Source organism: Podarcis tiliguerta (genome assembly GCF_965153285.1).
Source record: "Podarcis tiliguerta genome assembly, chromosome: 7".
Classification (NCBI taxonomy): Eukaryota; Metazoa; Chordata; class Lepidosauria; order Squamata; family Lacertidae; genus Podarcis; species Podarcis tiliguerta.
Genome location: NC_139540.1, coordinates 58659331 through 58803509, shown reverse-complemented (window position 1 = coordinate 58803509; position 144179 = coordinate 58659331). Strand labels below are relative to the sequence as shown.

The 144179-nt window shown below is 43.3% G+C and overlaps 2 long non-coding RNA genes across 5 annotated transcripts; one reads left to right on the top strand and one right to left on the bottom strand.

Moving 5' to 3' along the window:
* The first annotated feature begins 44777 nt into the window (after window positions 1-44777).
* On the top strand, window positions 44778-89008 carry LOC310681661. 4 transcript variants are annotated; one of them, XR_014513463.1, is made up of 8 exons: window positions 44778-45006; window positions 46267-46350; window positions 46737-46859; window positions 55686-55858; window positions 82292-82417; window positions 85807-85889; window positions 86587-88000; window positions 88366-89008. It is a non-coding gene; the product is annotated as an uncharacterized lncRNA (long non-coding RNA). The 4 variants fall into 4 exon arrangements; XR_014513464.1 differs by lacking the exon at window positions 55686-55858 and having other exon boundaries at window positions 46696-46859; XR_014513462.1 differs by lacking the exons at window positions 46737-46859; window positions 55686-55858.
* Window positions 54152-109460, bottom strand: LOC310681768. The gene is made up of 3 exons (XR_014513600.1): window positions 109420-109460; window positions 97527-97616; window positions 54152-54185 (listed from the first exon to the last, which is right to left on the bottom strand). It is a non-coding gene; the product is annotated as an uncharacterized lncRNA (long non-coding RNA).
* Between the last annotated feature and the right edge of the window lie 34719 nt (window positions 109461-144179).

Here is a 144179-nt window from a genome sequence, read left to right as displayed (position 1 = left end):
GCTGCAGTGCGAGCGGCTATGTGCTACATTCTGGCAGGTGAGTGATTTTTGGGATCCCCCCCAAAAAAATCAAGCGGCCAATGTCAAAAATCGCTCACCCACCAGAACGAAGTGCGAGCCTGAGTTTTTAAGCAGCAAATGGTCTCTTGATTGTTGGGGTGGGGTTGGGGGGTGGGGAGATGCTGAAAATTGCTCACCCGTGCCTGAGATTGTAAGTTGCGCGAGCGGTTGTGTGCTGCGTTCTGGCAGGTGAGCGATTTTCTGCATTCTCCCCAAATAATCCTCCCTCAATCCCCCTATTTTCTAAATTTTGAGGCCCCCAAAATAGGGGACGGCTTATACAAGGGGCATCTTATAGACGGAAAAATACGGTATATGTGGGCAATTCTGTGTAAGGGAATCTTCCTGATCATTCTCTGAATGCCCTGCATGGAAAAGCCATATATATTTCGTGAGCTAGGGGGGAAAATATTCCTTTTCATATAATTAATGTTATCTTTAAATATATTTGTACATTACTGACCAACCCAGTCATTTCTTCATTCAGCTGGCTGTGCTTCTATTCTGAAATTCATATATTGCTCTGGAAGTCATGTTGACTTAGGAGATGTGGCGACTCAGGCTGGCTGAGGGGAATTCGAGAGAGAGGTCTGCAGAGGCTTTTTCTTAGGTGCTCAGAACTTACAAAATCTGGGGCTTGAACTATTCCAAAATATTTAGACCCCACACTTCATAAGCTCTTCCATTTTGGAACCTGTGCTGCCTAGGCTTGTTACTACATCCTTCTCTAAATATTTTTCTGCATGTGCTTTTGCAAGAAGGTGGGTTTTTTTAATAATTAAAAGAATAACCACACTCCAGATCTCTAGCTTTTCTTCCAAATAAATTAATTTTGTTAAGGTGGGGCCCATTGGTTGGTCTGGAAGCCAGTAGCAGTGAGGATACTTTTTCAGGCTGAGGGCCACATTCACTTCTGGGTAACCTTCCAGGGGCCACATGGCAGTGGTGGGTGGGGCCAGGGGCAAAAGTGGTGGGCAATGATAGTGACATTTGCCTGTATACAGTAGGCTGGCTTCTATACACATCCATATAACTCTTCTCTATCCTCCACCCAGGCAGGCAAGAACAGTTAGCGAAGATCAAGGACACATTCCAGTTGGGCAAAAACCTTCAAGGAATTTGCAAAACAGGGCCAGTGAAGGGTGTGTCCTGCCTTAGGCACCCCCAGCCAAGTAAGGCACACTTCTGATAGCTAATTCTTTATTGACAAAAGCATGCACTTCCATGCCTCTGCCACATGCTCCTCAGAGCCCTGCCAATCCCTGACATGTCGTAGGAGAGGACCGAGGGCCAGACAGTGATGCCTGAAGGGCCACATCTGGCTCCTGGGCTGGAGATTCCCCCAACCCTGTGGGCAACCATTCTGTGCTCTGGAATCAGATAGAAATTAAATGATAATACCACCACCTCGACTTCCCTCCACACACATGCATTGGTATCTGGCTTATTCTGCCCATGTACAAAACTGAAAAATGGAAGAAAAGGTAGACAATATGATTCAGATGCTGTTATCAGGGGGAAACATTCTGGCTTGTGGAATGTAAAATGAGAGAATGTGTGTGTGTGTTTACTCATGGATTTTGTTAGCAGCAAAAAGGAACATGAGAACGGCATGATGAAATTTGCAAGACCATCCCAAGGAACTTAGTTTTTGAGTTTCTTTGATTTTTAAGGGGGCCATTTCTAATTGCAGAAAGAAGAAAAGACATCCCTTTTTAATTTTCACTGACAAGGTCTGTCGTGTTGCTGTGCCAGCATGTAGACGCTGGGCTTGATATTGCTTTCTCTGTCCCCCCCCCTCCTCTCCCCCCTTTTGCATTGGCGTTAGCAATATTCCAGTCGCCAACGTCTGTTCTTCAGGAAACATAACAGGCCTTTCTCTCCCTCCCCCGCCCCCAACTTGTCTCTTGTTGTGTCTCTCTTCAAAAACCCGGCTCTATCTCTTTTGCCCAGCTGCAAGGAAGCCGGAGCATCTCCTACCTGACAAAAAAAGATACCTTTGATAGCCAGACACAGCTGTAAAGTTGAAACACATGCTCGGTTCAGATACCAATGAACTTTCATTTGCATCAATTCATTAGTGATGCTTTCAAACGACTGCAGAAGGGAAGCTGAGCCGCAAAAAATAATTGGACATAAAATGGCCCAGCAGAAGAGGAGGTGTGTGTGGAGGGGGGGAATGAAAATTGAGAGGAGGGATGAAGAGCAAAACGGCTTGCGCAGGGAGAACTGAACTAGTCTTTCATCTTCAGGCCAGTCCTTGGTTGAACCCTGATGGGAAAGGGCACACATTAAATGTGTATTGATTGCACCAGACAGCCCTGATCAGAAAACCAGCACAATTTGCTGTGTCTGTCTAACCATGTATATGTCACAAACCAGAAAGGACAACACCCATGGATATGTGGGTCAGTGTTATCATGTGTGCAGTTGTGTGCCTTCATCCAGACATGAACACTTTCAATTTAATGCCTCCAAAATCTATGCTGATATTCTCTGTCTACACTAGTGGGTGGTGCTTGGAGGGATGTCCACACTGTGTGTTGTTATCCCCTCCTCTCGCTTAGGACTTCCCCATCCACCATAAATTTCAAAAACCTGAGGATGAGCTGTGGGCATGTACACAGGTATGTTTAGCTGCGTGGGGAATCTTATTTTTTCTTTTTACCAATGTTTTCCAATGTACACAAAAGAGAAGTTCTAAATAGTAATAATTAGAAATGTGTGTGTGTCCAAGCCAGGGAACCTGAGGTTTATTGTGGACATGCATGTAGAGATTTGTTTACCTGGGCATGTACAACTTTATATATTTTCTAAAAATCAGTTTTGAAATACTAGTTTTCTGACATTCCAGATTTGCATGAAAGAGTAGTCAAAAACTAAAAATGTTTTAGGCTAGGCAAGAATTTGGAGTCGCTCCCATAAAAGGTTTCCACTTCTTTCCCTTTCTCTTTCCTGCTTCCTATAGCCGCAAAGGCAATTTTATTTTTATTTTTAAATGTTCCTATTTGCACACATCTGAATGAGTATTTAAAAAAACAAGCACAATAATTCAAGTGCTCACAACTGAGGGGAGGCTTCTGGAAGTAAACATAAGCACTGCTGGCAAAGAAATGAATGTAGGGGAAAGAACGGGGCATGAAAAGGGTAATAACTAGAGCCAAGGGTTTATCTACCTCCAGGAACTCCCTCCCCCCGATGCAGAGCAGCCACTGCCCAGAGTGGGCAAGATCACGGTTCTTTACAGTGGACCTCATGTGGACAATGCAAAATTAATGAAAACACAAGCAAAGTTGAATCTACATTATACTGTTATTATGCGTTCATGGTGTTAGGCTGTATGTTGAGACCCTTCTACTCCCTGGATCCAGCAAGGCTTCAATTCTTGGAACAGCCAGGCTATTGAATTGACAGCCTGGGTGATGAGCCATTAAGGGGAACAAAGGAAAGGGGCTCTGTGGGAGATGACAAATAGGTGAGGCCAGGGGTTCCAACTTGAATAAAATATTGTGGGGGGCCCAGGTAAACCCCGCCCCACAAAATTGATCACATGATGCACTGCACACACAACATTTGAATGGGAAAGGCTATCAACTTTATGGGGGCCCAGCCCCATCAAATATTTTATTGTGGAGGCCAAAGACCCCACGTCCCCTAGGAGTTGGCTCCTACAGGTGGGGCCCCTCCCTCACCCTCCCTCAACTTGTGGCTCATTAGAAAAACAGAGCCAGAGTTTAGAGCAGAGAGTTGGAGGGATGTGGGCTAGAAGCAAAGCAGGAAACTCGGATCTGAGATAAAGACAAAGCAATGTTGGGTGTCTGAATCCAAGGCTGCTATGGGAGAAACAAGACCCTTTTGGGATGTTAATGCTGTGAACCCCTCCATCATATGCTCAGGTTATATATATGTGTAAATAAACCATATCTCATAAAGACACTACAGACTCCACTGTGCCTCATTCCAGAAGGAAACATTCTCGATAATCTCTTGCCACTCAGAGATTGGGGTGGGGTGCAACCCTACTCTGTTGCGGACAAGCCTGACTTGCAGTCAAATGGCAATTACATTGAAAGCTTTGAGTGGTAGATGGAGAGAAAGGTAGCAGAACCCTAAACAGAACGCCTGTGATAAATTTGCCATATCTACTGTCAGAAACCTTTAGATTTTCCAATGGTGAGCAAAATGATCTGAGCAGGATCTCACTGGTAGCTTTCTTGGGAAAGGATGTGTTGAGGTCAACTGAGCACTGGAATGCAAAGTAGTCATACTGTAAAGAAAAAAGAGTCTTTGATCATGCACAGGATCTCATGCCCACCTTTCAGAGCAACTACAGACTGCTCTTGCACATCAAAGAGTGACAGTGGATGATAAAAATGGTGACCCAGTTAAAATGTAACAGCCGAACTATGGTTTTGTGATAGTATCACAGGCTGACACAGTATGTCCCTATCTTTCTCCCTTCTTACAAGCCAATTCCTTCTTTCTTTTTCTTGGTTAATTCAGATCATAGTTTGCTGAAACATCTGAATCAGGCATCTAGTTCTAACTAGGAAACTCCCCAACTATGATACTTAAACCCACCCACTTCAAAGCACAGTTTCTGGTCAGCAGTAACCATAGTTTATTTGATTTGGATGGCACAGCAAACTATGGCTTGAACAAATCAGTAAAGCAGAGAAGGGCATAAAATGGTAGAGGGATGGGGAAGGAGAGTGGATGAGCCCCCTGGGAGCTTGCTATTGCTATATCATGTTTTGACATATGGACCAGGCCAGTGCAACCCCCAGGACAGGGGTCTGCAACCCGCGGCTCCGGAGCCGCATGTGGCTCTTTTACACCTTTGCTGCGGCTCCGGGGCGGATACTAGCGAGGGGAGGAGGCTCATTGTGCGCCCCGACACTCCCCACTGTGGCGGGCGCTGTACTGGCTGTGACGTCGCATGGGGGCGGTGCGTGTGTTAGTCACGCACCGTCTCGACGTCACCTTCCCGCCCGCCCGCTACATTGAAAGGTCACTGCATTGAAAGGGGGCATGTACGCTGGTCACTGTTTTGAATGGGAGTGAAGAACACACACACACAAAAAGGTAACTTGTTAATTTAACGTTTATTTCTATGAGGAGGAGTAATTCTGAGGGGTCAAACAAAGAAATAATAAAAAAGTGACAAAAAAGTTATTTTTATAATGACGGGTTTTGCGGCTTCCAGTTTCTTTTCTTTGGAAACGGGTCCAAGTGGCTCTTTTTGTCTTAAAGGTTGCAGACCCCTGCCCCAGGACTTCCAGGGCATGGGATGAGACAGCAAGTGGGTTCTGAGCAAAGGCAGAATTTATTTATGCAAGCAAATCACGACCCAATCATCTTTGCAGGGTTTTTATCAGTTTGTGCTGATTTTGTGTCAGGATGGTTTGAAAGTGAGTGTGGTGAAGTGGTGATCTGAAAGTTCAGCCATGCAGACTTCACTGCAAAAGTGGTGTAGCAGTGCATTGGGATCAATCACCAGAGGAAATACTTAAGACCATTTCTTTGGGGAGGTTGGTGGAGGAATATCAAGGAATACCAATATTATAGAGATTGCTTTAAATTGGTATTCAAACATATAGTGGGTTGCGACGGATTTTGTGTTCTTTCCAGAAAAAAAGAATTCTTGAGAAATAATGTGGGGGTAGTACGAAGGAATGTATTTGCAAATCATTTTCCCCTGTGTTTCAGCCTCCTTTGTCCCCCCCTTCCACTCTCTTATCAATGGTGAGAGCTGTTTGTAAAGTTCTTTGAACAAGGGCTTTCAAAGAACTGAGCAGCTCTGTTCTTCAAACAGCTTTATAAAGAGATTTTGATGCAAGGCATCAATACGTGTCAGCATTGCAAAGTTATCATTCATCTCTTTGTAGTTTTATTAGCAAATAATATATCCCCCACCCCCAGTGTGGCTCATACTGTTGTTTCAGTGTTTCAGGTTTGATCTAGCCACCAAAAGGTCTGCCACAAAACAGCACTTTTACCAGCTGTGGGTTAAGAGTCATAATTGAAAAAGTTCAAGATTTGGTTTTCTGATTCCAGTTCGCCATCTGTCTCTCCCCTTCATACCTTTGACAATATACGAAAAAAGGGAAAGCTCCTTTGTGATTTGTGGCAACATTTGCTTTTGTAGATATTTTAATTTTTTATTACAGTGGTTTTTTTTGTAATATTGCTCCCTGGCAATAAGAGATGATAAATTATCTATGACCCCCATCCTTGCTAGGCAATGCATTGTTTTGAAGCATTAGAATTACAAAAGGGTTTTGTTATCTACAAAATTGACACAATCTGCTGCAACACCACAGCCGGGATGATAACAGTACAAAAAAAAAACATTTCTTGACTATTGGTTCTAAATCAAAGATTTAGGCAATCCTATACCCAATTGCATGTGGGTGAGCCCCATTTAACTCACTTGGACTTGCTTCTGAGTAGAGATGAGGGAGAAATTTAACTCAGTTTTCATTTAGAGGTGAATCTATCAAATCTGCACTGTCCAAAATAATATGTGAGCTGAAACACCTTTGGAAATTCACACTTATCCAAATGTTGTGATGCAGTTCTCCAGCCACCAGTGTTTACTAAGATGCATATATTGAGGACACGTGTGCATAGAAATGAATATATTAATGGAAATAACACAAAAATGCATTATAACAGGAGAAATCGCTTGTAAATAAGTGTACATTTGCCAAAACTGCATACAGAAATGTATCTTTTTTAGGTTCACACTAAAATGCTGGTGAATTTTCATGAAGATTAAAGAAAGAAAACATTCAAAAATTACTGCAGGAATTTGGAGAACTCAATTTAAGATTGGGGGGGAATGGAGAGAACGGAAATGGACAGATCCTTTCATCTCCATTTCTTCTTCTTCTTCTTCTTCTTCTTCTTCTTCTTCTTCTCCTCCTCCTCCTCCTCCTCCTCCTCCTCCTCCTCCTCTTGCAGTTCATCTTTATTGGTTTCTTTTAACAAACATTCATAAAATCACATTGTAACATCTCCATTTCTGAGCAGGGCCAGCCCACCCACGGGGCAAGTTGAGGCAGCCGCCTTAGGTGGCAGAATCCACAGGGACAGCAAATCCATTCCCCAAGGAATGCATCACCCACTGCTGCTGTGGGGGTGGCAGTGACAGCTGTGACATGCTCCTTGGTGGCTGGATCTGCCTCCTCTTCAGCCTTTACAGTGGCCTCTTCCACCCGCCCCTTGCGATGGCCTTTGATTCCCACTTCAACTATCAGGTAAGGTTGAATTGACCCCCCCCCCAATTCTTCTTCCCTGGCAGTGGGGGGGGGGAGCTATTTTGTCGTTCACCACAGGTGCCATCATGACTATGATTGTGCTGTTAAGTCCAGAACTCCCCCCTCCAAGTTTTTATTGTCATTTCAATAATCAGAACTAAAATCTGACTTACCATTCTTAAAGACCCATTTTTGAAGAAGGATTGGAGAAGGCCGGCTGGTGATGGATGAAGTTAAGATGAAGTTAAGGAAGATCTATCTGCGCACTTTTGCGGTGCTTAACGTTTGTCCCAATTGTGGGAACTTCTTGGTCGAAATGCTGAAGAAACAAGAAGGAATTAGAACCCCGGTGTCAGCGGGCACCTGACACCGGCTCTCTGTCTCCAAGGCTGGACTTCTCTCTCCTCTCTCAAAGAGGAAGAACTGGTGTTTCCCATGGCCTCTGAGATACCAGAGACCACGTATTTCCCTCTCACAATTAACAGAATGTTCATTACGTTTTCTTTTGGTGTCTCTTTCTGTGTGTGATCTAGAATCTCTCTCTTCTCCCCCCCCCCCCCCGCAATGTATTTTGTTGGCCCTTAGCAGGATATCTGCCTTTTATAATTTAATAAATGAATACGTTTGTTCAGTGGTTGCGCTGCATGCTTCCCCCCCCTCTTCCGGGTGAAGGGTTAAGTGCCTACTCAGGATTGTTCTTGTTAAGGGAATTTCCTCCAGACTTGGATGCTTCGGTTACAAAGTGCATTTGAAAGCCTCCTGCAGCTATTGAGTTTCTGTATATGCTCTTGCAGATATAATAAAAAAGAAAACTTTTTTTTTTATATAAGTAAAATCGCTCACATCTCAGATGGGCCATTTATATTCCCTTCGGCTAGCAGGGCTGCTTTGATTATGTAATGACAGGTGGGTAGATATATGGACTATGGCAATGGGCTGGCAGCCACTTCATTGTCATTTTCTCTTTGTTCTCTTTAGAAAAGCGAAGCACAATGGAGAGGGTTTGATCCACATGTCAGACATATGAGACACAAAAGGATGATGGGAGCTGACTGCACTGCACAATCAAAGTGTCACCAGGAATTGCTGTATTTCAGCCATACGTAACAATGGCCGGGTGGCCGGCGGATGTGTCAGTCATAATTAGACGTTAGCACTTAGAATCACAGTGAAGTCCCATCTGTACCTCGATCGATGGACAGAGGAATGACTGTAAAAAAGGTACAGTCTGAGTTCTCTGTCACCCACTGAAAGTCCCAGAGATTAACCAAATTCTAAACTTGGATTGTTGGCATTTGCCCAGTGCTAGGTCTGTGTTCTTTCCAGTTAGATTTCTGTGTCCTGTTTTAAATTATTGTTATAATTTAAAACAGGACACCCTAAACCCTAGAAATTAATAAACGGTAGGATTTTTATTATTTGGGATGTGAAGGGAGAAATACAAGCTGCAGAGGAATTATTGAGCTAGCCTGTGCAAAGTGACCTGGCCAAGCTAAGAAACAATACAGGGCCATTGGTAATCATAGACACATAGAATTGTAGAGTTGGAAGGGACCTGGAGGCCCATCTAGTTCAGGGGTCAGCAAACTTTCCCGCCGGCAGGCCAGATCACCCATGCGCAGGAGCATGCGCACCTGTGCGCATGCACACATACCCACCACTCTTTCCCCGCCGGCTTTCGGATCCATGTCAGGGGGGAGTTGTCTGTGGCTTCCTATTGGCTGCAGGAGCTTCCTGCAGCCAATAGGAAGCTGTGGCTGCATCCCAGAAGTCAGTCCCCACGCGGAGCTAAACTGGCACGCCGTGGTGGTTTAACTGCGAGTGGGGAGTGACTGAGCGGGTGGCAAGGGCCGGGGGCCAGTTTAACGACGCCCTCGGGCCGTATCCAGCCCATGGGCCAGAGTTTGCCGACCCAAATCTAGTTCAACCCCCTGCAATGCAGGAACATGCAGCTGTCCCATACAGGGATCGAACCTGTAACCTTGGTGTTATTAGCACCATGCTCTAATGAACTGAGCTATGCAATGCTAACCCTGCGGCTCCACATGGGTAGTCTTGCTGGATCAGGGCAGTTGTCTAAAAATATACGTAGATTCCATGTTTTTTTCTCTTCTGTTGGTGTATCAGATATGTCCAGTCTGCAACTAAAATAGATTGAGCACCTATCAGGTTCATCCGGGGATCTGTAACTCTAGTTGTGTTGCTTGGATGACTATTATGCAGATAAGGAACGGTGGGTTGCACAGGCAAGGCCATATGGGATTTATTACTGCTTATTATCATTATTATTACTACTTATTTCTTTCCGCAGGGCCTGTAGGCCTTTGGCTTGGAGCCGATTTGATTCCCTCCCCCTCTTTCTTTTTTCTTTTCCTTTCTCCTGCGATGAGGCTACATTTTAATATTCTAATGTTTCAATATTTTAATGTATTTTAATTTTGTTTTTAAGTTGTATTCATTCAACTTGTTTTTATTATTGCTTGTTAGCCGCCCTGAGCCCGGCCTTGGCTGGGGAGGGCGGGGTATAAATAAAAATTATTATTAATATTATTATTATAGTTCTGCCATTGGGGTAGGTGGGATACAATCCTGCAGTACACTTAAAAAAACCACAAAAAACGATTTCTTTATGGAGGGGGGGAGAATTCAGGTGTGGTTTTGCTAACAAAACATGCTGATGAAATCTCTGCATACACAGCCTGTGTTTGAAAGGAAAATGCTGTTTTCATTCCCTTGCTTTTAAGGTGACCTCAAACAGCATTTTCCTATGTGGTTGGCTATTATTCTGGAATAGCAACCACTTGATTAGCTTCAGCTTCTGATTTGTTTATACGTTCAATAAAAGGATCAGAGGTCAAAGTGAGTTGAAAGGGGCAAGAAGAATCTCTGGTAAAACAAGGGCTCTTGACTGACCTCGCTTTCTTCTTAAAAGAAGTGATCATTATAAACAGGAGGCAAGTTTTATCTCTGGTATATACAGGTGGGAGGAATGCAAAGCTCATTGTAAACAAAGGTGACCTGAGAATCCCTCAAGAAGGCAGGGAGAGCGTGAGGAGGAAACACCTCTGCTGAAATGTGTTGTTGACGGTTTGTTGAGTTAGGAAAACAACCCTGAATTAATATCCTCAGCTAGCCCGGTACATATAAAAACACTTCAGGTTACATACGCTTCAGGTTACAGACTCTGCTAACCCAGAAATATTACCTCAGGTTAAGAACTTTACATCAGGATGAGAACAGAAATCGTGCTCCGATGGCGTGGCGGCAGCAGGAGACCCCATTAGCTAAAGTGGTGCTTCAGGTTAAGAACAGTTTCAGGTTAAGAACGGACCTCCGGAACGAATTAAGTACTTAACCCGAGGTACCACTGTACTGCTTTCGGACAGCTAATGGATGTGTGTGTGTTGATCTGAATTGGGATCCTAGTGTGAAGTGAGAGTGGAGTTTAGTCTTCCTTCCCCATATCCAGGGCTTTTTTTTCCAGCCAGAACTTGCTGGATCTCAATTCTGGAACCTCTCAGGTGGGCGCCATGTGCCATTATAAGAGAACAAGGCATTCATGGTGAGTTCCAGCACCTCTTTCTCTGGAAAAATAGCACTGCCCATATGTATAATTTCCTTTCAGAAGTTCTTGTTTGCCCCGTTAGGAAAAGGATATGTGGTCACACAGATATTACATATTGTTTCCTACTTAAAGCTGGAACTGTGGCAATGTCCTGTGCTGTGTGGTGATTTTGCTGATTATATAAGCTGGCTCGCATTCAAAACTGCAGAGGCGGCATAATGGAAAAGAGTGGCGGAGGAGAAGAAAGGTAACTGGGGTCTCAGCCATCTGCTACTAGGTTATTTTAATACTGCTTCACGTCGAAGGTGTTTACTGGACTGCTGTTTCCCTTTTGATGTATATTGGTTTTAAACAAATAAATTGATCTGAACTTATAAAGCCATGCTTCTACCTATCTCGATCTCTGCGACAGAGGGTAAGATGACCTTTAAAACACAGTGCTGGTGCTGCCATAATAAAATGCATCATACCATGGCATTTGATAACAACCGTCTGGGAAAGCTTTGAAACAGACTTTTTCTTTTCTTTTTTTAATGGATTGGGTTGGAACTTTGCTGTGAAAATTTCTCAACTTAAAAGCGAGCATTCTCCCCTAAGCAAAAATGAGGACCTTTTAATTTTTGCAAAATGCGCATTTAAGAACGTCAAAAGCAAGCTGGTAGACCTGATTATTTTAAAAAGCAACCAGAAAATCAAAACTGCTCTTGTTCGAAACCTACATGATGGAAATGATTAGTCACTAATGTGAACAATTTACTTTTTTGAGGAAAAGATGGGGGTGACTGAGTTACAAGGCCAAGTGAATGTTTTCATCAACAATTACAGTGGAGGAGTTCCAGCTCTTGATTTCATTACTGATAAGCAGGATTGTTGCCAGTTCAAATTATTTCTTTACATCTGAAGGGAAAGAGCACTGGACATAACAATGCAAGGCAGAAGAGCAACAATGGAGTGCACTGGTCCCAGACTGTGGTCTGTAAACCACCAAGTGGTCCGCATTAAATATTCAGAGACTTTTAACTATTTTTTGTATTCCGATGTCTGTTAGGTACCAGTGGCCATACAATAAAATACCAATATAAGAAACAAAAGAACCAATACAAATACAACTAAAAACCATACAGTGCCATATCACAGCGCATTACAATTGCTGCAACAGGCAGATAAAACAATTAGGTCGTTCAGCAAGACCTTCGGAAGTTTTCAGGTGGAGGAAAATAAGTTTGGGAGCCACTGACGTAGTGTGTTTATGAGAAACAGATGGACTAGCTGGTAGAAAAATTGTGTGGAATTCTCTCCCCCGCTGCATGGGAGAAGGCTGCGTCAGCCATGTTCTCAACCACTGCGCTGGATAGCAGAACAGGCGGAGATCAAGCAGGCCTTTTCAAGTGCAGCACAAAGGCACTTGATTGCTACCTCGGAGGTCTGAAATAAACTCCACCTATGAGTCGCTGCAGCAAGAAGAAGAAGAAGAGTCCCAAAGCATTCACTTTGACTCACAGCGCCCCCTGGCACGCATAACAAAAATGGAGACATTTCAGAGGAGCACTGGATAAAAGACACATGGCCCCAGTGCTTTCCACAGACAGATACCCACAAATAGGGCTCTGCTTAGGTGGGCTGGGCCTGTGGAGGTCTGTTCAGGCCCCTTCCCCATTTTTTAAAAAAGAAGGAGTCTTTCAGTGGTCTGGCCAGAGACTACTGAAGCTTTTGAATGATTGACAAGCACGTGGTCCTTTATTTTCGATAGCATTTTATTAGCTGTGGCAGCAGAAGCAGCAGCAACATTCTGCCATCATTGTCCCACCCAGTGTGTTTATCAAACACTGCTGCCTTGAAATAACACAATATCCTGCTGCCACCAAAAATGTATGTTCGTTGTGAATTTGAAGCCTTTTTACCTTGTCCCGTCTCCCTTTGCGCGTTGCCCCACGTGGAATGAGAAAGGAGAGTAATGAACACCAGGGTGTGGTTCACGGAGAAAGGATTTATTCAGTTCTGCGCAGAGGCAACCAGCAGAATCGCTTCCAAAGGCTGGCGGCACTTACAGCAAGCAAGCAAGCATCTTTTATACCCTTCACATCACCCCATTCCCCTCATTCCCTTATTTGGCTCATCTAGTGCCCTCTTGGCAGTTTATCATTGGCTCCGGTTTTCTGCATAAGCTGCTTCCTTATGTGGCCATATGGTATGGCTACGTGTTCCTCTTTACACAACGTGTTTTTCTACATCCTTACAGCGTGTGCTCATGACACAACTCTGTTGCAATTGTGACACAACTCTGTCCTCCTATTTCTCTTAGACACCTTTGTAATTTTCCTTTTACACCGTTATCTCCTTCAAATTCATTTTTATTATTTGTTCAGTCAGTTTCTAAACTGCCCTTCATCCATTAAGATCCCAGAGCAGTTTCCAACAATTACATTAAAATAATAAGACCCCAACAGCCCATATTAAAAACCAATTAGAATAGCAAACAATAATAAACACAGCAATCATTGCTGCATCAGTTTGCTGCATCAGTTTCCCCCCCAAAGGCCTGGGTGAAGAGGTGCTATTTAAAGTGGTGCCAAAAGCTGGGTTGTGACAGTGTCACGCACAACCCCAAAGATACACGAGGTGCTGTCACAGAGTAGGGCCTTTTGTCCTGCCCCCAGCACACTGGGCTACACCCACTGGAGCAGATCGTCATCTGAGGCCCTTCTTCATGTGCCTCCTCCACGAGAGGTCTGGAGGGTGGCAACACGAGAACCGGCCTTTTCTGCGGTGGCTCCCCATGTGTGGAATGCTCTCCCCAGGGAGACTCACCTGGCACTTTCATTACATCTCTTTAGGCACCAGGTGAAAGTTTGTCTCTTCAACCAAATGATCAGCTGATTAACGTTCTACAGAATTTAAAATGTGTTTTTGTGTGGCGGGGTATTGGTTTGTTTTTATTTTATTTTGTATTCTCATTTTGTATTTTTCTGTTGTGAACTGCCCTGGTATCTTTGGATGAAGGGCAGTACAGTGGTACCTCGGGTTAAGAACTTAATTCTTTCTGGAGGTCCATTCTTAACCTGAAACTGTTCTTAACCTGAGGTACCACTTTAGCTAATGGGGCCTCCTTCTGCTGTCATGCGGCCGCCGCACGATTTCTGTTCTCATCCTGAGGTAAAGTTCTTAACCCGAGGTACTATTTCTGGTTCAGGTCTGTAACCTGAAGCATCTGTAACCCGAGGTACCACTGTATACAAATTTATTTATTTATTCACTCCATTAGCAACTACCACAGTGACGACAACAATGACAATTTTGTTTCTGGTATGCCCAGAGAAGCAACGCCTACCATACCCACTGGCTGACGGTTTGCTCTCAAGTGATAATTGTACAACAGCAGAGTTCCGAAATTTAAGCAGCCTCTGTAGGAGATTCAAAAGTCATCTGAGACACCTGAAGATGGATAGGAGGTAGAAAGATGTGAAAGTGCATGGCACTTGTTGCAACCACATTTTCTGTTTCTTTTTCAAGCACCCGGGCATATAAGAGAGACACTGAGAGGGTGGGGGGAGGAGGGAGGGAGAAGGAAAGAGGAAAAATTAAGGCCTGGAGAAGGCATTGATCAAATGGGAATGAATGTGGCGGAGCAAAAGCAAAGGCTGTTATGCCGCTGTGGTGGCAGATGGTGAGACATAAAGAAACATGGCCATGTAGAAGTTATTGCAATAACAGTGTGAGAAATCTACAGCTGGTAGGGGTCGGGATGGGACATATAGCAGGAAGGAGTGGCATGAGGCAAGGATGCAATAAGAAGGTGTAAATGGGGAGAGGAGAGCTCAATCCATTTCCCGTTTATTCTGCTGTGGTAACTACAGCTATCTTAAGGGGCAATGAAGACACATTTTGCATCCTTCTGATTTTGGTGAAATATTTATTTAAGAGCATTTATAAACCGCTTAGTGTTTTTAAAAAATCTCTCCGCAGTGTGCAATTAAAAAACCCGTACAATATCATTAAAAACCAAAATACAAGCTAAAGCCAATGAAACAACAACATTATGAAAAACATATAAAAGCAAATAAAACAAAAAAAAAAGTTAAGGCATTCAAGCGCAGAAAACAGTTCTGAGCAGAAACAAACAAAAATAACCCCCTCTCCTTCATGTTAGAGTTGTTTCTTGTTGATGTCTATGGAGCTGTGAGTGGTGAGTCAGCCCAGGAAGCACCCACAGCCTCATTCTCAGTCCAAGCCCTTTGTCCTCCTGCTGCCTTCAGGCCAGCTCCTCTCGTGGCCTGGCTAGCAGGGTCCTGTGCTCTTCACATTCCTCCTCCTCGTCAAGACTTGCAATGGATTCTGAAAGCATCCCACAGGAGCCCTCATCGGAACAGAATGAAAAGCTAAGGGAGAAGGGGCTTAGTCTGCTCTGTTTGCTATACTACATACTACATGGGCAGTTTTAGACAAAGCCCCTTTTGAGGAATTTGTACCTGTGCATGCCTAGAGATTCATCAAGCATGTTGTAAGCCCCATCTTGTCTTTTAGTGGCCCCATTTGGACCCAAAAGGTGTTGGCATGCCAGGAGTGCTGGTTTTACAGACGTCAGTTCAAGTTAGGCAGGGTAGGAAACCCACACTCTGCATATCAGCACAAGGCCAATTATTATTATTTATTAGTATTATTTATTAAATTTGTGTATCACCCTTCATCTGAAGATCCCAGGGCTGACAACAGAAAAACACAAAATGAGAATACAGAATACATAATAAAATGAAAACAAAAACGAACCAATAACCCACCTCCCACAAACACATTTATAAAAACTTTTTCCCCAAGTGAGGGTTCACTTCCTAAAATAGAAAGGTGCATATTTTAAACCTGTTAAGGTTAGCATAATTGACATTCTCTCTTCCTCCTTCCCCTGCCTCAGTTAATTAACAAGACTTGCATACTAAAAAAAAAAGTTATTTTCCTATTATGTAGTTATTAGTTTTGCTTTGGTTATGTTGTTTTTTTTGCATTTAGTTGTATATTTTAAATTGTATGCTTAGTGATACACTTTTGTCTCGATTTTAGAGGAGGAAATTTCATTTAGTAAAGTTCATGGTGGTTGTTTGTAAGTTTTAAATTTCAGCAGCAGACGCTGCTCCCACGCTAGAGCCCACTGACTCTTCCATTCACATCATTTTTAAAAACACCATTACGGAGATGTCAAAGATACTCTAGTTTGAATTATGTTGTTGCTTTCTTGTATCTGCTGGGATTTTTTTTTTTAAGGAGAGATCACCCAAATGCTAATTCGGACTCAGAAGCTGATCATAAAAGTTGGTGGGTCAGCTGACTGCCAACACTGCCCACTCTTCAAGCAAGAGCAGCGAAACAAAGGCATTAAGGAAGGAGGAGAAGGAGGTGGCAGTTGGGGGAGGAGAAGGAGGATGTAGGATGGTTCACCTGCCTCATGTTATCCAAGCTCTTGTGCTGATCCTGATTTGAATAGATCCCTTGCAGGAGACATCAACATTGCCACTGTAATGTGTATACTTTAAGAGAAACCATTTTACAGCAAACCAGAGTGAGGACAGTATCAGTGGAGGCCCCTAAAATATGGACTACTGGAAAAATGTAGAGCTGGACTGAAATAGAAGGAGCTGCTCTTACTGTTATGTCAAGGAACTGAGCTTTGGGCTTGATTTCCTGTTCTCAGGACAGCAGGGACTGGGAGTTCTGTTTAGCAGGAAGCGTCTTGCGTTGCTCATTAGTACAAGGAGAAGCTTTAAAGGCCACTGGCTGGCCTTTGTGGTTCATTCATGTTCAGGCATCGGAGCACTGAAGTACGTGTCACAGTGATTAGACAAGGCAGGCAAAGCAAATGCCGTTATTCCAGTTCTGCTGATTGGTTGCTGACGAAAGAAAAGCAGTGTGGACTTTCGGTGAATTGGTGTGGCGTAATTCTAAGGAACTGGAAGTGGATTCTAAAGAGGAGCGCTCAAACCCCACAAAGGGGTCTTTGCTTCCTATGTGGCAAAATTGCCACGGAAAATTGCTTCCACAAAACGGGGCTCACTCAAGGGCTGCGGCATTGTAAATGGCTTCTTGTTTGCTTCTGAGGTGATAGCTGATGTGGTCCTGTTCCACGTAATCAGGTGGCCTTCTACATGGATCTCTTCATCAACAATCACAGACCCTCCAAGTGTCCTTATTTCCCAGTGACAGTCTCAGATTTACAAAGATTGTCTTGGTTTCTGATTTCATCAGGAATGTCCCGCTTTTCCTAAGGACGTCCCTATTTTGATCAGAGAAATGTTGGCGGGTATGTCATTCATTTTCAATCCATGGTGAATTCCCACCATTTTTCTTGAGCACTGCATTCCTGCTCTTTGGAAGAGGACTTTTAACAAGTCCGTTTGCCTTCCTCGGGCGTGCGGTTTGCGGGTGGGCCCCAGGTCCTTCCTGTGAACTGACATCTAGCAGGATGGATCATCTTCCTGCTACCAAAGTGGTCAGTGGCGGCAGGAATTTAGAGGGAGTTCCACTGGACACAGTGCCAACTGGCCAGTAGCAGTGCTTGGCACCGCACCCAGGGGAAGCTTAAATACCCGGCCTGTGGGGCCATTTGGCCTCCTGCTCATTGTGTACAATGTTCCATTGTTCTTACATGTTAAAGAATTAAAAGTGAATGTGTTGAAACAACACTGAAAAGCCCACCCCTTGAAACCCCTCCCCATTGATTGTGTGGTTTCAGCCATTAAAATTATTAACATGTATGCCTAGAGTCTCAGTACAGGTGCGGTGAGTAAAGAGAACTTTTTCTGGCTTAAGGAAAAAACATTTTAAGATGTCAATTGTGTCAGCTTTGTTTTATGATACGTACTTTTAACTTCTAGGAAGCCAGGGTAGGAAAAGAAACACAAAGAAAGTAAACGGATAAGCTTTTATTGGCTGAACATACTTGACAAGGCCAACATGAAAACTTCAAACCCCAGGAGGGGGACATAAAAACAGCAGATTATTCTGCAAAGGTCATGAACAGTTGTGAGATTGTGACAATGTTCACCTTCTGCAGAGCTGAGGGAAATGGCATCAAGGCTCCATTCCACACCACTCTTCTAAGCAATCTTCTTAGCTATGAGTAGAATTTACCATCCAAAGATTGTGTATATTTGTGTGCATTATCCTTCTAAAAAAATGACACAACAGCGTAAAGGCCACACATACCTACTATGCTGTGCACATGAGGCATAAGAAAAACCACTTGTTTGATCTGTAATCTGATAGACAGATCAGTCGGCTTCTGGTCTGTGTCCATTATTTGTATGTGTCCATTCATAAATCTGTCCTATTTCTGCATCAATCTGCAATTTTTTAAAAAAAAAAGTCTGCTTGAAAATTTCTATTTGGACACCCACTTTTTTAAAAATTGAGTTTAGAAATGTGTTTTATCTCAACATACGCATTTATAAACACATCTTATCCTAAAACACACATTTTAATGCCTGTTGGTAGTTTTTTTGAGGTGAGACCTATATCATAATATTCAGAGAAGTGCAGAATTCAAAGGATAATTATGTTCCAGTTTGCACATCAGTTCAGGAGGTACAGATCAAGCCTGCCTGCCTTGGCCATCATAGAAATCAAACTCCTCAGTCATCCCTACTTGCATATGACCATTTGTAATTGCAGCTAGACCTCTTTTACTCAGATTTTGAATGTTTGAGGAGAGGAGGATTTCTCCTAAGAAGTCTCTATTTGCAACATTTATGCCACTGAAGAAGACTGCATGGTTGAAACTTGGCTGGCAATTGGAATTACTATTTGTCTGACATTTTGGAAGGCTATCATCCCAAAGTGGAAGATTTAGCGTTCACTAGAAATCCAGGGACTGTCAGATATACACACATTAAGTTATTTGGCAGCCCATAACTTATTCTTGGAATCGTGAGAATCTCAGCTCTCATTTTTAAAAACATCCGTTTTGTTTAAGCATTTGATTTGTTTTGAGTATTTTATGATTTTATATATTGTAAGCCACTTAAACTCAAAGTGGCTTACAATATATAAAATCCTAAAATACTTAAAACACACCGAGAAAACTGGGGCATAACTTTCAAAATCAATGAATATTTAAGTGTCATAAGATTAGATGCCATCAAATCACCAGATGCTGTTTGTTCATTTATCTAGCTTGTATCCTGCCCTTCCTCCAAAAAGTTAATAGAGATCATAGAATTGTAGAGTTGGAAGTTATCCCATTCCATCTTCCCAAGAACCATGTAATAAAATCAAAGCTAAGAAACCCCAGAGTCACTCACTGAATGTCATGGCCAGGTAAGCAATTGAACCTAGGTCTCTCTTTCATGAAATAAATATTCAAAACATCTCACAAAGTATGTTAAAGTGAAAGGTTGCTTTTATAATCCTGGAGAATACAAACGTTGTGTAGAGTCTTAGGGCAGAATCCTATTTTCTTGTATGGGAGGGGTTTGCATACAAGCTCTTCCACACGTACAGGTATGACATCACTGTGTGGGGGCCTTAGGTGCTGGATTCCATGATGAGTGGAATGCAGGGCTTCAGGTGTGAAAATAACTGGGGCATCCCTCCACATGACATGAGTCTCTGCACCTTGCCTGGTATGGTGAGGCAACCAAATCGTAACCTCGTCACTTCCTTCAGTATCATACTGACTTGGCCTCCATTTATGGGAAGGTTTGCCACCGGTACTAAGACAGCATATTCAGTATATGCTGCACAGTAACAACAACAACAACAACAACACTATTAATTTATTATTTATACCCCGCCCATCTGGCTGGGTTTTCCCAGCCAACCTGGGAGTCTCCCAATAGAATATTAAAAACACGATAAAACATTGAACATTAAAAACTTCCCTAAACAGGGCTGCCTTCAGATGTTTTCTAAAAGTCAGGTAGCTGTTTATTTCCTTGATATCTGATGGGGGGGGGGCGTTCCACAGGGTGGGCGCCACTACCAAAAAGGTCCTCTGCCTGGTTCCCTGTAACCTCACTTCTCACAGTGAGGGAACCGCCAGAAGGCCCTCGACGCTGGACCTCAGTGTCTGGGCTGAACAATGGGAGTGGAGACACTCCTTCAGGTATACTGGGCCGAGGCCGTTTAGGGCTCTAAAGGTCAGCACCAACACTTTGAATTGTGCCCGGAAACCATTGTAGCCAATGAAGTTAATCCGAGGTACGATGATTGCTAACTGAAAACCACTCGAAAACATTGTTGCTGGGCAGCATATTGCTGCAGAATGGGGATGCGACAGTAGTATATCTGTCTCTTAACTTAGCTGTGGAAAAGTTGCTGTTTTACAGCCTCAGCTGTCTGGTTTCAGGGGAGCTGCCGTGATGCAAAGGGATTTTGCACATCTGTCAACTACAGCAGCATTCCAAATGCAAAATCAGTGCTTGGAGACATTGTTGGGATTTCTGACACTCCCTCTGGGACTCTTGATCCATAAACCAATGAATGGATTACAATGACACATAAATACAGTTTTTTCATGGATGACATGTAATCCTGCTTTATTATCACTCCTGTCATGTAAGTGAAAGCTGGTAAGCATTTTTTTCTGACCCACACAGTGGCACTAGAGGGTATCTTTTTTGTTTGTTTTTTAAATAAACATTTTCTAAGAATACAAAAATTAAAATGTGGAATATCGACTCCAGAATTGCACTCAAGTACATAATTCATATTCCTGTTGGGTTGGATCTTGACTTAGTTATGCTTACACTAGATCCATGGAAACCAGTAGGACTCATGACTAACGTAAGTCACATTGATTTTAGTGGGTCTACTCTATGCAATTTTGGATCAGAACCTGGGCTTGCTATTGCATGTTTTGATGATACTCAACAGTTTTCTTTACCTAATAAGAACTTAGAATGCTGAGCATTATCCTCACCAGTTTTATAGAAGGGTGTCTTCAGATTTCTCCAGTTATTTATTTCTCGTGCTTTGAAAGAGTATGGTGTGGAATATATGTTTCTGCTCTCAAACAGAATATCTCTCTGATGAAATTTTCAGGTCAGATACCCTTTGCCCCTCCTTCCGCAGGGCAGCATCTGCCCATCAGTCTCCTTGCCATGGATGACTGGATGCATCGGACGCCAGACCCTCCAGGCAGCCTCTTCTTTGGGCTCACAGCAGGAGGCCAACGGCTTGTTACCTTTGTTTGTTTCTATCTGGATCTCTAAAAAGTGGGTGAACAAAGGCGGCAGTCATAAAAGGAGAGCTAAAGAGCATCCTCCGCAGCCCTTTCACCGAAGCAGATAAAACCAATTAAAAGGTTGTCTCCACAGGTGTACAACTCTGCCCACAAAACTATTTTGGTAGTATTGCTTACTGGCGTTCTGGCAAGTTGAAAATACGCCTGGAAACTGAATGTGTTTGACGAACCAAGGAAAGAGTCATGGTGGGTTTTTCAACCTAAGATTTGGAAGTATCCATCATAAATTAGTGGCGGAAGGTATGTGGCTCTGGTTGGTTAGGCTGCTTAGCAGGGTACTCATCACCGTTTGTAAACATGGATACAATTCTCCCTAGGATCAAGGCCAGGGGAGAGGTGATGGTGTATGATTGGCTGTGATGGCCTGGGACTCGGGCTCAGACTCGGAACCAGAGGAATCTCGGGCCGCACTGGATCTTTTGCCTCAGGTGGTATCTGAACCAAGTCTGGGGCTTTATTCTGAAGAACCCTAGTCTGCACAGGTTTCCCTGCAACAAGCAACAGCTGGGCCAAGTCAGGGGCCTGAGCCTGCCCTGGCTCCAGATACGGGGATTACCTGGTTGCCTTCAGCTGGGCAATCACTGACAGCTGCTCCACTACCGGTTGGGTCAGGAGAGGCTGAGGCAGCCTCTGGGTCTAGTAACCCACCAACATCTCCCGAGCTGCAGAGACTAAGGTCTGAGAGAAGGAGAGACCTGAGTACTTGCAGGAGGAGTGCTTGCCTTCGGGCGAGACAGGGAGATGAGTCACCGGGGGATCAGGATGGGCCGTTACCCCAACAAAGATAAAAGGCTGTTGGACCCCACCCCCAGGTTGCGGGAGCAACATTGGTGTTTGCTAGGACCTGCCTGAGATCCTGTGACTGACCTTGCCTGGTTTCCTGCCTTGGCCCTGCTGGACTGACTCCTCGTGAACCCCTTGGATTTGGGACTGGACCTGGACCACGTGGCTTGGGCAACCTGCTACTACTGGATTGCCTTGTCAATGTGACTCTACTTTTTAAAGGAAGTACGGGCAAAAGGAACTGAGGGTCATGATGATAGCACTGTTCAAATATTGCAAGGGCTTCACATAAAATAGGGCAAATGCTTGATTTCTTCTGCAACATAGGGCAGGACTGTATCTTCAGTTACAGGAGACTAGAGTTTGGATGAACATTAAAAGAGGCCTCTAATTGCTATTGATGGTAGGAGCAATTAGACAATGGGACCAATTATCTAGAGGGGTGGTGGGTTCTTCTCTGCCAAAGGTCTTCAAGCAGATACTAAACAGCTGTCTGTTGGGGATGTTTCATCTGTTTCTGCTTGAAGGAAGAGCTAAGACATACACCCTGCCTATTGTGTGGTATAGGTGAGGGAGGCCAGGCTCACAGTGAGGCTCTGTAGCATGGTGCCGTCAAAGTGTTTTGGACTACATCCAGCATGGCCAAAGGACAGGAGTGATGGGAATTGTAGTCTATATCACTTGGAGGGCAGCATGTTGGCTGTCTTTGGTCTGTAGGGATGAAGGGAATATTTCAGATATCTGGGGCCTAAATCATTTAGGACTTTGAACACTAATTGGGCCTGGAAACAAACTGGCAATCCAAAATGCACTGCTGTTACCCTAAAATGTTTTGCACGAGGCACAATCTGAGCTACCGTAAATCCTCAAAGCACCTTCTCTATTCTGTTTTAAGAGCATTACAAACCACAGTCTAGGCTTTTCCATCATGAAACCCTGCATCCTCTCTCCCCCTCCCCTTTCTTTTTCTTTTATTTACATGGAGGGGTTGGGAACTGGGGGGAAATGCTCACAGTTTTATGATAATTCAGTTGGTTGCAATAAAGTGATTGTGCTACTCTTGTTTTTTTGGATTAAATCTACATGTAGAAAACGTTATCAAAATGGGGCTCTGCCTTCACCTAGAAAGGAGGTCACAGTGCCTTGACAGGATTAAATCTGTAGAGAATTTAAATTCACTTCTTTAGAACATGATTCTGCAAAGCTGCTTTCCCTTCCTGTGGCATTTGCCAATGTGTCACCTAAAATTATATAGTCAATTGGGCAAATGGTGAGAGCCATCCAAATTGGCTCCATTTCAGTGTTTTTCAATGAAGTCAGTTCACAAGTTCAGCTGTGAGCCAACTAGGCTTGAACAATCAAGGGATGAGAAACCAATGCATTGCAGGGGGTTGGACTAGATGACCCTCAGCATCCTTTCAAACTCTACAGTTATATGATTCTATGAGTCTATGTGTGAACTGGTCCTTTGTCATCTTTGTTGCTTCCACTTCCAAGGCTCAGATCAATTCTTCCAGAGTCAGCTTTTACCTAGATCCCTTGGGAAAGCAAAGTGGGTGTATATGCATGCTCTCTCTCTCTCTCTCTCTCTCTCTCTCTGGGTGGGGAAACTGAACAGGTGATACCCATAACACTCACTCATAAATCCAAATGGCCCCACAAGCCTTAAAACCTTGACAATCCCTACACAGCCTCAGCTTGAGAAGCTTCCTAGCTGTATCATCACCCAGCGTCCAGATTTGTTCACAGCTCGATGTTGATGAATGTACATATCTCGCACCCTTGCTTGTGTCCAGGAAGACCAGCAGCAGGGAACATGCAAACCGATTAGTATCTTTCCATCAAATGACCTTGATGTCCCTTATGCAGGAAAGGAGGACAACATGGACGCTTAGAAATCACTGCACTTGTGTGTGTTTATTTTTATTTTAATTGATTTTTTCCAGCACAATAGAAAGGGGCCAAACAAAACAACACACTCCCCCCCCCAACTCACACCCACCCCCCACCTCCTGGCTGAAAAGAAACTACAGCCATTAGATTCACTTCAGTTGTCTCACCTGACCTGAACTGAACTCCCTCCCTCAGGCCTGTAAGAAAATTCAATTAAAAGGTCCATCTGTGAGGCAGCAGCTGAGGAGGAATTACTGTGGGGAGGTCCACATTTTACATAAAGAAAAGAATCCCCCTCTCTCCACTGTTCCCCTCCTTATCCCTGATTAGGCTTGCCCCTTAGTTCAAAATCACAAGCCCTTTCCAATTAACCAAACCTGAAGCAGTAGCTTTTATCTTCTCCATTCAAATGCAGAAATGCCATGGATTTGGTACATCCCTATAAACGTCATGGGGAGAAAGGAGGGCAGGAGAAAGGGAGGGTAGGAGAAGAGAGGTTGGGAATGAGGGCTGGCAGAACCCAATTAAGCGGCCTGATGCAGGGGGATTAATAGCTGCTAATATACAAAAGACACTGCTGGCAGGGGAAAGGGGAAAAACAACAACACAAAACTAAAAAAGCAGAAGGGAAACAACAGCGTGTGGAGGCTTTAAAAACAACAACAACAACAACAACCAGGATTGCAAAACTGATGGGTGGGAGAGAGCTCGTGGCAAGATTGCTGTTGTGTGAAAGCTCTGCAAAATCTCATGCTATGAGTCATGCTGTGGCATTATGATTGGAATCTTGCCTTGCAGAGCAGCCCAGGATCCAGCAGCTATTTGGCATACGGGAGGCAATGTGGTATCTGTGTTAAAGGAATGCTATGCTAGGTTGGAGGCATGTGCATTGTGGGGTATCAGCTAATCATGAAGTCTATTGGATGGGGAAAGAGCTGCTCTCTGTCTAGCCAGCCAGATAATGTAAGTGTTCCTGAATAGCTGAAGATCTGTGCCTTTGCAATGTTGGAATGGCAAGCGTATGGCAAGTTTACACATGCTTGTTTACCTGAATATAGAATCTGGAGATAGCTGGCATGTGTGAATGGGTTGTCATGCATAGGCTACTACAGCAGGGTGTCCTACATCACAGAGGACACTGATCTATCAAAAGGGCTGCCAGAGGACAATTCGTTGTCTGAAGGCATCATCTGTCTGGAGGACTGTCCGTTCCAAGTCTGCTTTAAAGACAGTGAGCCCTAAGAAAGGCAAGCAGAGGACATGAAGTTGCCTGCCAACATTTAGGAGCTGGACAGGCCGCATGGTCACAGTCTACTCCACTATAGTGAGATATATTTCTGTTTAAATCACAGTAATTACTTCAAACTTCCACCCGAACATATCAATTGCCATATGCAGCATATATGCCAATCTGTGCCTCCTTCTTTGGTAATGTCTAAGTGGCCACCCTGAACCACAGACTAGGCCAGGGGTGGGAATCCTGTGGCCCTCCAAAAGTTGGTGGACTCCAGCTCCCATCAACACTAGCAAGAATAGCCAGTGGTAGGGCATGGGGAGGGCTTGCTCCCAGCCTGCAACAACATCTCCCCGGGAATGGGAAATGGCTTTGCTGGGAATCACAAGTGGTGACAGCACTGGGCATTCAGGTCCTGCTTATGGGCTTCTCATATGCACATGTTTGGCCACTATAAGAACAGAATAGTGGCCAAGATGGGTCTTTGACCTGATCTAGGAGGGCTCTCCTTGCATTCTTATCAGCATGTCCTGCAAGCATCTGTAAAACCTCATGGGATTTTGCAGGCGCTCAGTGAGTATGCTCACAAAACCCCAAGGGTTGTTGGCAAGTCCAGTCATATGTTCATGTTACATTATCAGCATCACCACCATCTTCAATGTATAGCTAGCCTTAAAAGGTCTATAACTTAATGGGAAGAGAAGGAACAGAAACAAAATGGAAGTTGACCAGCATGGCAATATATTTGTACCCTGTGTAAATAATAGAGGACAGACAAAGAAGAAGACCTCTACCCTTTCCATCAGTTTTTGTGTAGTGTTGTCTGTACAACAAAAATTAATTTTTCCTGTCTATAGATCAAGCTGCACCTTTATCTTGCCCTCGTTAATATTCTGACTCCAACACATGCAGAGTCCATGGGCAGTTTATTTATTGACATTTTCATAGCGGATAATCAATAACTTTCAAAATATCTTGCTCACAGCGCTCATCCATGTTACCCATCACAATGAGTTGTGGTGAGCTGTGCTGGAGCAAAAAGGACACATTCCAGTAAGAGCGAAATGATCCATTGCTTTTAATAAGCTCTCTCAAATATCATTTCAGCAATTTGCATTCACAAAACCTATGCAAAGTATACATTCCTAAAATTATAAGCAAGGAATGGGTTTAGAAGAGTAGTGGACAAAGAGTGGGACTTCAGCCATTCATGCTCAAATTCTTGGGGTTCAAATTCTTGCTCAGACATGAAACTTACTTGGGTAGTTTTGGGTCAGCCATCTGCCTGCCATCTTAAGCAGCTATACAGGCTTCTTGTCAGGATAAAAGAAGAGGACAACCATGTATGTCATCTTGAGCTCCTTGGAGGAAGTACAGAACAACAGTGCAATGACAAATAAAGAATCCACTGCAATATGAATAACCATCAGATATAAAATGTTTTGAAATAAAATATTCTGAACAGATTCCAAATAGTCTCTAGCCATAGGACTGGCTCTTTGGTTAAAGTTGGCCTTTTCAGCATTCTGGATTTATAAAGCATGAAAAGTCTATGCATCATAACATCAGGTGGACTATGGCTGTACTTGCATGCAATGCTAAACCAGGCTTAAGTGCTACATAGATGATCCCCCAACAAGCCTCAATGAAGTGCTGGACTCAGGTGTCTTTCCCTCCCCTCCTTCTGCATGGCTAGAAGGAAGAGAGCTGCCAATATTACGGTACTTTCCGCTTCTCTGAATCTCTTTATGTACAACCAGAAATTCTAAATTGAAACAAATACTGATCAGATTCAAATAAGCCAAACCATGGGTGATGAAGCTGGCTATTAAGCTAGCCCTCGAGCATCCCTAGGAGTAGTGTCCACCCTACAACAGAGAAAGGTGTTGGGTCGCTTTCATTCGGGCCTCAGGGTTCCTTCTAAGCTACCAAGTGTCAAGGATTAGGAAGAGTGATAGAAGCCGCCGGCCCAAGAACCCCCCAGGGAGGATACAGAAGAAGACAATCCCAGATCCTGGTGGTGGGATGCTGAAGAGCAGTCTGCAGAAGGGATGAGCTGGGAGGTGCTAGAAGCGAGGGGTTTGAGTGATAGGGGAGTTGTCAGGAGAAGAAGGCCCTTCCAGGACAGGGTTAGAGGCTGAGAGTCACAGTACGATCACAGACTCAGAGAGGAGTCAGAAGCTGCCCCTGCTACACGGCAGCAGGACAGTCCCAGTCCTATTGGCTTTCCTCCCCCTCTACCACCTTGATAGAGGAGAGTCCTGCACATAGCTGAGCAACAGGTCAGACAGGCCCAGAGGAGGAGCTCACCCCTCTCGATACCCGTTTTGTCGGCTTGGGAGGGATCCAGAGTGAAAGGCTAGAGGGGGAAGGATGGGGCCAGTGGTCAGTTTCAGCCACTGGATTAAGGTGAACCAGAGGACTCTGCTGTGTTGTTATTTTCTGTTAATAAAGAGCTAATTTGCATTCCCTGCCTGCTGTGTGTGTGTGTGCCTTCCCTGTGGTTGACTTGGCTCATTGACATCTTCTTGACATGAGGAATGAATGGCAATCTAAGGTTGCAATCCTATAGCCACCTACCTGGAAATAAGTCCTACTGAACTCAATGGGACTCACTTCCGGGTAGACAGCCAAAGATAATATTTTCTTCATCAGGAGACGGGGGAACCGTAAGTGAGGTTCCATCACAAGCGAAACAACTGCATCTCAAGATGGAAGAAATCCCACTTTATTCCAGGAAGCTCCTTTGTGCCCTCATGGAGAGGGAAGCTGCGTCAGTGAGTGCTGCTTAGCACCACTGTATTTAGGCCTTGTCTTTATTCCATATTTTTTAAAACAGGAGGCAAGGAAGCTGTAAGAAGATTGGGCACCAAATTATCTTCTTCCTCTTGGTAGAATCAGGGCTTTATCCTGTGAACTGCCCTGAGACCTACAGGGTGTAGGGAAGTATACAAATTTAATAAATAACAAAATAATAAAAATATAGTGCTGCTGAGCAGGAAGAAGGAAGTCCCTCTGGCCCACTCTCCTCTCCTCTCCCCAAAGAAAGAGAGTGTATGCAGCCTAAGAAACAAATCTGCCATGGGGGAAGGGAATGCCAGTATTGTGGCCGATTCAAAGGAACAGCTTGAAAGCAGCTGGAGAGTTTTGCAAAAATAAAAATAAAAAATGAGCACACAGAGCAGCTGCATGGAGAGAGACATGCACAATATTAATTATCCCTGTGTTATGGACATGGGGAGGGGGGAAATACAGTATTAGCATTTTTAATGCAACAGAGCGGAGGCAGCCAGAGGCAGCAGTTCATGCTCTCATATGGCTCTGCAAGGATGTGAACTGGTTTCATACCAGAGGATTCCAGGTGTTGTCAAACTGCGACACACAGAATGGGCCAGATTTCCAGATGTGTTGGTTGTAAATTATGTTTAATACTACTGGGGACTTTGTGGAGTGGAGAGGGGTTGAACGGTGGGAACAACTTCCATTTCATCTGTTTTGTTTCGTCATTAACTATGTTTATACATAGTTTTTATTTCTAATGGGGTTATTTATGAGAAGATTTTGTTTTCCTGCTAATTATGTTGCTTTAAATGTGAAGCATTATTGCATTTCTACCCGATTCCCGTTTGTGACATTTAGTTTTGAGATTTTGTAATGTCCTACAAACAGGTTGTAAACCACTGAGAGATTCCTTTGGCAATATCAAGTGGTATAGAAATGATTTAAATAATAAGAATAAAAATAATCATCATCTCCCCAACTGGGAGATAAAACGCTCTGTCTTCACTTTAGAAATCCTTCTCTAAAGATCAGATCAGGAGCAAAAGCCATTCTGTCGGTCATTTCCTGAGGCTTAGCAGACCAGGTCCAGCCTAGCAGCCTCTATCTACCCACCCCTGTATTAAGCCTTCTAAAAAATGCATGTGTTCAGACTTGCATAAGCAGAGTATTCAGTACTCATTTCTGAGTACCCCTTTCTCAATTCTGTCAACAAATTCCATTTGTACCTTGTTTCACACACCTCCAGCTAACTTACTTTTGCTTTTCAGTTCTGGACACTGATCCCATGGAAATGCCCTACTCTAGGGGACCATCACTGGAGGTGTTAATCAGTTTCTCTTTATTCAGGCTCATTTGTCCAAGCATGTGAGTGGGAGAGGATGGAGGGTGGTCAAGAGCAAGTCCATGTGCTTGTTAGCTGTTAATCCACTTCCCCCACATCTGAATTAGGCCAGAGTAGTCAGCGGCGTAGCGTGGGTTGCCAGTGCCCAGGGCCATGTGGAGGGGTAGGTGGGAGGGAGGAGTATACATGCACATTCAACTGCCTAACAGTGCCCATGTCACCCAGGAGATCACAGCCACAGAGATAAGAAAAGAAGAGTAGTTTCATTGATCACTTCCTGGTTTGCATGGAGAAGCCATTTTCATTGGAGCCCAGCAAAGGAAGTGTGCAGCTGTATTGAGGCAGCTGTATTCTAATTTGTTAATTGGCACAATAATATGGCTTGCTGACAGAGAGCTCTGCACACACCTTGGGGGTTTTTGTGTGTGTTTTTTTAAATTAAGTCCCTACTTAAGAAGTGTATGAAAGCACACAGACAATCATAAATTTGCTTGTGCAGTTTTCTGGTTTTGTGCAAATCTGAGGAATCTAAAGGGAAAAAGAATATTCCATTCACCACAGCACCGGAAATAGTTATGAGCATAACCGGAAAATAAATGAAAGCATTGAGGAAGCAGTGGGTATGGAAAGGGGAATAGCAGGCGGTCACTACTGATCCACCCATTTGTGATCTTGAGTGGAGTGGTTTTGAAGACTGATTTCCCCAAATTTATCAGATTATCCCTGTATTGGGTAAACCCAAATTTACAGGAAGAAAGCATTGAGATTGGTGTTCATTAAATGGAAATGCAAACAGCTGCCAACACACAATAAATTCTGGTGTAGACAAGCCCCAAGTCACAAGCTCACATTTAAAAAAATGCCCAGCAGGCAATTGGGTGGGAGGGCATTTTCACTCATAAAACAGTTCTTGCTAGAGTTAGCTTGCAGTAGGAATGTAAGGCACACGTTACTAATCAGGATGCTCATTTGCTTGGCAAACAACTTTCTTCCACATTAACAACTGTCATATGTTTTCACACATAGTACAAGATGAAAATGGCTCTGGTTGCCTGAGGCTATAGGCATCTTCTGAACCAGAGTTGGGCTCCTCTATCTCATCCCTAAGCTTTTCTGTCAGATGCTATTATCCTTCATTGAAAAGAACAAGATCGTAGAACCTCCAGAAACATATTGCTACATTGTTTTCGTTTTTCCTACAGATGGGAAGGTTTTTTCCTAAATAGATCTTTGTGTACTCTACACCCATTGCTCCTTGGCTCATCTCATTAACAATCGTTCCTTGGCCATTATTCAGACTGCATATTACATGAGGGTCTATGATTGAATCACTCGTTGATTTTTGTTTTCATTTTAATGCAATGCAAAGGGCTCCAGATTTGACCAGAGCAGTGGCTATGAAGCTTCCTGGGTAGCTTAGAGCATATATCTTACCTCCATCCATGCAGCCGCTGAAGAGCTGAATATGATTAAATGATAAACAAATCAAATCAAATGCACATGTGGGAAAGAGGTGCATCTGTAGGTATTTTAACTGCAGGAATTGCCACTGGTGAAATAACAGTTTATCTTTTAAAACGGAGCAGTAGTTTATCTCAGCAGCGGAAAGAGCTTTAGTTGTTTTTGTTTAAGGCTATATATATATATATATATATATATATGCCTGTACTTCCATTCTCTTGCATTCTGGCCATATTGAGTGTCAATCACTGTTTCGAAATGCTGCTTTCTTCAGCGTCAAAGTGCTCTTTGAAAAAATCTAGAGAACTAAAATACTGCATTGATGTGACTGGGTGTCTCTGCCCCCCTTCCTCCAGTTTTCTCATTTGTGTGTGTGTGTGGGGGGGGAAAGAACACCAATGACAACATTGGTTTAAGTAGCAGACTTCCTCCACAGACCCTCTCTGGCACTTAGCTGTAGGACATGCAGAAACTTCCTGTGGCTCAAAAGCCTGATGTTATTGCACGCAGCCCAAAAGAGGGAGTCAAATTGGAGCAGACACCAGGCAGTCTATGGTTACAGCTGTCTGCATTCCTATTGATCTGAGGGTTTAGTCTGCGCTCTGCCTTTATCATCCAGCGGCATCATGATTGCCATCTATTCTCTCTCATCCTCCTAACCTGGAAAGCACTTAGAGGGCTGTTATCAAAAGATTCAAGGCCTTAAAGAGAGAAAAGAAAAAGGGGAATGAACATGCCTCAGAAGAAACAGTTGCCTAGCACCTTTGAAGAAAGTTTCTTGACACTTTTCCCATTTAATTAACACACACACACACACACACACACACACACACCCCCCTCTGAAACCATCAGTGATGTTTCCCTCTTTGCTGAGCATCCCAGAATGATTTCTGACAGTGTTGGGTTATAATGAAGACAGGCAGACAGACAGGCAGATGGATAGACAGACAACTTGTATGCATCTGTTCAGATTCCTGCCTTGTTAACATCAGAACAGAAAGGAGGATTGGCATGGGGGGGGGAGATTTATAGACAGGAATTCTCTTCCCCCTACTATATAACACATAGCCACATGGATTCTTCATGTTGCAGTTGCTGATTGTTCTGCAAATGAGAAAGGCTGGTTCTGCAGAGTGAAGTTGATAAAAGGGATAAACCCAATATTTCTAAGGGGGTTTCAGCATTTGTTCTCCCCACCCCTTTTAGATTTTCCTGGTACAGCAATGAATGATGTAATTTTAGCAGCGTGATCCTTGTGAATCAAAGCAAGGGTAGAAAACCTTTTGCAGATAAAGGACCAAATTGCCCCATAGGGCAACTTTCTGGAGGGCAACATGCCCGTGGTGAACAGGGCCACATATCACTGGTCACTGTGAAGGGAGGGAAGGTATACAGCCAACACGTATTTCTCATTGTACTGTGAACAGGATGGATTTGGCCGATGGGTATAATGCTTAGAGGTATGTATTCCTCTCCTTTGCTAACTTGAAAAGCAGGAGTGGCCAGCACGGTGCAGCAGGGCCACCAAGCAACTCTATTGATGCTGGTGTCAGTGTCATATACTGGGATGGTGCAGAGCATTGGCAAGGTTGGAGCTGAATGGGTGCACCAGCAAAGTCACTCTGCTTCTCCGTCCAGTGCGCCCTTGCAGCCCTGGATTGCATACGATCAAACTAAATTGGGAAATCCTGCCCGCAAATGTGTTATGCACAGGAGCCCAAAACAAAGTATGGGTGCCACTGATCCACAATCTGTCCTGTTTGCACCATGCAAGGTACAAGCATTCCAGTTTCGTACACAGCTGGAGTCTGGTTGGAAAGCCTGGAGATGGACCAAAATTCCTATAAACCACAGCCATCACCCTTCCCTAATCCTACAGCCTACTGTGGTGCTGCACCAAATAAACAGGTAGGTACAGACAGGAGAGAGCAACCCCCCTCCCATGCTCATCTCTGCTCCCTGATGCAGTTATTATACATCCAAGACTGGCCTCCTGGTGGCTCTGGCCCACATATGTTAAGGAGACAGCCCTTTCCTTTGGTACCCTCCAATTCATTGCAAACTATTTAGATAGCTGCCAGAGCAGGTATACTGGCAAATGAAGTTGGATAATTGGACAGTACCAACAATGGAAGCTGCACTGTATGTAGCCAGGCACACAGCTGTATAGCGGCAGTTCCCAGCATGCTCCTTTACTGCAAGCCCCGTCTTGGTGACATTGCATCATTGTGAACCAACAAGTTAACATTCAGAAGTACATGTTCCCAGTTAAAAGCAAATGTATCATTATGTGCTCAAAACCCACGGCCAAATTTAAGGCCATGTTTCTAAAGCAGTTCACATTTTCTTCTGCAACTGTGTGAAAATTCATTTGCTAATATGGCTAGCTTCCACTTTCCTCCCAGGTAAACTTCATCAGCTTGGCTTTATACTATTCTAAACCTACAGCGCCCAGCCTTTGACAAACAGCTGCTCTTAACTGTGAAAATATTGGTGCCTTTGTATATTTGCATTCTTCATTAATTCCTGCATGCGTGAGACAAAGAACAGCCTTAAAAAAAACCCCACCCTTAATTGCCCTATTAATAGGCCTAAACAACTTACATCTCAACCCTGCCCCAGTCATCTTTCTGAACCACCACTGTTTATAGATTTCAACAAGCTGTGTCAGGCTTGGGAGATGGCTCCTTGGGGGAAATAGAAAGAATAAGAAATATTTTTTCATTACTAGCTGTTGGCTGGCAGATTTTTAAGTTTTACAACCACAGCTGCTGAAAAGGAGTATTAAATCATTTCTAGGCATTTTTTATTTATGTATGCTGAAAAAAGCTGAAATGCAACAAACCCCAGCAAATTATTAGGTATTGTTTTGCCCGCTGACTCACTGTGTTATATGAAATAACTGTACGGGACAGAACTGAATTACAAAACATTATGTTTCATAGACTAGAGACATGACTTGACCTTGAAATCTTCCAGGAATATCTGGGTGAGCCTGGGTACATGTGTTCTTGGTTTATTTGCTTTTAGCGTGCAGAATTAATGTTTTTACGCACTCAGGATGTCTTGGTTAAAAAACAACTGAAGAATGCCAACGTGCTGACAGAAAATGAATTTCTTTCATTACTGTTGCCACACATCGACGTCTTTTATTTCAGCGCTGTAGATATTTTTATTTCCATAAATTACCCAGACTGTTTCTCACATGTGTGATTCAATCGGATGACTCCAGCGATCAAGAAAACAAAAGGGGAGTGATATATTAGTGATTATCTCTAGGGTCGTGCAAGTCGTCAACTGGCAGGCTAAGTACTGGCAAGAGAAGCATCTGTTACACACGTTTAAGGCAAGTCAGACATAGCCTGCAAAGTTACACGCAAGACCCACTCATGTTGTCCACAGCATAGCATACAGGTGAGGGGTGGTAGCCAATGCTGTCCCACTTGGGAAACAGGCTTCCACTTGCACAATGGAGCTTTCTTCTTCCTCCCCCCACCCCTTCAGCCCCCGGCACACAATGAAGATCTGCTCTGCTCCAGAGAGTTGAGGAACCCTCTGGAAAACACCGTATTTTTCTGTGTGTAAGACTAGCTTATTTTCTTGAAAAATTAAGCTTAAAAATGGGGGTCGTCTTATACATGGGGGACAATTCCCCCCCATTTTCTCAATCTAGAGTCCCCAAAAAGAGGGGGCGTCTTATACATGGGGGCATCTTATAGATGGAAAAATATGGGGTTGTACTGGAGAAGGCATAAGAAGGGGAGAGTAAGGAGAAGTCCCATTGTGTGAGTTTTGCTCTCACAGCACTGGACACAATCCATAGTTTTCAATATGAAAATAAATACTGTAGTCGCAGCCTCTTTATATTACATGTACAAAATACGTCAGTCTCTCTTACCGGTTGGATCCACATAGACCCATTTGTCATAGAATCATAGAATTGTAAAAGTTGGAAGGGACCTGAGGGTCATCTGGCTCAACTCCCTGCAATGCGTTATCTCTCTTTTCAATTACCAGGTCTTCAATTTGGCTTACCATTTTATTTTACTTTATTTTTTCTGTACTGGTATTTGTTGAATTTGTTGTATTAAATGAAGTATCCTGGTTTTCAGCTGTGTAATAAATTATATATATGTACTAACAGCAGACTCTGTCTTAGACTGCCAGCCTTTTTGTAGCTAAAATGGCACCAAGCATGAAAAGGAGAAAGGGAAAACAAACAAACAAACAAACCCAAATGGCCCAATGATGATTTAGGATGCTCCGTGGCTAGAGAATGAAGACTACCGGGGGGGGGGGGGGAGAGGACTGAGTGTCATGGGTCAGGAATCAGCTTCACCTGCTGAACAGCAGCCTGAAGGGGACAAAGGCGGAATGATTCCCCTGCAGCTGATATGCCTTCAAGGACTCAGAGGAGAAGGCACTGATGAGAATCAGCTGGCTTCAACCTTCTTAAGCAGAGCTCTCAGCAGCAATCAGATGCTGGAAACGTTGCCTGGGATTCCCGGCTCTACCTACCTACCTACCTCTGAATTAGCATATACAAATCTGGACCCTTTTGTGCTCTTTTTTGTGGGTGTGTTTCCTCTTTTGGGGGGCAGTGTGTGAGTGGCCATCACACTGGAGGAAGCATGGGATAAATGTGACCAATAATAACCCCGCAACTCTGCCCTGGCTTCCAGCCAACACTACCTGATTGTATGTTACTGTTGTAGGATTTTACCTCTTGGAAATCATACACACTTGAGTTGCTAAATGGACACTGCCAGATCTGGTAGGCCTAAAATTAGATCTGCCAACTGTGTTTTGATTTCTAGGCACAAACATGTCTACGGTTCCTTGGAAAGAATACCATGCTGAAATTTATAAGAAATCTGTTTTTATGTGTGGCACATACAGAATGCATTAAAAAAATTAAATTAATAAAAACCCCTTCTTCCTCAGCTCAAAGCCCTATAAGTAGCTTCAGTAGCTTCAGTATTTTACCATGCTCCCTTCTGCTGCTGTCACCACGATCATCAGCAATTCTTTCACCCACTTAGTCTCAAGATCCTGTGTCACAATTAAAAAGGTAATGGTAAAGGAACCCCTGACCATTAGGTCCAGTTGTGACCAACTCTGGGGTTGCGGCGCTCATCTCACTTTATTGGCCGAGGCACCCAGCATACAGCTTCCTGGTCATGTGGCCAGCATGACTAAGCCACTTCTGGTGAACCAGAGCAGCACACGGAAACGACATTTACCTTCCTGCCGGAGCGGTACCTATTTATCTACTTGCACTTTGACGTGCTTTCGAACTGCTAGGTTGGCAGGAGCTGGGACCGAGCAACAGGAGCTCACCCCGTTGCAGGGATTCAAACCACCGACCTTCTGATCAGCAAGTCCTAGGCTGTGTGGTTTAACCCACAGTGCCACCTGCGTCCCCAATGCCATTATTTAAGCTTAAATCAGGACACCTCCTGATTTAAGCAGGGTATCAAACCACATACTATGGTCGTGGGGCCCAGGCATCCTACCCCTTACGCCACCATAACCCCTTACCAACAGATGGATTTTCTGGCCTCATCTTGGCTGTGCTGCAGCAGCATCACTGCAGATGGCCAAAGTACGGTACTGCAGCTCCCAGTACTGTAGTAAAAAGTGACAGAAGACGCCAATAGAGTCTCATCAAGCACTGCTGAGACGCTTACTCTGGCCTGGCTCCTTCAGCTGAACACTAACAATCTCTCCCTCTCCCCCTCCCTCCCTCCCTCCTTCATATTCTTAATATTGGAGAAATATATTGTAAGGGGCAAACTCCAGTCCTCTCAGCTGCATTCAGAATTTGGTCAACGTTTATGAACCTCATCAGAATGATTGGAAAAAATATGTATTTCTTTGAATTCTAATGATGATTATTATTCTTATTATTGTACACAAATGCATTTTATCACACTACTCCCTGCAAATTTTAGCTTGTAGCATTCAACAGTGGAGAGTTGATTGGAAATTCCACCACCACCAGCCCTCTGAACAAACATACAAAGGAACAAAAGAGAGGTTTCGGATCTGGATGAGGGGCAGCAACCGTATAAGAGGTTTGCAAGAGGCAATCAAGACTATTGACCCCAATAGAGAGAATACTTGCCAGATAAAAGGCTGCTTGATCCGGTGATCTGGTCTCATGGTTCACGGCAATTAAGGGGAGTTTCAGCTGGAGCGAGAACTTAACATTAAAGAACTTTTGCACATCTGCCTACAAAGCAGCCGGCTTTGTAGTCCATGTAGTTTCACATTAATCAACTAGAATTTCAGCAAGGGTAAAGAGTTTAACAGTAATCAACTACATTGCAGCTGGCTTTGTTGTTCACATAATTGTACACCTATCAATGAGAGTTTTGGCAAGAGTTTGAAACATCTTCAGATGCATTCTAAGAAAGAGTTCAACTTAAAAGGCTTATTGAATGAGGGAGGGCTTTGGTGGGCACCAAAATGATAATAGAGATGGCGTCTGTCTAATATTCAAGGAGAGGGAATTCCAAAGGGGAGGTGCCAATACACTACAGGCGCAATTCCTCCTGATAAGATGTCTCTGCAGGAGGCTATATAAGGGGTGATATTTTTTATGCCTGAGTAGAATTGTCAAGATGCAGCTTTCCTTTATCTGTAAGAAACTGTCCTTAGAGACCCAGGTGAAAACAGTGGTTGAGTTGGGGGGTAAAGGCAACAGTCCCCAATGGAGAGCATTAAGTGAACAACTGGTTGAAGGCAGAAATGGGGGATCAAGTAAAATATGCCTGCAGCTGAAGTGAGTACAGTGGTACCTCAGGTTAAGAACTTAATTCGTTCCAGAGGTCCGTTCTTAACCTGAAACTGTTCTTAACCTGAAGCACCGCTTTAGCTAATGGGGCCTGCCGCGGCACCGCCGGAGCACAATTTCTGTTCTCATCCTGAAGCAAAGTTCTTAACCTGAAGCACTATTTCTGGGTTAGTGGAGTCTGTAACCTGAAGCGTCTGTAACCCGAGGTACCACTGTAAAAAGGACAGGCGAAATGAGATTGTTCTTGAGGAAATCTTTTTGTAGAAAAGATTCTAGATAGCTGTAGTCGTGGCTGTTATTGGTGACTACAGGAAGTTGCCGAGTGTGAAAATCTATCAGGAGGAATTGTTTCTACCCCTAAATAACAAAACAAATTTATGGAGGGTCAAATTCTGAAAAACAAGCTGCTGGCTTCGAAAGAGGACTGTGTGTTGATCATCTATAGATGGGCTCTCCTCTTACCCTTGCTAACACCGATAGTTCAGTTGCAGCACACATGCTCAGCAGGCAGATTCCGTCCCAAGGTCACTCCCATTGGAAACTCCAGGGAAAAGGACCAAGAAGCATATGAGGGGGCAAGACCTGAGCCTGAAACCCTGGAGAGCTGCTGCTAGTCAGGATAGAAAATACTGGGGTAGATGGATGCAGAGGCTGACTTGCATCACTGCAACTGATCTGGATAGAGCTGGAGTGGGACAGTGGTAAGGTTAGGGAGCCAATCCAATGGTCTGTCTGATGCTACCACTGGTGTTTCTGCACAGCTCTGACCCTACTGCTGCCCTGGCTAATGCCCATTGTTGTGTGTGAGCCAAGCAAGTTGGAGTTAACTCTTTATTATCAAGATCAGGATCTGCACAGGGGTGTCAGGCCTAATAAGCACAGCAACTCATCTCCGGCAGGTCTTGCCCCCCGGAAGCAGCTGACTAAGTCCCCTCCTGTCCAGGGTTTTCCCCAAGCAATACCCAAGGCGGTTTACAAGCTGAAGAAACAAAGAATGTACACCTTATAACAATCTAATCCAATACAAAAATGTGAAAATAAAACATAACTTTAAAATAAACAACTTATATCAAATAAATATTCAACAATCTATTATGGGCATAGGCAACTCGGCCCTCCAGGTGTTTTGGGGCTACAACTCCCATCACCCCTAGCTAACAGGACCAGTGATCAGGGATGATGGGAATTGTAGTCTCAAAACATCTGGAGGGCCAAGTTTGCCTATGCCATCTATTAGAATAGTATAGAATAATATTAAGTATCAGCATATAAAAATTAAACAAAAATCCACTCATAACAATTATAATAAATAATTTCTTAACTATAATCAACAAAAACAATACAAATTGAGAAGCGGAGACCGGAGGGTGGGGCAAGGCAGATGGAAGAAGGCCTTGCCTGGTGAAGTCTCTCCCCTCTTGGCCTCCCTCCTTTCCTGCTTCAGCTTCTACCTCTGATTCTGTACTTCTCTCTGCCACAGACTCTCCCAGCTCACTAAGTCCTGTTATCTCTTCAGCTTCTGGCACCTCCGCTTCCCAGCCTTTCCCCTGTTGTCCCTCCAACTACTCATCACTGTCCCACCACCAATCCCCTGGCTCTGAGTCTTCTTTCCTTGGAGGGGGTCCCCCACCTGGTTCCTCCCACCATTCCTCTGCATCCAGCCAGTCCATGACACCCATCCATGTAAGCTGAAGCCATGCTGCTTTGGGGAGGGAAGCTCTGCCGCAACACATGGGCCATGACCGTAGCTTCCAATGCCTGCTATTCATAATCCATTTTATATATAAGGAAGAGGCTGAGCTGTGACAGTTTTCAGGGTTTTTTTTTTTTCAAACAAACAAACAAACAAACAAACATGTTTTTGTTTTGTTTTCCATGAAGGTGTTTAACATGAGGGTGGTATTTCAGCTATGGTTATTCCACCTCCATATAGGAAAGATGTTCAACAAGGTGTAGCCAATGGCTTTAGATTTTTGAAGAGCAACTCTCCAGTCAAACAGCAACGTGCCATCTTGCCAGGCCTTGGAAATGGATTGTGCATGGCATGAAATCACTGGCTGACCCTTCTACTTGCTTTTACTGCCTGCCAGGCTTGGCAGGGGAAGGAGGGACTGCATTCCAGATACACAAACTGGCATCTCGTGCAGTTTAGGAGATTTACAGTGGGATCTGTAAGAGGACGGCACTTCCAGGAAAATGTGGCTGTACACATTTTCACTCTCTCTCCTCTGTGCTTCGGCATCTTTGTCAAAGCCAGAAGTTTGAGTTTCCAGCGGTGTGCCTTCCCTTTCTTGATTTGCTTACTTACATCCCCTCTCTCTAGCCTAGAGCGGCGTTCCCGAGATGTTGTCTGGTTCCAGCGTTTGCCAGCTTAACCAAGTATCTTGTAAGGAAATCATTTCTAATAAAGCTGGAATGCTGGGGTTTATCATTTTATAAGTGCAGGTCAGGATCTAGTTCACTATGTTAAACTCTCCTTGCTGCATATGATTTTTCAAGCTTTGTCAAGAACAAAAAAGTTCCAAGGATGTGCAAAGCATAGCTGCTTGGTTTCCATGGAGACACTGCTAGTTAGGCTATGGAAATTCTGAAAAGGCCAGAGGATGACTGACAATACAAGGCCTTAGCGGCTGATCTGAGGAGCCAGACTGAATTAATGAGATTTTTCACAGAGAGTTATTAGCGAGACTAGCACGGTGTGGCACTTAGGCCTGCTTTCGTTTTTCTCAGCTGTAGTCTTGGAAAGCAGGCATGGAAAGATTTAATTGCTATTTTTAAGCCCTTTAAGATTATTTTAACCTATAACATTTAAAGGATGTAATGAAAAGCAAGGTTTGTTTACTTTTTAAAAAACCATACACACATTTTGTTACTGTTACTGCTGGGCTGTTGTTGTTTCCTTCCCTTCCCTTCCTTCTTCCTTTCTTTTTATTAGTGACAGTTGCTCTTTCTCTGTACAGCAATGGGACAGTCAATAGTACTTATTATACTGAGCAGCTAATTCCCACATGCTGAGAACACATTACTACTCAAAGTAGGATATCTGGAGTTCCATTTAGAACCAAATGAGCGATACTGTGGCTGCGGCATTAAATTTTCCTAGGGCTGTATTAATTTATTACTACTCTTAATACAAACTGTTAATTCTGGCCTGAAATCAGTAGTTCTTTGAGGCACTACTGTATATTTTTCTTACTCATTCCGATTTTCCTTTCTCAAAAATATTAATATAGACATCTTCAGTGCGCCGTTTAAATATAAAACACAATTTGTTTTCTCCCCATTTTTCTCAATTGAGTTCCCAGATGGAGGGGAGAAATCACTCCAATTTTTGTGTTATTAAATCATGATAATAGCCTACTCTCAAGAATTCTAAAAACAACACTAAGCAGATGCAAGTACCTAACTATACAATCTTATACCTGTCTCCTCAGAAATAAGCCCAATTGGATTCAGTGGGACTTACTCCCATGTCAGTTTGTATAGGATTGTAACTTGCAGCGGAGCAAAATTCATTTATTGCCTGCAGCCAAGAGTAGATTATAAAAATATAAGAGTTTGGAATAGGGATGGGAATCACTCATAGGAATGGAAAACCCCCTATGCTTCCTAATCACTTGTACTCTTTTGAACTAAGTAGAAGCAACAGGAGAAACAATGAGGTCACCTTCTAAATATAGAATGAGATTAAGGGAGGGAGAGAAATTTGATTCAGTTCACATTTAAAGGCAAACCTACAAAAATCATACTTTTCAAAAACAATGCAGGAATCGATGCCCAGGCATCCTTTGAAATTCCAGCTTCTATGAATTATGCACTGCAATTCTCTAGCCAAGTGATGTGCCCCACAATGCATATACCAAGGTGAAGCTTTCATAAAAGTGCATATATTACAGAAAATAACTTACACGAAAATCCTTCAAAAATGTCAAAACTACATACAAAAATATGTTTACTGGGGGGGAAATGATGCAAAAAGGCAGATGAAATGTGGAGCACAGAATTTCAGTTTGGGGAAAATGAAAAACTTGGAGAACTTAAATTTGTCCACCTCCAAATGAGACGTGTACTGAGTGGCATATGAACATGCTTATTTATGCAGAGTTGTGTCACTGGTCTTTCTAGTCCAGTTTTGGTTGTTATATCCGGGAGATGTTTCTAACCTACTTTACAGGGTTGTGGTGAGGGTAACATGGAGAGGACCTTGAGTTCCTTGAGGCAAAGGTGAATGTAATAATAATAAACAATATAATGTTGATTAAACTACAAATAAATGTTCACCTTTTTTAAGTTAACCAGAATTCATGTAAAATGTGTAGAGGAGTGTTTGTCGTGGCGAGGGAGCATCTAAATTAATAGCTTTAAAAAAACTGAGTCACGCACATACACACCATAGTGAAGCCAGAGTTCTCAATAGCCTTTGATGGTCCAGTGTGTTAGAATGCAGAGGGGGAGGGTGTTTTCCTTTCAACTACAACACAGCTCTGTATCTGCTGAAATCAGCAGCCTTGGAATAGTGGGATGTCTTGCTGGGGAATTGCGGCTACTTACTGTGGGAGCAGGTGGCGCTGTGGTCTAAACGAGAGCAATGGGGTGAGCTCTCATTGCTCTGTGCCAGCCTCTGCCAACCTAGCAGTTCAAAAGCACGCCAGTGCAAGTAGATAAATAGGTACCACTGCGGTAGGAAGGTAAACGGCGTTTCCATGTGCTCTGGCTTCCGTCACAGTGTTCCGTTGCGCCAGAAGCGGCTTAGTCATGCTAGCCACATGACCCGGAAAGCTGTCTGTGGACAAACGCTGGCTCCCTCGGCCTAAAAGCGAGATGAGCACCGCAACCCCATAGTCGCCTTTGTTATGTACTGAAGTTCTCACCCTGGGCCAGCAGGGGGATACTGTAGATAGTTATGCAAATGAAGGATCGAAAAGTGACGTTCAGTGATTGGATAGTTTGTATGCAAATGAAGGATCGAAAAGTGACATTCAGTGATTGGATAGTTTTAGAAAATGGCAACAGTTACATTGTTCTGGAGCTCTATATAAGCAGGCTGACTGAGCCCCTCAGTTTAGTTCTGTTCTGACATCTGAATAAAGAAGAGCTGTTTGAAGAATCGCTGTGTCGTCTGCTATGTTCGCCCACAACTTAACAGCCTTTGACTGGACTTAACCATCCAGGGGTCCTTTACCTTTTAACCTTTTACCTGCTGCTACTTGGAAAAACACACACACAAAACTACCCTCTCATGCATATGTTCCTGGGAGATGTAAAACCATAACATTGCTTCTGCGTAATCCACAACAAAAGCACATGCAAGCAACATTCCACAGATTCCTGTACAGTAGACTAATCCACTTAATCTCACTGTTAGTGCCTCTCACAGGAATTTCACAGGCATTTTTTATTTGATGGTTTGTAACATTTCTGATTAGTGTCTCTGTGTTGTTGTTTTTTGTTATTGTCATTGTTTTCAGTCTCACCAAACTGGTGTTGTACTTATGCATGTTTAAACACTAGCATCTTTAAACAATCTATATTTTTCCAGTCCTTCCAATAGATTCTCTTGCCATACTGCTGTATTTCTGCTCTCAGAGTTAATAAGCGTTTGTTTTTTAAAAAAAGATTATTATTTTTAAAGGAGCTGTCAGATCCCTTGAAGAAAAGAAAAGAACCCTGATCAAAATATTTGGAGGTAATTTTCTTTTTTCTTTTGTATTAGCAAATGATAAATATGAGACAGAAATTATGTGGGTAATGGGACAATTGACTTTAAAAGATAAATTAAAGTGACATGTAAATTGCTCAAAGAGCACTGCAGTGCAAATGGTATATATGACAATAAATGGACCCCTGAACAGATTTACAAGGCAATCCTATACACAAGAAGTTCAACTGAGCCAGATTAAAATATGCCAGGATTCAGTCTAAATCATCCTCCCACATAGCGCTTCACCACAGACAGTTTTCCAGGTCATGTAACTAGCATGACTAAACCGCTACAGATGCACAGAGGACCATGACGAGTGCCAGAGTGCACGGAAATGCCGTTTACCTTCCTACCGCAGTGGTACCTATTTATCTACTTGCACTGGTGTGCTTTTGAACTGCTAGGTTGGCAGAAGCTGGAACAGAGCAACGGGAGTTCACCCCGTCACTCAGATTCAAACTACTGACCTTCCAATCGGCAAGCCCAAGAGGCTCAGTGGTTTAGACAACTGTGCGACCCGCGTCCCTAAAGCTCCCAGAGCAGCACACAAGGAAAGGAGGGATAGGTGGGTGTTACAAGCTGATATGCGTGCACAGATTGAGTCTTCGTAATAGCACAACATTGAATTCCATCCCAAATGAGAAATAAAAGAAGCAATAAAAATACAATTATAAATCAATATAAATATTTAATGCAATGGATGTGCCCTCTCCCATCTTCAGCCACGAATTCAGAGGCATGTTGCAGATCATCTGATTTTAGCTTGCACACCACAGATGGTCCATGGATCACAGTTTGAGATCCTTCAGTGAGCAGGAGAGATAAATAGACGAGGCTGGCTCAAAAGGAATACATCTTCTGATCCAGACAAAATTAATGGTTGCTGTTGATGCCAAGGTGGAGACTTGGAAACTTTTATACATTTTTTAAAAAGCCTGTCAAAACTGAGGCTGATGTAGGGAGGTATTTTAACTGTAGCATCTCCCAAGAACCTAGTATCTAAATTAAGCTCAATTTATCCAAGGATCCCAGGACTGTGTCATGAACGGACACAGAACATTAAAAAATGCACCTGAATGGCTTTAAATAAACCCAGAATGAAACAGATAAGCACAGAGGTACCTCGGGTTAAGAACTTAATTCGTTCTGGAGGTCCGTTCTTAACCTGAAATTGTTCTTAACCCGAGGTCCCACTTTAGCTAATGGGGCCTCCCACTGCCACTGTCGCTGCCGCTGCACAATTTCTGTTCTCAACCCAAGGTACTATTTCTGGGTTAGCAGAGTCTGTAACCTGAAGCGTCTGTAAACCGAGGTAGCATTGAAGTGGCTGCTATTGGTATCTGTAATAGAGATAGCCAGGAGAGAAAGGAGAGAAAGACTTCAGTGAGCAAGAAAGGGATCTAGAAAATATAAGTTGTGATGTGAGGACACAATCCATCCTAAATTAAGTGCTTTTAAATACCATTGTTTTCAATGAAAATATAAGCATGCATTTAACTTTCCCCCGCTGAAATCAGTGAGACTTTAAAGCTGCAGTCCTGACTCCTATGGAAGCTCACTCAAGACTGAGTCTCATATAACTCAGTGGGATCAGGTAACATGATGGATGGATTGCAGTGCCATTTTTATAGAAAAAGAGGTGCCAGAACTCACCATGAACACCTCCCTCATTCTCTTATTATGGCAACGGCACCCACCTAAGAAGTACCAGAGCTGAGTCCTGGTGAGTTCCAGCTGAAAAAAGCCCTGATGGATTGTATCCTGAATATCTTTGTCTTTCTAGAAATCCTAGAGAATTTATCTGTCATCAGTGTGACCTCCCAGTCCTCTCTACTCTGGATTTTACTCTCCATATTTCACAGAATGCAATGAAGCTGAATGATTCAGGACAGATAAGGTACGGTACTTCTTCATGCTGCACAGACTTATATTATGGAACTTGCTTCCACAGGAGGCTGTAATGGCCATGAACTCTGATGGCTTTGAAAGAGGACTGGACTAATTCATGGAGGAGAAGGCTATCAATGACTTCAAACCCCAATGGCATCGGGGCAACTGCTGCAAGAACAGGACACTGTGAGATGGCCCACTGGCCTGATCCAGCAGGCTCTTCTTAAGCTATGTTCTTAAGCACTAACTCTCAACAGGAAACATGGTTTTCTAGTTTGCTTGTTGTTAACAATAGGAACCCGCTAGGGGTTCTAACTGACCAGCAAAAAAATCAAGCCTGGTCTCTTCTAGTTGCTGCATAACTGTAGCTTGTTCTGCAGAAATCAGCAGGCAAAAGTTGCATGGTGCAATGATAGCAGGGGGGCAGTAAAATAGTTGGCAACTTTAAAAACAACCATGGAAAGCTTGCATTTCATCTGGGAATGAGCAGAGATTATCCCAAATTCCAAGTTCAATACCCACAAACTCTTCTTTTTCAAGGCAAACAGATTTACCTAGATAATTCATCAGGCAAAACATGCAGCCAATGAACATCCCTATAATTATACTATCATTTATCAAAGATTTTCCCCTTCATGTTCAGCCCTCAATTATAGTTCATTCTTCATTTCTGAGGCAGACACCACTAACAGCTAAGCATGTTAAAACTCAAAACAGAATCATCCATCACTTTTGTTCTTAAGCCATTCAACGTGTATTTGACAAGATGATCATGAGTGATGTTGGTGTTTTCTTTCCTGAAGCTGATAAGAGATTGGCAACAACTTCGCAGAGCACACTGGCCAATGAACCAGGCTGTCAGATGATGAGATAAGCTAAAATGCTGCGTCTTACAGAGCTCATGCATGTATACAGTGACAGCCAATGTTACCAGTTGCAAGGGAACAAATAGCTCTGTTGGAATATAGGTATTGTTCATTCAAACCTAGCCAACCAATATTGAACAGTTCAAACAGTTTGTCACCATCTACTCTGATCCACTTTTCTATATGATACCTGCAAGTTTGCTTTTGCCTGGATTGCTTTTTAAATCTGAAGTCTTACTAAGCATTTATGTCTTTCAAAAGGCTATGACATGCAAGATAAGATTTGCAAGGCCTAATATACATTCATGTTCTTTTCAGGAAAATCAGTTAATTCAAATAAAGTTTTAGTGCTCTGGCGCTTCCTATCAAAATGACAACTTCCATTCCGCTCTGCTCTACAGCTTCAAACCCTTTTGTGGTTGTGAATACCCAGTAATGATGAGGCCTGTATCAAATGGAAGAGTTGGAACCTGTCTGGAACTGAGGTGAGTCCATTTGGGCCTTGTACAATGGTTGTGGAATGAAATCTTTCTCTAGACACCTTGAGTGTTGAATGTCTTTTCACAGTATTTGCAACCACTTCTGCCAGGAATGCTTGGTCCTCACAAAGTATTGGTCAAACTCCTCACATCTCTCCATTTCCATTCTTCTGCTCCCTCTCTCGAGCCGGCATGAAGAGAGCAGATGAGTTCCCTGTCCCTGGTCCTAATGCTGCCCCTTCCTCTGAAAAGCCACTCCTGAAAATCAAAGGAGGGGAACTGTCCAGAACCAGGCTATGCAGGCAACTCACCTGCTTGTACCACAAAAGCATAGTTTTCTTCTCAATCCAGAATCATTCGTGCTCAGCCTCAACATGCTGCTTTCAATCTAGAGCTCTGAAAATGACTTGCAAGAAGTAAACCTACATAAGATGGAACTATATTGATCTCCCATTGAAAATGGCAGCCTGTGGCTGAAGTGGTTGTGCACCAAGCCTAATTTGATTTGAATTGGGGTAGGTGTGAATCAGTCTTTCAGCATGTCATGGCTTTTTTCCTGGCCCAAGGACCCCACCCTGCTGTGTGGACTAAAAGCAGACAACTAATGGCACCAGTTGCTTTAGTTCCTGTGCAAAGCAGCATCACTGTCTATGTATGCAAAGCCGACCACATGGGGACTGTGGAGCAGAAAAGGCAGCTCACTGTGGGAAGACTATAAATTCTGTAATAACAGGGCCTTCCTCCTGGGCTTGGCCATCTATCATGTAAATATTTTAGAGTCTGAGTTCATCTCCTGGCTAGAGAGATTTTCTGGCTGCTGTCCCAAACTGACGCAATGCTCTCCATGACTGGGACATTTATTACATGTGCTGCATTAGGCACTCAGTGCATGTAGCAGTAATCAGACCTAGAAGGGGAGGGGGGGAAAGTTTAGGAATATATGTATTTTGATGCTCTTCTACTCTGTACAACCTATGACATCATCTGAAGAAGGCCACACTCCGTGTATCGTTCTCCTCTCCCTTCCCTTGCTCTTCCTCCTTCCTCCCCCTTTCCCTTCCCTCTCAACTGTTATAAGAAAAAACTGCTCCTTTCCCCCTTGTGCTAGCAGTTTGTCAAACTGTCTTGCCTTTATCTCATCTTACACACGCTTTGCAAATAAGCACGGTGTGATTGATGCGCTGCTAACTTCTTTTTTAAAAAGAAGAAGTTGGGCTAAATAAAGCAGCCCTCCCAAAAACCAGTGCTTTGTGGAAATGTAAGGGGAAACCCATCCATCGCTCTGTGCAGTGTCTTAAAAAGTCTTATCTCAGCAAAGAGAGCACAGGGCCGGAGGGGGGAAGGGGGAGAGAAGAGCCTTTTCCAGATAAACAAAAAAGACCTCCAAAGTTCCCTTCTCTCGCACCACTCCCACCTCTTTAACCTGACTGGGCGCCCCTAAAGGAATTCACAAAAGCATCTGTGACCCCCTCGGCCCTTTGTAAAAGTGTGCATCCCCTCAAAAGATCACGCCAGGGAAAATCTTGCCTGCTTAATTGCGCCCAAATGTTGCCACCATGGCTATTACAGAAACCTGTTAAAAGTTTACTGCTGGCCTGTGCTGATGGTGAACAGTAAATCAACAGATGAATGCGAAACGTGTCATATTGACTCATGTGGGAGCAGACAATAGAGGGTGAACTTTCTACATTATTATTACTGCTTTCCTTCTGCAGAGATTAAGGAGTGGCTCTGCAATTTGTCATGCACAAGGAGGACGGAGATAATGAAGTGGGGGCTTAGGCAGGCAGACTTGGGATGTTAACAAATGCTAGCAGGTCTGAGTGACAACTCAGAGGCAAACAGAGCTTCTCTCTCTTTGTTTTACAGTTATACTACAAAGGCTGTGTTCAGGCGGTGCTTTATTCCCTCTTCCTGGCATTTCTGTACCTGTTAATTTTCACATTTTATGTGATCTTTCTCATGATGTAAAATCCAGTTCTGGAAATCTAGTGGAATATAGTGGCAATTTAGTGCTCATTTCCATGTTAGTTGTTTGGAGAAAAAAATTGTTTGCAACCCTGGAAATTCAGAATATTGGGGGCAGGTTTGCTTATGTAACAAATTTTGGGGCTCTAGTTTGGCATACCTCCGAGTGAACCATGAGGGAACAGAACTGTGCATGTCCAGAAAGGGCGAAGGAGTTTGTTGTTGCATCACACCAATCCACTAACATGAGTGAAAAGCTACAGTTCCACAATGCAACAGGTACGGTAAAGGTAAAGGGACCCCTGACCATTAAGTCCAGTCATGGCCGACTCTGGGGTTGCAGCGCTCATCTCGCTCTATTGGCCAAGGGAGCCGGTGTACAGCTTCCGGGTCATGTGGCCAGCTTGACTAAGCCGCTTCTGGCGAACCAGTACTTGCACTTTGACGTGCTTTCGAACTGCTAGGGTGGCAGGAGCAGGGACCGAACAACGGGAGCTCACCCCGTTGCAGGGATTCGAACCGCCGACCTTCTGATCAGCAAGTCCTAGGCTCTGTGGTTTAACCCACAGTGCCACCCACGTCCCAATGCAACAGGTACTGCCATGCAAAAGGAACCAGTGAAATTAATGCAATAAACCAGGGGTGGCCAACTCCCAAGAGACTGTGATCTACTCACAGAGTTAAAGACTGTTATCCCCTTTTTGGGGGTTCAAGTTAAAGTTGTTGAGCTTTTCTTAGAAAGGAGGAAGGCCCATGGGGGGGGGGTTCGGGTCAAAGGGTTGTTGAGTTTTTTTCAGGGAGCTTTTTAGCTTTTTTTGCTGAGGTTTTTTTAGGGGACCCACAGTTGTTCAGCTTCTTTGGGGAGAGCCAATGATCTACCAGTGATCTACTGCAGATGTCCAGTGATCTACCAGTAGATCACGATCTACCTGTTGGACATGCCTGCAATAAACCTCACATCTGAATGCAGCCAAAGTTAAAGCAGTCTCCCCTCCCCCAGGTTTATCTACTCAGTTTCTCCCTCTGTGGAATCCCCTGGATTTGATATTAAGCTCTTTAAATACCTCTGCTGTGTCGGATAGGAAGACACTGTGGCCTTTGTATGCCTTTCAGCGTTAAAAAGAACACTCTGCATTATTGTAGTAAAGTGGGAGAATGGTAAAATATGGCTGATCACATATTCTCCATGTATACTAGGTACAGTGGATGTTCTCATTGTATTGTGCGGGCATCTCAATTTGCAAGCGCCAAGACCCAGCAGTCAAAACAGCCAACAATCAGCTGACTGTCAGCACTTGCAGATCATAGCACAGCATACGTCAAAGGCACACCATGTAAGAAATCAGGTGGAGGCCAGGTAGGCGTGGTTGAAATGGCTTGGTGGGCCAGATGGGGAGGCACGCCTGGAATGCAGACTCCCCACCACTGAATTAAGCCCCTAGACATGTGATGCACTCAGTGTTGAGAGTTAGTTCACAGTGATCCCTTTGTCTTTCCTTAAGAAATGTTGTGAGTCTGTCAAGCATTCCAGATGGCAGACAAACAAAACGTACGACACGAGATATCCAACGAAACTCACTTAAAAGGAAACAACCCAAACAGTTCATAAAACAGCTGGAAGCCAGTTCATTTATAGGCAACTTTTATGGTTATAAAAGATCATCTGTTGGGACAAACTTTCTTAAGATGACAAACTCCACACGAAAATGCTGATAAATGTTCAGGGAGATGGCACCCTCTAAAAATCCGCAGAGTGGAGACATGGGGAACCAACCTTAAAATTAGGAAGGTGAGAAAATGGGAGAAACCAAAATGGGCAAATTGACCTAGCTGGGACTGAGTGTGTGTAAGGAGCAGCGGCTCCCTTCTTACCTAGAGTGCAGGGCCAAGGAAGGGAGAGGGACTTGTTCTCCAGCTGCTGCTGCCTGGGCTGCTACTCACAGCTGGTGAGGGACAAAATAAAAATACGTGAAAGGAGAGCTTATCCTCATAAGAGGATCACATGTAAGCCAGCCAAGACAGATCTATCCCCTCCCCAAATACCTTTCTTTAAAAGGGTCATATTCATTGGGGAGAGCAGATTTGGTCTTTATTAGTATTATTTCCTTTAAGCTCCTGAAAAAGCAAACTTGAAAGCCAACTGAATTGTGCCAGTACATTCAAATGGCAAAATGTCTGTTTCCTTTTCATTTGCAATTTGGAGTGGCCACTGAGGATGTGCTGGGCGCAGGGTGGGGGGGGGGGAGAATTATTGGATGTGTGAAAAATGCTTTTATGCTCATAACCCCCTAAACTCTGCGATTTGCCAGGAATTTCTGGGGTTCCTGCCAATGGCAAAAGAATTCCCACCAACACCACAGAGGACACGACTTACTAGAAAAATATATCTCCTTTCACATTAGCTGAGTATTACAGAAGTTTTAGTTAAATTATATGCATAATTTTCCCTCTTATGGGCAAGCTCTCAGCTGCCTTTTCCCTTTCAAGATGGAATGGTAGAAACTATTCCACATGGCTAATGGAGTATGGAAAAGCACCAGAAGGAAAAGTAGGTGGAGCAATGGATGTGTCACCCTCACGTTCAACATTTCAGCCACACAAATTTCAGAGGGTTCTATACACACACACACACACACACACACACACACACCCTTCCAGGCAAGCAAGAGGCATTATGGGAGTTCAAAAACACATTCCCACCCAGGCAAAAGCACTTCAGGAGAATGTGGAACAGGGTCAATGGGGGTATGACTTAGCTTGACTCCTGGGGGCCACATACAGAGAACTGAAGGGCCACATTTGACCTCTGGGGCCTGGGGTTCCCTACTCTTGTTTTGTCTAACAGAGGGTGATGTTATTATTGACAGAATCAATTTATGATAATGTGTGGGACAAGAGCTCATTGGGAATCCTTAGATCAGAGGTCAGCAACATAAGGCCCAGGGGCCGGAAGCAGCCCATGAGGGTCGCTTAACCGGCCCATGAGCTGCCCCTGAACCAAGCCGCCCACTCGGCGAGTCCCCTAAATTGGGACAGCGTGGTGCCGGAAATAGCTTCTGCGCATGCCCAGATGCTGAAAATCACTTCTGCGAGGATCTCCACGGGAGTGATCCGGCCCATGCCCGGTAAGCTTTGCCGACTCCTGCCTTAGATGAATCCCCAAAAACGGTTTTTATTTGTGGTAATGTAAGCAAATCTAGGGACGTGGGTGGCGCTGTGGGTAAAACCACAGAGCCTAGAACTTGTCGATCAGAAGGTCGGCGGTTCAAATCCCCACGACGGAGTAAGCTCCCGTTGCTCGGTCCCTGCTCCTGCCAACCTAGCAGTTTGAAAGCACGTCAAAGTGCAAGTAGATAAATAGGTACCACTCCGGCGGGAAGGTAAACAGCGTTTCCATGTGCTGCTCTGGTTTGCCAGAAGCGGCTTAATCATGTCAATATGACTAATAAAGCGAGATGAGTGCCGCAACCCCAGAGTTGGTCACAACTGGACCTAATGGTCAGGGGTCCCTTTACCTTTTTAAGCAAATCTAGGGTCCCTCAACAACCATAAAACTTCTTTGTCTAGCAGAAAACTCAGGCCTGTCCTTGCTCAAGATTCCCCCCTATTATCCAAAGATTAAAGCTTCAGAGCCAAACATCTCTTTATTCGGTAAGACATATGCCAGCCGATATAAAGCCTTTTGAAATTTCCTTGCTTTCAATAGCAGGCAGTTTAGGAAATGGTTAGCTCTCCAAATAAAATAAATTTGGCGTCAAATAATGCTTACTACTTTCCTGCATTGTGCCTAGTGATGATACTTGTTATATTTCTAGAGCACTTTTTCTGAGTGCTCTTAAGTGATTTATATAATATTATTTCAATGATGCTTTCAAGAAAACATTGTTAGGTAAGCCGGGGCCATTAGCTCCATATTACAGATTGCAGGTGGTAGAGATGGTGGCTTGCCTAAGGTTCCCCTGATGAGTTCATGCCTGACTTTGAGATGTACTCCCAGCAGGTCTGCAGTCCTTTCACTGGCTGGAGTGGAAGGAGGAGCCAGGAAAATCACTGTACTGGCTCAGGATCCAGCAGGTCCCGAGCCATTTCAGCCCCTCTCTGCCTGCAGAATGCTCCATTTCAGGGCTTTCTGTGGGTTGTTGTCCACCTGCGTTTTTGGCAGGGAGAATGGGGAGTTCCATGGTGGCAGAATGTTTCTGGTGCCACTGGCAGAGGCCAACAGAACTGGGCAGAGGGACACCTCTGCCCAAAGGAAACATCCCCTACATCACACAAAGGGGCTTTGGATGGCAGCCTTATTCTCTTAACCATAACACTATACCCAGGACTTTTTTCAGCTGGAACTCTCCGGAACTGAGCTCTGGCACCCCTTTTTCTAGAAAAATAGCACTGAATCAGCTTCTCTCATGGTATGCTAGTTTTAATATACAGAAAAGGTGTCTACATTTCTCATTTGCTATAAATATTTTATATAACGTGTAGTAAAATGTAATCTTGTCAGAGGCAAACTGAGTGCACGGTATTCAAATCACTCTAAACCAAGACAAACCATTGAAATTTCATATCTTCAGGCATGAACTCACCAGGGAGACCTTCATTGGTTTAAACCACCTGTAAGTAACTTCTGTTTAAATGCATTGCTTGGACTGTTAGATGTTCCTCAGTCCTTGCGTGACCCTCTGTTCTTAAAGCATTTACACCGGAGCCTCTTCCTTTGACGCTGGAATACTATTGCTTCAATGCCAACATAATGTTGTGTCTTGCTTAGCAAACCTTAAGTTTAAGCTGTATTCAAACTAAAAAATTTTAAAAGATGGCAACCACTATGTAAAGCAATAGCCAGAACATGTGCAAGCTAAGAAGGTGATGTTTTGGAAATGAGAGTGATCATGCTAAGTGGCCATGGAATGCTGGCTAACAGTTGGAGGAGAAAAATATGGGAAAACAAGAAAGAAACAGGAATGGACTGGATTTCCTAGAACAGAGTATGGTTTACCAGCTAGAACCCTGAACAGAAGCACTCTACACTATAACAGTCTATGCAAGTTCCGTTTGTTAATTTTACCTTTTAAAGTGAAGTAATCTTTAAAGAAATATGCCTGTTTTACTGCAGAAGAGCAGTTGTCATCCATCAGCCTCGGGAGACAACAGGAGAGTGTGCCTTCAGGGGTAAATTCAAACCATTGGAGAGTTACAGTAGCTGTAGTGACCAATATGGGAGAGACATGTTTTGTTGCAGCTGGGGCAGATGAAGGCATCCTGTTGTGCTGCTACAGGTGCACCATGGCATTTCTTCTCTCTTTGCTCCTCCCAGCAGTCATTCTCCCTCTGGTCACTGTCTACCTCCAGGCACTGCTGTCGTCTGCAAGGGATTCCCACACAGCGGAGTTGATGTTGCCAGACTTCATGTCATGTTTGCAGACACCTTTGTAATACAGAGTTAGTCTGCCAATGGGCCTGGTGTCTGAAGCCAGCTCCCCTTAGAGCACATCCCTGGCAACCCCACGATCTTCCATTCTGTGGACATGACCAAGCCAGCATAGACGTCACTGAGACATTCTGGAAATGTGGGCTTGGGAGAACACATATTTGTTTGAGACTCTGCCCTGGCAATTAACCTAAAATCATAATTTTACCTAACCAAGGAGGAGGAGACATTTCCCCCTTTTTATTCATGTCAGTTAGTTCCTCGTCTATATATTTTTCAAGAGAAGCATGGGGGGAAGAACAGAATCTGACACGCATTCTTCAGTGGAGAACATTTCTTGGTTTCACATAATTCAGTTACCATATACTATCTTGGAAACCACAATAGCTATAAATAATTTGACCACACTTTCCTCTTGATAGTATCTCTCAACACATGCACATGCCTGGAGAGAGAGAGAGAGAGAGAGAGAGAGAGAGAGAGAGAACAAACAGTCAGATATTTGTGAAATGAGATGAGAATATCAGAGTCTTTTGGTTGCGAGGCGCGTGAGGGCTAAACGGTCCCTGCCTAGAGCTTTGCTTTTATGCTCAACGCAGTTTCCTGACAGAGGCTGCGGAAGCATGCACCTCTTTGAAGGCGCAAACTACCAAAATGTCACCTGAAGGAAACAAATAGCGCCACTCATCCAGGCAAGGCTTGGGTGGAGTTATTTCAGTCAGCCTTAATGATGCTTTCATGATAAGCACCAGAGAAACTTGCTGAGCTCCCCAAATTAGATGAACCTGGTGGTTTTCATGCTAAGCCATATTTGTGTGCTTCAGATGTCTTTGACCAATAAATCATGCTTTTTTTTAAAAAAAAGTTGACAGTATACACACACACAGGCAGATAGGAATGGGAATGGGAAAGAAATTTGTTTGCTTTACCTGTCAAAATCACAATTCTCAAACCAATACGCAAACCCAAAGAGCGCCCTCTTTTTTGAAATTTGTACTTCTCTGACTTTTGCAATGCTGTTCTCCAGCCAAGGAATGCATATGAGGATGAGTTTATTAGTGAAAAGTGCATGCAAAAATGCATGCATTAGTGACAAGAATACAGAAAGATGCTTTTATTTAGTTGCAAAAATGCCTGCATTCAGCAACAATTGCAGTGCTTTTTTTCTGGGGGGACGCAGGCCTATGTATACCCCTAAACATTTTGTGAATCTGATGGGAGAAGAAACTATTTTTTTTAAAAAAAAACTATTAAAAAAAATAGTTTCTTCTCTAGCACTGGGAATCATCAGTTCCGTTGCTACCTCTGATGGTGTCCTTTTATCCATTTATTGTATTTATTTTTCCCAATTTGAACTATAAAATGATGATTTTCTCAAGTCAAAATGAGAGTACCCCTAAGCATTTTTTTTAGAAAAAAGCACTAAACAATTGCATAAAATAATGTAGGTATTAGGAGAAGTGTGCAAATTTTGCAAATGGATGCAGAAATGGGGCTGGAAGTGTAATAGGAAAAATGAGGATTTATATATTCCTACAGGCAGATAAACAATGACACTGTTACATAACTGTAGCAAGCCTTTCTTTTCATACGTGAAGTCTTCTGCTCCTCGTGACAACCAGGCTGCCCTGGTTCAGAGGAGTTCAGAGCACATGACTTTGCATGCAGAAGCAAGCTCTGGTGTGGACAAGCCCATGGGCTGCCTGAAAAACAGTGTGCCCACATTGGTGGCATCTCATTAATGAAGCCCTTGAGAAATTCTAAAGATATTATCACTTGTTTGATCTGAAGAATGGTTGTTAACTGAGGACAGTCCTCCTCCATCATCCCTTTCAGGGTTATTTCCTACGCTGCAATTTCTTTGTTTGTTCGAAAGCTTCCCATCTCTTGTAGGCAGAAATTGCCACGATAAAAGGTGTGACCTTGTCTAATTTATCTCTTTCAGTCTCTGGGACTAAAGATGCCTGTAGCCGTTCAAACAATGCAACCATCCCAACAGCAGTGCCCTTCAAGAGCGCGATCTTGTCTTTCAGTTGTGCTCTTTTGTGTGGCACATTGTGTGAGCGCTGTTCAGCTTCTATGACTAGCAGCTGAATTCCCAGACTTGCCTACTCAAAAGTAAGTCCCGTCATTGAGGTTCCTGGGGCTTACTCCCAAGTAATCAAGGTCTTAAGGATGGGATCATGCAGCCACTGAGACAGCTTAAAAAGTTAAAGAGCGAGGCCAGAGGAACCATCATATTTTCTGTCAAAATATTTAGGGGGAAATGTTGAGTTGCTGAAGCAGAATCACCCGCTTTGAGAAAGAAGGTTTGGCTCATGCACAACAAATGAAAAAATCCGCGTGTTTATTGCACAATGTAGCTTAACATCTGGAAATGTGGTAAGACAGAAGGGAAAGTGATTCCATGCAGAGCCAATGTACTGCCTGTTGCAGAATCCTGCCTTGGACAGCCAGCTCACCTAGGCAGAGAATGATGAGGGGTTTTAAAATATATTTTTAAGGCACATCCAGTTCTTTCTCATTTCTGCAGCACACCTGATGCCAAAAGGACATTCAGTGTTTGAAGTACGAAAGAGAGGGCGAAGGAAGTGGGAAGGTTTTGTTTCAAATTAGGGCAGACTTATAGGCTGAGTATGCATGTTACATTTAAAGCACAGTCATGCCCCAAGGATTCCTGGGAACTATAGTTTTTTAAGGGTGGTGAGAGTTGTTAGCATACCCCGATTCCCCTCACACAGCTATGATTCCCAGAGTGGTTTAACAACCAAGCCCTTTCCATGAGGAACTGAGAATTGTAGCTCTGGGAAGGGAACAGGTGTCTCCTCTCAGAACCCTTAACAAACGACAGCTCCCAGAATTCTTTGAGGGAAGCCATGATGTGACGGGAAAGTTTCTTTTGCTGGACAGGTTGGGTCCTCAAGTGTTTTATTTTTATTTTCCCTGCCAGCAAATGGTTAATGAATGGCAGCCTCTGATTGGCCAGGGTTCCAGGAGAGGGGGTTGAAAAGGAGAGGATTTGGAGAAACAGTTTTTTAGGTTGGGATAGTGGTTGGGACTGAGGTAGGGAGATAGGTTAGGAGTCAGGTTGGGAGATAGGGAGTGAGAGGAGAGAGAGTTGGTTCTGGGTAGAAACATCCACTCTGAGGAATATATCACAAGCTAGAGAAAGGAGTCTCTGTGTGAAGGACAATGTGTGGTGTCCTGTAAGAGTAATAAGCCAGGAATTAACTGGGAGACTGAGGCTGAGCCAGGAGAAGTAGAATCTGGATACAGATTTGGATACAGTCTGGATACAGTCTACTTAGGTCTCATTCCAGTCAGGAGGGGAGAGATTCTTCTACAAAAAGAGAAGACTCCCAAACCAGTTAAGAGGGGTGTGGTGATCCCTTGGGTCTGTTACTTGGAGTACCTCAGGAGTAGGGTTGTCTAAGGGATGTGTAACTGACAGGAAGTACCACCTTGTTTAAGAACCAAAGTATTAAACGGCAACAGCTGTGCAACAACTGAGGAAGAACTGAAGTGAAATAGCATTATAATCTGAAGTATCCTATGTTTTACCCACTTGTGTCATAAACTTCCTTTGTTTAATAAAATCTTTATTGTTAATTTGATCAAATCCTGCCTGAGACTCCAAATTATTAAGTTTTCCCTCACACAAGTCCCCCTACTTTGTAGTTTGTAGGAATTCATGGCATTGGTGTTCTCTGAGGTGGGTGCACTATATTTAAGTGAGGGTGGGCCCAATGTCGCCAGGGGGAAAAGTGCTGTTGCGCCGTCGCACATGACAGTTTAAAGTGGTATCATATTGCTTTAAATATATGATGTGAATGTGGCCGATAAACGCCAGGCTGGTAGCACCCATAGAGTTGGTCAGGGAGTATGACTTGAGAAGGAATAAAACCCAGAGGCTTATATGTGTAAAATGTGGGTATAACAAAAGCATTCTAAAATGTATGCCTTTCAGGGAAAACCATCATTAAAGCTTACAATGAGCAAGCTTAGTTTTTCTTTATTTGATTTTCCTTTTAGTTAGCTACTGTTAAGTAAGGCATCCCAAGGCACTTGTAAGGCACCTCATCTGTGAAATACTTGGGACTTGCACGCAGTTTGAAAGCACTGTGGCTTGAGGCTGATGTGGAAAAAGTTGAACTGAAATTGTTTGAACCTACAGTACATTCGAAAACGGAAGCATAACCTATTTTACTATCACTTCTTCTGTGGTTTGTCTGATTCCTGTTGAAATGAATATTTCATTTATGAAGTGCCCTTTTGTGGCAAAGCCGTGTGCTCATTCTAGAACAGGACTTATAAATGCAAGACTGGGAGTCACAAGAAGAGAGCATGAACTGAGGGTCTTTGCCCAATGGAATGACCCCCCCCCCAAAAAAAAAAGCTGTATAGGCGATACAGCAGGAATGAATACAAGATGGCACTTATTTAATTGGATTAGAACCTGGACCTTTTCAGACAAGCAGTTTATATTCAAGATGCTTCTCATTTGGTTGTAGGCTCCACAGCGCTAACACAGCAAAGGAAGTATTTCTGCTTCGGGGTTATCATGGCTCAAGCAGCAGCATTTTGCAGCTTTCAAATTAGATGCCTTTCCCCATCTAATGGCAACTTTACAGTTTGGGGTGCTATCCAAACCCTAGCGTTCCCTTACACATAATCCCTTACCTTGGGACCGTTGGAAGATTACTTACGAAGCCTGCGAATATCCCAATGTGAATATTGCGACGCAAATTCTGTGTTAATAGGAGAGTCTAACGTTCATACTGATATGAGCATGGATCTAGTTACCTTAATTGATATGGAGAAGTTTCTTTTGGAAGAAGATGATCAGATGAGTAATTGGATCTCATAGGATTATAAAGCAAACAATTCCGGTTTACAATTGAGTTAGCTAGTAAACATGCTACATTTAATAATTTTAAATGGTAATTTAAAGATTGGTTTGGATGGGTTATTTACATATATTGGCTCAGCAGAGGCCCGTGGAGTGGATGATGAGGTCTTTGTGTCCCCCTTGCAGAATGAAAGTGTTCCACTAGAAGTGGGAGAAAATGTCAGAAAGGGACAATGAGCTTCTGTTGGTTCAGATTTCATTTAATGATAAACCATGACTTCTGTCTGGTAGCAGTCATGGGGTAGGGTGGGGTTGGACTTCACTGCCTTCCTGGCTTCCCAATGCTTGAGTCACTGGCGGTTATGAGAAGAGGTAGGTGTGGTGTTGGAGCAGTGGCAGGAGCATTAGATCAGCTCCACCACTGCACCAGCACTGCACCAACCTTCCCATGGCCTCCATCTTGGTAACTAGAAGCAACCCCAGCATTGGGAAGCCAGCGAAGCTGCCCTGTCCCACCCCGTCCTGCCCTGCCCAGTCAGTTGCTACCATTTCTGCCCCTTAACCAAAGCCACAGAATTGAATCCATTCAAATTGCAAAAGATATGCACATTAAGGGGTCAATAAATCTTGCAAAGATATTAAAATCTCAGCTTAAATCCCCAACAGTAATTAAAGAAGGTATAATTCTGTGTATAGGTGCTTCTCCGCTTATACACGTCCAACTCACGTGTGGGAAATAATTAAATAAATCTATTTCAACTGCAAAAATGTGTGAAAAGGGCAAAAAAAGGCCCAAAAAGAGTGGGGAAACTGCAAAAATGTTGCCAAAGAGTGGGGAACCCCAGGAGGATGTGCAACTGCAATCCCATGAGCCTTTGCGCCAACCTCTGAGTTGGAGTTTTGAGAAAGGAGGTTTGGCGGGATCATTTGTGGTGAAGTTTGGCAGACGAAAGGGCGCAGGCTTTCCCCATCTAACAGTATATGCGTGGTACCCAGAAATGTCACACACACACACACACACACACACACACACACACGTGAGTGGGGAGATACCTGTACATATAATTCTGAAGACATACACTATATTAGTGGGGAAGGTATGATCTGGAGTGCTGTCTGGGATGAGGTTGGATGCATTTAATGAGTGCCTATAACACTGATGTTGAGAGGCACATCTCCTCCTCCTCCCCCCCCCAGCATGCCCACATCATTTTTAAAAACTCATCTGTGCATGGGTGGAGAAGCCTCTTCTCAATATAATGCTGCAGCTGCATGCTTTCATACTTTGCCTTGAGAGTGTATGGTTGAACTCACTGCTGAGGTTAATTCTTCAGACCTTGCCTGACTAGTCAGTTTCAGCTCCATGTGACTCCCTCCTTGAGAGGCTGAGTGCCCTCCCTCCTTGTGTGCTGAAGTGTATATCATCCAGACTTAAGATGAAAGTCTTCCACTAGGTATGGAGTCTAGTGTATCCCCCTCCCCACTGGTTACAAATGGATTGGATACATCCAACCTTTTTCAGGAGTGCCTCACAAAGACTAAACTGTGGAGCAGTGCATATCCCTCGTTCGCTATCCGATCCATGCACAGCCACTAGTCACTGCTAAAATCCTCAGACAGGATTAGATAGTGTTTTAAAATATACTACTAGCATTTTAATTGGAACCATATGTCCTGCTTTGAGACTCGCTTGCTTCCATGACAGAAATCTTAACCTGGAATCTAATAGTTCTGTGTTTCCTCTCATATCTTCCAACTCCTCTTTTTTCACTTTCTTACACCTTCCTATCCTGTTGGCCGATTTCAGATTGCTGGTAGGGAATTGTTTGTTTTTGAGATGTGTTGCACAATGCATAGCAAGGGCTTCTCAAATAAAGGCCGAAAGCCATGCAACAGTGAAGGAACAGGGAGCTCTGTCCTGTGTAAACAGCACTTCTGTGCTAGAGCATCAGCGCAAAGGATGAGGCATATAGGGTTGCTATATTTCAAAAAATAAAAACCAGGACACCTCAAAAGTTGACCCCAAAAGAAGACCCCAAAACACAGCTTTTCAGTACCGCCTTTCAGAAAATCTGGACGTATGGCAGCCCTAATTGAGCTCATGCGCTTGGTGCAACGGTGATTGTGCTCCTTTACTACAGTTTAGCGCAGGGGTGGGGAACTTGGGGTCCTCCAGATGTAGTGTCACTCCAGCTTCTGTCAGTGAATGTGAAGCCTTATTTACCTAGGGATCCATTAGCCACGCCATCCCCTGGACCTCGGAGGGAACAAAAGTACCAGGAAAGCAGAATCTTCTTTGGAGAAAAAGAGTTTATTGAGATCTGAGCACAGAGTCGAGGTCTGTACTCAGAGACAGCCTGCTGGTTAGTTCCTAGAAATACACTGGCTGTAAAGCAAGACACTTCAGCAGACTTTCTTATACCCCCAGACTTCCCCAATCGGCTAGCAAATATTGCTTGCTTAACACATTTTATTGCTTGCTAAACATTCCTGTCTTTCTGCTAAGCCAAGCACTCCCTCCCACCTCCTTGTACACGTGTCTTCTTTTGCTAGCTAAGCATTCCCTTCGTATCTCTTCTTATTCTTGCATTACTTAAAGCAGAAGCAAAGCAGGAAACATCTTGCTAGTGGTTTTTAGTTGACAGCAGTTTTTGGCTAGGCAGGAAACGACCTTCTGACCTGTAACTAGCATCAGCAGTTTCAGATAGCTGGTTAGACAGGAAACGGCCTCCTGACCTGTCTGATTTAGACTTTGCAAATAACTGCATTTTTGGGTTTGAGCTTGTGTAACCATCCTAGCAGAGTGCCGGAATTTACTATGTGTAGATAATATTTGAGAGCAACAGAATAAAATATTGAGAGAAACCTTTCCCATCTCCCTTTACTCCGTCCTCTTCTTTTGAACAATCTATTACTTAGATTCGTTCTGGGGTAGGGGTCTATATTCTCTCATTACAGCAATCACGCGAGGTCCCATCATGCGAGACATCATCTTTTTCATCATATGTTGCAGGCATTGCATTAAGCAGGGTATACAGAAGCAGAAAAGCAATAGAAGCATTATTGGGCCTATTCTCCCCACAAATACGATACCGTTCATGCCAACAGAAATACGAGAGCATCCATATGACAAGGGCGGTACATATCACTCCTACCCACCAAACCCAATATCTCCATGGTTCCTCCCACCAATATTCAGGGGGTGTGCTCATTGTTGAAGAGCCCACTGATATTTGTGCCCGACTACCTGTTGAGCCTCAAGGATGAGAGCCCACCGGTGAGCTGATGCTCCCACTATGTGGGTCAATTTTTCTATTAGCCCTGTTGGGTGGATTGAACTCTCGTGCTGCCTCCCTAGTGACCAGAGCATATGGAAGCTGAAATCCTGGGGTGGCAATTCTTACTGGCACTTGTTTAGTAATTTCAATGCACACCTGGCTCAGGCTCCCATCTATCACCTGGGTTAAGAGTAGGACCTGGTCTATCAAATGAGGTTGGTACAGTGCTCTACCTTCCAGATAACAGTTGACTACCCTCCCACAACAGCAAGAGCGGTACAGAACTAGATAGATTTCGATCGTCTCTACAGCTTCCCGTAAGAGCACTGTCCACGCATGCTGGTCAGTGGTGTGGGAGAGGAGCCACAACGGGGCAGTGGGGTGTCTTAAGACGGCAATCTCATCAAATCCCAGTTTCCAATAGCCATGGAGCACGCCATCTCTTACCACCGGCAAGACGAACCAGTCGTAGCAGAGGCCAGCAGGCCAATAGGGTTGGTATGGTTCGGTAGGGTCAGGGCAATAAGACATAGAGCAAGTCAATAAAGAAAATAAGAGAGAAAAGAGAAAGTCTTTGTAACTGTCCTTGTGATGATTAGTCGCAGGATCTCGTTGCCCGTGGCCTAACGCTTTTTCCTGGTAGCGTCAGACACAAGGTGATGATCAACTTCAGAGGGTCAGCGGGATTTCTTTTGCAAGTCCAGACACCCTTCTTCAGATGCGTGTGATGTACCCAGGGGATCACCTCGACTACTTTCACTGCAGTTAGGGATGAGGGGGTCGCCAGACGCTGTCACTCAGAGGGACTGGTGAACCGGCTCAGCGAGACTGCCACGGGACTGCAGGTGTACGCTTGAGGGAATACCTGGAAAGAAAGCAAACACACACAACAAACACAGGGATTGCACTTGTTCTTGGGTGATGTGATCTCCCATCTGCCCAAACCGGCGGGGATGCCTCGGACGAAAGGGGTTGGCCTGCCATATAGAAGTTCAAAGGGTGATAGTTCTCAGTCTCTTGGTTGGCGCACAGGGCACATTTTGGGATATAGCAGCAGTTAGTTATAGCAGCAGTTAGTTGAGGTAGAATATTCTCCCAAGGTGCGCCTTAGCAGCTGGGCCTCCCAAATGGGTGGACTCGTGGTAATTCTTTACAATTGTGCTGGCCAAATGTTGGGGCACAAAAACACGGCTGTCCGGTCCTTCCTGGAGCGTTGCTCCTTCTTGGCTGGTCCACTGCTGTTCATCAAGGGTGTAACGTGGTTCCACATCGTCTGGAGTGAGTTCTGGTACCAATATCAAAAGTCCCGGTGGTGCCTCTAAATTGGCTGGAGAACAAATGTCTACGTTGGGGGCGCTGCCTGCGGGCGCCCCTCCCATCCAATTCTTCACCGTGCGTAGAGATATCAGCAAGGCGGTCGTCACTGGAGGGGATCTTCAGGATGCTGAGACACAGTCCAATCTGAAGCAGCTTTCTTATGTGGTGGACCCAAGGGGTGGTGCCAGCGACCTTCACAGCTGTGGGTGTGGAGAGCAGATGGGCCCTTCCAGCACGGCGGCAGTGGTGCCTGGGACCAGTCTCATCCACACCTCGTCACCTGGCTCAAACTGGTCATGCAAGAAGTTCGGGCCTGGGTTGAGAGAGAAAATCTCGAGAGAGAGACTGTACATAATTGTTCAATTCCACATCTTGAGCAGGGATAGGTGAAAGCATGCACACATAAGGAACCGGTCTCCCAAACATCACTTCAAAAGGGTGACAAGTGAATACGTTTCAATGGGAGGCTACAGACTCTAAGCAAAGCCAAGGGCAACATGGACACCCAATTAGACCCTGTTTCTTGGGTCAATGGTTTTTTTTTCAAAGTCCTGTTCATCCTTTCCTCTTTTCCAGAACTTTGGGGCCTATATGCGGTACCCACCATCTTCCTTCTTCACTGGCAACAGTGGGGTGTTTCACTGTGATTGGCATTGTTTCAAGATTCCATGTTGAAGCAATCGCTTCAAATGCACCCACACTCCTTCAGCTGCCTGTCGTGGGATGGGGTATTGGTTTTTATCTTTCGCCCATAGTCCAGGGTCTACATCATGAGGCAGGCTAACAGGGAGGATTCCCTCCTCTTCTTTTACCATCATCAAGCACCAATGGTCTCTCAGGGGCATTTCTAAAGAAAACTCTCCTGCTGGTCCAGTTGTCATCATTACTTCCCCCATTGGTTGGAAGGAAATCTGGGCTTGTAATTTTGTTAACAAGTCTTGGCCCAATAAAGGAATGGGACACTCTGGTATATACAAAAAATTGTGCTGGACTACTTGGCCACCTAGGCAGCAGGTAACAGACTGCAAAAAAACGGGGCCTTTTGTGATTTACCTGTGGCCCCAATTATATTAACCACTTGGTTTGTGGGTTTTGTTACAGGCACAGGTAAGACTGAGTGGGCAGCTCCCTTGTTCACCTTCTCCTACCTGTAATAAGGTAGCTAGGTTAAGGGCTGTGGTAACCTGAAACTTCAGGCGTGAATGTAATAACAGCATCTGGCACTTCCTCATTTTCGCTTGTGATAGGAAATAGGTGCCTTTCATGTCAAGTAAGGCTGGGACTGCATGTGGAGTCACACAGGTGGTGTCCTGTCCAAACGTGAATTTTATCTGCCTTCGTGAGTAGGGTGGCCACTGCCACAATCGCTTTCATACAGGGGGGGGGCAATCTCTGTTCTGTTGGGGTTAGCTTCTCTGACAAGTATGCGACGGGTTGCTGCCAATTTTTCAGTTTCTGGCATAAGACTCCCTTGGCTACCCCCTGGTCTTCATCTATGAACAGCGTAAAAGGCTTCTTGGGGTTTGGATGCCAAGCACTGGGGCTTGTTGTCACTTTGAGATCCTGAAAAGCCTGCTGCTGTTCCCTGCCCCATATAAAAGGATCCTTCTCTATTCCCTAGTTGACTCATGCAGGGGCCAAGCAATGCTTCTGTAATTAGTAGTGAGTCCAGGAGATATTGTTCATCATCATAAGTGGGATTATAGGTTTAAAAAAAAAATCCCTTCAAACAATTTTACGATCTTTGCTGGATTCTCCTCAAAAGAGGGGTTCTGATTTCTCCAATTACAAACATCTGCACTTGAAAAGGGTATATGCTGGACCGTGTAGGTCTGTGGTGCCTTCGCTTGTTCAGCTGGGACAGGGGCTGGTGGATCATAAACCCTCTGAAGGGGCATTTCTCCAGTTGCCTGATCCTTCCTGGTTTTCTCATACTATCTGTGAGACATAACTCTCTTCGCCGCCTGTCCCCACTTACGTTGCCATCTCTTCCTCTTTTCAGGGGTGCAGCATTCTGCTGCCTCAACTAACAAGGGGCTTACATCCAACTTCTTCCTCAAATGGCTTTACAAACTCCTTTAGTCTCTTTTTCTGTCTTTCTGTCCACATTTTCTTTCCTTGATTCATATCATCTAGTGTCTTCCTAAACTCTTCGTTATCTTCCTCATCTTCCTCTTCTTCCGTCTCACTATCCTCCTTCGCAGGTCCTCCTCCCCCCTACACCAGCACCTCCCTGTGCTTCTTGATCTTGGCCTGGGGGGGGGGGGGGTTTGGAGGGGCTGTTGGTGGAGTGTAAGGTGGTGGCTTAATCACTCCCCCTCCTCATCTTCTGGGTCTTCTAACACCAGAGGCTTCACTGTACAAATCCTGTTCTGTGTGTTGCTGTCACAGCAAGACTTTAGCCATGGTAGATTCTTTTCTTTACATTGGTCTTCCATGTAGAGATATAGGGGATCTGGTCTGGGTGGACATTTAATATATTTTGCCACAGGGGGTTGATTTGCCACAGGGGGTTGATTAATTGCAAATCAAAGCCACGCAGTTCTCTGGGTTGGCAAGTCCACCTCACATAAAGTTTTGAGTCTCTGTTTTTTCAATGTGAATCATCACTCTTTGTGGCTGTTTTCCAGTTATTAAAAAAAGCATTCCAGAGGAATACATTGGCTTGCTCCAGACCCTATTTTTTTTTTTTTTTTTTTTTTTTTTCAGATACTCCGCACCTGACTGGGCTGTAAATTCTTTCACAGTTCACACGATACAGATTGTGGTCTGCACGAGGTCGCCCTGGCAGAAAACGCACAACCCTGCAATCGCTCGGCCAAGGGGAGCGCTAGGCCCCGACCCACACTTGACAACAATTCAGTCACTGGAGTATCTGACACACAACATGTCAACAAAACACTCAATTCCCTCTGCCCCATTCCCTTTCCCAAACCTTTACCAATTCCTTTCCTGGTGGCATTCTTACTGCCGGGCACTCTACTGCCAACTACCAGGTGAGGCTGATCAGGCCTCTGGCCCTTTCCCTCGGGCCCCTAGCCCTTTCCCTCGGGCTTACCTTTCTCCGCTGCGGACCTGTCCCCTCGGCGCCGTTCTGTCCTCTTGTTCTCCCTCAACTAGATGTCTCCGCTCCAGGACGGTGTGGCAATCTCCCCCTACAAACTGGCAGGGTGTGCACCGGAAATGCGAACGCCGATTGGAGCTGTTCACCTTGGTTGAGCCTGGCCCTCCGGTCCGTATTTGGGGAGGGGGCTGATCCCGGACGAGCCCCCAAAGAAATGAAGCCTTATTTACCTAGGGATCCATTAGCCACGCCATCCCCTGGACCTCGGAGGGAACAAAAGTACCAGGAAAGCAGAATCTTCTTTGGAGAAAAAGAGTTTATTGAGATCTGAGCACAGAGTCGAGGTCTGTACTCAGAGACAGCCTGCTGGTTAGTTCCTAGAAATACACTGGCTGTAAAGCAAGACACTTCAGCAGACTTTCTTATACCCCCAGACTTCCCCAATCGGCTAGCAAATATTGCTTGCTTAACACATTTTATTGCTTGCTAAACATTCCTGTCTTTCTGCTAAGCCAAGCACTCCCTCCCACCTCCTTGTACACGTGTCTTCTTTTGCTAGCTAAGCATTCCCTTCGTATCTCTTCTTATTCTTGCATTACTTAAAGCAGAAGCAAAGCAGGAAACATCTTGCTAGTGGTTTTTAGTTGACAGCAGTTTTTGGCTAGGCAGGAAACGACCTTCTGACCTGTAACTAGCATCAGCAGTTTCAGATAGCTGGTTAGACAGGAAACGGCCTCCTGACCTGTCTGATTTAGACTTTGCAAATAACTGCATTTTTGGGTTTGAGCTTGTGTAACCATCCTAGCAGAGTGCCGGAATTTACTATGTGTAGATAATATTTGAGAGCAACAGAATAAAATATTGAGAGAAACCTTTCCCATCTCCCTTTAAATGGAGTCCAGCAACATCTGGAAGGATGCACACATTCCCCACCCCTGGTGGAGCAGGTCAGCTGTGTCTTCTGTGGTGGGGCAGCTGCAGATGGCTTTCGTGCCAGTACAAGGGAATGGGAAATGATATGTACAGTATTTTATTGTTGGTATTAGACAACTGTTAGAAATCGATCATTCAATATGGCAGCACCTACACTTTGGAACTTCCTTCCACTTGACACCAGGCAGGCACCTTCACTGGGTCCTGCTGAAAATGTTTTTGTTTGGACAAGCCTACTCGGACATGTAGAATGTAGATAGGTGTTTTGAATCTGTTTTTAGTTTATTGCAGGTTTTAATTAATTTTTTTAATATTTTAAATAGTTGTTTTTAGCTGTTTTTAGTGATTATTTTTTTCTCTTTGTAAACCATTTAGAGGTTTCCCCACCCCATAATCAAGTAGTCTATACATTTTATGAAATAAATTATAAATAAACTAAGGGGCGCTTTCTTTCTTTTTTGCCAGAAACTGTCTTCTTGTGGCATTCCTGACAGGTTTAAAAAAGTAGATTAATCACACTATAAATCCACTATTTAGTCAATATATTTCAAATATTATTTCTATTGAAGATTGGTGTGTGTGTGTGTGTTTTGTTGGGAATACAGGCTAAAACATGCTATGTTGCTATGCTGGGCTATCATAAGTGCTTCCACTACTAAACCAATAGTGGGAAGTGACTCTAAAGTTTCCTGTTTGACATTAGTTCCTTCCTACTGTGAATTGAGTGATTTATTGTACAATGAAGCCATTACAGAAAGAGAGAGGAGGTGCTGGCTGAAGCCAGCCAATCTACAGCACTACATTTATAGGGCCTATAATTATCCAAATTTTTGAGATGCACAATAGTATCTGCTGAAAGGGAACATCTGGGAGGGGAGCGACATGTCCCAATTAAACGATGGATGAGCAGCTTCATGTATTGGATAACTTGCTGTGTTAATGGGGTTGCAATTTTACAAATGCCACTCAAGTTAATAAACATGTTCCGAGAGTAGCAACGCCCGGGTGGGAGTGGAGGACACCCAGAGATCAAGTGAAGACGAAATGTGTTCTCCCAAGCGATTTAAGATAACAGAGCAACATAAACAGAGGACTACATAAAAAAAAGAGTGCAGAAAATGTCACAAACTCATGTGCTGTGGAAGGACATTAGGGAAGGTGCTAGCAATTGGTACCCTGCCTTTTTTAAAAAATGAAGATGACAGTTCAGTGTCAACACAGAGAATTTTTCAGTGTCTGGGCCAAACTTGCACATGACATTCACGACATTTTTAAGCAAACGTGCATAATCTGAGCGGATTTATTTTGGAGGAAAGGTAGCTGTGGGGCCACAATCTGCAGGGCACTTTTGATCTGGATTATTGATTGTTTATTAAATATATTGGGCTGTGTACACATTGCCAGCTTATAATACAGGTAGGTTGTTCGTTTCCTCGATTCGGATCAAAGCTGGTTTGGAGAATAGGGCACCAAAATGCAACATCTCATAAGAAATGACAGGATAAATATGGATTGTAGCTAAAGTGTGTACAGCACTACCCAAAGCAGCAGTGAGAGCAAAGAGGAGTGTGTATACAACCTTAGCAACATTTTTGAGCTCTAGTGTCTCAGTGTGGTTTACACATTAAAAATAAAACACCAAAGACATTGAAATCAGATAAAAACTAAATAAACTAAAACTGGAACGGAGCCCTGTACTGGTTATCTGCTGAAAATCACTCTCTTCTGGCTGCTGCTGTTTTAACTCTGAAAGTGCTGTCTGGTCTAAATAGCACCTTCTGGAGCAAATAGCAACCAGCCAGGGAATATTTCAGGAAAAAACAGACTTAGGACCTGAATCAAGACTGGGGGGCATGTTCCAGCCAGGGGCCTCTGGGAGTTTTCCCTCCAAAATAAAAGCAGCCAAGATAAGCACACTTGTTTATATAATTGACTAATGTCATATGCTGTTGGCCCTTAATCTTTATGCAGAAAAGGGTATACAGGTGGTGGTTGAGGCATATTTCTGTTCCACAACTGAAATTCTCAACTAGCGATGGGAGAGAAATTTTATTCAGTTTGTATTTAAAGGTAAACCTTCCTAATCCACACTTTCTGAAACAATATGCCAACCAAAACACAACCATGCTTTGAAATTTGCACTGTTTGGCATTTTTCAGTGCAGTTCTCTAGCCAGGCAAAGTCTACAAAAAGGGTAACATGTGCATATAAATGCAGATATTAGTGAAAATAACGTACAAAAACACATGTTATGGGGAATTGCTTTGTGAAAATGTATCTTTTAGGAGAAATTCGTACTAAAATGCTGGTGAATTTTCACGAGAATGTTTAAAAAAGCAAGTTGATGTGGAGAGCTGAGCTGAAGACTGGGGGGGGGGGGGAGAAACTGAGAAAAACCAAAACTGACAGATTCACTCATCCCTACTATCAACCTACCTTGGCTGCAGAAGCAATGAGAATATCAGAATGGTGATGGTTGAGGACTTATCCACATCAGAGCAGGGCAGACATTCATTGAGATTCCCTGAAACAGACTACTGTAAAGCAAGATGAGACTAGCCTGTGATGGCTATTTTATCCCTGCACTGTATGGGCCATTCCAGACAACCTGTTCATTGGGCATTCATCCTGATTTGTTTGCAAGGCGATTAGACGACGTTGTGTCAAAGGGTCATTGTGCACTTTCTAGTGTGCATTTTCCCCATCCCTTTCCTTATCACTTTATCTCCACCTTTCGGGGAAGCAGGTGTGTTGCACAAGACAGTCAACTGTAAATGTGCAACCTGAACTTCCAATTGAATCCAGCTCCTAAAGAGCAACAACCAGGAAGTGCCTAGACTTAACTAAATTCAAGGTTCGCAAGCTACCCTACGAATGAAAGCAAGCACACAGAGAATGATCATGACAGCTACTGCTGTAGGAAGGTGATATTTGAATAAAGATTCAGAGAGGGATGCTGAGAAAGAGGGGGAGCCTTGAACAGATGTGTTGATGTTTGATATAAAGCACAGAAGCATCTCTTAGGTTTGAAGAACATGCCATGCCTTGTTAACTTGTGTTTTCTGTTGTAAAGGTTTTTTGGGGTGGGGTGGGGGTGGGGGAGTCCCTGGATGTCTACCACTCTCCCCCCCCCCAGGCCCTGAGAGATGGCCATTATCTCCCTCACTCCCCAAGACTTCATATTCCCCACATCTTCAGCATCTACTTATTTTCCCCCTGCCAGTGTACTCATGGCTTGTTTGCCGTTCCAGGCATGCCGCTCGCACACTTTGGGAAGGACTTGTTGATAGCAACAGCTTTTAAATTCCAATGCCAACCTACTGGGAGAATCTATATTTGGAACGCACACGTGCCTGCCTTTTCATGTTCCTTTTGTGCGCAGGCTGGACAGTTTGGTGCCAGCGTCTGTGTATCTGAAGCGCAATCAGCTTCTTCTGCTCAGGTGCCAAAATTCCACAGCTCTTCAAAGGAGATGGGGGGGGGGATGATATTAAAGAATTAGGTCAGTGATTAATTTAGTAAGGCTTTCTTTTTAAAATGCAAGGTTTTTTTATTTTGTTCTGTTTAACAGTGAGCTCTTGCTCTGCTGAAAAATTCCACTGAATTCACAGCCAAACTACAAGTGATAGTGGTGGGATTGTGTCTTGAATTGTGTGGACTGGGGTGGAGGTGTGATTTAAAACGGATTGGTGGAGGGTCATTCTTCCTCAATCTAGCACACATGGCAAAAGATAGCTCAGCTGAGAGAAAAGCAGCTGGGGAGAGGGAGGGAGAGGGAGAAAAGCAGCAGGGAGGAAGGTGAAAAATCTCCCATCCATGCACCTATTTTAATTTGCAACCCATTCCACTTTACACATGATGGCTGCAGATTGCATTTAACTACATGGACCCACCTCTGTCACTTGTAACTCATCGCTGTTCAGGGTTGCATTGCGATGCTTCTAGTGTACTTACTGGGTGTGCTCACATATGAGAACCCGGATAGCTCAGCTGCTTAGAGCATGGCACTGATCATGTCAAGGTTGCAGGTTTGATGGCACAGCTGCATATTCCTGCATTGCAGGGGGTTGGATGAGATGATCCTCAGGGTCCCTTCCAACTCTACAAGGCTATTGGAGCCAACTCCAGGGGGCCATGGGTGCTTGGGCACCCACAGTAATATAATTGTGGGGGCCGGGCATCTACAAAGTCAATCAGCAAAGCTGGCAGGTGGCAGCCCCACTGCCTCCGAGAGAGAAGCAGTTCAGCTCCACCCTCTGCAGCCAGCCAGTGAGGCACTCTTTTCTGGTGGGGCTCAAACACAGAGGCAGAGGCAGCCTCAGAGTCCAAGGGCTGTCCATGGAAGAGGGTGCCTCACTGGCTGTGGAGAGGAGAAGGAAGAGGAACTTGTATGGGAAATGCACCCAGAAGACCAAAATGTATGGAGGAGTTAGTGATCTGACAAGGTTACCCATTCTGCCTCTGTTCCTTCCCCCTCCCTTGCTCTTGTTAAGTTCTTTGATGGTGTGAGAACAGTCTTTAATGTCCTGAGAACATTAAAGGAGGAGGTGAAGCCCCCCCCCCAGCTGCCTTAAACAGTTGTGGAGGATAATGCTGGGTACCTTCTTTGATGTCGGACATTGTTTTGAGAAAGTGAGGCATTGGGATGATCTAATGGATGATCTGCCAGTCTTGGAAGTCACACAGGCTGTCTATAAAACCGGACAGTTTGGGCAGAGTTTTAAACCTTTGCCTAACGAAAGGACGTAACAGGTCATTATTTTACGTACAGGAAATGATTTTAAACCAGGTGATTTTGCTGCTACTCTGAATCCAAACATATCACTGGAAAACGACATGCTGATATCTAAACACATATTCCACTCTTTAAAATATGGCAGCCTCTGAAAAGAATGTTGTTGATAATGTTCACATTATTGTTATTAAGCAATCTCCCCCCACCCCCACAAGTGCTTCAGTCTATAGCTGCGGTCTCTCTCATTAACTTTGCTTCTTGATGCATTCAGTATGCAGATTCTTCCAGTGCAATGATTTCTGCACATTGCCATATGCCATATCCCAGGAGAACGGGCAGGGCGGGGGCAAGGGGGTGGGTGGGAGGGGGAGCAGCACTAACCCTTTCTTTGATATCCAATGATAAGATGCCTGGGTATTTTTTCCCAAAAGCAGTGCAAACAGCAGCGGGTGGGCAGTGGAAGGCTGCACTTTGTGCTCTTCCATTTTCACCTAATAGCTTTCATTGCCCGTTGAAGCTCCGGGGGTTAGAATGACAAAGGGCAAGGAGCTCAAGAAAGATTTCTGTCTAGACCTTATGGGTGGAAGACTCTTTGGGGAGCATTTGCCACAATGCAGAAAGCGACAGCCACTTTCTCAAGTGCAAATAGAATCGAGTGGATGCAGTGGCGGCTGTTTTCCCTGGCCTCTTACCATTTCTACCCATCTTGCTTAGAAGCAACTGAAAACTCCATGCTAAGACATTTCTTCCAACAGCTAACCTGGGTGTTTGCTAACAATTTTGGTCAGCTAGCAGGCTTAGGTGCCTAACGCCTATTTAGACTGAATAAGTGCCTATGGTGGTATTGAATGCAGATCAAGTTATTTGGTCATGCCTTACTGGATCAGACCGATAACTATCTAGTCTAGTTTCCAGCAAGATGATTGGCTGGTCACAAGGAGAGAATGAAAGTGATGACCTTCTCCAGATGTTGATCCCAGAGTCAGGTACATTCTGCAGCAGAGTCCCCCAAACTTGGGTCTCCAGCTACTGTTGGACTACAACTCCCATCATCCCTAGCTAGCAGGACCCAGTAGTCAGGGATGATGTAGAATTGCAGATGGTGGGAATTGGAGACCCAAGTTTGGGAAGCCCTGGTCTGTAGCCTGTGTACACAAATTGGTGAGCTCTACACTCATACAAATGAAGAGTCTGTGTACCTGTGTACAGAAAACCTGAACTGTATAAATCAAAATGTGCATACACTTTTTATTACTTTTGACCAGTGTAATGTGTGATGTGCAATGGCTAAGTAAGCCTTCTTAAAGCATGGAAAGAGGATGTGTGTCCCGTGCTCCCTCTGTTGCTGCTCCCATGTTTTGCGGAAATGGCAGAGATCCAAAAATTTAACAGCTAACTTTAAGTGACACAGTGTTCAGCTGCCAGTCGGATGCTGGTAGCACCCAGAACCTTGGGTTTTTAAGGAATTCAGCCACTATGTCACGTCTTCTTCTGCATACACCTTATAAGCACATTAACTTTCCTGGTCCTGAAAGAAGTGGCTTTCAGATTTTGGAAATAATGGAAATTTATTTCATTTTGTTCTGCCTTACAAAACCAGGTCAGTTGGCAACTCTAATCCTTGCGTATCTGAAATGCGCTTGAAAGTAACAGAGCTTTGCACACTGCTCCATCCCGTCCCCGAGGTCATTCTTCCCCAAATGTGTCAAACAAAGGGCCAGCTGCATTATCTGACCACAGCTTGGTTACACATGCAAAGCAAGGGATGGGGGAGGAAGAAGAGAGGATCATCTATTATTAAAGTGTGAATGGCGGAGACTTTATGGCCCACTGAACTTGTATTGTGTAATAAGAACAGAAAGAGAGGCTCTCTGCTTACCTAGTGCCTTGGGCTCATGAGACCACATCTGAGACACAACCAGAAAAGAAAATAGGGAGAAACTGTGTTATACTGGTTGTGACTACCTAGATGAACCTCATGTGGGTTTAACACTCCATGGGTTGTGTTTTTTTGTTTTTTGTTTAAAGGAGCTCTCTACCCACAGGAAACGAATTTCCACAGAGGCCAAACTATTGTGACCTTGTCAGCCAGGCGAAATAAGAATAGACTTCACCCTCAGGAAAAAAAATGCAAAAAGCACATTTTTAACAGTGAGTACCCATCTCAGTCACCACAAAACACTCCCAAGGAAGGGTTTGCTTCAGACATGTTGGTTTCCCCCTCAACATTAGTACAGCAAGCCACAAAGACTGTAGGAAGCCCAAGTGAATACTGACTCTCCTAAAATACATTTGGCCATCTGGCTGACTCACTGACATTCACGTGGCCTTCCCACGTTGGGACATGATTTTCCTTTCTGTCAAATGTGCTCATGGTTAAGGAAATGATATTGTGCACAGAGGCCTTGAGGACTATTCTCTTATGCTTTTTGAGAACTGGCCTGTTCTGGGGGTGTTGATAATAACCTCATGGATTCCACACCCCATCATCTCCTCCACAGTCATCCAGGAAATTGCGGTGGTTCAGGGGGACCAATTCCCATGCAAAGACAGCAGCCGGTATGGAAAACCTGGATATTCCTGTATCAAACCTTTATAAAGTCTTCTTGCCCAGCATGGCCTTGAATGCCATTTGCCTAGGCTTTGCCCTCTGCCACAGTCTTTGGATTCTCACCATGTCCTCTGCATGATTCAAGAGGGAGCTAAAAAAAATTTGACTTTTTGTGTGTATATTTCGTTCAATGCAAGTTCCATCTGGTCATTCAACAGTTGAAAAACTGGGGGCTCAGTGTGCATCTTTTCCTGTTCCCTCTTCATGCCATTTTCCTTGTGTATCATGTCTATTAGATTGAAAGCCTGCAGTGAAGGGCTGATTTGTTTTTAAATCTTTGTACAAGTCTCTAGGACGCTTAAGGACTTTATGATGTTGATCATGAGGAAGCAGTTGCATATTATTGTCCTTGAGAGGTAATTGGTGCTAGTGTACACTAACATTGTACACAACTGGATCAACTTGTGTGGAAGACTCTGCAGAAGAACTGCTACTTCTCATGCATGGGTCATAAGTGTGGCCAAGCCCTTAGGTGAGGACTGGTGAATATGTTTAAACTAGCTCAGGGTATTTTACTTGCAGGTAGGGATTGCTTGCATTTTAATGAGAACTACCTAATTCAGACATCTCAAACCAATAGGCAAACGCAAACCCAGCTATCCTTTGAAATTTTCATTTCTCCGAATTTTGCAATGCAGTTCTCCAACCAAATAGTATGACCAAAAATGCATATACTATGGAAGGGAGAGTTCATAAAAATGGTCATCAGTGAAGATTACATTCAAAATGCAGTATAATAGAGAAAACTGCTTGTAAAATATTCCTATTATCCAAAACTGCATATAAAAAAAAATCACACTAAAATGGAGAAAAGCAAACTAAAATGTTGACAAATTTTCATGAGGATTAAAAAAAATAGAAATTGCAAATTGCTGTGGAAACATTGAAAACTGAATTTAAGACTGGAAAAACGAGGAACTGACAGATATTCCCACCCACCTCCTTGCAAGTGTATCAGCTTGATCCTTCGAGGTGAGCTATGCACATGACATCCGACTTTCATGCATGTGATTCCTATCTGGACATCAAACTCTTTGAGCAGGTGCTCAAATGTCAGGTGCTGCTCAGATGGCTCCCTTCTCCAAATCATGAGACAGCGCTTTGTGCGTGGAGCTTCTTTCGTAAAAACAAAACTCTATTCTATTGGCCAAAGACCATTACAATATGAACCATTCAAGAGAGGGAGCAGAGGTCTGCCTTCACCCTACTCCCACCCCAAGCCCAACATGCTGGGGCGAATCAGCTCATGCAGCCATAGTTTCTCTGGGCCTGCTCCAATGGATCAGGGAATGTATGCATTTAGGCACAAAGTTCTAGTCTGCAATTATAAACTTACTTGGTAGTATTTTCCTTTGAAATAAGTAAGATGTACTCTCTAGCATTTGGGCCCTGAATAACTTTAAAATGTCAAGAGCCTTGGAAGAGTATAATAAATGCTTTTAGAATATATTTGGGGAAGGATCTGCTTGCAACGGCAGCAAGCCTGAATAACAGGCCCACGGGCATCTCGAAGAGTCACGGCAGGTTGTCTGCAATTTAAAGAGCAACATATGAAAATGAATGGCTTCAGATTGGTCAACCCATGCTCTTGCCATTATGTAAAACATATGCTACTTATACAACATTTGCATGTAAGCTCATACATTTTGGTTACACATGGGTTATCTTGGAACCCTTAAGGCCCCTACCCTATTTGCAAATATTTGATTTAGATGGAGGCAAAGCTATCATGCAAACATAAACATATGCGGAATGGCGAGGGTAGTCAAAAATACAAATTGGCTTCTCTATTGTTAATTCACTTCCTGTTTCATGCATGCAGCTATCTGTCTGGATGTCTGTCTGCTTATCTCTCTAAGTACCCACATTGCTGGGTGTTAGTGATACAGTGGTACCTCGGGTTAAGAACTTAATTCATTCTGGAGGTCCGTTCTCAACCTGAAACTGACCAGGCTTAACTCAAATCATACTGTTCTTAACTCAAATCATCCTGCAGTATGATTTATGGCCTATTTACATTATTCTTGCTGGATGAAAATCTTTAGAAATACCCCCCCCCCCCGGTGCATTTAATTAGGGTTGCCATATTTCAAAAAGTGAAATTCCTGACACCCACAAAATTGTTCAGCTTTTTTTAAGGAAACCACCCAAAGCAGCTGTTTCTGCTGCTTTTTCCACCGCGTTGCCATACATCCGAGTTTTCACTGACATTTTGCCATTTTGGCAAAATTCCCCATGCCGCCATTGTTAAACCCAAAAACCAGGACATGTCAGGGATTTTCCTGACTTATGGCAAGTCTAGTTTAAGTTTTATTCAGAATAGACCCTTTGCAGTTAATCAACATGACTAAGTTAGGTCCATTAATTTCAATAGATATACTCTTGAGTAAAACCCTATGTATCTGGTTTTTCAATGGTTGACAAGCTTTTTTGGTATTTTAAAATATTTTGTAAGTTGCTTTAAGACATTTTTGTGCTGGCAGTTGTGGAAACTAGGCCTAGGCCAGGCCCGCTTCACAGCTAGGCACAGAAGGTGATTGACAGCTGGGAGGCCTTGCCCACCTGTCAAAGTGGCCCACCAGGGATGAGTGATCTAAAGGTCTGGCCAGACAGGCTAAAAAGGTTCTCCACCCCTGCTATAGACCTCTTGCTACGTCTCTCCCAATACTGTTGCACTCTAAGCTGTTCTGCCCCCTTGCTCCCTCTTTTGCAGCCACAGTAAACATTGAAGTAAGCCCCCCAATCTGCCATGGCAGTGACCCACTTCTAGCTCATCTATGTTTACATCTGGTCAGGCTGGAAGAGGGAGGCCAGGGGGAATGTTTAGTTACATAGATAATCCCATCTACTTTTCTAATTATTTTTACAAACTGAGTATCCATCGCGGAGACAGAAATGGCTCTCACCTCTGATGACGTACTGTGGCAAGCTGTTACATACGTATAAAACAGGATGGCAAGAGCCCCCACTTTCTGCCCTCAGTGTAAATCTGCCTGAGTATTACTAAAGAACTATAGCCGTAATGATGCTCTCCCCCTGCCTTCCTCTCTTTCCTTCCAGATGTTTTTCCTTTTATTTTCATGCAGGGATTGTCACTGTTTCCATAACACAGTAAATCAGATTATTCTTTTGATTCCTTCCACAAGTATAGGGCTCTGAATCCTGTAGTGGCTAGTGAGCGAGAAACCCACTGGAGTCCTCTATATATGTTTACTTAGTCTCAATGTAAAAACATTTTTTAAGCAGGCAGACATCTGCCAGAGCGGGTAGTCTTTTCATTGATTGCTGCTATAGGAGCCCTGGAGACAGCAGAACTGATCCACGCTGAACTAAAGTTTCCATAAATCTGCCAGGCCCAAATCCTCCAGTGGCCTCTCATCCGGCTGCTTAGAGCTTGTTTCCTTGCTTTTGATCCATGCTGGTGCCAAGTTCAAATAAGCCTCCTCGTTAGCAGAATCCTTGAAACCAACACCCTGGCCCTAAACCTTTTGGAAACACCGAAGTCTCTTCCTTCTGTTGAATGCCTTCCTCTATTCAAATGGAAACCAGGATTTCCTTAATGGGTTTGGGCCCAAGATGCCTGGCTCAATTGACCTGTCCTTCCCTGCCGCGGGCAGTGTTCCTTGCGTGTCCTGGAGAGATCACCCGCATGCTGCTCAAAATCTAAGCTGGAAGGAATTTAATAGATGTGGAAGATCCATCTGCTAAGATTTGTTTCGTATGTGTCACACAGAGATTAATCTCTGCTTCAGAAAAAAAAGTGCACCCTTTTAATGTATGCAAAACTGTATAAGCATTGGTTTCCACCGCAAGCGCACAGATGGGGAAGAAACTGCCTAGACAAGAGATTAAGGGGAAGTATGATATGGAACCTGCCAACCTAGCAGTTCGAAAGCACGTCAAAGTGCAAGTAGATAAATAGGTACCACTCCGGCGGGAAGGTAAACGGCATTTCCGTGTGCTGCTCTGGTTTGCCAGAAGCGGCTTAGTCATGCTGGCCACATGACCCGGAAGCTGTATGCTGGCTCCCTCAGCCAATAAAGCGAGATTAGCGCCGCAACCCCAGAGTCGGCCATGTCTGGACCTAATGGTCAGGGGTCCCTTTACCTTTTTTATGATATGGAAAGGGCTTTCACTTGCATAGAAGATGAAGCAGACCTCTTTTCTGTTGCCCCAGCGGCAGGACTAGAACCAATGAGTAGAAATTGTGGGGATGCAGATTTAGGGTAAACATTAGGCAAGTGTTTCTTTCTAATATCTCAACCAGAGCCAGGGCCTTTTCAACTCTGGCTCCGGCCTGGTGGAACACTCTGCCTCACGAGACCAGGGCCCTGCAGGATCTGAGTTGTTCCGCCTGGCCTTTGGCTTGGAGCCAATTTGATTCCCTCCCTCTCTTTCTTTTTTCTTTTCCTTCTGCTCCTGCAATAAGGCTACATTATAATATTTTAATGTTTCATTATTTTAATGTTGTATTTTAATTTTGTTTTTAAGTTGTAATCATTCAACTTGTTTTTATTATTGCTTGTAAGCCGCTCTGAGCCCAGTCTTGGCTGGGGAGGGCAGGGTATAAATAAAAATTATTATTATTATTATTATTATTATTATTATTATTATTATTATTAATAGCAAGAGCCGTTCACAGCGAAACAGACATCTTGGGAGCTGATACACTCTCCTTCCCTGGAGGCAGAGGATGGGCAGTCATCTGTCAGGGATATTGGAGCTGCATCCTGGATTGTAGGCTTAGACTAGATGACATCCAAGATCCCTTCCAGATCTCTGATTCTATGTTTTCTGGAAAGCCAAGAATCCAATCTATAGATGACCAGTAAAGGTGGGTTTCCAGTACCCTGTGATTGGACCTTACATAGCATCAGTAATGTTTGACAGGTGAATCATGTAGGATTGGTGGGTTGTAGGGGAAGTTTCTGTCCTGATCTTTACTGAAGTTTTTAATCAAAAGATAATACAGAGATGAGGAAAGCAGAAATATACTCCCTAATGCCTAGCATTAAAAAATAATAATAATGTGAAGGCACCCAAGGATTTCAACATCATTTGCAGAATATATTTTGAAGAATGATAAAAGTTTGATCATATTTAATTTGCCTTTTGTCTATTCAGGATGACATCTTCAGTATGAACAATCAAAAAGATAAACAAACACATAAATACAAAAACAAAAACCCTGAGAGCAACTGAGCTGAGGTTCTCACGTAGTTACAATACTGCAGTAAAATGCCATCATATTTGCTACCAGAACACACGAGGACCATTAATACTGGGCCCATTTGTTTGCAATTAATAAAACAGCTGTCCATAATATGACCTTTGGGTGACCTTGACATATTTTCTGTTAGCCGAAGGCGCAGACCTTCAAAGCCGTCTTGTTCTATCCCTCAGTAGAAAGAAAGTAGGATTAAGAATCTCGTTTAACAGACGGGTGAGATGAAGTTGCCATTTGGGATCACATGAGGCCCTTGCTTCCTATGGATATATCAGAATCTATTTAGAGGACCCTGACACCTGCAATATTCCAGACAGTAGATGGTAGATTCATAAACAGAAGATGGCATGAACAACAGAGAGCCAGCTATTGCTTCGCAGCTCTCCCATCTGTCATGCTTTTCTGTGCCATCAATTATGGACAATGTCCAGTCATCTTGATGGAGCAGATTGTTCCGCTTGCTCGATAGCCAATATGGATTTCTGGTCACGAAGCTAGCTGTACTAGAAAGATAAATTTATGAAAGGTACCATCAGTTACTGCTGTTTCCTATTCAACTTGCTACAGGAAGCATTCAGGAGAGAAAATGGAACCAGTTGCAAAAATGTGGGAAGGACCTCTCGATGATGGAACAGGGGAAGGAGGCGAAATCAAGAAAGGGTTGGGGAAAGCCGAAGGGCAGATGAGCCCAAAGAGCAAAACTTCAAGATGATTTAGTGTAAATTAGATACTCTGTAACTTTCCCCCCCACCAAGGGTGGTGCCCTAGGCTGCTATTCAGCGCATACTTGTGAGTGAAATGGATATTCTAATCCAAGTAACTGTCGTCTAGAGTTAATTCTGCCATAATAGTGACAATAAAAATCTGATACTCCTTCTTCCTTCTCCTAGTCCTCAAGCCGGTTGAATCCTGCTATACTGCATGATCAGCCTGAACGGAATAACACGATTCTTCTCGTACAGAAAATTGGGTCCGATCAGTAGTTATTTGCATCTATCTCTGTTGATGTGAATCTTAAGTCTAATACCTCACGAGGGCTTTCATTCTTTTTTTCCTTTTTTTAAAAAGAGACCGTTTTCTATTCTAATATTTGGGAATCATGACTAGACTTTTAAAAGCTAGTGTGTAGGGCAATCTGGTGTGTGCAATGTTTCTGTGTGGAGACTTAGGGCTGGATTCAACTAATGAGTCCCACTAGAGAAAGCCAGCGCAGCATCTTCCACTGGTGCAGTGGAGCTTTCTGCCCCTCCTGTGCCATCCAAATTTGCTTCAGAGTGTGTGTTGGGGAACCCACAGAACAGAGTGGAGAGGAGAGAGAGAGATCATTCCATCCGGCAAGCTGCCATGGTTGCACTGGTGGTACAATTTCCTTAGAACTACACTGAATTCCTTCCATTATCTGGACGATGGTTATCTAGGCAAAGTTTCTGGGGATTTATCAATGGCCAGGGGAAAACCAAACTCCCATTTTATAGATACAGCTAGAAAATGTTGCTATCCCCATGCAAAGAATCCACACAACGTAAGATGAGCCTGCTGGACCAGGTCAATGGCTTGTCTAATCCAGCATCCCTTTCTTAACTAGATGTCTATGTGAAGCCCACAAATGGGGCCCAAATGAAGATCAGCTTCCAGTGTATGGTATTCTAAATCATCCTGCCTCAGACACAGAGGCACTTACATGCTCCCTCCTAAATGTCTGCCAGACTTTACATCAGAGATGGTCCCAAGATGAACAATGAAGAAATTCCTGCTAAACTGGACAGTCGAAAGTGATGAATATGGAAGACATTTTTTGCATGCAATGTGGCATTAGTGTACATATCTATTTCTATCTAGCATGACAAAAGATATTCCTTAAATATATATGATACTTACCACATCCTGGAGATGTTTTGCTTCTTAGGGATCTTCAAGACCTGGTCTTGAACAACCAGAGTAAATGTCTTCATAGTTTTCTGTGATGAAGCATTCACACACAGAAGTCATCACAATGTTGCGGTCATCAAATGATTGACATGCATATGTGAACTTGCTCCTAATGATAATGACAAAGAAACTTGCCTCATTGTAATAAACTGACAGATGCATTTGTAGGGCATATGTTCTAGATCAGGTTTTATAGTATTTTTGTATTCATTGCTGTTGGTTGATTTTTTTTTTCTTGTTTTATGGTATTATTGTGCTGATAGGTGCCACTGTTTGTTTTTATTGTACTCTGGGATCTCTGGCAATGAATGGTGGGTAAGAAATGCTTTAAATGAATAAATACATGTTGCTCTGAAATATTTAAAAACACCTCATTTGAGGATTATGCAAAGGTATACAGCCAAAATCAAGTAAACAGGCCATTTATAGAATTGATAGCCAATCATACAGTGACTGCTGGCAGGGCTGTTTTACAACATTTTCAGGTCATAATTGACTGTCACTTTAGCGTGGAATGAGCCTCAATTACTGCACAGAGATTATGGCTCTTCCTAAAGAATTCAATACTGCCTTTGCTTTAAGAGTTTGCTTTAAACTCTCCATTACAGGATAATGGCCTGCACAACCGCAGCATCAAAGATTTAAAAACAAAAGGGGGAAAACAACAGCAAGCCAGTTCCTATCTCACCTTTGCAGAGGAAGAAAAGCCAGAGTAAAGCAACATTTGTGCTAAGGTTGGGATGGGGAAATTGGCTTATAACTCCTGTTCTTTTCAAAATTTTGTTGGGCATTGGTTCTTCTGAGTAGCTTTTTCAAGAGACAGAATAACTCGTTCATTTGTCTGAGGTCATGTACAGATCATTGTATAAACATCAATAGCTGCTCAGCAAACCTCTGGATTGCAACATGCTGTGTGTGTGTGTGTGTGTGTGTGTGTGTGTGTGATCCAGTTGCCTCTACTACTCAAGCAGCTATTGGTTGATTAATCACAAGGCCAGAACTGGAGCTGCTAACTGATGATAATGACCTGAACTGCAGGGCCTGCATCTGATATGGGGTCATGGAGACAGATTGAGGGTACTATAGGCGCACCACTCACCTTGCTGCCCTACAGCCTCCCCGACTGAGTTGGCCAAGGCTGTCTTTGATGTGGTTTTGGAGGAACCTAGGACTCTCATCCTGGTTGACTTCAATACCTATGCCTTGGTTGCCTTAGGGCCAGCTCAGGCTTTCATGGCAATCATGACACTGTCTCAGATGGTCATTGGTTAGTCCACCTCCTGGCAGGGTTCAGAGTTTTGGTGGCAGTCCTACCCTGCAGAAGTCCACCCCACCCTAGACACCATTCATGCAATTAGCAATTGTGTGAACACAGGAGGCTCCTTGGTACAGAACTGTACCATTGGACCATCCAGCTGACTGGCAGTGGCTCTCCAGGTTTTCAGCCAGGAGCCTTTCCCAGTCTTGTTGGGAGATGCCAGGGATTGGACCCAGAGTCTTCTCTGTGTAAAGCAGGTGCTCTGCCACTGGGCTGCAGTCCCTTCCCCTGCTCTCCTCTATGTACACAACACAATGGTTATTTCAGTCCTGGTCAGCGTGGTGTAGTGGTAAGAGCGGCAGACTCGTAATCTGGTGAACTGGGTTCGATTCCCCGCTCCTCCACATGCAGCTGTTGGGTGACCTTGGGCTAGTCACACTTCTCTGAAGTCTCTCAGACCCACTCACCTCACTGAGTGTTTGTTGTGGAGGAGGAAGGGAAAGGAGAATGTTAGCCGCTTTGAGACTCCTTCGGGTAGTGATAAAGCGGGATATCAAATCCAAACTCTTCTTCTTCTTCTTAGGCTGCACACACAGCCTAAAATCGCCACTTGGTTACACAGGCCTGCCTGGAGGGCTTTTGCTATTGTAGCACTTCTACATACAAGAGTGTCCTGGCTGCGCTTGCCCCAAAGTGGTGTAACATTGCTGTTGGGAGCAGGTTCCTCTTTCACAGGATTAACAAATACTGGATATCAGGTATCAGATGCCAAATACTGAATTTCAAATATGTGTCGGAGAGCTGACACCCAAGCCTGGAAACATCTGCGAGTGCAAATCTATTTCAGCACTAATTACCATCTCTTCTGGATTGCACCAGCTTTTTTCAGAGTCTTTCTTTGTACGTTGCACCGTGACCTCGGCGATTCCCTTTGCTAGAAGCAAGCTAGGTCAAACACAGTGCACATGCGGGAATTGTCATCAAAATCTAGTTCCTTTCAGCGCTCCATAATGAATTCACTATGTGGCTGCCAAATTCAGTCCTATTATAGGCAAAAATATGTCCACAGTCACTCTCCAAAATAGTCCCATCATGTCAGTTTTCTCATCTTAATTTATGGCACTTGTTTTCTGACTCCATGCGTATTTATGTGCAGCTGGGACTCTTGCTCTAGCACAGGCCAATTAATCTGGCAAAATTCCTTTTAAGTGAGTTCTCCACTTATTCTGTATTGTATATATTGTGCATTCACAGTCGGTTCTCAGGCCAAACTTGCTACGATTGGAATGCACAATGGCAGGAACTCCCAGAGTTTCTGCTTGAATGTTACATTCATGAGTGATTCCATCTGCTTGCAAAGAAAAAGAAAAAGAAAAGAACTGTTGTTGCGTGTTCAGACCCTGAAACCTCCCCCCTAAATAAATTCACACATGACTCAAAATTTTGGTTTGGTTTTTGGCAAAATTTAGGCCACAACTTTATTGATTACAGAAAGTGACTAGTTACATAGGCTTTGGTTCGACTAGCTCCCTGCCATGCAGGTAGCGCTGACCCAAGGGTGAACACCTGGATAAGTGGAAAGCCAGGAACAGGCTAACTCCGCCACCCAAATGTCCCCCTGGACTCAGGCACAGGCACAACCCCCTCTCAGGGGTTGACCAAACCATTGAGTCCTTAGATTCCTTTAACGGAATACCCTTCACATAGGGATGGCGAAAGCGCTCTCCCATCCCTATCACCTGAACCAGAGTCTATCCACAACCTTACAAGTTGTGACAATTTGCTATGCGGCAGGCGAAACCCAAATGGCAACAGCCAATCAGCCACGTGGGGAAAATTCCTGCTGTGCCCCTGTCCCAACGACAGACAACACACGACGGCATGGCAAGGTCAAGCACAAAGCCCTAAAAGTAGGGAGAGGTGGGCGGGTGTTCTGAATGCACGCGCCGAAAGAGGAAGCTCTGGGTCACGTGCATGGGCATAAATAGGTCCCTTAAACCATTTGGACTGCGTCCCATTGGCCAGATTGTACCCAGCTTCGAGGGACCTACCAATTGGGTATTGTGGCTGACCAATCGTACCCACCCACAGCACAGGGTGTCGGTTTGCCAGGTCTCACCACAATACGTGCCCTCTTTAAGGGAGGGCCTGATTTATGTAATTTCCTAGTCTGTTATGACTTGATTTTTACTGCAGAGCAGTCTAAAGGTAATATGTTCAGCTAAATCCCAGGGTGGGTAGCTTCAAAATCATAAACACTCGAACCTTCGGCTAGTAGTCATTCGCTTTTAGCCCTACAGCTTCATCCATAAAATGAGAAGAACCATGGCCTATCTGAAAGGGTTGTTGTGAAAATAAATGAAGTAATATTGGTAAACCAGTTAGTAAGTTTAAAAATGTAAACAGAAATGATTATCGAGGGTCAGTACGGCCAAAGAAGAAAGGGTACAGGTAAATAAGGGGAAATAGGAGTGTATTGGCAAATGTGTATGATTTTGAGATTGTGAACAAAAGGACAGGGAAACAAAGCCCTGCTCTTTCCTTTTGCAAAGCTGGGCTTAGTAACCATGAGGGCTTGATACTTGATTTTAAAACCAGGGCTGTCATCCGAAGGAATCAACATTCTTTGCCAGATCTCAGATGGAATGGACTCTTCCGACTGTTCCCCTCACGCCGTAAATCTCCGCATCACATTCCATTTCCTCTCTGGCCCACTAATAAGACCAGCCACAATGGTTGAGATGCAATGTTAGCTGCTGGAAATGCTTTAGGAAACATTGGCAGCATCTTTATTTTTAAACATGGCTCGCACTGTTTCTGCTAATTACATTGGCCATATTAATGGCACAGACTGTTCATTTTCAGGCAATACTGAAAAGACTACCTAGAGAGGCGTTATTCTCCCCAGCACGGTGTCAGATGTCACCTGGTAGGATATTAAAACCAAGGTGAGATCGTGTTGAAAAATATTTTCTTTTACTGTACAGTAACTCATAGAGCACTGTTGAGTTCAAGAGAAATCCCTTTGCCGGAGAAACGTTAATGCAGGCTGCCAAAGGGGAGAGATTTTTCCACAGTTCACTGTTAGTGTAAGCCTTCACTACCACAAGACATGCTGTCCTGGAATGAACGGCCCTTTTAATGAGAGCTGAAGTTCAGCGTTTCATACCTCTGCTAAAAAGACAATCAAGTTAGAAAAGAGAAGCTTTGATACTCCTACCCTTGGCTTAATTTCTTTTTAACACAAGCACTAATTGGGTTTAAACAAACCAGGGTAGCACATAATAGATTTAACAGACTTTATTTCAGTGAGATGAGACCAAATTTGGTGTATTCAGAAAACACAGGCTCCCTGCTTTTATGAGGTAATTATGACTTAGTGTTTACTGTCTCCCTGATGAGGCTGTGGGCTGCTTTTAAAGTGGCTCTGGGATGAATCTCAGAAATACAATTTACAGTCAGTCCTTTTTGGCATGTAAAACACAGGGGGGGGGGGCATCTATCTATATCTATATCTATCTGTCTATCTATCTATCTATCTATCTATCTATCTATCTATCACTATCTCCCCAGCAATTTTTCTTCTGCATTTCTTCACTCTTGCTTTTCTCCAAAACAGCATTGATAATTTTCTTTCTCCTATAGAAAACATTTGCTGCCTCATCAGGAACAGGTTTTTTTTTTCCTTCTGAAGGCAAGAGTTGTAAGGATGTGTGTAGAGGACAATATTTTCCCTTGCAGCAGATACTCAAGAGTTTACAAGGGTAAATTCCTCTTGCTTCCATTTAGAAGCAGCCATCAGCTGATAAAAGTGTGAAGGTTGGGTCCTTTGGCAGTAAACTCACTGCTCCCTTTCATTCAGTTCCAGCTTCCGTTGGAACGAAGTATCTGGCTAGATGTCTTGGAATGTCTTCACAGTTGCTGCAGCAATGAAGGTCAACCTGACCTGCGCTACAGCTCAGTGGCCTGAAAATACGTCTACATATAGCTTCAAGAAGCACAATACTGTTCTGTTCTTGCTTTTACTACATTGAACGATTGTGGAAACTTGGTGTGAACAGAGCAGAGCACTTGTAAGATAGGGTTGTCTGGAGTTTTCCAGAAATATCTGGAATACCACAGTCTGCAGCAGTGTCTGGGTGGAAGAAAAAAAAGCTCAACAACTTTGGCAACAGTTTGAAATATGGCAACATTATGTGAGACAACCAGAAGCAAATACCTGCAAATATTAGAAATGGGCACTAATTTCAACTGTTGCCCTTTCAGTTTTGAATGCAACTTTTGGAATTTCAGAAATTGAAGTGATTCCTGTCATTTGGTGAACAGATGTATGGAAAGAAGCACCTCTTTTGGATTGCAGCACATGTTCTACATGCCTTTGGCTCCCTTTTGCTCCAGAGTTGTGTCCTTATTCTTGTTTATTTTCTGTCCCACCAGCATTGCTCCACAATGCCTTCTGAGTTGGTATGCTCTGTCACCACAGGCAAAACCATCAGTGCTCCACACAGAAGAACCCCCTTGTTCAACGATCCTGTGGAAATCACTTGTTATGTTGTTCAAAGTGCAAATGCAGAACTGGGCAATGGGCCTTTAAAGGGAGATCAGAGTAGGCTGCAGGTCCAGACCACCTAACCCTCATAAGGCCTAGTGTGCTGCTGAGACAGCAGGTCTCTTGGGTGAGTTCTGGCCAGCACCTGTTCAGCATCTTGACATACCAAGGTGTGTCTGGTGTGATCTGGTCCTGCCTGTTGTGCCATGCCTTGCCTATTGTGATCTGACATAGCCTGTCTTGACTTTGCTCTATCACATGTGACTCTGCTCTTCTGGATGTGACCCAGCTCATCCAGTAAGTGCCACATCTTAAACCAGCCTCTGCTGGGAGCCATGAGCCAATCTGGGCCAGGACAGGGCTATATTAAAATTTAAACCCACCATAATTGCTTGGGAGAAGAGAAACATCAGACCCACCAAGTATCCCTATTTTCCAGGGATAGTCCCAGATTTACACAAGCTGTCCTGGTTTCTGATTTGATCTTTGAATGTCTCATTTTCCCTTAAAGTAAAGGTAAAGGTACCCCTGCCCGTACGGGCCAGTCTTGACAGACTCTAGGGTTGTGTGCCCATCTCACGCAAGAGGCCGGGGACCAGCACTGTCCGGAGACACTTCCGGGTCACGTGGCCAGCGTGACATCGCTGCTCTGGCGAGCCAGAGCCACACACGGAAACGCCGTTTACCTTCCCGCTAGTAAGCGGTCCCTATTTATCTACTTGCACCCGAGAGTGCTTTCAAACTGCTAGGTTGGCAGGCACTGGGACTGAACAACGGGAGTGCCACGGGGATTCGAACCGCCGACCTTTCGATCGGCAAGCCCTAGGCACTGAGGCTTTAACCCACAGCGCCACCCGCGTCCCATTTTCCCTTAGAACGCCCCTATTTTCACTGGAGAAATGTTAGAGGGTATGGAGTTATACAACCCTCAAGCCAAGGGGATAAGTATACAACCTCTAGAAAACATCTGAAAGCAGCCCTGTTTAGGGTCGTTTTTTATTTTTAATGTTTTGTCATGTTTTTATAAATGATGGAAGCCGCCCACAGTGGCTGCGGCAAGCCAGTCAGATGGGTGGGGTATAAATAATAAAATTATTATTATTATTATGGAATAGGACAGGAATAGGCAACCTAAGGCCTGGGGGCCAGATCCAGCCCAATCGCCTTCTCAATCCAGCCCGTGGACTGTCAGGAAATCAGCGTGTTTTTACATGAGTAGAATGTGTCCTTTTATTTAAAATGCATCTCTAGGTTATTTGTGGGGCATAGGAATTTGTTCTCCCCCCCCCTTCAAAATGTAGTCCGGCCCACCACATGATCCGAGGGACAGTGGACCGGCCCGCAGCTGGAAAAGGTTGCTGACCCCTGGAACAGGACATCCCTATTTTCATTGGAGAAATGTTGGAAGGTATGCAACGTGTCTGCTGTTGTTATGTTTTTTTCTTTTACAAAGAAAACTCTGTAAAGTGCTGTGTGCACTGTGATGGTACCAAATAAATAAAAGGTCATTATTGCTTATTATTTGAGGAAGGGCCTCTACAGCATGCAGAAATTCCTGAGTTCAATCTCCAGCATCTCCAGGTGTGCATGGGGGAGAGCCTTGCCTGAAATCTTGGAGAGCTGTTTCTGGTCAGTGTAAACAATACAGGACTCGATGAACCAAATCTCTGGCTCTGCATAAGGCAGCTTCCTGTGGCCCTGTGCAATTTTCACACCGAACGCTCAATACAAGTTTTGCACCTGCAATTTGAATGGAAAGCCGATAGATAGAATTTAGAGTGACTTATCTTACATGAGAAGCATTCTCATTTCCACCCAAACGGCATATGCAAGAAGGCACTTAACATTGTCCATGTAAATGTCCCAAGAACAGGCAACACAAGGCAAAGTCATACTTTCTGTCTTGGCAGCAGACATGAGGGGAAGAGTTTGTTTAACATTACATTTTTCTCCATGGGAATCATTTATGGGCTCATTCCCATGAATGAAAATGGTAACATCAGAAGCAGAGCAAAGAATCCTTCTTGACAGTCCTAATGTATCTCAGGGAACCCTATATGCTTGATGATGCTATTTGGAATTGGGAACGAAGATTAAATGAGTGACATGATCATTACTTGGGCTAGGCAGTGAAAAGGTATCCTAGAGCGAGCAAATGAGCAGACAGAAGGAAAAGAGCCAAGGATGAAATGTTGAGACAGCCCACATGAGATTTAAAGCTACCGCCAGGGATGAGAAAGGGGACACTAGAGGAGACAAGTAGAAAATGCTAGAGAGGCTCTGGGACCTGCTTTGAAAAGGAGAGTAAAGGGAGGAAGTTATAACCCTTCCACTCAGACCGAAGAAGGGAAGGCATTTAACCAACTGAAATGAACTGTTGTTAACTATTATTTACCAATATGAGCACCAACCAATTTTCTCTGTCTCTGTGAAAGGGAACAAATTGTGCAGACAGATATTGCCTCAAAGAAATTCCATTTCATAAAATAATGCACTACAGGGTTTTTTATTTTAATAAAGCTAGTGCTAGGCCATATCCACATGTAGGATAAATGTGTGGGAAAAGGGGTAAGGAGAGAGGTATACTTTTCTCCACTGCATGCATGGGCATGCAGCATAGATAACAGGTACCCGGTGTGCTTGTATGCTCACTGTAGTAAAGTGACCTCTCTTCCGCTCGGAGTTGCTATACGTGGGTTTGCCTGCCTACAGGAAGTGGCCTTCCAACCCTTTTAGTCAAAATGTCCTCCCCTGATGGTTCACAAGCAGCACTAGTGTACAGTACTGCTCTTAAACGGAGCACAAAGGGGTATGGGAGAGGGATCTAGAGAGAGGCAGGGAGTACTTCTGGACTGTCGCTGTTTTTGGATGAGATTCAATCACAACCCAGCAAATTCAGCTCATGGTTGATAGGAGGTTTTGTGCAACAAACTCACTTCACCAAGAAGACTGAACTTTTTGTGATAACAAAAGTGATGGGGGAAATGCTCTGGAAAGCATTTTGGTTTGGCATGATGTCATCTAGCTTCCCTGAAAACAAATGCTCATTAAATAGCTAACCTTGCCCAACCTCTAACCTTGCCCAACAATCTAGACGAATCCTCAAAAATCAGGTTGTCCGGAAGCACCCAGAAAGCAAAGGCACACTAATGAGGTTTCCCCCCCAGTATTTGATGCTTGAAGCTGTTGCTTCATGTTTGCTAGAATAACACAGTTGGTAGAACATGAGACTTAATCTCAGGGTTGTAGGTTCGAGCCCTGCATTGCCGGGGGTTGGACTAGATGACCCTTCCAACTCTACAATTCTATGATTCTATGTTCCTTCACAGTAAGGCTGTTCTTTCCAGTATTACCCGATATGTCCTGTTTTATGAGGTGCCTGGGCTATGTGCTCCACGTCTGGCATCAACTCAGTCAGTGGGATGTCTAGGAGAAAACTTCCAGTGCTTGGGGCTGTGCTTTGCAATGCTGAATGGCTTTAAAAATATATATATTTGGTTTAAATTATGGTCTCTTAGCATGTGCGCACACAGAGTCCCTTGAGAGACTGGTGACATTTTGCAGCCACCCCTCTCCCCCCCTTCCTGACATGCTTGTATGCCAATGTCTGTGACACATAGATAATTTATGAAAACAGAGTAGATGCTTTTAAATAATTAAGTAATAGATAATGTGAGGGTTTTATTCCAGTGACGTACAATGGCTTTTGAGATAGGCCTGAGCCTGAGAGGGTTAGATTTTCACTTATTAGTAAAAAAGAAGAGAAAAGCGAAAGGGGGGGGGGAGGAAACTGAGGGGAGCTACTCAACTTGCACAGTGTAATTAACTAAATCAAGGCCCTTAAAGCCTCCCTGCGTTTTTGCAGCATATGTACTTCATCGCAGTCACATGATATCAGCAGCAGGCCTGTGGCAAAATGCCAGCTGATTGCCCCAGCCTAAATCACAAAGCGTCAGTGCAGCCTATTCTCTCTAAATTACAGGGCAAACAACAACACAGGTAAAATTAGCCAAGGCACTAATTATACAGCACGAGTGTGTAAAGGCTATAGAATGATAAATGGCAAATGTGGAACATGTTGTGTCATATCATGTAATCTTTCTTGCCGCAGTGCTGGGAAACAAAAGGGAGAATTGTGTCTTGTTTGTCTAACATGCCCTTGATGCAAATTAGAAATCCTTCCCAATTAAGATATCGTTAAATTTCCTTTGTTAACAAATTTTAAACAATGAATTAAGTGGTTGGGGTGATCATTGTTCATCTAACAAACAATTAACCCGATCTGAACCAGAGTTTGAAGAAACCCAGGAGCCTCTATTCCCCCAAGCTTCCTGCCTTTTCTTCTTCCTTCCTTTTACCCCCAAGCGCCTCTTGAAATGAGGCAGGGCATCTGGGAATGCTAACGCAGCACCTTCCAGACTAGAGCAAACTGTTCCTCAGAAGCGGGGCTGGAAATTCACGTGGGCCTTAACGGCATGTAACAGTTCAGAATGACTGCAGCCTCAGAAGAGCTCAGGCAGGCAAAGCCACAGAGGCTGTTGCTGCACCTCAGATGGTTTTGTTCTCTGTGGGAGAACTTCCATTTGCAGTGGAGTAACTGTTCAATGGGGTTGCCAGATTCTTTGTCGGAGCTTGCTCCGGTGCTTCAAACAACAGCTTAATCCGCAGGCTGTAGTTTGGGTTCTTTTTGCTCAGTTGGCAACTCAGCTGCTCAACCTGATGTGCAGAGCCATCCTTGTCGTTCGGTGATCCCAGGTTGAGCATTTAGGGTGCCTTCATAGAAGAAATATTTTGTCCACAATGTGACAGGCACAGGCTGGACGATGAGGAGTGGTGGGAGGTTCCAATCAGAAACAATAATAATATAAGCCATGCTTAAAAAAGATAAGCCATGTTATTAACTAAACCATTCTTATGCATTTCACTCTGTCATATTTTTGGACACAGGTGCATTTATTTAGGTGAATGGATAGGGCTCCAAAATAAAGGTTGTACACAGGGTTCTTCAGACAATGAATCCACCACTATTCTCTTCTAGAGAGCCCCTGCCAGTAATAGAGATGCTACTGGCCAGGTGGGCAATATAATCTAGATGTGTCTGGCTCTAGAATAGGGATGGTGAACCTGTGAGCTTCCAGATGTTGTTGGACTCCAACTCCCATCATGCCTAGCCAACGTGGAGGGCAGAGGTTGCCCAGCTCTGCTCTGGAACATATGAAACAATAGTAAAGAAGAGTGACTCTGGTTACATGTGGAATTCACTTGCCCCACCATTGACTAACTACGACTTTTCTGCACCATTAGGATATGGAAGTGGGGGAGGAGGGTGCTTCACATTTACTTTCATTTTCATTATTAGAGACCTTGTTTCACTGCTTGGGCATTAGAAGCACATTCATTTCATTACCCACATTTGTTCTTGTTTCCATATATAAATTTTATAAAACAATTTATGAAATAAATAAAATTAATTCACGGGTGTCGTTTTCTTTTTTTTAACTTTCCCTGAGCTAATTTCAGAAGGCCGTTGAATCATGTGGTGGGCTTTCCTGGGGAAAATAAAAGTACTGTTGCCAGGATGAAGCCACCAAGAGGACCTACAGTGTCCCCTGAAAAGCGTCTGGGTGGTAAATAGGTAACAAAAGCAAATTCAATTTGTTTTCATTTCTTCCTGATAGTGTTTTGTAATTAATAAACATTGAACTGAGTAGAGGAAATGATGCCTATTATCAGTGACCAAACAAGGGTTTCTGTCTTGTATGCAGAGTTACTCTGGCAAGAAATGTAAAATTAACAATTAGAAGAAAATTACTTCTGCCTGTGGACAAAACTTTTTCTCCTTATTGTCTGCTTAGTGGAACTGAAGTGAGACAATCAGATTAAGGGCTTCGTTCATTTACACTTTTTCTGATTAATCCCTCCTCATCCTGATTATTATTGACAACATCAGAGTGTACAATAACCTTAACCTGCTTAGCTTTCATGAATATAAATGTGTCTGTCCATCAGTCACATTTGCATTTGCAAAATGTCCTTCGTACAAGGACTTAGGAACTGGAAGGCAATCAATAAACATAACATTGGTTAGTCTTGATTCAATGAAAAAATGACCAGCAGGTATTTCAGAATGCATGCCTTCGGACTAACGCACACACCTATAGTTTGTGTGTGTGTAAAAATAAAAAAAGCGGGTCAGTGTGAATTGGAATGTCAGCAGATGAAGCATTCATTCAAAGTGGTTCACTGTGAACCTCGATCCGGCAAATGGCTATGTAGAGCAAATAAAAAATCCCTCAGGCTCAACATTGCCTCTGCCAAACTCTTATACGATTCCCTGAAAACACTGTTTGTCATGAAATGTCAGTGTTTCCCAGACTTCTGATGCACACTTTTCCCTATACAGTGGTACCTCGGGTTAAGTACTTACGGTAATTCGTTCCGGAGGTCCGTTCTTAACCTGAAACTGTTCTTAACCTGAGGTACCACTTTAGCTAATGGGACCTCCCACTGCCGCCACACCACCGGAGCACAATTTCTGTTCTCATCCTGAAGGAAAGTTCTTAACCCGAGGTACTATTTCTGGGTTAGTGGAGTCTGTAACCTGAAGCGTCTGTAACCTGAAGCGTATGTAACCCGAGGTACCACTGTATTAACATGAGATGCACATGTGAAGGTTTGGAATGTGCAGAATGATTCACTACCTGCCCTCAGACAGAGGAGCCAACTGTTTTGTGTGGGTCTCTACTGTGATGTATATCTGGACTGGAAGCAATTGAATGATCCAGTCCTCACACCAGATACAGGAACATCCTATCCCCTGCTGAAGACTGATTGGAAACAGACTGGTTCACACAGTTTCCATGAGGGGCGGGGCAGGGCAGGGCAGGGGGAGAAAACCATTTATACCTCCCTGGATCCCTTGTACTAAATAGAGAGGTACCTTATTTGAGGTCAGACTATTTGTTGTCCACTTAGCCCAGTGTTGTCTATTATGACCTTCAGCAGCTTCCCCCCATCACCTACTTCCTGATTCTTTTAACTCAGGGTTGGGGAATGTGTGGCTCTCAGGATATAGTTGGACTCCAACTCCCATCAGTCCCAGATAACATGGCCACAGTCAGGTATGATGGGAACTGTAATCCAACAATCTCTGAAGTATTAGCAAAATTGCAGCTAGGAAGCCAACACCATGTGCCATATTGACTCTTCTTGAAATTAGAACAATGCCCAAACACTTGTTAAAACATTCAAAAAACCTTTCCTTGCAGAACATATGACTAAATAAGAATATATGCAAAGTATCAGCATTTACATCCTTATCCAAGCATGGGCTTATTTTTTCTTAGTTGAAGATTGCAGCTCCTTCCTTAAACCTTGAAACAAATGGAATAGGATGCCTCCCATGTGACCAAATTTAACCAATCACACGAGAGTTACTGGAGAAAAATCCAGAATTAAACACACAGTAATGCATTTAAGCATTCCCAATTTCAGTAAATTAAATTGCTGTACTTAACATGGAGGGCCTCAGGTTCCCCATCCCTGGAATTACCAGGGACCGAATTTGGGATCTTCTGCAGGAAAGCGTTTACCACTGAAATAGGTTCTTTCATCAAACTAGGAAGCGCTTGCTTTCGTGAGAATGGATTATGACACACAGTTTCGGAATGGGTGCAGTATACCAATACCACTCAGCTTATTTTTCAATGTTGCGTCCATTCACGGTGAAGAGCCTTCCCAGTGAATAATGCAACATGCATTCTCATTCATTCTTGGGTGGTTCCAGTAAAGAATTCACAAAAACAAAGAGACAGTTATTGCTTAAGTCTAGCTTGACACCCTGACCTTAGCTGGGACTGCTGTGCCAACAAACAGAAATAAAAAGGTGCAAATTAAAACCAATTATTATCAACCTGAAGTGTGAGATGGAACTGTGAAATTCCTGGCTTTTATCAGCAAAACCCTCTGTGCTTTCCTAATAGCAAACTGTTTGGCAGCCAAAGACATTTGTAACATAAATAGTAAAAAGTTTCCTTTCTTTCTTTCCTTTTGTGCGCAAATGGAGAGAAGAGGAATTAGCCATTTAATTATTTAAAGAGCGTGGGAGAAGCAAAAAGACTGACAAAAAAAGAGAGTGCTACTGTTTAAATTAGCAATTAGGGAACTTCTCAGAGTATATATTTTAAAGAGAGAATATGCAAGCAGCATAATGTGCTTTTGAAGGTCTTGGCCTTTCTTAATTTAGCGTATGATATATAGAAGCTGTGGAGCTCAGTCTTGCTTCTGCATTGGTTTCAGGATGCTGGAAGGCAGCAGACTGAGAATCAAATCAAAACAAAACAAAACAAACAAACCCACAAGATATAGGAAGAAGTAAAAGAACAAAGATATTAAAAAGCTTGGTGAGAAACTAAGTGAAATGATGGTTTGGGCAAAATGACAAGGTGCTGAGGACAACCAGGAATGGAAGTGAAATATCCATGTACAACAGAGTAAGAGAACATTTCCCATCCATCTTTATAGCATGTCCTGGAGTTGTAATCGTATGCAGAAAACTCCTATACATACAGAGACTCATGTGGCTGGAGGGAGCCATAAGGGGCACCCATTTCTTTACACTGATGCAACATGCACCTAACTCTGGAACAGGGCTGCTCTTTGAATCAAGAAATACACTTAGGGTTTTGTTTTGTTTTCTGTTTTCAAATGTCACGTCACGAACAATGAATGTCCTTTCACAACCGCAACCGTCCATTAAAATCTGATTTAATTAATATCCCACTGTTAATAAAACATGTTGATCAATCAGAGTCTCTTTCAGATCTAAGATGGTGGCATGGTCATGATCTGGACTATAAGATAATTATTCCCCTCCCCACCCTGAGCATCTCTGCGGATGCAAAGGTATGTCGAAGGTCTTTCTTGTTCAGAATCATTCAAGCATGGAAAAAGTGGATACAGAGAAGTTTTGCTTCTTTTCTCATAATACCAGGACCTGCGACCATCCAATGATACTGAATGTTGGAAGTTTCAGGATGGACAAATGGAAGTATTTATTCACATAACACATAGTTACACTATGGAATACGCAACCACAAATAGTAATGGCCACCAGCTTTGACAGCTATAAAAGGAGCTTAGACAAAGTCCTGGAGGATAATTCTATCAGTGGCTATTAGTTCTTTTTCTACTTGTAGTGTTACAGACAGAAAGCTTCTGAATACCAGTTAATGGGATGCCACAAGTGGGGAAAGCACTGTTGCCCTAAGGTTCTGCTTGTAGCCTTCCCAAGGGCATTTTTTCAGCCACTGTAAGAATTCAAGTTCCTATTAAAGGATTGGGCCCATTCTCCTCTGGCCCCTTTCTACATTTCTGTAGACCTGTTGTAATTCTTTGAAGATTTTCTGGTGTTTGAGTGTCAGATAATTAGAAATGAGGTGAGAAAATGCAGAGGGGACTTTGAAATCCTTTTGTGCTGCCTACCGGCAGAGCTGTGCCGGTTTTTTTTGGGGGGGGGGTGTTTTTTAAGCCTTTGTAATTTCATTCCTCTTATTCAAATGATCCCATAAGCCACTTTTAAGAAATGGTTCAAATGTCAAAATTTGGAGCAGATCTATAGGGTGCCTGTAACAAATTTGGGCAAATGGAAAAGGCTGCTTTGCAGGGTGAGGAGTAGGGAGTACAGACTGTTAATCAAGAGGATGAAAAAGATTTGTTGCAAAGTTATTAGAAATCTGCCCTCCAAGCTAAACCTACTTGAACTTTATGCTGGACATTTTAACGGTGGTAACAATGTTGAGGCAACTTCTGTCTTGGCTTGCTGCCAAGCCCATCCACATCGCCTGCAAATAAGGTGAAACTTCCCAGACACACCAGTTGGTTGAACAAAAGTGTAAAGATTTGTTTTTAAAGGCTAAAATGGGCTGTACTGAAACACTCTTTAAAAAAAAAAAAATCATTTTGGTTATTCACTTGGCAATGTCTTGTGAACTTTGCGTTTGCAGGCTCTTTTCGAACTTTAAAGAACATTTTTTACCTTCCTCATTCCAGTGATGGTCAAGACCTGGGCTGTCACTGATGAATGCTGCTTCAATACCAGTCTCCCTTCTGAATAGCAGGGCTGAGCCTATACTGAAGTGGAATGAGACATTTGTCTCAAGTGATAGGCATAGGAGTGGAAGATTAGTGTCCCCTTGTTTCCCCCAACGCACACCGATATACAGCAGGGTTACCATGAGTTCCATGCCACCCTTGAAGTCTTCTCCTAGCACTCACGAAGCCTGTGAGCCCAACCACTCACTGCCCTCTTGGTCATGAACTGGTGGTGGTGCTTGCTCTGAGGGACAGTTCAGTCGGTAGAGCATGAGATTCCTAATCTCAGTGTTGTGGGTTCAAGCCCCACGCTGGGCGAAAGATTCCTGCATTGCAGGGGGGTGGACTAAAAGATCCTTGTGGTTCCTTCCAACTCTACAATTCTATGATTCTTTCATCCCTTGAAAAGTAGAGTTGAAGGAGGCAGCGAAAAGAATGGTCATCTTCTCCATTTCTTCTTTCAACTCTATGTGCCCACGGACCTAGAAAACCTGATGGCTCCTTATATACACAATATCCATACACATACAGGCAAAGGACAAGGTGCCCCTCCCCCCAAAAAATGCAAAAGTCAAAAGTACAGGCAGGTGAATCTTACTTTAACACTTAGGGTGGAACATCAGCCTACAGTGCACCTGAGGGCAGCATACTAGTTTAGTGGGTTCTGGGGGAGTTTGTAGGTTGCTGCTGCTCTTGGCTGTGCCATCAGAAGCTGCCATTTGAGGTAGCCACCTCAGAGTCTAATGGCAGAGCCGGCCCTGAGAGAGACACCTACAACCTTCCCTCAGGAAGGTTCTTTATTATAGGCAGGGGAGAGCATTCAAACGCGCAGGCCTTCAACTACAGTCTGAAATAGTGTAGCCTAGCAATAATACCGCCCCATGTGACTGCTCTGATAATTGGTTTATCTGCTCTAGAAGTGCAGGAGTATGATAAACCAGTTGTTTTCAGCATAGGTCTTTAATATTTTACTCCTCCTGTCATGAAGCAAATAAACAAAGATGACTCGAATATGATAATAAAATGAATTCAGAATGCACAGATGCACAAACAATTTACATAAGCAGAATGGGAAAATAAATCCTGAATTCAAGCAAACAAAATACTCCAGAGAAATATAAAGTGGCAGTGTGTGTGTGTGTGTGTGTGTGTGTTTGTGTATACACATAGTACATTTGAAATATAACTCAGTATGAACACTGAAAAAGTAATTAAATATGGCCTATTTTGTATGCTGAACTGGAAATGTTGGCTTTTCAAAATTGAAAAGAGGATGTAATGGTTTGCTGAACAGCACCTGTGGACACTGAAGAGTGTGGCCTGTTCTGCGAAAGGAAATGGTCAAATGTGTCTGGGGAGAGAAAAACAAAAGGAAGGCTTATCTAATATGCAACCACAGGACCACCGTGCCAGAGGTAACGCACACACAAAATTACAAGGACACTGAGCAAATTTGTTAGCTACACCAGCTCCAAGTTATTTTTTACCAGTGTTTTCTGAAATCTTGGCCAAAAGCACTTAAGGCACATATTTCAGGCTCTCGTTAGGTGGTCCTGGAAGCTCAGCTTCACATTTGGAGTTATGAAACAAATATATATGCAAGAGGACAGAGCAAAACAAACAGATACCACAAAAGAAAGGCATGGATATTATGTTTTGCTCGGTCCTCTTGTTTAGAGAAATAAGCATATTTGCAGTTTAAAAACTGGCCTGGCCTGTCCTGTTTCCAAAATGTAATAGCATTCTGGTGACTCAGCATATGTCATTATGCAATCTGCTTTCTTTCTCCTGCTAATCCTTGAGTCGTCAGAGTTAGGAATGGTGCCTTGGAAAGGAAAAGAGGTTCCTTTCCCCTGAAAAGTGAAGCTGTGGCTGTACCTTAAGACTTAATCCTGTGAGCTACTTTTCAACACCACCAGCTCATAGGATCCTGCGTAAAGAGAATCCTGCTACTGGCAGAAAGGCATAATTTGCACCGCTTCCCCGGTGCTGGGAACTGATCCAGGCATTTCCCCAGCTGCTGTGCTGCACACGGAGCTTACTTTGGCTTTTGTTAAATCCAGGGAATTTTGCAGTGGCCTATCACACAACACCCCGAGAGCCTATATTGTATGTAACATATATCAAAGGTACCAAGATGTCTCTGATTACCAGAACATACCTCCCCCTTTAAAAGAGTACAGTTCCCTAGAAGCCCATAGGATGGGTATTACATACACACTCCAGACAGCTGCAGCTCGTTTTACCATGTTTATCTTTGAAATCTAAATGTACTAGAACGAAACCAGAAAAGGCAAACCTGCAATCTGGAATATTGCCCCTGATTATTGTTTTCATAATGCTCTAACAGCTGGGACAACTTTCTTCAGGAGCTCCAGGGCATATACAGAGCTCATTTTTGCAAAAAAGGGCCTCTCATTCAGTTCAGAGTCAAGACTGTGTTGCTTCAATGCAAGCTCCATGCACAACATGATTTCCTCAGCGAACCACTGGAGCAGGAATTTCCATATGCAAATATATTTTCGGTTCTTTCGTTGCAAGGGGAAGAGGAGGAGGAGGCCGAACGCCTGAGAGGAGGAGCCACCGACTATTGAAGCCATGCTGCCACAGGGTTCAACCCCTGGCTCCTCCCAATGTCCTGACATCGTGGTATGATATCGTGCGTTGCTTGTACAACATCCCCCCGCCCCGTCTCCCTCGCAAGTTGGCGCTTCTACAGCGATCTTACGGTAGGCAAATACATTCCTTTTCTCCCCTGGCTTTTGGCTAATTAATCAATCAATCTACAGCCTTTTAAACTGTGGGGTGGGGTATTGCTTTCGTCATTATGTTACACATTTTTGTGTTTTTATATTGTAAACCACCCTGCGATCCTCAGGTGGCGGGCAGTAGAGAAATTAGATAAATAAAATTATGTGCAGGTTGCACAGATGTGTAAATAAAACCATATATCCGAAAGGCACCACAGTGCAGTGACCTTAATTCCAAGGAAACCCTGGCTAAGCGCCAAAACCCCAAAATCTCTCACTGCTCAGACATTGGGCTGCATGCACCAGAGTGCCCACGTTAATGACATCTTTAAGGAGCACCTCACCACCTTACCAGACAGTATATTTCTAGAATAAGGTAAATAGGAACAGCTTGAGCATATGGAATTGCAAGGAATAAATGTTCTTGGGCTCTGTAGAACATTTAACTGCTCATTATCTCTCTCCTCTTTTTACACACATACACACACACACACACACACACACACACCCCTTTTCCAATTTGCACTTATGTTCACAGGATCTGCTTTTTCATCTTACAACAAATGATGGCTTCTGGAACCAAGATTAAAACAAGTACCAGCGAGTGGAAAGTCTCCTAATGAGGCCTAATTGTTATTTAACTGAAAACCTATGTATAACCTATTCCCTGTCCCCACCCCCACCCCCCAAAAAGATCATTTAATTCCACAAAACATTAATTACATCCTGTCATACAAATGTCTACAAGATACACGCTGCTGCAAAGAGGAATTAAATAAGAGCCATGTTAACAAGGTTTTTTAAAAGTGCTTTCTGTTTCCACCCACCTACTCACCCCCCCCCCACACCTTTGAAAACACTCAATTTGGAAATACAGCTTTGCTAGGATTTACATACGCAGGTCTGGCAACTCTGTCATATTTACTGGAAGCATGACAAATGAAATGTTGAGGTTCTCTCGCAGAAAGCAAATTGTTTGCAAACATAGCTGCTCCAGGGAAATGAACAATTTCCATCTCCCTGGCCTGATGCAAGGTGATCTGAGTAGACTAAGACTGCTCAGGTAATTAAACTGGACCAAATTAACAGCAGGATTAACAGCCCGTGGGCTGTATCCAGCTAAATGATATCTAGAACAGACTCATGGCAATTAATAAACCTAAGTTAGTCATGTCCACTAATTTTAATGGGTTTACTCTGAGTAGGATTAACATTGGCTAGGACCCCATGATTTCAGTAACCCACAGCTTCTTGCATATTGCATTTAGGGTGGTTTCTTCACATACCTGGAAATGGGCTCTGGCTTCATATACCATAGGGGTGATATTACACATTTTATATATATCACAACCCTCAGAAACCCTCAGCTTCAGAAAGACAAAATTCAAAACTTGGTTATATATGGGGGGCGGAATTTGTGGAGCTGCTACAAGGTGTGGCTTGCAGGAGGGTAATTATGTTGTGAGACAAAAATGACTTATATTCTCAGTTTACGCCAATAAAACTCAGAGTCAAGAGGAGTTGGGAGTCCATTGTTGTTTATTGCTAGGCAATAGGTTACAGCCGAATTGTTTCGCAAAACTGCAACCCCGCTCAAGGGTCCTGGCGGTGGTATTTATAGCATTTCAAACAAAGGATTTCAATTTTCACCAATCACGTACATCATTACCTCGTTTCATGTTTAATACACATGTGCAATAAGTGTTAGCAATTTCTGCTGATTCAGCTCTGATTCCCAGCGCTTTCTGTTAAACTTCTAATTTCTGTTACATTGTGTTAGTATGCATGTTGGGAGCCTGTGTTACACATAGCCATTTGCACCATGTATCAATTTATGTTCTAGCTTATGAGCGGTATCTTTGTGATTCACATATTAGTTGTACTTCTGCCCCAATGGGGGGCAGCAACTTGCAAAATCATCAGTTTCATAAAGCAACAGGTTACCATAACTTCTCTATTAGAAGCACACTGAAGGATTTATAGGGGTTCACATTATCATATTTATTGTGGCCCTTTGGGCCACCACCAGAGTTACACAAGACAGGGCCTTCACAGTGCTGGCCCCTCAACTTCCTTAGAGAAATATGATTGTTTCTGCCTTTAGTTCTGTTGGTGCAAATGACTTCTGCACATGCGATGTAACTTCCTCTCCCTTTCCTGTTTCCTCCAGCTGCCCTGTGTGCAGTTCAAAGCCAGTTCCACTACTTTGGGGATCTTCTGGAGCACCCTTTGAGAGTGTGTAGAGGGAGGAGAGGAAACTGAAGCCCTGTTGCTCCCAGTGGAACCTTGTTGGCACAGCACAGGATACAACCCAATGTTTATAACTGGCCAGGTTAAACAAGAGACAATTACGATGACTCAGCCCTTCAGATTCTTAACTCCACAACCAGGGCAATCCGAGGGAGACTGTCTGGAAGCAGTTTCTCTAATTGTGGCTTGTTTAGTTTGGCCATTTTAATGGCCAACCTTGTCTGACTTGGCTCCCTTTAGAGCTCTTGCACCTCGGAAACAGCTGAGCGGGCTGTCCTTTTTCCTTTGTTTTCGCTTTGTTTGGTGGAGAAATTTCTGTCTGAATCAGGTAATGCTTTCATTGCTTTCAGCAAGGATAATAAAATAGTACAAAGTTAAGGCATAAATGGCAGAATACTGTTATAGAGTCATGCAGAATCCCCACCAGCTAGGAATTGGACCTCTTGAATATCTTGCAGGCTACAGGTTGGGGGGTATTTGGAAAAGAAGCCCACAGCAATCCCCCTTCCTGACTGGGCCCAATGCACAATGAGTTTGGGGGATTTTGTTTGTTTTTAATGGGTTTTCTAAATTATTGATTTCCTAGCCGCATCAAGTCTGTTCAGAGGTGGCATAGAATATTTTAAATAATAAATAAAGGAAGAAAAATAACTTTGTGCAGCTGCCCAATTTCTTGCCCTCTCCATTTCAGCCCAACTCACAGAGAATGACCTGTTATTCACAGTGTTTCTGGCTCCTGCAGAATTTAACACGTCCTTTAAGTTCCCCTGCTACTGATGCTTCCCATCCTGTGATTTGCAAAGACTGTTAACATAATAGGAACCAGTTGTGAAATTGGATGGGTAGAGAATTAACACTAACAGCCCATTTCTATGTGAATTGACTGAAAGTAAATTCCACTGCGTTCCATGGGACTTACTTACTCCTCTCCCTTGCCTTTAGCTGCTGAGATATGTTTTAGGCTCTACCTTCATTCTCTGTTTTAAATAGAAATTTTTGTGTTGTATTGTGCCTTTGTTTTATTTGATTCTCAACTGTACCACTGTTTTGTTGTAATCTGCCCAGGGCCTTTATGATGAAGGGTAGGTAATAAGCCCTATAAATAAATAACAAATAATAAGTGAGCAAAGGGTTGCACACTTGACAAGGAAAAAACATTTTAGCCGTAAGGACATAAGATGAGTCTGCAGGATCAGGCCAGTGGCATCCTGTTCCCACAGAGGCCAACCAAATGCCTGTGGGAAGCCTGCAAGCAGGACCTGGGTGCAACAGCACTCCCCACCACACCACTTCTGATTCCCAACAACTGGTAGTCAGAAACATACTGCCATCAACAGCGAAACATAACCATCAAGGTTAGTAGCCACTGATAGCCTTGTCCTCCACAAATGCCTTTTAAAGCCATCCAAAATGGCGGTCATCCCTGCCTCTCATGGCAGCAAATCCGATAATTCAACTATTCACTTTATGAAAAGCTATTTTCCTTTGTCTGCCCTGTTTATCCTCCACCATTCTGCTTCACTGGATGTCCCTGAGATCTCGTGTCACGCAAGAAGAAGGAAAAACTTCTCTTTATCCAATTTCTCCATATAGAGCCTTATTTTGTACACCATTTGTTACTTAGCTTAGAAGTAGGAGTGGGGCAGAGATAAATTAAGCCTGTATAAAGTGATGCTACCACTGCTCTGGGAGCCCAAAGTAAAACAAATCGCTTGCATATCATTGACATGTTGTGGCTCTCCACCTGGATGCTCTTGAAACTATTTCAGGTTCACGAGAAAGTATTCCTAGGGGTGACAGAAATCAGAAAAGCAACCTATTCTGTTTCAGGAACTTTCAGCTCGACTTAATTAAACACAGGTGCAGGCAAGATACAACAATGCCCCATCTTTTACATGTTCCTAAGCACTTCCCAGCATTTGAATAAATCTATGTTCAAACTGTCTTCAGAATTATTTGGTGGGGAAATGTCATGCTAGGCAAAGGAATCGTCTGAAAAGGTATGCACAAAATATGCGTATCTCTTCTCTAGGGGATATCTTCGCCTGATGCTCATTACCTGATTTGTTTCCCAGCGATGAACTCCCAATTCACCGAGGCTGTCCTCTGAGCATGTGCAACAGCTGCCTGAAGTGTACACACCACAGCTTAACTGCTGCCTCCTTTTGCAATTGGATGGAAGTTGTTATGAGGGAAAGCGCAACAAGCAAGAGTTCTTCTCAAGAATCTACAGAATACCTATGGATTGTGGCTAATGTCATGTGTTGAACACCAGGGGGGGGGGAGCCAGAGTAACTGGGAACAGGTACACCGCCAGGAATACAGTGGTACCTCGGGTTAAGTACTTAATTTGTTCCGGAGGTCCGTTCTTAACCTGAAACTGTTCTTAACCTGAAGCACCACTTTAGCTAATGGGGCCTCCCGCTACTGCCGTGCCACCGGAGCACGATTTCTGTTCTTATCCTGATGCAAAGTTCTTAATCTGAGGTAATATTTCTGGGTTAGCAGAGTCTGTAACCTGAAGCGTATGTAACCTGAAACGTATGTAACCCGAGGTACCACTGTATAATAATTGCCCTGCCAGAACATATCAAGGGTTAGTCTATTCCAGTACTCCAGTATTGGCCAGTTATGTGCTGGGGAAAGCTCACAGACGGGGCATATTTACCCCCAACATCCAGCACAGAAAGGTATAATGCTCTAATCATGAATGCTCCATTTGGTGTGTCATGGCTAATATTCTTTGATATATCTGTCTTCTGCTGCATCCCAGGCCGCTTTGGCAATATGTGATTCTGGAAAATCACATGGCATGCTTTAGACCCTCCCATATGAACTGCCTGATTCTGATGTTATCAGACAGATGAGCATGGGCAAGGACGTGGATCAACAACCACCCCACTTCTGAAAAGTAAGAATTGAAGGGTGTCCATCCAAGGCTGCTATGAGATGTTTTATGTACAGGAAGAAAGACAATAAAACATCTGGAGTCAGATTACACAGGCTGCTTAGTCTTTTTGAAAGTACATTTTCATCAAGACGTTATTGTTTTTTAGTATCAGCATAAATATTTCTTTATCCTGCAACTGCTAATTATATCAACATAAACTTAATTTGTAGTGATAATCACAGGGCTAATTTTGTACTGCTGCCAAACCTCATAACCAACACTTTGAGGCATCATGTAAATCCAGCCATTAGCAATCACGTAAATGCTCCCATTACCCATTACTGATATTGGCTAAAGAACTTTTTAATTGACTTCTTAAAATTTATGGCAGATGGTGCAGCCTGTGAGCTCGGATCCAGAGAGCATTTTTTTCATTATTCTTTGGCTTGTAAGTGTTTGGATGCCAGACATTGCATGTTGCACAATGCAATGTTTTAGGCTCAACACAAAATGAGACTTTGGAATCGGTAATATGAATCTGCAGCATGTGAAACAGAACCTCTTACCGTCGGCACTCTGTTTTAAAAAACATTAATGCAAAACATAGTATGGATGAAATACATCTCACAGCTCTCTATTGGAATAAACATGACTAGTTCGTTGGCTTGGGAATGCTTTGCACAAAACCTCATTTAAAGATTATGAGATGTTCTTCTGATCATTGCCACAACACCTTTACTCACTTACATCTGGCTCCATGAGTCAAGTTGTCTCCTTATTCCCCCCCCCCACTCCCCCCCACATTCCAGAGGCATAAACGGGATGAAGGACCCCTTTGTGCTGCATTAGCTTCCAATACGGTTTTGCACACTTTCCCTTGGCACCAGGATAATTGGCTTCAGGCACACATACACAATGAGGCCAGGCAAGCCGAGAAAGGCAAGCTGATGCTGGAAAGCAAGGCTGTGCTGCAACTAAGTTACTGCTATTTCCCGGCTATTTCCCACCCGCCTGGTAAATGGATTAGAATGCAAGTTTTTAGTCGAAAATATTTTGAGATGTGGTATATGCACCCATGCGTGGGTTGTGCAAAATAGCTGCCAGTTGCACCCTTCAAAGCTATAGGGAACTGGCCATAGGAGGGAAGAGCCAGTTGGACTGTTATTAGACTGGGAGTGGGATGCTCTAGGTTCAAATTTCTCTGCAGCCACAAAGCGCAGTTATTGAGCCTTTGGTTGGGCCATTGCCATCTCTCGGCTTAACCTACCAAACAGTGTGGACCAAATGTGAAAGGAGGAAGAACCCACCAACTTCACCTTGAAGTCCTTGGAGGAAGGTTGAGGTAAACATGTAATACATAAAGTTATTCAGGTTAATTCTGACTTGGTTATTTTTTTATAAGCATGTTGACTAAGACGTTCTGGCCTCATGAAGCATGGACATGTGTGGCATCAGGCAAGTGATTAGCTCTCACCCTCACTAAAGTGACTAACTTTTGCAGTGACTAACTTTGTGAGGATTACCGTATTTTTCGCCCTGTAGGACGCACTTTTTCCCCTCCAAAAATGAAGGGGAAATGTGTGTGCGTCCTATGGGGCGAATGCAGGCTTCAGGAGGGCCCCACCACCAGCCCCACAAGCTCAGGGGACAGCGGGGAGGCGGAACGCCGCCATCCCGCTGTCCCCCGACCTGGTTTGGAGGCTGGTGGCTCTTTGTGTTTTCAAAGTGCTCTTGTTTTATTGTTACCCCACCAGGGGTGCCCATCTCGCCCTAAGGATTGTGGGAGCCTGCAGCAGCAACATGGACATGCAGCATCACATGGTGCGTGTGATGTCACTTCCTACCACATCAGGATTCCCATTATCTGGGACTAGAGCTACAATCCTAAATTCAGTTAATGGGGAGCAAATCCCACTGGACATGTGGGGGCTTACTACTGAGTAAATATGCTTAGAAGTGTGCTGTAAATATGACAGTAAAATAATGCTCCGAAGAAACAAAAAATGGGCATTTTCAGAGAACCTATTGAGCACCTTGATTTGTTTGCAAAGGGGCTAGTCAATGTTAAATAATACATAATATGTAATATACTATAATATAAAAACACTGTGAGACAGCAGACATTAAAAACTTACTGATACAGGGCTGCCTTCAGATCAGGCAAAGCAAGTGTTTCCCCACAGTTTATGCATTTCCCCAAACGCTTTCCTTATTGCTAAATAAATAAATAAATAAATAAATATTTATTTTTTGCAGAAGTGGGTTTGTTGTGCAAAACCTCCCAGTTGGCTTTAACCTGAACTTGCTGATACGTGATTGAATCCCACACAAAAATAGTGACAGCCTGGAGGTACGCAATGTCTGAAAGTTGTGAATCCTTCAACTGCTGCTTGAAAAACACAAAAAGAAAACAAAAAATAATATATTTGTCATTTTTATGAGTCCCTGCTTTTCCTAGACTGGAGCCATCATCTCATTCCCTAGTTAGGCTTAGCCAGTATTTAGACTGGAAAATGTAACAGGCATGAATATACTGCCTCAGGAACTAACATATCTGTGTGATTTGGGCTGTAGCATTAATTGGTAAAAAAGCTTAAGGCTTACTTGATAAACTGAGTGCTGAAATATGAAGCAGAAAATATTTATTTCATTAAAAGAAAGACTCTTTTCACCACAACATGACCTTAAAATGGAGAGATTCAGGAGCTAAGATTGAACAATCTAAGAGTTCTTAGTTCCACAGCATGAGGTACCCTACAGTATCATCCTAAAGTTATTAGGTTTGAAATGTTGAAGGCATCCAGCAGTTTTATTTGTGATTTAAATTACTCATAAATCATTTTAGAAACACGTTAATGTATAACTTTGCTCAAAAGACACAAAATATTGTTGTGTGAGGTACATCATTTCCACAGAGAATATGTACTGCAGTTTTGTATTTGAGCACTGTGCATGAAAAGTAATAATTAAACATATTTCCCTTATTTAAGAAGTCCCTCTGATCACAGACACCCCCCTTTTCTTTTAAAATAATTATATTAGTTTAAAACAGGTTTTCATTAAGAGGAAGATAGATCATAATTGTTAGAAACAAAGTTTCAGGAAATGGTGCAATTTAAGGGCTTTTCCAGATGTAGTTTATTCAGAGGGACTGAAACATCCGGTTATCATCTTCCCACTGTGGAGAAATCACTGTTGGTCACAACTCAAAGCACAAACCCAAGATGCTGGAAAGTGGCAATTCTGATGTGAGCAATCGCAACTGTTCAAGTCTTTTGCTTTTGTGACTGTTTGCTGTGCTAGCAAACACAAGCAACTGTTTCAATATGAGCCTTTTAGGAATGGGGAGAAATTCGATCTGGCTCACAATTCAGGTGAACTTCCTGAATTCACATTTTCCAAGACAAGATGGGGACTGAAACACAGCCATCCATCAAAATTCACACTTCTCTGAATTTTGCAATGTACTTCTCTAGCCAAGCAATGTAGAAAAATTCATAAACCAGTTTAAATTGTGCATATAAATGCAAATATACCTTTTTAAAAAAAGGTATCCAAGTACATTACAATAGGGGAAATTGCTTTGCTCACATGTGTATGTTAGGAGAAATCTGCAATACAATGCTGATGAATTTTCACGAAAGCTTACAAAAATTGCAAACCGGTGTGGCTATGTGTAGAACTGAATTGAAAAATGAGAAACTGAGACAAACCAAAATGTATAAATTTGCATATCCCTACTGACACTGAAAAATGTTGTGAAAAACCCTGGGAGTTTTCTTTTCTCTCTCCTGTTTGTTTACCTTTTCTCTGACTGAAAACTCTTAGGGTTAACAGGGAGAAAATGAGGGGGAATAGCAACCTCACTTCTTCACTTCCTCCAGATGTTACAACAGGGCAAGTAGACTCCTGGTTTCCAGATCCCGTTGGAGGCTGCCAATATTTACCTTGAAATAGCAATGCTTCATAATGAGCCAGACTGTAGTCAATGAGGCCCACTCTGATAAACTCACACTGGCAGCTGCTCCAAGATCTCAAGGGAGGCTATTTCCTGAGATCCTTTCAGATGAAGATGCCAAAATTAAATCTGGGACTGTCTATGTGTATTATTTTCACCATACGATGGGTCCTACTAAGGAATGAACAGACCCACCCAGACTAAGGTCGTCCTGTTGCATTTCTGTGCAGATTTTAGTGCAGAAATTCAAGTGTTAACAAAAGCACTTATAAGACAGTCTCTATTTTTCAAAAAAATAAATAAATCCTGTTATAAAGCTTTAGCAGAACTTTTCCAGCTGCTCACAAGCAGAAGGAGACAGCGCTGCAAGCCTTGGACTGGTAAAGTGATCCACAGAACTGTATATTTTAAATAGTATTCCATGATCTGCTGCAGGCCCTGATCAGATCTTCTGGAATCCAAGTTTTGTAGATGCCTCCACCATCCCCTGTCCTGCTCAAGGTTTTTGAAAGATTCAGCCTCTGGCTTGCAGCTCCTGGACAATTGCCGATGAGGAAACACAGTCCTTGGTCTGAAAAAGTTCCCACACACCACTTACGAGGGTGTAAGCCCCACTGAACTCAGCAGGACAAATGTTGAAGTAAACTTGCATAGAATTGGCTGCAAGTGGGTGTAGAGTATTCTGTGGTGAGAGCAAGCTAGAATGGCATTGGTGATGAGGAGGAGTATGATACAGGCAGGGGGTACATATTCACAGAACATTTGTGGTGAAGTGGGGAGTTATTGAGCAAAACCCCAGTCATCCATTATCCAAGAAGTTGCTCTTAAAATGGTGTTGTGTTACGTTCATCATGTTTTGCTTGAGCACATCTGTCTCAGCCAGATTTCCACACATAGTGATTGCAAAAGCTTGCATAAATTATTTGTTTCCTCCTCTCTCTCGCTTTCTTTTCTTTCTTCTACCAGTTTCAGTGTTTGCTTTTAATATTTTGACAGCTTTTTTTAAAAAATGCCTCTCGTATCACTAAACACATTTTTAAAATTTCCGGCATGACGTTGGTTAGTATTATCTTAACAGATTATTTTTTTCTGTTTCAAAAAGTTTGCCTTTTAAATATATAAGTGCTGGCTCTAATTGAAATTCCTTCATAGTCCCTTTCAGAATTGTCAAAATTCTAAAAGCTGTTGATGGGTGAAGCCTGGAAGTTGCCATGGCGACTGTCTCCCTTGCTAGGAAGACAGTTATCTTACGAGATCCTGACTGGACATCTTTGGCACCTGAGGAGCTTGCTGGTCTTTTTGAAAACAGATGCATGTTATTAAGCATGATATTTTATTTTATTTTAAAAGCATCTAATATAACCCAGCAAGCATCAGTACATGAGAAGGAAGAGGAAGTGCAGACTTTCGTATGAGGCTCTTCATTGTGGAAGATGAGAGGCACATGACAAATATGTTAATACCCGCTGATCTGATTTCACTGTTGACCTTTTTATGTGAATAGCTTCAGAATGGCATTAACATCAATCACTTCAACTGTGACAGAATACGAGGTGGGGTGACAGAGTCCTGATTCACTTGCGAGCTAACAAGATGTGTCTGGGAATAAGTCATAAATGAGCAGAGGCAGCTCCAATACACCCACACGTGTTTGCTTGGCTTTCCTGTTTAGCTCGCACTAGATAGCGGGATTAGTTAAATAGGACACCCACATATGACCTGGCCCTGAAAGGTTCTGAAACATTGCTGCCTTCTCTGCTCCCTCCTTTTTTTTCTACTTGGAGTACTCATTACATCCTAAATCTCAGTGAGTAAATCTGGGGCAGCACCAATTTAGACAGCAAGTGTGTGTTGGCGGGGAGAAAGTGTTACGCTGAAGAACACTCAATGCACACACAAACAGCCCTTCACACAGAAAACTAAATTCTAGCTTTTGTGGAATTTTAAATGATTTTATTTCATTCTAGCTTTTTTGGAATTCCTTTTTTTTTTTTTTTTAATTTGGTAGGCAGCAGCATGCTGTTAAATAATTCTGCTCCCCGCACTCCAACAACTGCAGTGGCACGGCCTAGACAGAGGCTCTAGGCTGCTGTTGCCTGATCTCGTTCATAATTATTGGGCTATTTCACTAACATCTGCTGGCTTGCTTGTCATATCGGTAATATCTGGGGTTCATTGGCACTAGAAAGTTGTACCTTTCTGGAGAACCAGAAGAAAATTGTTAACAAGGGCCTGTTTACAAGCTTCATCCATCAGCTCTTACATACATGAGGTCATTCTCTTAAGTCATTTCCAGCTGGCAAGTCCTTTGAACTCTGCCAGACAGACTCTTCTACAGGTGTCAACTGTGTAGTAAAGTCAGTCACTAGAGTCAGTCCCTGCAGGTTTTGATTTTTTGTTTTTGTTTTTTAAAAATGCATTATAAGTTACAAGAAGTGGGAGCACTGGGTAGGGGGATGCATGGAGCATACAGCACATGAAACTGAAAAGCTGTGTCAGACAAGCCATACAACTGCATGGAAAATAACCTTTTCAGTTTCAATATGGAAGTGTTAAGCAATGTGAAAAATAAGGTGTGTGGACGGAAATGGAATAACACATATTTTAGAGATTTTAAAAACCTTAAAGGAAATGTTGACCACTGTAATTCTATTCTGAATATCTATTCTGAAAGGGACTGCATCCCCAGTTGTGTCCAGATGAGGGCATTATGTCACAAATGGGTTGTTCAGAACTGATTTTTCTGTGTGTGCAATTGGCACATGAGGGTCTAACACTCCCATTTTTTTCCACTCACCATATTCATTGAAATTCTGTTGTTTGTCATCCACACTAACTGGATGGAGCTTAGCAGAAAATATGCTGGATATCTTTTTGATTTGATTTTGTTTCTTCCCTCGGTCACTCCTCCCCTCCTTCACCCAGTTAATTTAGAGGATTAAACTGCAGCAGTTTGCTTGTTTTTTATATTATTATTACGCTAAATCAGAATTCCTCTCTCCCAGTCTTCTCCTGCTGATGTCCACCAGCCAACATTAGCTTAAAGCACCTCAGGCTCCAATTGGGTTGCTGATAAGTGGGAGCAGAAATCAAATCAGTCCTTGTGTTTCAGTTCATCTATTGTTTCCAAGGTGAGAATTGGGTAAGGTTTGCCTTTAAAAGCGAACTGAATCAAATCTCTCCCCCACATCTAGGCATAGTATTGCAACAAAAAGTAAGATTCCAAAAACAGAATTCACATGGCACTTCAACATGAGGAAGTACAGTGGTACCTTGGGTTAAGTACTTAATTCGTTCCAGAGGTGCGTACTTAACCTGAAACTGTTCTTAACCTGAAGCACCACTTTAGCCAATGGGGCCTCCCGCTGCCGCCGCACCGCCGGAGCACGATTTCTGTTCTTATCCTGAAGCAAAGTTCTTAACCTGAAGCACTATTTCTGGGTTAGCGGAGTCTGTATCCTGAAGCGTATGTAACCTGAAGCATATGTAACCCAAGGTGCCATTGTACAGGGAAACACAACACTTTCTTAAATACAGAATAGCAGTGGGATACAAGCCTCTCTGACTTCATTAGCAAAAAGTGCCACTCCTTACCATAATGTGTGCACAACCACCTCTAAGTTGTCATTTTCATAACTGCAGAGGTCCAGATAATTCCATATGAACCAGAGCAGCGTTTTCTTTATGAAACATTCAATAAAAGGAGCAGATTTTTACACATATTCTCACAAAAAATGCTTGGGATGGATTGGGGAACTCTTGTTTATGAAGGATGGCTGGAGTTTTATTTTATTAGCTGCGGCTGCGGGCAGTCTTGGACTAGAACTATTACAGTCCTCATACCCCCCTAATTAATAAGCTCCATTGCTGCAGTATTTCCTTTTCGAAACTAATTTAGATATGTCAAGTCTGCAATTATTTTGAGAATGATGTGCCTTGATACTTATTCATCTTCCCTCCTCCTTGCTGAGAAAATAATACCGTCAGCTTTAAACACCCTTTGAAGTCTGCTTTAGATTTTGATTGAAATTTCGAAACAAAGTAACCAAAAGCTTCCCTTTCTCTGCCTGCCCCCTGCCCCAAGTTTTCTGGTTTATTATGGGCAACGAACATGGAACCTGTTTTTAGGCACACCAGTCAGCATTGTCTCACTCACAACACTGTCAGGTAAATGCATTCAGAAGGAGAGAAAGAAAGCCTCATCATTCAGAATGGCTATCTGGCATTTGTGAGCCATTCTGCTCCAGGTAAAAGCCTGCAGTTTCCACCCACATGGTTAGGGAAGACCACACATTTATCTTGCAAATGGCAAAGTCTCGCTCTCCATCAGAGACATCAAATACCCAAATATAGGCACAGTTTCTGACACATATGATCAGGCAATGCAAGTTAGGCTGGGTTTTGAAGTTCAAATAAGGTTTTATTTTCAGTTCAAATTAACTGGGGTGGAGATGAGTGATTTTGATCTGAGTGTTGTGCAACAGGAGGGTCAAGCCATTTTCCCAATCTAAATTGCACCTTCTCCTCACCCATCACTCCAAGCTCTATTTCCCCGATCTCCCACCCAAACTGCTGTGGTTTTTTTCCATTGCAGGAGGCAATTTATATTATAAAAATGGTACTAAATTTATCCACCAGTTTTGCTGGTCTGGTCAAAGCTGGAGTCAAAATAAGAATGTTAGGATCTCCCATGAAATGTGTTGTTTGGCCTTAGAATTCTCTCTCTTTCTCTCCCTCTTTTTTCCATCTTACTTATTTTAAGACCTAATTCCAGAAAAGCAGCTATGTTGAATGACCTTAAAAGGGGACTAGACAAATTCATGGAGCATCCAGCTCAGCCTTCACAGTGGGAGGCAGTAATAGTTGCTGGAAACTGCAGGAGGGGAGAGCGCTCTTGTGCTTGGATCCTGCTCTCAGTTTTCCCTCAGGCATCTTGTTGGCCATTGTGAAAACAGGATGCTGGACCACTGGCCGGATCCAGCAGCCTTTTCTTATGTTCTTATGGCAGTCTGTTGCAGCAAAAGCATCCCCTTAAGACGAACCCAATATTACATAAACTGTGCACTGTTTCTAGACAGGAACTTGAATTAGATTTCAGTGCAAGAGGCTGATAGTTAACTTACCAGACAGCATCTTCCAATAAACAGAAAAAAACAGATTGATCATTTCAAAAGCCCTTACAATGTGTTGGATTCTAAAAAGAGACACCAAAGAACTGTTTTTGAAACAAATGCAGTTACTTGATCTGTCAAAGTCACATGACTATATAAAAAAAATTTAAGCCCTCCCTTTATGGAACTTTCCTATGTAGAAACCTGGATTGAAAATGAAATACTGACATTCTTTCATTTGCCAACAAAATGTATCAGAGCTCAGGAAATAGTGTGTTGTGTCTCTCCCCACCCCACTCTGGGAAGATGAAGCTTTTCCAGAAGTTGACAAGGCACTGAATGGCGTCCAAACAGCTCTCAGCAGAGCTTTAGCAACCTCAATTCATTATTTGAAATCAAGAGGACTGGAATCTTTGAGCTAGTATTACATCCAAGGTGATGACAAATGCAGTCGTGCTGGAGTGATAATACGGGGATTCAATCTGGTCTTGTCTAGACCAGGGTTTGTTAGAGATTAAAAGTCACAAAGGAAAAGTTCTTGTAATGCATTGCTGTCCTTGGGGAACTTTATTCCCATTTAAAGTCTGAAGATTGCTTGTAGCCTCTAGCTCAAACTGCTGTTAATAACATCAGCACTGCCATTCAGCTCTGTCTGGTTGGAAGCTTGCAACTGGAAAACAATAGTCGAGACGTCAAAGACAAAATTAGCAGTTCCAATTATCCTCCTTTATGGGCATTTGGGGTAGCAGGATTAGTTAAGCAAAAGAACAACAAAGCCATGAAAGAGAGTATGCTTTCAGTAAAGGGCTGCATATTTTGTAATGAGATTGGAATCCATCTGATCTGGGTCTGTAACTATTTCACATAGCAGATATTTGTATACAGTTATCACTTTGAGAAATATATTGAAGGGGTTGATGCAGTGTATCCTCACTGCATCACTTAGGGCTCATCCAGACTTCCACTTGTCCTGCTTTCCCCTGGGAAAACTTGATATTTACCACTGAATCAGAGCAAACATCACTCGGGACAAACATTTGCTCAGATTCAGCGTTCGAGTGAGTTTTCCTGGGGAAAATGACAAAGCAAACAGAAATTCATTTGAGCCATGCTTTTTAGGTATGGGACAAGCAACAGTATAGACGAGCCCTAAGTCATCACAGTTGGTACCTACCCCCCTGGGCAAGGTGTGGGGCTATTCATGCTGAACTCAGGGTGGGAAGAGAGAAGACATATCTTGAAGGGAAATTATGAAGTATGGGGGAAATCATGGCTAGGAGAGGAGGATGGCAGTGAAGGCTTTTACCCTCTATGGTAAAATTTGTAGATATGGTGCTATGCAATCCAAGCCTTGAGGAGATTTCACCCCTCCCATATCTAAGAATCTCCTGAGCAGTCTGCTGATTCTGCAAAGAGGTGGAGGCGTGTTCTGATATCTACATATTCTGCTCCAGCACCACAGTCAGAGAGTGAGTCGGTCAGTGAAAGAGAGAGTCGGTCAGTGAGAGAGTCAGGGAGTGAGTCAGTCAGTGTGTCGAAAAGACTGAGTGTTATCTCTGTGTAGATAAGGTCGCTGCAGAAAGCAGCTGAAACACTCAGTGCACTCCAGCATCTCCATTTGTATATAGTTTGTATAGTACAGTAGCTGTTAGTGAATAAAAGAAGATATTCTTCAGCGCTGTCGTCCGAGTGATTTATGCTCTGCTGTACTCTGCTGTACAACGACTGTCTTCTTGTTCGAGTGATTTGCGGTGCTCACAGCTCTGAGTTGTGAGTCCACAGCACTTAGACCTGTTCCTGTGAGAAAGGTGGTCTTCTGGAAGTGCTACCCAGCTCACCTAGCCCAGTCGGGGCTGAGTGGATGAGTCCAGTTGGTGACACTGGCTCAAGGGCGATGCTGACAAGCCTATCCTAGCTCTCTCAGAAATAACAATTGAATTTAATGGAGCCTACTGCAAAGTAAGTAAAGGTAAAGGGACCCCTGACTATTAGGTCCAGTCGTGGCCGACTCTGGGGTTTCGGCGCTCATGTCGCTTTATTGGCCGAGGGAGCTGGCGTACAGCTTCCGGGTCATGTGGCCAGCATGACTAAGCCGCTTCTGGCAAACCAGAGCAGCACACGGAAACGCCGTTTACCTTCCCGCCGGAGCGGTACCTATTTATCTACTTGCACTTTGACATGCTTTCGAACTGCTAGGTTGCCAGGAGACTGCAAAGTAAGTATGCCTATAACTGCGGCCTTACAGAACAATCCTATGCAGGTTAAGTTCGAAACAATTTATTAAGTTGCACCCAATGATAGGATAGGATGCAGCCTAAGGCCATGGGACTTTTTTTTAACTCAGCAGGACTCGCTTCCACTCGCTTTAGATCTGAATGTTTACAACTGTGGTGGGGAACCTCTGGTCCCTGGGTACATTTGGCCCACCAGGTTGTTTTGGCTAAACCATAGCCACCTGCACTACATCATGTATGAATGACTATAAGCTCACGCCTTGTCATATTATTGCATGGCATTTTGTCAGCTGTTTAGTATCATGTTAATTCTTTTACGGTCCCTAACATGTTAAGAGCTGAGTGACAAGCAGAAATACAGCAGGTATAGTTGCTCTCAACACTGCAGATGCAGTGATGGAAAAAGCTTCACCTGCTGAATTTCCTCCTCCTATACAGCTTTTAATGACACAAGATGTTTCTTTGGCTGGTAGCCTAGTGTAGCCTGCGGATTAAGTAAGCACAGCTGGCTCCCTGCAGTGACTGCAAGTAAATTGAGTAAATTGTTCCGAGAAAATGTTCACATCTTTCTCTGGGACAGTTCACATGCACCCAGCTTTCAATAATCTGTGTATTCCCCATGGGTTTCCTCCACCAACAGAGCTTCCAGGGAGCAGAAGGAAAGAGGCAGAGCTTAAGACGAATCCCATGCCTCGTGAGATGATAGTACCATTGAGGATGTAGCTGGAGAGCATATATCTTTCATAACATGTGTGTCCAACAGCCACATCTTTCTTAATGTTGTGCAAATATATGAAATTGCACAACTATCATCTCTATAAAATCTTAACTTCCTATGCACTAAATTATTGCCTCCTTTTAAATTTATACACATTCTCTGCAAACACATACTGTACATTAACGCAGCCGTATGGCCGTGAATACCAACATCAGAATGAATTAAGCATCCATAGTATTTTTGACAACTGCAGTTATAATGTTGTAAAACAATGCCATAAAAGCAATGTGAGGAAATAAACATTTAGCTTATGTATTTCCTGAATATCTTTTTAAATAGAAAAGTTATGTGACTTCTGTTAACTTTGTTTGCTTTGAAGGCATGTTTCTCATAGAATGCTGGAACGCAGTTCAGCAAACTCACTCGGAGTCAAATCTTTCTTGCAGAGTTCCAATATTCTGTCATCTCCCCTACTGCTGCTTTCCCTCAGCTAAAACCAAACCAAACAACCAAGTCACATTTGAACCTATTGTGCATCAAAGCCAAAGGGTGGTAACCAATGTAAGTCCCGCCCCCTCAGAGGAGACCCATTGAAAACAATGGATATGACTGAGCTCCATTCATTTCACTGAAATAACTCAGAGTGGGACTTAGTTGAACACAACCCAATCTCTTTGAATCCACATCCTGTCAAGGGCTCTGATGACAGATAACAAGGACTTAAAACTTGTTATGATGCTTAGCTTTGCATCATAGGAATGAATAACCTAAATGTAGAGTTGGAAGGGACCCCAAGGCACCCACAGTCCAATCCTCTGCAATGCAGGAACATGGGCGTAGCCAGGGTTTATTTTAGGGGGGACAGGCATTATGGGGGGGTGTCAGAACTGAGTTATCTGTGATGCAATCAGTCAGTTAGTGAAGCATTTTTATTTATTTACTTGATTTAGGGGGGCAGCTGCCCCCTCTGCATCCCACTGGCTACCCCTGGGTAGGTTTAAACCACTAACTGTCTGATTTACAGCCAGGAGCACTAACCGATTGCACCAGAGGATCAGCAACAAAATGCTGTGGAGTGTTCTTGCTATTAAGGGCTCTAGCTATGCCATTTTCCAGGATATTCCGTTCATCTCCCTCTAGCCCAAAGCAGTCAGCCAACGTTTATGCCTACTGGGCATGCTCTACTTCTGCAGACCATGAAGTTCCCCTGAGCCACTGAAAGCTCCCTAGCTGCATCATGCTCTATTGTAGATGTTGCTGTATTTATTGATAGTTCTTTAGTGTGTTAATTTAAACGAATTTGCACTTGAGTCGGTTATGAACTACCTAATACCAATCTTTTGAACGGCAGGTGGTATATACGTAAATGGTTTCAAATAAATAAAATTAATCCATCCATAGATTGAGATCTAAAAAAATAAAGAACTCATTTCACACACCTATCAAGGACGGCAAGTGCAACTGTGGCAAAATTCTAGAGGACATTCGATTTAGATAACTTAAGGATTGCTGGTATTCAAAAGTCTAGCAAACTACTGTTCTAGAAAGGATTCCCTACAACTTGGAAGAATCTAAAGGACATACTACAAGAGACCAGGGTGGGGTGGCGGTTGCTTGGTTGTTGTTGTTGTTGTTGTTTTGCAGGTTGGCATGGCAGTTTGCCCATGGCCATATAGTCCCTCCTGTTTATTCCATCCTATGGATTTTGTAAAAGTATGTTTAGGGAGACATATGGTCTTTATATATCAGGGACTCCTAGTGATCAGGAAGCAAGGGAACCAAGGCTGTTAACTCTTCATCTCTCTTTTTTATTTGGCAAGTCTGTATGTGAATTCCTTAGTTCCAGGCAATGCCTATTTGCAAGAAAAATATTGCAATGGTTTTGTCTTCTCCTGCTGGATCTTATGTTACATATGATTGTCGTGTCCCTTTTTATCGTTTCCTTTTTGTTGTGTGTAAAATGTTCTCTTTCTTGCTATAAACTAAACGAAACAATAAATGAATACATAATATACATATCTGCAAAACCCCAACCCCAACTCATTTTGGTATTTTAGGTAACTTGGCACCTATTTAAACATTAGCAAATGAACAACCAGATTCTCAGTCAGCCCCATTCATCTGCAATATTTGTGTTGAGTTCAATTTTCTCCCAGTCTGAACTGAATTAAATCTAACCACTGCATCATATTTGGAGTGAGGATCAGGTTGTTAAATCAGGCCCCATTGGTTGCCGGTAAGTGTTGCAACTGACATCAATGGTGCCAGTTTCCCCTACGCTCTGCAGTTTGCTGCCATGCATGTCTGTTTACATTATTTCATGTCTAAATAAGGCACACATTCTCCTGCACCAATCATTTTCAATCCCAGTGTCCTTCTCCGTGATGCAAAAATAACAATATTTTTTCTGATGCAGAATAATATATACACACAATAAATGGAATTTAATTCAATTTATGTTCCACAATGGCCCATCAGATGCTTTTCACACAGAGAGAGACTGCTTGCTGCCCTCGAATTGTTTGACATTTTGATTGAATTCATTTCTCTATTCCATTGAGAATTGATGTTCTTGTTACATTGTCACACGCTATTATTCCCTTTATTGTAATTTCACATTGCAGGTAGGTTCTCCCCCTCCACACACACACACACACTACTTGGACATATTTAACCTGCTCTTGCAGCTCTGCAATCCAACCAAGTCAGAGCTAGCAGCGTTACTTTCCTGTGTTGCCAATGGTGTTTACCTCACTTATATCAAATGTGATTCAAAGAGATGAGCAGACCGCAAACATTTGGTTGACCTGAAATCTAGGTGAATGACACTATTATCTAAGCCTGCTGAAGTGCCATTCTTTTGAAGTAAGTTCTAACTTAGACTTGATTCTCCCTTTATTTATTTTTCAAGCTCAGTTATGCACAGCTTAAAACACATGCACATCCCATCCAGTGGGAAAGGCTTCGCATTACCACCTTGTTTTACAACTGGAAGAAGCTCTACTGAACTATTAATGAACAGGCAGCTAACAACTCCGCTTGATCACATTCACCCTGATCTGACTGAGGACTGAACAAGACAGTTCAAAGACCTGTATGCGTGTCTGCTCCAGATGACTCTGCATATGTCAGGAACTTCAGTGCTGGTAGGCATAGATTCCTGCCAATGTGTCCCAAGCTACGGGACCATTGTCCTATTGGATTCAAACACCAAATGGCCACATGTTGTGTTGACATGTGGACCAGATGGGGTGGTAAGTTCCAGCTCCACCAATTCTCTCTAAGAATGCTCAAATGCTTCCACCAAGACATCTAGATATTACTCTTGATATTGATGAAAGTACTCAAATTTCATCTTGGAAATGGGAAAGGAAGAGATGCTCTCTAGAATAAGACTACTTTCAAATATTTAAAGTCAGAATAAACGGCACTCGAGGCATTTGCTTATGATTAACGACCAGCTGAGTGAAGTTGATACTCTGAGGTAACCCCAAGAAGTCATTAATTCTCTAGCAGGTCCCTAAGGAGCAGCCAGATCCTGTCACTCTCAGCTAACTGATGGTCTTGAGGGAGAGAAATATGAAAGCGATCTTTCTAGCTCTTTGTTTTTTCGTTAGATGCGCATTACATGCAATGATTTACTGTGTCATGTTAAGAGAAATTAATCTAGAATTCACTGACCAGGTTGGAAGCTAGCAGAATGTCAAAACATTCAATCTAGTGTTCCATTTATGAACAGTGAAACAAGGCTCAATGTGTAAAAACAAAGGTGCCCAGAAGCCCCACCCTGACCTGAAAGCTCCAACCACCTTCTTCTGTGTCTTGAGGTTTGGCTCTAACTACTCTGAGGTCATGGAAACACGCTGTGTACATCCTCAACGACATTATCTTCTCTACTGCCATTATGAATTAATTCACATTCAGCCATATACAGTCCACACCAATAGGTGCAGTGTGATGCAATTCATCCTGTGGGCTTTTTTGGGTTTCTCTGCTCAGTTGCTTCTCCTTAGCCCTCCACTACCCATTTCTATTCTGGGCATGCACATGCGTATTTTTGTTCCGTATTTAAAATTCTGTTTCTGTTCAATATCTAATAGAATACAACAGTATGGTACATGTATATGAAAAAAAAATCAAAGGACTTGAGTGAGAGAATAAATATCAGGAGATGTACATACGTATGTAGGCTTATTAGTTTATTAGATTTATATCAGCACATGTACAGTAATATAAATATATACAGTCGACATAACAACAGAAGAATAGAAACAATACGAGAACAATACAAAAATGTGAAAAGCGTAGGTGAAATCAATCTGGTGAAATAAAAAAAATGAAATTAAGGTCCATTAAAAACCCCAGAGTAGCAGTAGAACAAACTTAGCTCACAAACTGAAGCCTGTTTGTCTCGGTCATGCCTGGTTTCAATGCATGCCTTTGATTTCACTCAGGCTTGCCCAATGTCCCTCTCACCAGTTCATTGTCTGGAACTCAGGAAGACAGACAGATCCTAATGGGGGACAGGAGCTATCAGAGCAGTGGAGCTACCACCATATCTGAAGCCCTGGTCACTCCTGCTGGTCAAAGCAGAAGGGGTGTGGGAGGGGTTTTTGTTGTGTCCACTCTAGGGCTGGTTCTCAGGGAGCTCTGGGTTCTGTGGTAGTCCCACCAGCAATAGCTTCCCACCTTCTCAGGTGGAACTTGGCCCTTCACCACAATGGAGCCCCCCAGCCGCCGCCACAGCAGCACTTCTTTCCACCAGCCATCAACACAGAGTCAGGATTAGGAATGCAGCCTAAATTATAAATTATAGTATAAAGGTAAAGGCACCCCTGCCCGTACGGGCCAGTCTTGACAGACTCTAGGGTTGTGCGCCCATCTCACTCAAAGAGGCCGGGGGCCAGCGCTGTCCGAAGACACTTCCGGGTCACGTGGCCAGCGTGACATCGCTGCTCTGGCGAGCCAGAGCCGCACACGGAAACGCTGTTTACCTTCCCTATTTATCTACTTGCACCCGAGAGTGCTTTCGAACTGCTAGGTTGGCAGGCGCTGGGACCGAACAACGGGAGTGCACCCCGCCGCGGGGATTCGAACCGCCAACCTTTCGATCGGCAAGCCCTAGGCGCTGAGGCTTTAACCCACAGTGCCACCCGCGTCCCGAAATTATAGTATAGAAATTGCCAAATTAGCATTTCTTATGAAATCTAAATAGTATATAATGTGATATGTTACAGGAAAGATATATAGGTAGACATACTGAAGGCTCTAGAGAAAACATTAAACAGCTATATTTTATTCTATGTTGTTGAGCATTTTAGTGACTTTTTTAAAACAACAACAACAACACTGGATTGCACACCGGTTTTTACTGGCCCTCATTCAATAAAACTTCACAATACATGGTTCTCTACCACTTTAAATGGTATGTACATTCTGTTTTAATCATTCATCACTTGTGAGGGAAAAAAGGATACCAAATCTTTGGACAATATACATCAGGGCAAACTAAGGTCCATGGGCCAGATCAGGCCCAATTGCCTTCAGGATCCGGCCCGCAGACTGTCCGTGGATCAGCTTGGGGATTCTGTTCGTTCGGGCTGCGCCATTCTTTTCGTGTGCGATACAATTCCCCCACACACACGCACACCACGGCGGCGCCTCCTCCCTCCCTCCTCCTGGCTTTTCCCCACCCTGCCTAGAGGAGGAAGGGGGCTGGGCTGAGCTGGCTGAGCCCCATTTTAAGCAGCCCCTCTCCGGAGCCAGCCCTTCTGCACCGCTCATCTTCCCTCCCCCTCCACTGCCGCCCTGGTGCTCCTGTGGGCTACAGAGCAGAGCAGACAAGCTCGCTCTGCCTACCCACGAGAAGCAGCAGCAGCGGTGGTGGTGGTGGTGGCAGCCCCTGGGAAGGTAAGTGCAGCGGCTGGGACTAGGGCTGGGGGGTGGAGAGGAACACTACTTGCCCCCCTCGCCTATTCTTCCAGCTCCCCCCCCCCCCCATGCTGCTTCTCCAGCCCGCCACAAGGTCTGAGGAACAGTGGATCGACCCGCGGCTAAAAAAATTTGCCCACCCCTGATATACATCGTGAACAGCATCATGAAAGTGAGCTGGGTTGTCCTTGTGAAAGGCTTTGTAGAGAGGAGAGGAGATTTGTACCTAATCAAAGCTCATTAACTCAATATGAACATATTATAATTGGAGTTAAAATTATTTGCAGGCGCTTTTATACAATCTGTGGGTGTGTTTCCTCCAACCAATGTAACCATCATTAAAATGTATATGTCTATCTTTTGTGTGTGACTTTGCATTCAGAGTCATGAAGGCCATATATATTAAACAAGCTGTTATAATAAATGGTGAGAAAATGTATGTTATTGTAGATATAGTAATTTTAAACTTGGAATTACCCTAATTACCTCCATCTTGTAGCTCACAGCTTTTCCCTTCAAGATGTCAAAAATAAATGATCAAACTTTGAGGGCAAAGTGTTGGAGCTCGCTGTTACGGAGCTTGGTAATCAAGGACATGCCGAATCTGAAAGCAAAGATATTAAACAGAACTTCACTTCACTGACAGTTCCACATAGATTTGAAAAGCAATTAAAGAATAATGAGAGAGGGAAAGAGAAGGTGTGTTGTTATTATTCTGCTATTCTTACCAGCATAACCTGTTGCTTATGTCCTTTTCTAAGAAATTTTAGGGTCAAAATTAGATATCAATGTAAACATGCAGCAGCTGCTGGCAGTAGAGTGAGGCAACTGCCTCAGACGGTGGGTTCAGAGGGGTGGAAAGCGACTAGAAAGGTGTGCCAAGTGGTCTGCCCTGCAGCCCCTGCGCTAGCTTGCTGCCCTAGCATGACCAGTGCTCCAAGGAGGCAACTGAGGCACAGCATGCTCCTGTCACTCCACTGGGGCATGGCCCCGGATCTGTGGGAAAAGCGTTGGTGGCACATCTTGCCTCAGGCGCAAAAGGGTGTCAAGACTGGCCGTGGCTGCTGGGGACAGCTGTCCTTCATCTAGTTCCTTGCTCAATGTTCTAATATTGTAATGTAAGCACCAGCCAATGATGTGGTGTGCGGAAACACAGACATGAGGTCACAGGGAACATATGCTGGATGATGTACATGTACAAGGGAGAAACAAATGGTTGGCTGCCATTTTCAGCACTGGCAGTGTATTCAGCACCATGTCTACTTTGGCTCTCAGCCTTTGAAGTGGTTTTCCAGAACTACAGCCATTGGGTCTTCTTCATGCACCCACAAAGCTCATGCCATGCAGCTTAAAGCAAATCTGAACATGGTGTAATAGCAACATGCATTTGAGGATGTTGCCAGTTTTCCATGAATGGAAAACATGAAAGCTCTGTGACTGCATCAGAAGTATGCCGAAGGAGCCTCTGGATCAATATGCTGGTATATATCCTGGAGTCTCCTTTGCACCCAGTTTTTCCTGACATGCGGCGACTATGGGATGGGATGCAAACTAAACTTGATCATATAAAGTGCTTCTGCTTATGGTGGATTCTGTGGCCACCATATTTCGTACTTGCTGAAGGCATTCTGTGCAAGTAGTCAGCCGTTCATGAAAGTCATTTCAGCTGGAAGCCAACATTTAAGAGATTCTTTTGAAAATTAAGGCCAATGAGAAATTCAGCCATATGACATACTGTGAACAGGACACAGAATCATCAAGAAGCAAAGTGAAAAGGATAGAAATTTGGGCTTCAACCACTGACATTTAATTTTGCACACAAGACAGGAAACGTGTATTTAAAGTTATTTCTTCCTATTATGCCTCCCCTGCAAAAAAAAACCCCTCAGGCAGATATTTTGCCATGCTCGTTGGTACACTTTTGTACACATGACTGCAAGCTGTTCCTCAGTGCATGGTTCTAGACAACCTGTTGATTGAGCATTCATCCCAATCTGTTAAGTTAAAAAGTTACCAGAATTGTAAAGGCCTTAGCATTATAATAATAAAACCAATATTTCTGTTTAGTTTACACTTTTTTGTAAGGTGATGGCTAATTTGAAACGTTTGCCTGTTTTTTCATTTTATTGTCGGAACTACAATGGTGGCAGGAGATCTATCTCTTTGAGACAGAATTGGGGTTTCTGTGGTTTATTCAGGCTTACATCGTGGCCTCCCTTTATTTTATTTCTGAAACAGAAAAACATTTAAAGAACAAGGCCCATATAGACAGGCGTATAACAGGAAATAAACGGCTCAGGCTTTTATCAAATGTGCTGTCATCCAGGAGGTGGGTGATGGAACTGATATACTGTCATCATAAAAAGCAACAGCCTCCCCACCATGTATAACAGGGTTGTTGTTGTTTACTATGCTTGTATTAAGAGCCCGCTTTACTGTGATGGCTTTTCGTCTCACTCCTTCCAAAATCCAAACAATTTTCAAAAAAGAATGACATTTTATACTGCCTTTCTTCCTCAATGTTTCCTCAGTTGTGTGAAGTAGGTCAGACTGAGAGATATTGGCAGGCCCTAAAATCAACCTGCAGACCTGGGTACTTTACACCTGGACACAGAAAACAATGGTTCAAGGAGCATTCAGGAAGGAACATACCGCAAGTGAATACCTGAATAGCACACAAAAAATCCGCTAGCTGCCATGGTTCTGCATGTGTACAGATACAGTTCCACAGGAATCACACAAACCGATTATTGCAAAAGTTATTGCACAGTCTTTGGTCATCTCATTATTTCCTTAGTTTTACAAAACTTTGTTATAGCTATAATTCCCTAGGCAATTTGATCGATTACCCACTAATTAATGATAAGGTATTATGCTGACATCCCCCCCCCTAAATCTGCTTTTAGTTGAAATGTGAAGTCACCACTTTTTGACCTTTTAAAATATTTGAAAACTGCTACTATATCCACATGTCCTTCAGCCTTCCCTCCAAAACAGAACCTGTTCCCTCCATTCTTGTCCTATCTGTCCCAGACCATTCAAGAACCTCAGCACACAACCCCAAAGAGAGATGTTTAGCTACTGACATTCATCTCTGAGCAAATTTAATTGGTCCATGCAGCAGGTAAGGCACATAGTTCCATAATTATAGAACACTTGCTTCATTTATGTGATGAAATCTGCATTTGAGGTAAGGTTTTGTCATTCAGTGAAGTTCAGAATAAATCTGAACTGTTTTGATGTCTTCCAGAGTACTGTAAACGGACACTTTTTAAATAATTTTGATTCTTTCAAATAATGCTTTCCTTTCTTGCCTTTCTTCTCCCTATTTCCCCCCTTCCAATATGCTGTGACTTTGGGTTCTCCCAATCCCCCAATAAGGCTGCAGGGAGACAGAAATGATTCTCCCCTTTGTACTCTTTTTATTAATCTCAGCTAGACATTTTCACTCTCTTTGGTTGAAGAGAAGAAACGGAATTCTAGTCTGCTGAAAGCAGCCAAAGAAACAGGAAGCATGTGAGTATATTTTCAAGCAGGCTGAGAAGTCAAAGAACACCAGAAAAAGATGGCATTGGTGTATAATCATAGGGTGAGGTTTTATGGGGAATTAAATTTGCCACATGGCTTGTCATGTACATAGTAACTATTCAGCTACCAGATTAGTGTATAGACATAGCAATGCTGTATGTAAAACAAAACAATTAAAAACCAGAGGCAGACTGGCAGTCTGAGATGCAAACTGAGAACCAAAAGTTGGATGCACTTGCCTTTTAGCCTGAGCCATGTTTTCTCTTCATGTTTTTGCCTTGTTTATTGAAATTACTAGTGCACTATCTGTAAAATGGATTAGGTTGGGAGACAATGGAGAAGTGCGCCTTTGGGAGTGAAGTCAAACTGATGGAAAGTTGATGACTCCCAAATTATAAGTAATATAAGCAAAGGGAGTCTGAGGACTGGGTCTCCCCACTTTTGAAAACCCTCCATAAGTAACATCCTTTCCTTTGTTCTCTTCCCCTTGCAAGCTTAAGCATTCTTCTTCATACGACTGAGAGTTATGTTTGGCCAAGTGACAGAACTAGCTGAGATAGTAGTTAGAGATGATTACTTCACTTGATTATTCAGAGGTTAGTGACCAAGGTGTGTATGGTCCTGGATAACATTTGCATCACTGCAAAAACAAGCACCAGAATATCTTCTTGCAATGGATTTTTATATATTTGCACTAGAAGTGAAGTGAGATTTCAATCTCAGGGTTGTGAGTTCAAGTCCCAAGTTGGAGAAAAGATTCCTACATTGCAGGGGTTGGACTAAAAGACCCTTGTGGTCCCTTCAAACTCTACAATTCTATTATTCTATGGTCTTTTCGGATTGATGATCTTTCAGCATTGAATCTGCTCATGGGTGGCTGTAGTTTTGTGTGACCCCCTCCATCCATTCTTTTCTTTCAGTTTTTTTTTATGCTGTCATGTACTGAAACATATTTAAAAATAAAACGATGCATTTCTTGGTGCCACTTGCCCTTAGGGGCATATTGTTAACATGCTGCAGAGGAAGCGGAGTACACAACTCCTGTTAATTAGAGCAGTGAATGATTTGCACAGACTAATTTATGCACTGGGGTAGCTCTCTTCCTTTGACATATTGTCCCCGAGCAGATTATGAATGTATGGGATTCATTTATTTGTTGATGATGAGTTCTTGGTCAGTAAAAGCTATTTTATATCAAAACACTTACCTGGGAGTAGATGCGTCAAGTATTGTACTGTGTGAATAGGCCGCATCTTTGTTAAGTGTCAGCTCCAAACGTCTCTTTACCACGCTCAGAGAATGTGAATGTCAAAGACCCAAAATAGTAGGCACCTGCTTGGGGCTGCAATGCCTCCTGCTCTTAAAACAGGACTTAACAGTGGGAAAGCAAACTGCATTTCTGACAGTTCATTCCCACATTTATTTTTCACCTTATTCTCCAAGGAAGACAAGGTGGCATCCATGGTTCTCCCTCTCCTCATTTAATTCCCACAACCATGTGAGGTAGGTTAGGGTGAGAGGTGGTAGCTGGTCACCCAGTGAGCTTCACGGCTGAATAGGGGCTTGAACCCTCGTCTACCACTTCCTAGGCCAACACTCTCTATCACCCCTCACGATCAACATAAATGTTCATTTGATCACAGACAATAAGCATCGTTGGCATCTGCTACAATGCCATAATATCTGTATTTTGTTACACAACTGTAGCATATAGACTAGTGTAACTATAAAAACAAACATGGGGCTGGGCTACGAACAGAAAAGGACAGGACTATGTAGCTGGCACATAGGGACGTGGGTGGTGCTGTGGGTTAAACCACAGAGCCTAGGACTTGCCGATCAGAAGGTCGGCGGTTCGAATCCCCACGATGGGGTGAGCTCCCGTTGCTCGGTCCCTGCTCCTGCCAACCTAGCAGTTTTAAAGCATGTCAAAGTGCAAGTAGATAAATAGGTACCGCTGCGGTGGGAAGGTAAACGGTGTTTCCGTGCGCTGCTCTGGTTCGACAGAAGTGGCTTAGTCATGTTGGCCACATGACCCAGAAGCTGTATGCCAGCTCCCTCGGCCAATAAAGCGAGATGAGCGCCACAACCCCAGAGTCGGCCACAACTGGACCTAATGGTCAGGGGTCCCTTTACCTTTACCTTTATGTAGCTGGCACATGCTTGACACTCAGTTGTTTGCGATGAAATTTAAAGAATTCGCTAAATGGACTGCAGCCTGGAAGAACATTTAAAGAAGTCAAAATGTGTCCCTTTCCCTGGCTACTGAAGTCAGGAATCACAGGTAAAACGCCGGAGTCTTTTGCTATAATTTCAGAAAGATTGTGGGATGTGGGGGTGCTATGACCAGGTGCCAACTTGAATAAAATATTGGGAGGGGGCAGTTAAGCCCCACCCTGCACAATCAATCCCAAGATGCGACACATGCACACTATTTGAATGGCAATGTCCATCAAATTTGGGGGGCCTGGCTCCCACAAATATTTTATGGGGGGAGGGGGCTGATGGAGCCTTGGCTCCTAGGAGTTGGCTGCTATGTCTATGACCACTCTTAGGGTTGCCATATTTCAAAAAGTGAAATTCCGGACACAAAAGTTGTTGAGCTTTTGTTTTGGCGAAGTTGAGCTACACTCTCTTTCATAATCCACCTCTCATACTGTATTTCATTTCTCTTTTACAAATATGTGAGCATATTATCTTCCAGTGAGTTCACCCCTGGAGATTTTGCTGGGATTTCAGAAAGCACTCTAGGCAGAAGAAGAGAAGTGACTTTTGCCAGACTACAACAGTTCTTTGAAGGCACTGATGGCCCTCAACCCCAATAACCTTTTAATATGTAGCCAACAAACAAGCATAATCACATAGACATAAAATATGCCTCAGCTTGCAGAGCAGAGCAACTCCATCAAGGTAAACTGGAGAGAAAATTTGATCATCTTATATTGCTTAAATTCCCATGAATTTAACCACATTACAGGTAAATAGGATGCAGTAAATAGCAACCAAATGAATTTGGGTTCATTAATGAATTCACTCTTGCGAACTGAGCTGCACAGAAGACGGCTGATGGCCCAAGGCTGATCTGCACTGCTGCTTTACCACATTACTAAGCTCAAGTTGATTTAATACACAGCTGGCCTTCGGTGTCTCCTCATTGACATGTCAGAGAATGGGGGAGGGTAAAGTAGGAGACTCTGTTGCTGAGTAGGAATTGTTCTTGTTTGAAATGGGAGAAACTTCCTTGCTGTATCTGTTAGCAATGCAAAACCAGCAAGCAGAATGTGGATGGAGAATCTGTTTTAACTCCCCAACTGAGCCATTGCTTTTCATGTGGTCCCAGCTAATTGATCCTTATGGCTATCCTTAACTTTTCCTCCTTGCAATTATCCATTTCTGAAAGTATTTCTCCCAAGAGATTTCTGTGCAAAAGAATGGGAATATCCGGAAAGTTTACAAAAAGCAAACCCAACCCGTGCCTCAAAGACCAACAAATTTATGCGGCCATAATTCTGAGACATATGGAAATAGCGGGGAAGTGGGATGAAAAGGTATTAGAAATGAAGAAAAAGTATTTTACTCTGAGCAGCAAAGGAGAGAGGGGAAAGAAGCATCTTGGAGGGGGGCAGAAAGTCAATTTTAAAATTGGTGTTAAATTCAAATTAATTTGTTTAGAATTTGGAAAATTAATAAAAATTAATTGGTTAATAAAATAAAATAAAATAGTGGGAAACAGTAACGTGGGTCAGAGTCAGGAACAGTGGAGATATAGGGCCAGAAGGACATCACTAGCACAACAAGGCTCTCTCCCCCCCCCTTCCTCCTGCATCCCCCATCCACTCTGGAGGATGAAAAGGATCACTGGAACACAAATGTGGGAGAGGAAAGTGAAGATTGTTCCATTTGGCAAGCAGAAAGACTCAACATTCACCTCCAATCCTCTGCTGGGAACTTCTGTGTTTTGCAGTTGAGCTTGGGGTGCTGTGACCCCTGAAGGCCCTGAATCCTCCTGTTTTTTTGTCTCATTGTCCACTGACACAGCCTCCTCCTCTGCAACATTTGCTTTACAGAGCGCCAGGTCCTCTCAAGAGTTACGATATCTTAAGTGGTGTCCAAATCAATGCAGCTTTGAAATGTTCCGCCATCTTGATTCAAAATGACACCCAACCCTAGGCAAACATATGTCCAAATGCATAGAGAACAGATGGACAGATAAACAACTTTCCAAAATATATAGTAGAAGTAGAAAGTAAATTAATTAATATGTATATAGAGATACAAGGTCATTAACCTAAATACACTTCGGGAAATGATTATATGTGGGGGCCTACGGTTGTTGGACATGTAAGCCATATTTGTTGGCATCCGTCTGCTTTGAGAGGCAATGGAGTGTGCCTTCGGGGGTGAAGTCAAACCTCTGAGAATCACAGCGCCTGCTGTAGCTGCAGAGACGGGTAATTCATAACTGCTGCCTCCCACAATAGCTGCACCGAAGTAACCTTCCTGGGGCACGAGCTTGGTCTATGTCTATGGAGAGCTTTGCTGCCCAGATGACAAGACTCCCCCCCCCCCCCTCGGTCTCGCTGATGTGGTCCAAAGGAAAGCAGAGCAATACGTTTGGCAACAGCTTGGCTGCAGAAGTTGCCATAAGGAAGTGTACAAGCTGCCATCCAACCATCTTAGGGACTCCACTCCAGGTTCCTTCCTTAGCTGTTTCTTCTCCTAAAGATGTCCCACAAGGCAGCAGGTAGTAGGCCTCTATGCAATTGTTGAACCCAACCGTGTAGATGTCTGGAGTGCTTGGAGGCAGGGAAGGCACCCCTGGAACATGAAGTGATTCTGCTCACCTATTAGATGTAGGCTGTGCATACTTAGACCTTATTCCCACTGGCCTGGTTCTTAAATGTGGATGAAATGTTTTTCTAGAACTACATTAAATTGGTTTGGTAAGTTGTACTGGCTGTTCCTTCTAACTCTCAGCACTGGCTCTAAAACAGGTCCTCACTGGAGGTTCCATGACTCCCTATCTAGTGCCTAAACACAAAATCCAGAAGACTGGGAAGCAGTGCTAGAAATAAAAGACTCCGTTGAGCAAGTTTTGATGTATTTGCCCACTGTGTTTACTGTCTGCCCCGTACGTTCCTGGCTCCCCTTAACCTGCCAAGCAGACAAACAGGGTATTGCCATGTGGGGATCAGGTGCATGGAGTGAGGGAACTACTATGTGGACATATCCACTGTTGATCAATGGCAAAAGAACTGGAAGCAATACGAATGACACCAGAATAGCATGAGTTATAATGCGCTCATGGAACTTGCATGCTGCAGCATATTTCTCCCCAGTAGTTGTTTAAAAATGGGGATGGTAGTGTGCAAGTCAATGAATCTCTCTGTTTTCCAATGAGGTAAATTATATTTCAGTAATAGGTCTGTGGAGTGTTTATTCACTTGAATGGATTTATTTAACAGATATTGGGCCCAGAGGATTTACCTGCAGGATATGCAGAGATTACTGAGCAGCGCAAATGGTCATTCAGCAAATACATCCTGCAATAAACAGGAACTTATATCTGTATTACTAGTAGAACAGAGCCAGACTAGCCCAGTAAATAGAGCTTTGGTCTTGGATGTGGAAAGTCTGGCAAATTGAAACAGCAGCTCAGGCTTGGACTTATTTGGTATCCCTGGGGCAATGACTCTCCTCTTGGCTAAAGAATATTAGCAACTCATTCCAGAGAGTTGTGGTAGTGATCAGTGAAATCAGATTTTAGAATACTTTACCCAATAATAAAATGATAATTTAAGATTATATAATGCCAAAATTCAAGGGACACGGGTGGTGCTGTGGGTTAAACCACAGAGCCTAGGACTTGCCGATCAGAAGGTCAGCGGTTTGAATTGCCGCAACAGGGTGAGCTCCCGTTGCTCAGTCCCTGCTCCTGCCAACCTAGCAGTTCGAAAGCACATCAAAGTGCAAGTAGATAAATAGGTACCGCTCCGGCGGGAAGGTAAATTGCGTTTCCGTGCGCTGCTCTGGTTCGCCAGAAGCGGCTTAGTCATGCTGGCCACATGACCCAGAAGCTGTATGCCGGCTCCCTCGGCCAATAAAGCGAGATGAGCGCCGCAACCCCAGAGTCGGTCACGACTGGACCTAATGGTCAGGGGTCCCTTTACCTTTACTAATGCCAAAATTCTACTTGTGGTGTTCAAATGTTTCCAATAATGTCCACAGGGAGCATTGTGACAGAATGCGTGTAAATGATCATGAAAGTCTCAGGAGCATTTCTGTGGCCTCCAAAACCAGCTTAGCATCAGCTTAATATGAACAGTCGGTACATATTTTGGTAACCATCTAACATGGAATCATTTAAGCACCTATCAAGGATGGGGTAGCAGTGAATTTCCTGCATTGGCAATGATTTGGACTAGCTAGCCTATGATTTTATGTGACCTTCCAGACAAGTGATGAGTGGGTAGCCATGTTCACTTCTGGTTTATTTCTTTTGCAGCCACACTATGGTACATATGATTACAGCAGCCTCAGGAACCATGCGTATTCCTAGTCTTTGGCTGATAGGACTTGCCTGTTTTGTTTACTACTATTATTTCTGGTATAATATGACTTATGGCAGGTGCAGTATTAAATATTGCCTGAAGGTTCTTCAGAAGTCTTTCTGTGCTGAACATTCTGGTATTAATCTGTCTTTGTCTGGTGTGACAGGGAACGAAACAGCCTTAGGATCTCTGCTTGTAGTCAGCCACTACCTGTGGTCTTGAATGCGTTTTCCATGCAGGCTCGTTCACAAACATGGGTTGAGCATTAGCGTGCAACGTTGTGAGTGATGCAGATGGAACATCACTACAAACATTATTTACTACAATGCGGTGGATGGGTAGAAGTTGCTCATCACAAATCCAAGCGCTAGCATGATGTGTCTGTTAGAGACTGCCCTCTGTGACATACAATTAACGCTTTAATAGTCACTATCTGAAGTAAACATGTAAGTGGCAATCCACCTATAGCCATGCACGACAAACTGTGAAGAAATGGACACCTGAGACAGTAAATGTGAATGTAGATTCCCTTGTACATTGCAAGATGCATAAGAAGGCACATTCCTATCCTTGGGGTCTCATCATGGGCTTAATACCAGGTGTGCATTGTTCTGTGAATGCTCCTCTGACCTGCATGTAGGGTTCACACTCAGCAGTCAAAATATTTATTCATATATAAATAAGGAAATAGAAACATGAATTTCTTTTCCCTGACCAGCTTTTATCTATCCTTTTACTGATGTTTGGTCGAAGTTACTGTGATTTTGTATGTTCTGTACCACCTTGCTGTATTCTTATGTAAAGTGTGGCTTATACTTATGTCCATAAACAAAATGAACTTGCTATAGGTCTGTTGGTAGAGCATAAGACTGTTAATCCGAGGGTCATGGATTTGAGCCCCACCTTGGGCAAAAGATTCCTGCATTGCAGGGAGTTGGACTAGATGACCCTTGTGGTCCCTTCCAACTCTCCAGTTCTATGATTCTATGACTCTGCTTTTAAGTGGCATTTATGATAAAGAAGTGGCACTAACTGAGTTTTCATTTTGCTCATAATTGTGATGGATGGCACAGACGTTGACTTTTAGACACCTTTGTCTATTTTCATCCAATCACATTTTAAAGTTGTACAATATTATGGGGTTTAATCTTTCACCTTCCCACACTACCTTTTAAAAAATTAATTTACATTTGCACAGTGTAGGTTTGTGAGGAATTATAGTCAGGGTCAGACCGTAAGATGCACCTTTAATGAATGTTGTATGTAATTATCTAATGCTTCTTTTAGCCTGGAAACCAGCTGTTTTATTAAAGCTTTAGGCAGCATTCATAATTCACTAATGGTTGATCTGTGCAACTGAAAATTGGTCCTGATTGCACAGTGAGCTCAGTGCTCAACTGGCACTGGCCACGAGGCTGTCTGAACACTTTGTTCTGTGGCCAGATTGAATTTCAGCAGAGAGGAAGAGGAAAGTGGTTATCATTTCCATGTGGAATGAAAAAATAATAATCTGGCTGCATGACAGAGCAAGCAGATGACAGTGTTGGCCCTATAGCCATCTCTAACGAGTGCTGATAATGGTGTCAAGATATGACCTCATGGTCTGCTTCCTTCTCCTCAGAGGACAATGCTATGGATTTGGGGGAAGAATGAGAGTCCTCACTGGCCTGGAAGCTCAACACAGGAGGATGCCATTCTGCCAGCACCTCTCTGGCCTGACACCTGAAGACTCCAGCCAGAAGCTCCCATGGAACCACAGTCTCCCCAAAGCTGTAGCAGCCAACAGCTCTTAAAAAGGCAACTAACTGTCTTGCAATGACATTATGATCAGTGAACAGAACCTGGCACCGGACACTTTGACCATAGTACACTTTTGCTTTTGCAACTGCACTGGCTTCAGTCTGTTTCCAGGTGCAGTAGAAGGTGCTGGTTTTAACCTTTAAAACCACAAAAGACGTAAGACCAGGCTACCAGAAAGGCCATCTCCGAACCTGAAAGATTTTCCAAACCCTACTTCCAGACCCCCACCAAATGAAGAATGGAAGCAAATAACCAAGGAATGAGACCTTTTTAGTACTGGCACCCAGGTTACGGAATAGCCTTGGCAGCGAGATTCACTGTGATCAACTCCCGCCCAGAAACCAATGTCCCCACTGTGGAAGGACATGTGGATCCAAAATTGGCCTCCACAGTCACTTATGGACTCATTGTTAAAACCGTGTTTGTTTATGGAAGACAATCTTACTCGGCTACGAGTGATTGCCAAAGAAGAAGAAGGTATTTTTGAGGCCAGGTGAAGAAGGTCTTTCTGTTCACCCAGGCCTAAACTGCAGCTTACCAGAACATTATTTATTGTGTATTTATTATTTTCTATAAAATATTATTTTCTATAAAATAATACAGAATACATTAAAAAATGTAAATAAAGGGATAGAAAGGGAAATTCAAAACAACTTACAAAAATCAAGGGAAAATAGTGGCAGAGCGTGCTTAAAAACCTTTCTTACACACAAAAAGTTCTATTAAAATATATAATGTAACTAACAAAAATGTCAAGAAAAAGCGAAGCTGAGCATAAGCACCCTTAGTCACCCCTGCTATTTGTCTGCCCTGGAGCAAAGCTAGATGCAGGTGCACCGTTTTTAACCTTTAGGGGAGATTCTGACCCCAACAGGTAGCTAAATTCCCACGGTCAGCACCAGGGGTTGTGTCCATGGGTTTCAGAGCTACCGAGCCAAGGGGATGCCACTCAAAGAAAGAAACATAAAGCTTGTTTTAAGTCAGGAGACAGTCTGAACTATCTTCCTCGGGGATTGCGTGGCAGGTACAGAGCGATGGTACACCTGGATTCAGATTCCGAAATAAACTTTCCCAGCCTTCAAGGATGTTTTGCACAGCTGGTTCGCGCCCATCTCCAAGCATATTAAGTGGGAGAAGTGGTATGAATGCATGAGTCGACCCTGCGATCTTATTATTGAGGGGCTAAATTTTAAAAAACCCAAACAGAAACACGGAGTGGAGTGGGAGGGGCGGAGGGAAACCACCTCGGTTGGTTGAACCAAAGAGGACCTCCAGTGCCATCTTCCGTCCACAAGGAGCACAGCAGCATCCCTGCGGCGGCGTGCTTTTGCAAGGGTTGAATCAGGTATTGTGCGAGTGAGACCAAACGCCTGAACTTCTCCCAACATTGCGTGGAGGCTGGCCGGCGGCGCCCATAGACAGCCGCAGGAGAGCAAGCGGGCTGCATGCACCACGCAAAGCAAAGCCTTGGCTCTGGGAGACAGACAGACAGGCGGCGTGAGGCGCGAGGCGGTCACGTGGGTTAGCAACAGGCAGCAGCCAGTTAGAAAAGAGGCTGTCAGAGGCGGGCTGTGCTCGGAGCATGATAGCTGATTGGGCGGAGTGTGTGTCTTTTTTCCTCTCCCTTGGAGAGCTTTGGGATGGGAAGCGTCCTTATGTTTGTGTCTCAAAAGAAGAATGTGAGGACCCATACGTGTGGCTTTCTTCAATAATTCCCCACCCCTCTTAATAATAATAATAATAATAATAATAATAATAATAATAAGGCTGCTGCCAAGCAGCTTGTTGCAGTTCTGGCAGAAGAGGCAGCTTCAAAAGAACCTTAAAAGAAAAAAATGAGCACAAAACTTCTTCCCATCAGGTGCAAAATTGGCCTGAGATGGAAAATCTGTAGGGAGGGAAAGATTAGGGAAGTAACCAGCTGTTGGCAATGGCTGTTAGGCCTCTGTTGAGAAGGGCATCGTCCGGCACATGCAAGAGGTTTCAGGGTTTGCAGCTGACAATGAAAAGAGCCTGTGTTGCTTTTCGCTTTTCAAGGTGACTCCTGAGGAAAGCCTTGGTAGGAGAAGAAGGCGCAGGAGGATAGTTGCAATGAATTCAGCGTCTTTTCGTATAGGCACCTGAAAGGGCTCTGCCTTCTTATCGTTCTTTATATTTAAACCAGAACTGGACCAATGAAGCCTCCACATATTATTTTATCACATTTATAGCCCACCTTTCCTCCAAAGATTACAAGGTGGTGTATGCAGCTCTGCTCCTCCTTGTTTTATCCCCCCCAAGACCCCTGCAAGGTGGGCTAGGCAGAGACAATGATTGCCCAAAGGTGAGTTAGGAAGAAAGGAAAAAAGACTTCAAACAGAGGGCTGTTCTCTGTAAGGAAACATGACCACCCTCTTCTGTCCTTTCAGTGTGATTACTATTTTCTATGTTAGGTTTAATATTTCCATTCCTGGGGGAGTGATTGTTTAACAAGGCAGGAATTATTTGATCTATGAGGCACTATTATAGTCTGGGATACTTCTGAACAAGGGTTATGCATTTAAAACAAGGGATGTCTGTGACAGAATGCTTTGCATTGGTGTGGACAGGTCAGTCTATTTCCATCCCATGTCAATTTTGTACATGTTCATTCATAAATCCATATTGTGCTGTCTCCACATAAATCTGTTTTTGGAAGAAGAAAAACCTACAGTAATGAGTAGTTAAATATGTATTATCACAAAATATGTATTTAAATTGTGTGTTTTATCTCAATGTACACATTTCTAAATGCATTATATCTTGTATTACAACCTTGGGAAAAGTTTGGAATCTGAAAAGTAAACAAATGAAAGGCTCCTCTTTCCCTACTTAAGATAAAAATAGTTCATTTCCAGTGCTCAAAGCACTTAATGTACATTATCTCAATAATCCTTGCAGCATACACATAAGGTAGGCTAGTATCGCTCCCATCTTGAGGATTCGCAATTAATTAAAACCATTTATAAGCCACATTTAAGCACCATTAGAACATACTTCCTAGACCACCTAGCTAACTGGAGCTGGAGCAATAAGTAAATAAATGCAACATTCCAAGGTGCAGGGGGCTGTATTCACACTGTACAGCACAGCAGAGTAACATTGTCTCATAGACTGAACTTGATTCATGGCACACTTAGCAAAACGTAGCCATCACTGTTCTACTTCCTATTTCCTGTCTTTTTTCTCATGAAGTTGATTGTATCTGCAGCCCATTTTTCTTAAATCTCAGCAGGAACTGCCTGGCCGTGTTGTGGAGGTTTATCATACAGGTATGTATTCTGCTGTATTGTTCAGGAGGGTCATATATTGTACTTTCCCGAAGTGTGTAAAGTTTGAACTTCATTTCCCTATAGTCACCTTGAAAAAATATTGACATTTTTCCACCCCAAAAAAGAAAAAATGCAGTCCCTTCAAAGTGGCTATAGATTTGGCAGGCTCCAATGCTCTTTTCATTCATGCAGTCTCCAAGCACAGTCATTCATACCTATAAGGAAGGAAGTGTCAGGTTATGCACAGATATTTTGACATGCGCTTATTCAAACCCTGAGTTCTCAAAGGAAGCAGATTTGTGCCATAATATTTGTACTGCTTTAAAAATGTATACAACTGAGGTGCCAACTTTATGCTTGGCCCTGCGTGGGAGCACAACTATTTAAAAGTAAACCACAAATGCTAAGTATAGTAGGGAACCCTTTATCGTCTGCATTGGATTACTGAAATATCGTCTTTGTGGGGCTCCCCAGAGGCTGGCCCAGAAACTGCAGTTAGTACAAAATGCAGTGGCTTGAGTGTTCGCTGGGCCAGAATATTGGCACCGTGTTACATTGCTGATGCTGAAAAGTTTGCACTGGATGCCAGTTAGCTGCCAGGCAAAATTTAAGATACCTTATGCATATTGGGATCAGAATACTTAGAATACAATCTCAACACTATTCTATGCAGTTGACCACTTCACTCTGCAGTACATCATCTCCTGCAAACACAAGCTTATCAAGAGGTCCATTCCCCACAATGTAGGAAGCAGTCTTTACTGTGGCAAAACCTACCCTTTGGAATTCCTTCCTGTAACATACAAGACAGATGCTATCTCTATTACCTTTTTGGAGCCCACAGAAGACCTTTGTCCAACAAGACTTTTAAAGCAGACATTTTTATCCCAGTCTGTATCTATATTGGACTCGATTTTTATTGTTAAATTGGTTTGGGATGTTTTGTGGCAAGCAATTCTTAACTGAAATAAATAAAAGAAATAAACCTAGAGCTCTTTGGTTAGTGTATGAAATATGCCCACAATAAGCAGGAGTCTAGAACAGGGATTTACAATGGAGAATTAGATTTCCTCATGGAATGATGATAATCATAGGATTACTTTTTTGTTTTATTGCAGTTAAACAGTAAAAAACACAACAGAATAAAACAACCAGCACTGAGTAAAATGGATTAAAACCCTGGATAAATATGATGTTTGTGTCTGACACTGAAAACAAAACAAAAATTGTACCAGGGCTGCAGGTTCAATCAACTTCATGAGAAAAAAAGTCTTTATAGAGGGAATTCTAAGGGTACCACAGCAGAGAAGGCCCTGTTCCCTGTCATCACCTGCTTCACTTCTAAAAGTAGAGCAAGGTGAAGCTGATTTTAAGGCTTGCAGCCCAATTCATTTATACGGTGGGTGTGAAGGGCATGCTACAGAATCTTCAACACAGAAAACTAGCTCTGGAGCCAATGTCACGTGCCATGAGAGCAACAGGGCCTTCCACACCCACTGAATTACAAAACTTTAACGCCTCTATCCAGAAGACTAGAAAAAGAAAGACTTGGTAGGGTGGTGTCTGTGGGCAACTTGTGGGTAACTTACAGTTTATTAAACAAATCATAGTGTGAACAAACCATGGCTTAGCATTATGTGCGCACCAGGCCATTGCATAAGAAAAATGTATGAGGCAATACCTTTATTAGGCCAACCAAAATGTCACAAAATAGTATGCTAGCTTTTGAGTTCTTCAGAACTCTTACTCAGACTGGATGGTAACAAAAACACAAGGGAAGGAGGACAGAGAGTGAGAAAATACTGGCTGGTGCTCAAGCCACCCATGGCTGCATCTGGTGAAAGTCTTAAGATGGAGTATATGAGGAAGAAAACATTCAAAGTGCTTTAAGTGCTATGCAGGCATCAAGTTTGCATGAAGACTAAAGCAAATGACTTGGTGACTCGGTTATATATCCAAAGCTGGATTGGCAGGCAGGGGACAGATAGCTAAGATTCAGCCTTGAGAGATGTAGGCATTTGCTTTGACACAGTACAAGACTAGTAATTTATCAAAACCATTCATCAGGGAAAAGTGGGACAGGGACTAATCTCAGAGAGACTGGGCCAGCCTGACCTTTTTACTTCCTGGATACTTTTATTTAGTCACCACAAAAATCCTGTCTTCTCTGGTGAGAAAAGCATCGTTTCACTAGCAGGAAACCTTCCTTAAATCTGAAATGTTTTAGTCTGTCCTCAGTTGACCTCACTCCAGGGTATTCATGTCCTTTGCAGGAGAGGGGAGAAAGACTTGAGTGCAGCATTCCCAATGAAGATGTGAAGTGCCTTGTGCAGTAACATTATCATTTCTTCTGATTTATATTCTATTCCCTTATTCACTCCACTATCCTATTTGGCTTTTATACAAGAGTCATACATTGTCCTAATGGTTGCAAGGGTTTTACTAAAATAACCCCAGGAGCAAATTTCTTTTTCTGGTCCGCTTGCTGTGAATTACTGTTCCACTTAAAATGTACTCCTTCTCTTGGTTCATTGCATCCAGATTTATTATGTAACATTTGCATTACATTTTCTCTTTACCATCCCAGGTTCTTGTTAAGATTGACATCATTCTGAAACCACTTAGGTTGTTTCTCATTGTTCTCTCTCTCTTGAATTCTGGTACCTTCAGACAACTTTTATATCCTAGATCTGACAGTTTCTTGCAAACTATTTACACATTGGTTGCTGACAATCAAACCTAATTCCTATCTTTTAAAAGCATTTGATTGTCAGCAGTCAATATGTAAATAGTTTACAAGAGAATGTCAGATCAAAGATATCAAAGTTGTCAGAAGGCACCAGAATTCAAGAGAGAGAGAATAATGAGAAACAACCTGAGTGGTTTCAGAATGATGTCAATCTTAAGAAGAACCTCGGTTGGAAAAGAAAAAATGTAATGCAAACTTTACATCATAAATCTGGATGCGTTGTTTTTTTTTTAACTTTCCAAGGTCACCACAAGCAACATCAGCCATAATTTGCCTGTGAAGTGGGAAGTACTTTTACGAAAATTCTAGGGAGATTTCTGCCCCTAAATTTATTTGATGCATGTATCAAACAGAAATGCCAATAATTTTTTTTTAAAGAACTATTCCCTTTCAGGAGCCTAGCAACTGCAGTGGCACAACAGCTGAGCTAAAATAATATTTATCCTTCTGGTCAAATATAGAAGACTATGATCATATTTGTCAGACAGGTAGACATAAGCCATCACAACATTAGTTCATTCTGATTCTCCAAACACTTGAATCATTAATTATTTTTCCAAATTGCCATATATTGAGCTGGAAATATACTATGTCTTACTAATATGAAAAGTAATGCTCCATTCTGAAAAAGGAAAAAAATAATAATGGTATCCTGCTTAGCTTGGTGTCTGGTGGCAGGGACTTGATGCTTATGCTTCTCTGCAATAAGAATTTTCCAACGTTCATTGTATGAGAGGTCTATAATAAAAGTCCTGTTGTTCTGCCACAGTTGTATAATGACATGTCTGGCAGGAACTACCATGTAACTAATCAAGTCCTACAACACTCCCTCTCATCCTAGTGTAAAGGTAAAGGTAAAAGAACCCCTGACCATTAGGTCTAGTTGTGACCGACTCTGGGGTTGCGGTGCTCATCTCGCTTTATTGACCAAGGGAGCCGGTGTACAGTTTCCGGGTCATGTGGCCAGCATGACTAAGCCGCTTCTGGAGAACCGGAGCAGCGCACGGAAATGCCATTTACCTTCCTGCCAGAGTGGTACCTATTTATCTACTTGCACTTTGACGTGCTTTCGAACTGCTAGGTTGGCAGGAGCAGGGACCGAGCAATGGGAGCTCACCCTGTCACAGGGATTCAAACCGCCAACCTTCTGATCGGCAAGTCCTAGGCTCTGTGGTTTAACCCACAGCGCCACCTGCGTCCCCATCCTACTGTACCTCATCCTAAAAACCTAACTACCTGCAGACATTTCTACCACAGAAATGAACATATGTGCCCCATTGACTACGATGCCCCCAACAGCCTGGGAACATTGTACCCAACAGGTATGTTAATATCACTGAGGTAGAGCTACCGTCTATGGATTGCTTTTAATGTACTCTCCCAGAAACAAACTACAGAACCTTCAGCATCCAGATGCTATATCCCATTGACTAGGTGGAATCCCCTCTCTTATGTCTCTCTCCCAAACTGCTCTGAGGCCAATTACTTTTCCTGTGGTATTGTCTTGGGTCCTGAGGCATCGCTGGGCTCAAGAATGGAGTGGTAGAGAAAGAAGGGCAAGGAGAGGGAACAGGAGGGTCACTGGGGAACAGGGGATGGAGGAGGCTAGTCCTTTCCCTCCCCTGATTTGGGTGCCCAGCTGCAGAAGCAGGACCCTCATCTCCTATTTTCCTTCCTAGGGAAAAAAGCACAGCAGTGAAATCCAGGAAGGGCATCAGCCCACCACTAGGAATGGAGGAACTGGAGTCAGAATAGGAGAACACAGCCTGGTTGCCCTGGCAGCACTCCCATCACTGGGAATAGATGCCTCCTCCCTAACACAGTGAGTATCTGCATGCTCAGCAGTCTTGCAGGGCATGAGAGTGTTGCATATGAGCACACCTTGCTACATCTATAAAACCTTGGTGGGTGGGCATGCTGCCCCATTGGAACAACTCTGTTGCTTCTGTGCAGTTGTGACCTCACTAAGCTCATTTTGGACACCTTAAACATGGACCGCTGCTTATAGCTCAGCTAGCCTTTCCTTTCCCATCATTTAGTGTAAGTGTAGCTGCTGATGTGACCCTGGAGGTTGCAAGTGAAGACTGGAGAAGGTACCCATGTAAGAATATTGCTGGAGAGGGGAGCAAGGCATTGCTTTCGAGGGAAGGGGGAGGTTTGCTTGTGGGGCCACTGTAAACCTTGTGATGGTTGGAGCTCCAATGCCCACACAAACTGGGTTGGGTCACTTCAGACTTAAAGGAGTAACATCAAATGGGCTGTTTGTTTTCTGAAACCGTGGACTGAACTGCAGATTGAATTAGGAATCCTGCCCTCAATCCAAAAACCTTATTCTTCTTGCATAAGCAGCATCTTGAGAACTGCTATAGAACTGGCCTGTTAAGAGTACTGCACAGGCTCCTATAGCACTTCTGCAAGCATTGCCAGAGGAGCACTAGTAACTCTTTGCTTTCCGCTCATGCTCCTTTGCACCCAACAATCTTTTCTATATTTAGTGGACTTGCTATACTTCACAATCCCTTTTGTGCAGGGAGTGCTTCTGTGAATGTTACGAAGGAGGCCTTGCTCAACCCTGGTACCCTCCAGATGTTTTGGAAATGCATCTCCCACCAGCCAGGCTGTTAAAAACCAATTCATATAACAAACATAATAAATGGCATATTAAATAAATGCACTAATAAAAACCACAAAAGATAATGCAGCAAACAAACAGAAACCAGGAATGGTTTGCCAACATGGTAATCTATTTGTTCAGACTGAATCCAAAAGGCTTTCTCTTTGGTCTCTTTGGTCCATTGATTTCTAGGAAACAGTGTTGATTTTAATAAAATACATTC